General features: G+C 37.7%; 3 pseudogenes; 2 read left to right on the forward strand and 1 right to left on the reverse strand.

Moving 5' to 3' along the window:
• Nucleotides 1-6692: 6692 nt before the first annotated feature.
• On the reverse strand, nucleotides 6693-7527 carry LOC118834051 (annotated as a pseudogene).
• Nucleotides 7528-47725: 40198 nt separating this feature from the next.
• Nucleotides 47726-55855, forward strand: LOC118834058 (annotated as a pseudogene).
• Nucleotides 55856-62170: 6315 nt separating this feature from the next.
• LOC118834066 lies at nucleotides 62171-105924 on the forward strand (annotated as a pseudogene).
• The last annotated feature ends 38255 nt before the right edge of the window (nucleotides 105925-144179 follow it).

Raw genomic sequence — 144179 nt, forward strand, 5'->3', positions numbered from 1 at the left:
GTATACAGGTATTTTGTTGAAAGCATTAACACTTTCTCATCATGCTTTTAATTTTTTTTTCAATTAAAATCAATTTTGTCTCTTTCTGACTACTGGGGAACAATGGAATTCAAAAGATATATAACAAATATGCATTGTCAGTGATACAGAAGGGGGGCCAGAGTCAAGATGGTGGCATAGAGGTAGGAACTCATTTGAACTCTCCAAATTCTCCTCCAAACAACTTTAAAATTATGTCTCAAATTGAATTCTGGAATGAAATAACCAAAAGAAGAAGACAACTAAGACAACTTAGAGGGTTGTCAAGAAACATCTGTCACAATGTTTACATCAATAAAATAGAGAAAGTATTTTAGCAATTAATTGAGCATGAAACTCAAAAAAGTAGTAAAGAGCAAATTAAATATCCACAATTAAATATCCACAACATCAAGTTCGAAATCTTGAAAATCAAAGGAGAGACAAAAAAAAATTGAAAATAATAAAACCTTAGAACTAAGAAACAAAACTAGGAGATGATTTATATTTTTTAAAAAAGCAAGAAAATAAGCCAATGTTTAATATGATTTGAAAATAAAGATGAAAAAGAAATTATCAGTATCAAAAAGTGAAAAGGGTAAATTCTCCACCAATGAAAATAAATTAGTAGGAGCTGTTTTGTTCAATTATATGCCAATGAATCTAAAAGTCTAAATGAAATGGATGAATATTTACAAAAAAATATAGATTACCCATATAAATAGAAGAGGAAATAGAATATTTAAATTAACACTATCTTAGAAATGAAACTGAACTAGGCATAAATGAGCTAAGAATAAATTCCCAGGACCAAATGCACTCACAAATGAATGCTACCAAACATTCAAAAAATTAATTCCAACACTCTGTAAACTATTTGGAAAAATAGGCAAATAAGGTGCCCTGCCAACCTCCTTTTATGACACAAAAATGGTGCTGATGTTTAAACCAGCAAGATTGAAAATAGAGAAAGAAAGCTAAAGATTAATTTCCCTAATGAATATTGATGCAAAAAGTTTAAATAGAATGTTAGTAAGGACATTACAGCTACATATCACAAAGATCAAGTACTATGACCAGGTGGGATTTATAGCAGAAATGCAGGACTGGTTCAATATTAAGAAAACTATGAGCATAATTGACCATATCAATAATAAGAAAACAAAAAATCATATGATTATCTCTCCTTTGGTCTCTGAAGATCATACCACCTTAAAAGAAAACAGTTGCATAAAGAGTATAAAGATTGGAATGGTGCCTCCTTCACCGTGGAAGCAGAGCCCAATTTTAATATAAGAAAAAAGTCAAGAAATAGACTGAAGGAAAAAGAGACAAAACTAACAAAAAGATACTTACCTTAGAAAATTACTATCATGAAAGGGAAAATCAAAACACAAACTCAGAAAGTGACAAGAAAGTCAAAACTCATATATCCAAAGTCTCAAAGGAGCCTGTGAAGTGGTCTCATGCTCAAAAAGAATTCCTCAGAGAGCTCAAAAAGGACTTTTAAAATCAAGTAAGAGAGGTAGAGAAAAAATTAGGAAAAGAAATGACAGTGATTCAAGAAAATCATGGGGAAAAAATCCACGACTTGGTAAAGGATGAACAAAAATAATAAAGAAAATAATACTCTAAAAAGCAGGATAGGCCAAGTGATATAAGAGGCACAAAAATGAAGAGAAAGCAGAGTTGATCAAATGGGAAAAAAGACACACAAAAGTTCACTGAAAACTCCTTAAAAAACAGTATCGGCTAAATGGGGAACAAGCACAAAAATAAACTGAATAAAATAATAACTTAAAAAGTAAAATTGGGCTAGCAATGAGAGTGGACTGAAGATGGAGGCTGGAAAGCAGGGACTTGTGTGACCTTCCCACAAGGTCCCTCCAAAAACCTATAAAAATGGCTCTGAACAAATTCTAGAATTGCAGAACCCACAAAATAGCAGAGGGAAGCAGGGCTCCAGCCTAGGACAGCCTGGATGGTCTCTGGGTAAGGTCTATCACGCACGGAGCTGGGAGCAGAACAGAGCAGAGCCCAGCGTGGGCAAAGGCAGATCGAACCAGATCTCGGACCGGGAGCTGGGCAGAGCCGGCCCTAGCACCCTGAATCAGTGAGCTGCAGCAGTTACCATACTTCTCAACGCAGAAACACCAAAGACAACAGAGAAGGTTAGTGGGAAAAGCTGCTGGGACAGAGTGATAGGAGTTTGCAGTTCAGCCACCTGGGGGCAGTGGAGGTGGGGCAGCTACAGAACTACAGCTGCAGTTGCTTCTGGCCCCAGGCCCACCTGGTGGGAGGAATTAAGTGGCAGAGCAGGGCAGGAGTGCAGAGTCTGCTTAAGATCTGAGTCCAATCTGGGTTGGCAGTTCTTGAGGAAGGAGGAATTCTGTTGTGGCAGAGCTGGCTGTAAGAAATAGCTCCGAAAACCACAGCACATTCCCTCAAGCTTGGAACAAAGTACTCTTTACTCTACAAGGAGTCATACCCCAACAAAAAACTCAAGGGTCAAGTAAGTTGGCTGGGAACATGGCCAGGCAGCAAAAAACGCACCCAGATTCAGTCTCAGACTTTGGAATCTTTCTTTGCTGAGAAAGAAGACCAAAACATACAACCAGAAGAAGTCAACAAAGCCAAAGGGCCTACATCAAAAGACTCGAAGAAAAACATGAACTGGTCTCAGATGGAAGAGCTCAAAAAGGATCTGGAAAAGCAAGTTAGAGAAGTAGAGGAAAAACTGGGAAGAGAAATGAGAAGGATGTGAGAAAACCATGAAAAACAAATCGATGACTTGCTAAAGGAGACCCAAAAAAATACTGAAAAAAATACTGAAGAAAACAACACATTAAAAATAGACTAACTCAAATGGCAAAAGAGCTCCAAAAAGCCAACGAGGAGAAGAATGCCTTGAAAGGTAGAATTACCCAAATGGGAAAGGAGGTCCAAATGACCACTGAAGAAAATACCACCTTAAAAATTAGATTGGAGCAAGTGGAAGCTAGTGACTTGATGAGAAATCAAGATATTATAAAACAGAACCAAAGGAATGAAAAAGTGGAAGACAACGTGAAATATCTCATTGGGAATACCACTGACCTGGAAAATAGATCCAGGAGAGACAATTTAAAAATTATTGGACTACCTGAAAGCCATGATCAAAAAAAGAGCCTAGATATCATCTTTCAAGAAATTATCAAGGAGAACTGCCCTGACATTCTAGAGCCACAGGGTAAAATAGAAATTGAAAGAATCCACAGATCACCTCCTCAAATAGATCCCAAAAAGAAAACTCCTAGGAATATTGTTGCCAAATCCCAGAGCTGCCAGATCAAGGAGAAAATACTGCAAGCAGTCATAAAGAAATATTTCGAGTATTGAGAAAACACAATCAGGATAACGCAAGATCTAGCAGCTTCTACATTAAGGGATCGAGGGGCTTGGAATATAATATTCTGGAGGTCAATGGAGCTAGGATTAAAAGCAAGAATCACCTACCCAGCAAAACTGAGTATTATACTCCAAGGCAAAATATGGATTTTCAATAAAATAGAAGACTTTAAAGCTCTCTCAGTGAAAAGGACAGAGCTGAATAGAAAATTTGACTTTCAAACACAAGAATCAAGAGAAGCATGAAAAGGTAAACAAGAAAGAGAAATCACAAGGGACTTACTAAAGTTGAACTGTTTTGTTCACATTCCTACATGGAAAGATGATGTGCTGTGTTGATAAGCAAAATAGCCTTTGTTTTCTTTGAGTAATTCAGTGAGCCTTACTAGGTGCTAAGCCCCAGGCTCAAACCCCATTGCATGTTAACCTAATCCATGTGGATGTGAACCTCCTAGGGTCCTAAGGGGAGGGGCCAACTCAAGAACCAATCACCAGAGCCTGAGCTCTGGTGATTCAGATGATGGTTGATGATGTCTGAATCCCTATAAGAAGGGAGGACACAGCCATTTGTGTGGGGCTCTGGAGACGGTGTTGATGAGGAGACTTGGGGCAGCTGTTGAACTTTGGTAACTATGTGTTGGGATTTGAATCAGACAAAGTCTGTCGGTTGATGTTTGTAATTTGTTTGCATTTTGTTTTGAAGTTCAGGGTGCTGGCTTTTTCCTCTGAACTAACTGAATGATATTTCTATGTGAGTTAAAAGTAAGCTTGTCAACCACTTCACCTTTCTTTCCTTAATTAAGCAGATCAAAAGAACCTGTGCTGTTGGCAGCTTTCTGGGTGCTGGCTGTGGGTGAATCTTATACCCCCACAGAAGCTGCTAGCCAGATTGTTAAAACATGTGCATAATTTATGAGACCTCAGTATTAGGATAGCTGAAGGGAATATGCATATATATATATATATATGTGTGTCTGTGTGTGTGTGTGTGTATGTATATATATTCACATGTATATGTGTGTATGTATATATGTATGTGTATGTGTATATATATGCACACACACACACACACACACACACACACACACACACATATATATATATATATAGACAGACGGGGCACAGGGTGAGTTGAATATGAAGGGATGATATCTAAAAAAATAAAAACAATGAAGGGATGAGAGAGGAATATATTGATAGAGGGAGAAAGGGAGAGATAGAATGGGGTAAATTATCTTGCATAAAAGTGGCAAGAAAAAGTAGTTCTGTAGGACGAGAAGAGAAGGCAGGTGAGGGGGAATGAGTGAATCTTGCTCTCATCAGATTTGACCTGAGGAGGGAATACCATACACACTCAATTGGGTATCTTACCCCAAAGGAAAGGAGTAAGAAGATAAAAAAGGGGAGACGATAGAAGGGAGAGCAGATACGGGGAGGAGGTAATCAAAAACAAACACTTTTGAAAAGGGATAGGGTCAAGGGAGAAAATTCAGTAAAAGGGGATAGGTTAGGAAGGAGCAAAATATAGTTAGTCTTTCACAATATGAGTATTGTAGAAGGGCTTTGTATAATGATACGCATGTGCCCTATGTTGAATTGCTTGCCTTCTTAGGGAGGGTGGGTGGGGAGGGAAGAGGGGAGAGAATTTGGAACTCAAAGTTTTTAAAAACAGATATTCAAAAACAAAAAAAGAAAACTTTTTGCATGCAACTAGGAAATAAGATACACAGGCAATGGGGTGTAGAAAGTTATCTTGCCCTACTAAAAAGTAAGAGAAAAGGGGATAGGAGGGGAGTAGGGTGACAGAAGGGAGGGCTGACTGGGGAATGGGGCAACCAGAATATATGCCATCTTGAAGTGGGCAGGAGGGTAGAAATGGGGAGAAAATTTGTAATTCAAACTCTTGTGAAAATCAATGCTAAAAACTAAATATATGAAATAAATTAATAAATAAAAATTAAAAAAAAATTAGAATTGGCCAAAGGGAAGAGGAAGTAAAAAAGTTCAATGAAGGAAATAATTATTTAAAAATTGCGATCAGTCAAGTGGAAGTGAATTGACACCATAAGACATCAAAAAGCAATAAAATAAAGTTAAAGCACAAAAACTATAGAAGAAAATGTGAAATAATCTTGTTTGAAAAACAACTCACCTGGAAAACAGATCTGGGAGAGATAATTTAAGGACTGCCCCAACTCTACGATCAAAATGGACTTAGAAAACATCTTTCAAGAAATTATCAAGGAAAACCACCCTAACACAGTAGAAGCAGGGGGTAAAATAGAATTTGAAAACATCCACTGATCATCTCCTGAGAGATACCCCAAAATGAAAATGACCCAAGAATAGTATATATATATCAAATATTGTGGATCCACAATCAGGATAACACAATATTTAGCAGCTTCTATGTTAAAGGACCAGGTGGCTTGGAATATGATTTATTAGAAGGCAAAGGAGTTAGGGTTAAAACTAGGAATTATCTACCCCCCTTCAGGGGGAAAAAGGGATATTCGGTGAAACAGAGGACTTTTAAGCATTCCTGATGAAAAGACCAGAGGTAAATATGAAATTTGACTCTCAAATGCAAGATTCAAGAGAAGCATAAAAAAGATAAATACAAAAAAGGAATCATACGTAATTCAACCGGTTAAACTGTTTACATTATTATATGCAAAGATGATACTTGCAACTTTTTTTTTAATACAAACAACTATTTATTGGCTCATAAAACTTACAGCCTCAAGTACCAAAAGACATTCAGTTACAGAACAAGTTGCAGAAGAAGATATCTAAGATAGACAGCACCAGCAACTGCCCAAAATCAACCCCTCCCCCTCAGCCCAGCCCTGCAGATTCTTCTGTGACCATTGTGGGCCCAATTCTCAGGATTATTTCCAGGTCCATTATCTTAGATAGCCCATTTATCTCATTAAGTTATTTGGTGGTGTTTGAGGGAAAGGCATGCATTGGATTGTGACTGGTTTCAAGTCCTGGGTAAGCATAGAAAGGACCACCTATGATCATACGCACCAAATAGCTAATTAAAATATAAAGTACTAAACAAAACACCATTTCCTTTAGATATATTTCCAGGTTTCCTCTTCCAGAGGGCTGTGTGTGTGTGTATGTGTGTGTGTACTGGAGTGAAGGACGGGAGATAGTGTGTTCTTTTGGATTCCCAAAATCAAGTTCAGATAGAAGTCTGTAAACATTAGTAAATCTAGTTTTCACAGATCTGTAATAGAGAATGGAGCCTCTTTCTGGGCTCGAATGTACAGGTTTTGCTATGCAAATATGCTGTAGGGTAGAGACTGGCCTGAATAGGCAGGTGTGCTCAAATGTTTCACCATGCCCAGGTGTGCCTGGACCAGATGCATCTGTTTCTACATTTGCTCCAGCTGGAGACCCTTGGAAGGGGTAGGGAAGGGCCTCCTTTACCCCTCTTCAAGCTTCCCAGGCCCAGGTGCAGCAACTCAATCAGGTGAGGAGGAGGCAGAGACCACTGTCTTGCATACATGACTAGCAGGAAGATGGCCTTTTCCGTGGGACGAGATACAAAGCAGTCCACGGTGTGGGGGCAGGGGCTGTGCTAGCAGACATAGGAGGGAGGCACTTCCAGGCCACAGAGCAGGTACTGGTCCAGTAGGAAAGCCACTTCTAAGGTAGACCTAACCAACAACTGCCCAACATAAGCTCCCAGGAACCCCTGATGATCCTCCTGGGACCATCGTAGGCTCCATCCTCAGGTGATTTCTTGGGCTTCTCTTTGATCACGGGCTCTCTCTCTTCCTCCTCTTGCTTCTGGGCCGTCTGGCGCTGGGACAGGTGGTGCACGGCATAGCCCAGGTAGAACACATTGGGCGCAGTCAGCAGGATGATCTGGAACACCCAGAAGCCTACCTTGGAGAGGGGTGCGAAGGCGTCGTAGCAGACGTTTTGGCAGCCTCTCTGTGCTGTGTTGCAGAAGAAGCCACTTAGCTCTTCCAGGTAAATGCCCTCCCCGCCCATAGCCAGGAGTACCAGGGGGAACGCGACCAGGACGGACAGCCAGAATGTCCCCACCAGAGTGGAGTGCTGGGTCACAGCCTCCAGCAACCTTGTCAAGAAGACCCAGCTCATCATCGATTTTTCTAATTACTCTTGCGTGACCTAGGATCTGAGATTCCAAAGAAACCGCAGAGAAACGAGGTGGTGGTGACCCGCGGGAGTGTGTCAGGGGAACATACTTGCAACTCTTAATAAGTTTCTCATTATTAGTGCAGTTAAGTTATTAGTGCAGAGGATAAAGGTGGGGGGAGGATAAAAGAGAAGGAGGATTGAGGGAGGTGGAGGTCAGAAATAAAATACATTTGAGGATTGACAGAGCAAAAGGAGAGAGAGAGAGAGAGAGAGAGAGAGAGTAGTATAAACATGGTGGTAAATAGGGCGGAGGGAAATACAGCTAGGAATAATAACTGTGAAAAAAATTTAATAGCAAGAATCTCTGATACAAAGGCCTCATTTCTCAAATATATAGAGAATTGAGTCTTTATAAAAATAAGAGCTATTCCCCAATTGATAAGTGGTCAAAGGATATGAACAGGCAGTTTTCAGACAAAATAATAAAACCTAGCAATAGTCATGTGAATGACTCTAATGCTCTAAATCATTATTGATTAGAGAAACGCAAGTTAAAACAATTAAGATTAAAACAATTAAAACTGAGGAAAGAAAAAAAGAAATTTAAATGAAAATTTTGTATATTTGAAGAGAATATCAAGTTATGTATGGTAGATTTGCAGTATTATGTGCAATCATGTTTTTATTGTACTCTGTTACAAAAATGCTTCTTTTATTCCATAAACTAAAAATAAAATAAAAACAATTAAAATTAAAACCTCACACCTATCACATTGGCTACTATGACAGAAAATGAAAAAGATAAATGTTGGAGGGCATGTGGGGAAATTGAGACACTAATGCGTTGTTGGAGTTGTGAACTGATTTGACCATTCTGTAGAGCAATTCTCGAAGTGTTATGAAAGCATTGATATACTTTGACCCAGCAATATCACTATTAGGACTGTATCCCAAAGAGATAAAAAAATAAAAGGATATATATATATATATATATATATATATATATATATATATATACAAAAAATGTTTATAGCGGCACTTTTAGTGGTGACAAAGAATCGGAAATGAAAGGGAAGTCCATCACTTGGGGAATGGCTGAACAAGTTGTGGTGTACGATTGTGATGGAATACTTTTGTGCTTTAAGAAATGAAGAGCATGATGCTCTCAAAAAATCTGGAAAGACTTACATGAACTGATGCAAAGTGAAATAAGCAGAACCAGGAGAAAAGTGTACACAGTTACAACACTCATGCATGATGGTCAGCTGGATGTGCCTTAGCTATTGTCACCAATACAATGATCTAAGACAATTCCTAGGGACTTATAATGAAAAAATGCTATCCATCTCGAGAGACAGAACTGATGGAATCTGAATGCAGATCAAAGCATTTTTTTTCTACTTTCTTTATTTTCCTTGCTGTTGCTTTTGGTCTGTGTTTTCTTCCACAATGTGAATAATATGGAAACGTTTTGCAAGAGGGCACGTGTATAAATCTGTCAAATTGCTTGCTTCCTCAATGAGGGGGGAAGAAATTGAGGGAGAGAGAAAATTTGGAGCTCAAAGTCTTAAGAAATGCATGTTGGAAGTTCTTTTTCTATGTAATTGGGGAAAAAATAAAATATTTTAAAAATCACCAAAAAATAAAATAAACCCACATCTGTTACCAACATTTCTATACATTACCAACAAAGTCCAGCAGGAAGAGTTAGAGAAATTCCTTTTAAAATAAGTGCAGACAATATAAAACACTTGGGAGCCTACCTATCTAGACAAATCCAATAACTATATGAACATAACAACAAAACACTTTTCACTCAAATAGTCACATCTAAATAGTAGGAGAAATATTAATTACTTATAGGTAGGCTAAGCCAATATATAAAAACGAGAACTCTGCTTAAATTAATTTACTTATTTAGTGTCATACCAGTCAAACTACCAAGAAACTATTTTATAGACCTAGAAAAATAATAACAAAATTCATTTGCAAGACCATAAAGTCAAAAATATTAAAGCAATCAATGGAAAATATGAAGAAAGGTGGTCCAGCAATAGATATGAATCAAGTTTAGAAAAATAAGAGCCATTTCTCAATTGATAAATGATCAAAGGATATGAACAGGCAGTTTTTAGACAAAATAATACAAGTTTTTTATAGTCAAATGAAAAATGCTCTAAATCACTATTCATCATAGAAATACAAAATTTTTTAAAATTTATTTTTAGTTTTCAACATTCATTTCCACACGATTACAATATTTTGAGTTACAAATTTTCTTCACATCTCTACCCTCCCCCCACCCCAAGATGGCATGTATTCTGATTGCCCCTTTCCCCAGTCTACCTTCCCTTCTATCACTCCACTCTCCCTCATCCCTTTTCCCCTTGCTTTCTTGTAGGGCAAGGTAGATTTCTATACCCCATTGCCTGTATATTTTATGAAATACAAATTAAAACAACTTCGATGTACCCCTTCATGCTTATCAGATTGGCTAACATGACAGAAAAGGAATATGACCAAGGTTGGAGGGTACTGAAAAAAATGGTATAGTAATATATTGTTGGTGGTATTTTGAACTTATCTATAAATTCTGGAGAATAGTTTGGAACTCTGCCCAATGAGCTATTAAATTGTACATACCAATAGACCTCTTACTACCACTACAAGGTCTGTATCCCAAAGAGATCAATGAAAAAGGAAAAGGACCTATATGTACAAAAATATTTACAATAGCTCTTTTTGTATTGGCTAAGAATTGGAAATCTAGGTCATGTGCCATCAGTTATAGAATGACTGAACAAGTTGTTGTATATGATGTGATGGAAAACTATTTTTTTACAATAAATGATGAGCAGGGTGTATTCAGAAAAACTAGGAACACTTGCATGAACTGATATACAGTGAAATGAGTAGAACTAAGAGAATATTGTACAATAACCAACAGGATGATTTAGCTAGTCTCAGCAATTCAATAATCCAAGACAATCCTGAAGGATTTATGATAAAAATCACTATCCGCCTCTCGAGAAAGAACTGATGGAGTCTGAATGCAGATTGAAACATACTTTTTTTTTTACTTTGCTTTTTTCTTTTTTTTTTGTCCTTGCTTTCTTTTACAACATGACTAAGATGAAAGTGTGTTTTTCCTGACTGCACATATAAATGTCCATCAATTTGTTTGCTTTGTCAAGTAAGTTAAAGGAAAGGGAGAGAGAGAAAATTTGGAACTTATAATTAAAAAAAATAATGTTACATGTAATAAAATAAAATAGGAGAAAAATGAAAAATAATGAAATAATGAAAAAAATAAAAGAGCGAAAAAAGATGAAATAGAAAAAACCCAAGTATTCACTGTCAAGCAAAAATATGTAATAATGCCACATTGACCATGTTGTGGGGGGTGGAGGGAAGGAGGGAGGGGGTGGGGAGAGAGAGAGAGAGAGAGAGAGAGAGAGAGAGAGAGAGAGAGAGAGATAGAGAGATAGAGAGAGAGATTTTAGTTAACTCTGGTTTCATTGCAGGTTTGGTGAATGAATCAGTCCATAGGGGAAGAGTGGTGTCCAATAGGATTATAGACCTATAGCTAGAATGGACCTAAAATGATCTTGTCCAATCTCCTAATTTCACAGAAAAGAACACTGAAATCCAGGCCATTTTAGTGACTTGTCCAAGACATGTAATAAGTCATAAGAGTCAGGATTTGAATCCAAGTCTTATGACAAAAATGCTGCTGCTGCTGCTGCTGCTATTCTTGTTTTTCACTTCACTATCATGCAATTAAATATTCTCATTCCCTCCAGTAAAAGTGGCAATATTGCTTCTAATTAGTAAGACTAATTCCTTACTCAATTTGTAGTCAAGGAAACCTGTTTAAATAGTGTCTTACAGACTTTATAGTTATGTGACCCTGGGCAATCTACTTAACTGTATCTGGGTTCCCTCAACTCTAAAATGAAGAGGTTGGAATCAGTGGAATTTCAGATCCTTCCAGATGTAAATGTATGGTTCTATCATCCTGTGCTATTCTAAGGCCTTGTATCAGCTCTCTTCTCCTCTGTCTAATGAATCTTCAATCTTGCTCCAGTATATTCTACTCCCCACCTGCCTGTGATCATGTTCAATTTCCAAAATAAAAGAGAGACAGAGACAGAGGAGAGAGACAGAGACACAGAGAGACAGAGACAGAGAGACAGAGACAGAGAGACAGAGAGAGACAAAGACAGATGAAAGGAAGTATTGTCTGTTTTCTTCTTATTATTATTCTCTTCTTCCTTCTTTTCCTCCTCCTCCACCTTCTTCTTTCCTTCCTCTTTCCTTCACTACTTCATTCCTTCATTCATTTGTTCCTTCCTTCATTCTTTCTTTCTCCCATTTTATAGAACAGTAATATTCCACTCTCATCATGCACTATGATTTCCTTAGTCAGTTCTAGGGGTTCTTATTCAAAAATGTCTAAAAGGTTTTGATCAGGTATGCTGTGAGTAACTAGACTGATTTTTAGCCTTTGATACTGTTGATCACTTTGTCCTCTTGCATGATCTCTCCTATCCATATATATCTGGCATTATCTTTTCCTGGTTCTCTTCCTACCTCTTTCTTAGTCTCCTTTGTTGCTTCTTCATCCAAATCATGCCCATTAAACTTAGGTGTCCTCCAAGGCTCTGCCCTGGACTCTCCTCTCTTTTTACTCTATGCTATCTGTGGTGATCTCACCAAATCTCATGAGTTAAGTCATCTCTATGCAGATAATTTCAAAATACACACACACACACACACACATACAGAATATATATACATACATGCATGGATAGATAGCCTTACTATCTTTGCTGAGCTAGTCAGAAGTCTTCAAATGTCTCCTGTACAGCTCCAAATGGATATCCTGCAGACATTTCAAACTAAACTTGTCAAAACAAACTCATTTTTCCTTCTAAACCCTCCACTCTTCTAAATTTCCTATTTCCTAAGATTGTGGCTAGAAAGAAGGGACTTGCTTAAACTGTCCCCTAAATCTTCCCAAATACATGTAAAAATGACTCTGAAAAATTCTAGAGCTGCAGAACCCACAAAATAGCAGAGGGAAGCAGGTCTTCAGCCCAGGACATCCTGGATGGTTGCTGGGCAAGGTCTATAGCAAGGTGATGGGAGTGGAGTGCAGCCCAGCGTGGGCCACACCAGGACCAACCAGACTGGGAATCAGGTGGAGCAGCCCTAAAGGCCATGAATCTTTGAGTTGTGGCAGTTACTGTGGCACAGAGGCAGGTTTTCTTGCTGTGCCCTGCCTGGATCTGGGTCTCGGTCCTAGTTGGTGGTTTTTGGGGGAGGAGGAGTGCTGCTGTGGCAGAGCTTCCAGTGACAGTGGAGTGCAAGTAGCTTTGAAAACAGCAGCGCAGCCCCTAAAGTTGGGACAAAGTACTCTCCATTCTACAAGCAGTCATAACCCGAGAAAAAGCTCAAGGGTCAAGCAGGTGGCTGGAAACATGAACAGGTAGTGAAAATGGACTCAGACTATAGAATACTTTTTGGTGACAAAGAAGATCAAAACATACAGCCAGAAGAAGTCAACAAAGTCAAACAGCCCACATCAAAAGCCTCCAAGAAAAATATGAATTGGTCTCAGGCCATGGAAGAGCTCAAAAATGAGTTGGAAAAGCAAGTGAGAGAAGTAGAGGAAAAAGTGGAAACAGAAATGAGAGTGAAGGAAGAAAACCTTGAAAAACAAGTCAATGACTTGCTAAAGGAGACCCAAAAAATGCTGAAGAAAATAACGCCTTAAAAATAGACTAACACAAATGGCAAAAGAGCTCCAAAAAGCCAATGAGGAGAAGAATGCCTTGAAAGGCAGAATTTAGCCAAATGGAAAAGGAGGTCCAAAAGACCACTGAAGAACCACCTTAAAAATTAGATTGGAGCAAGTGGAAGCTAGTGACTTAATGAGAAATCAAGAAATTACAAAATAGAGCCAAAGGAATGAAAAAAATGGAAGACAATATGAAACATCTCATTGGAAAAACCACTGACCTGGAAAATAGATTGAGGAGAGATAATTTAAAAATTATTAGACAACCTGAAAGCCATGATCAAAAAATACCCTAGACATCATCTTTCAAGAAATTATCAAGGAAAACTGATATTCTAGAACCAGAGGGTAAAATAGAAATTGAAAGATTCCACTGATTGCCTTTTGAAAAATATCCCCAAAAGAAATCTAGGAATATTGTCACCAAATTCCAGAGTTCCAAGGTCAAGAAGGAAATATTACAAGCAGCCAGAAAGAAACTATTTGAGTATTGTGGAAACACAATCAGTGTAACAGATAATCTAGCAGCTTCTACATTAAGGGATCGAAGTTCTTGGAATATGATATTCCAGAGATTAAAGGAGTTAGGATTAAAACCAAGAATCACCACACCAGAAAAGCTGAGTATAATGCTCCAAGGCAAAATATGGATTTTCAATAAAATAGAGGACTTTCAAGCTTTCTCAGTGAAAAGACCAGAGCGGAATAGAAAATTTGGCTTTCAAACACAAGAATTAAGAGAAGCATGGGGGGGGGGGTGGAGCCAAGATGGCAGCTGGAAAGCAGGGACTAGAGTGAGCTCCCCACCAAGTTCCTCTAAAACCCTATAAAAAATGGCTCTGAACCAATTCTATAACTGCAGAACCCACAAAATAGCACAGCATAGCAGGGCTCCAGCCCAGGACAGCCTGGATGGTCTCGGGGAAAGGTCTATCCCGCACAGAGCTGGGAGCAGAGCAGAGCCTAGCATGGGCAGCGTGGACCAACCAGACCAGGAGCCAGGCAGAGTAGGCCCTAGTGCCCTGAATCAGTGAGCTGTGGCAATTACCAGACTTCTCAACCCCATACACCAAAGACAACAGAGAAGAACTGAAGAGCCCACAAAGTGGTGGAGGGAAGCAGAGCTCCAGCCCAGGACAGCCTGCATGGTCTCTGGGTAAGGTCTATCCCACACAGAGCTGGGAGCTGAGCAGAGCAGACCCCAGCGCGGGCGGCGCGGAACAACCAGACTAGGAACTGGGTGGAGCGAGCCCTAGTGCCCGGAATCCATGAGCTGTGGCAGTTACAAGACTTCTCAACCCACAAACACCAATGAAAAGAGAGAAGGTTAGTAGGAAAGGCTGAGGGGAGTGGAAGGAGTTTGCAGTTCGGGCCACCTCCCCATGGGCAGCGGAGGTGGGGCAGCTACAGAACCACAGCTGCAGTTGCTTCTGGCCCCAGGCCCACCTGGTAGGAGGGATTAAGTGGCGGATCAGAGCAGGAGTTCACAGCCTCCTGAAGATCTAAGTCCAGTCTGGGTTTGGGGTTCTTGGGAAAGGAGGAGTGCTGGTGTGGCAGCGCATCTGCCCAAGCTTGGAACATAGAACTCCTTACTATACAAGGAGTCATACCCCAACAAAAAACTCAAGGGTCAAATAAGTTGGCTGGGAACATGGCCAGGCAGCAAAAACACACTCAGATTAAGTCTCAGACTTTGGAATCCTTCTTTGGTGACAACGAAGACCAAAACATACAGGCAGAAGAAGTCAACAAAGTCAAAGAGACTACAACAAAAGCCTCCAAGAAAAACATGAACTGGTCTCAGGCCATGGAAGTGCTCAAAAAGCAATTGGAAAAGCAAGTTAGAGAAGTAGAGGAAAAACTGGGAAGAGAAATGAGAAGGATGTGAGAAAACCATGAAAAACAAGTCGATTACTTGCTAAAGGAGACCCAAAAAATATGAAAATACTGAAGAAAACAACACTTTAAAAATAGACTAACTCAAATGGCAAAAGAGTTCCAAAAAGCCAATGAGGAGAAGAAGGCCTTGAAAGGCCAAATTCCAGAGTTCCCAGATCAAGGAGAAAATACCGCAAGCAGTCAGAAAGAAATAATTTGAGTATTGTGGAAACACAATCAGAATAACGCAAGATCTGGCAGCTTCTACATTAAGAGATTGAAGGGCTGGGAATATGATATTCTGGAGGTCAACGGTGCTAGGATTAAAACCAAGAATGACCTACCCAGCAAAACTGATTATCATGCTCCAAGGCAAAATATGGATTTTCAATGAGATAGAGAACTTTAAAGCTTTCTCAGTGAAAAGACCAGAGCTGAATAGGAAATTTGACTTTCAAACACAAGAATCAAGAGAAGCATGAAAAGGTAATCAAGAAAAAGAATAAGAAAAAGAAATATCAAGGGAGTTACTAAAGTTGAACTGTTTTGTTTACATTCCTACATGGAAAGATGATGTGTATGAGTCATGAGACCTCAGTATTAGGGTAGCTGAAGGGAATATGCACATGTATATGTATATACATATACATATTTATATGCATGTGTATATATATATGTGTGTGTATGCATATATATGTGTGTATATATATTTATACACATATGTGTGTGTGTATATATAATATATATATATATATATATAGAGAGAGAGAGAGAGAGAGACAGAGAGAGAGAGAGAGAGAGAGAGAGCGCACAGGGTGAGTTGAAGATGAAGGGATGATATCTAAAAGAAATAAAATCAAATTAAGGGATGAGAGAGGAATATATTGAGAGAAGGACAAAGGGAATGATAGAATGGGGTAAATTATCTCGCATAAAAGTGGCAAGAAAAAGCAGTTCTGTAGGAAGAGAAGAGAAGGCAGGTGAGGGGGAATGAGTGAATCTTGTTCTCATCAGATTTGACATGAGGAGGGAATACCATACACACTCAATTGGATATCTTACCCCACAGGAAAGAAGGAGGAAGAAGATAAAAAAGGGGGGGATGATAGAAGGGAGGGCAGATGGGGGAGGAGGTAATCTAAAACAAACACTTTTGAAAAGGGACAGGGTCAAGGGAGAAAATTGAATAAAGGGGGATAGGTTAGGAAGGAGCAAAATATAGTCAGTCTTTCACAACATGAGTATTGTAGAAGGGTTATACATAAAGATTCGCATGTGGCCTATATCGAATTGCTTGGCTTCTTAGGGAGGGTGGGTGGGAAGGGAAGAAGGGAGAGAATTTGGAACTCAAAGTTTTAAAAATAGATGTTTAAAAACAAAAAAAAACGTTTTTGCATGCAACTAGAAAATAAGATACACAGGCAATGGGGCATAGAAATTTTTCTTTCCCTACAAGAAAAGAAGGGAAAAGCTGATGGGAGGGGAGTGGGGTGACAGAAGGGAGGGCTGACTGGGGAACAGGGCAACAAGAATATACTCCATCTTGGAGTGGGGGGTAGGGTAGAATTGGGGAGAAAATTTGTAATTCAAACTCTTGTGAAAATCAATGCTGAAAACTAAATATATTAAACAAATTAAATTTTAAAAATAAGGATCACAGAACTTACACACAAAAAATAAAATAAATTAATATTACCTTATATAAAAAAAATAGAAGCATGAAAAGGTATACAAGAAAGAGAAATCACAAGGCACTTACTAGGAAAATTTGTAACTCAAAATCTTGTGGAAATCAATGTTGAAAACCAACATATTAAATAATAAAATATGAAGAGAGAAAAAAAGGTCTAGGACACCGCCATCCTCTCCATCACCCAGTCTGTACATCCTCAGTCATTTACTGTGTATCATTCACTGCATGTATCCAATCCCTTTCTAAATCTTCTTGTTTTTACCTTTACATTATCTCTCATATATTCTCCTTTCTCTTCATTCAGAAAAAAAAAAAAAAACTATATGTCAACTCCTCATCACCTTTTGCCTTAACTATTAAAATACCCTTCTAATTAATTTTTGAAGCAACAGTGGCACATTGGATGGAGCACAGGACCTGGAGTTAGGAAGCTGTTGTTCAATTGTTTTAGTCATACTCGATGCTGTGGCCCCATTTGGGTTTTTTTGTTTTTGTTTTGTTTTGGCAAAGATACTGGAGTGGTTTGCCATTTCCTTCTCCAGCTCATTTTAAAGACAAGGAGATTCAGACAAACAGGGGTAAGTGACTTGCCCAAGGTCACACAGCTAGTGAGTGTTTGAGGCCAGATTTGATCTTAGGTATTCCTGACTCCGGTCTTGGAACACTATCCCCTGTACTACCTAGCTGCTCATGGAGTTAGAAAGATGAGTTCAAATTTGGCCTTACACATTACTAGCTGTGTGACTCTAAACAAATCATTTAACCACTGCTTGCCTCAGTTTTTTCATCTGTAAGACAAACATAATAATTGCACCTATCTCCAGAATTGTTGTGAGGATCAAATGAAAGAGCATTTTTAAAGTACTTAACACAGTGTCGGGCACATACGAAGCACTATAGAAACATTAGTTTTTCTTTCCTCAAGATAATTCGCACTCCAGTCCATCTTCCCCTCATCTGACAAGGTGATTTTTTTTTTTCCAGAACTGTAGTTATGACATGTTACTCCTTGCTCAGTTGGCCCCAGTAGTTCTCTATACCGCTATCACCAAATATAAATTAATTTCCTTGATATTTAAAATTCTTCATAACCTTGTTCCTTCCTACATTCCCAGCCTTTTTATTTCTTGCTTTAGTCAACACACTCTAAGATATAGTAAAATGGCCTGATTACAATTCGTCAAATAGTACATTGCATATCTCTCTCCCTTCTCTGTGCCTTTTCATATGCTATTATTCCCTATAACTGGAATATCTTCTCTCTCTCTCTCTCTCTCTCTCTCTCTCTCTCTCTCTCTCTCTCTCTTTCTCCTCTGTGTGTGTGTGTGTATATATATATATATATACACACATATATATACATAGACATACACATATATACATATACATATGTGTGTTTATGTGCATATATATGCATATATATGCTACTAATTCATACATAATTATGCAACAGGGGCCACTAATCTCTATATAAGGATCCCTATAGCCTGCCTACTGACTTTGTTTTTAAATTTAATATTATCTATGTTTTATTGTATTTTATGCATTTTCTTAAATATGTCCAATTACATTATAATCTTGTTCAGGGAACACTCAAGCATATTGGGATTCACATATTTAATACCTCTGGTCTACCTTAGCCCAATCGGAACTCCTTCAGGACAAAAGCCATATGTTCATGTTTTACCTACCATTGTATCCCTCATGCTTAGCAAAGTCCCAAGCAAACAGTAAATGTTTAATAAATCCTTGTTTACTAACTAAATGACTGATCAACTGGCCTAGATGGAAGTCTGTGGTTCTAGAATCCCTGGCTGCCCTTGGCTTTCCTTGTCATTTTCTGAAGACGGCCTAAAAAAAACTTTTTTGATTCTTAAGTATTGAATTTTTACTCTACATTTCTTTCATTACTTTACTATCAATTTATTAAAGTTAATAATGTAGGAATATTAAGTTCTAATAGATTACAAAGAACTCCCGAGTAGTGGTAATTTTAACAAAGCTTCACTCAATAAGGATTTTATAAGATTTCTTAGATATGCCATGTGGAAAAACAGGAAATTTTAATGTACCTCTATATGTGGCCATTTATTTTAGACAAATCTCAATAGTATCTTTAAGAAGCAAAAAGAGATAGATTTGCCTAGGAAAACCTATAAGTATCTAGATAGATTTAGGAGAACCTGAAATATTGACTTTTATACAATTGTACAGATTTCTAATTGACAACAATTAAATTAATAAATATATATTAAAAACCTATTTTGTTCAAGGTACTATGCTCAACACTTGGGGTCCAAAGGTACTCCCCACTATGCTGCTGCTACTACTACTACTACTACTACTACTACTACTACTACTACTATTACTAATACTACCACCACCACCACCACAAATTCTCCTCCTCCTCCTCCTCTTTATCCTACTGCTGCTGTGGCTGCTGCTGCTGTTAAGTTGCTACTGCTTCTGCTTCTTTTTTAAAATTTAATTTATTTAATATATTTAGTTTTCAGCATTGATTTTCACAAGAGTTTGAATTACAAATTTTCTCCCCATTTCTACCCTACCCCCCACTCCAAGATGGAGTATATTCTGGTTGCCCTGTTCCCCAGTCAGCCCTCCCTTCTGTCATCCCACTCCCCTCCCATTCCCTTTTCCCTTCCTTTCTTGTAAGGAAAGATAAATTTCTACGCCCCATTGCCTGTGTATCTTATTTTCTAGTTGCATGCAAAAATATTTTTTTTTGTTTTTGAATATCTATTTTCAAAAGTTTCAGTTCCAAATTCTCTCCCCTCTTCCCTTCCCACCCACCCTCCCTAAGAAGTCAAGCAATTCAACATGGGCCACATGAGTATCATTATGTATAACCCTTCCACAATACTCATGCTTTGAAAGACTAACTATATTTTGCTCCTTCCTAACCTATCCCCTTTTATTCAATTTTCTCCCTTGACCCTGTCCCCTTTTGAAAGTATTTGTTTTAGATTACCTCTTCCCCCATCTGCCCTCCCTTCTATCATCCCCCAGTTTTTTATCTTCTTCCTCCTTCTTTCCTGTGGGGTAAGATATCCAATTGAGTGTGTATGGTATTCCCTCCTCAGGTCAAATCTGATGAGAACAAGATTCACTCATTCCCCCTCACCTGCCTTCTCTTCTCTTCCTACAGAACTGCTTTTTCTTGCCACTTTTATGTGAGATAATTTACCCCATTCTATCTCTCCCTTTGTCCCTCTCTCAATATATATATCATCCCTTCATCTTCAACTCACCTTGTGTGCTCTCTCTCTCTCTCTCTCTCTCTCTCTCTCTCTCTCTCTCTCTCTGTATATATATATATATATATATATATATATATATACACATATATATACATACACACTCACACACACACACATATATATATGTATATATATGTATATGTGTATATATATATATATATATATGTATGTATACATACACATGTGCATATTCCCTTCAGCTACCCTAATACTGAGGTCTCATAACTCATACACATCATCTTTCCATGTAGAAATGTCAACAAAACAGTTCAATTTTAGTAAGTCCCTTGTGATTTCTTTTTCTTGTTCTTTTTCTTGATTACCTTTTCATGCTTCTCTTGATTCTTGTGTTTGAAAGTCAAATTTTCTATTCAGCTCCGGTCTTTTCACTGAGAAAGCTTGAAATATTTATTTTATTGAAAGTCCATATTTTGCCTTGGGGCATGATACTCAGTTTTGTTGGGCAGATCATTCTTGGTTTTAATCCTAGCACCATTGACCTCCGGAATATCGTATTCCAAGCCCTTCGATCTCTTAATGTAGAAGCTGCTAGATCTTGGATTATTCTGATTATGTTTCCACAATACTGAAATTGTTTCTTTCTGGCTGCTTGCAGTATTTTCTCCTTGATCTGGGAGCTCTGGAATTTGGCGACAATATTCCTAGGAGAATTCTCTTTGGGATCTATTTGAGGAGGCGATCGGTGGATTCTTTCAATTTCTATTTTGCCCTGTGGCTCTAGAATATCAGCACAGTTCTCCTTGATAGTTTCTTGAAAGATGACATTTAGGCTCTTTTTTTGATCATGTCTTTCAGGTAGTCCAATCATTTTTAAATTCTCTCTCCTGGATCTATTTTCCAGGTCAGTGTTTTTTTCCAATGAGATATTTCACATTGTCTTCCATTTTTTTTCATTCCTTTGGCTCTGTTTTATAATATCTTGATTTCTCATAAAGTCACTAGCTTCCACTTGCTCTAATCTAATTTTTAAGGTAGTATTTTCTTCAGTGGTCTTTTGCACCTCCTTTTCCATTTGTCTAATTCTGCCTTTCAAGGCATTCTTCTCCTCATTGGCTTTTTCGAGCTCTTGACATTTGAGTTGGTCTATTTTTTAAGGTGTTGTTTTCTTCAGCATATTTTTCAGTATTTTTTTGCATCTCCTTTAGCAAGTCATTGACTTGTTTTTTATGGTTTTCTCGCATCCTTCTCATTTCTCTTCCCAATTTTTCTTCTACTTCTCTAACTTGTTTTTCCAATTGCTTTTCGAGTTCCTCCATGGCCTCAGATCAGTTCATGTTTTTCTTGGAGGCTTTTGTTTTAGGCTCTTTAACCTTGTTGACTTCTTCTACCTGTATGTTTTGCTCTTCTTTGTCACCAAAGAACGATTCCAAAGTCTGAGACTGAATCTGGGTGCGTTTTCGTTGCTTAGCCATGTTCTCAGCCAACTTATTTGACCCTTTAGTTTTTCAGTGGTGTATGACTGCTTGTAGAGTAAAGAGTGCTATGTTCCAAGCTTGGGGGGAATGCGCTGTTGATTCCAGAGCTATTACAGTCAGCTCCACCACACCAGCACTCCTCCTTCCTCAAGAACCCCCAACCTGGAGTGGACTTAGATCTTCAGCAGGCTCTGCACTCCTGCTCTAATCTACCACTTAATTCCTCCCACCAGGTGAGCCTGGGGCCAGAAGCAACTGCAGCTGTAGTTCTGTAGCTGCCCCACCTCCGCTGCCTATGAGGAGGTGGCTGAACCATTAACTCTATCAGCCTGTCCCCAGCAGCTTTTCCCACTAACCTTCTCTGTTGTCTTTGGTGTTTGTGGGGTGAGAAGTCTGGTAACTGTTGCAGCTCACTGATTCAGGGTGCTAGGGCATTTCTTGCCCAGCTCCTGGTCAGGTTGGTCTGCGCTGCCCTCGCTGGGCTCTGCTCTGCTCAGCTCCCAGCTCCTTGCAGGATAGACCTTACCCAGAGACCATGCAGGCTGTCCTGGGCTGGTGCCCTGCTTCCCTCCACTATTTTGTGGGTTCTGGAGTTCTTCTCTGTTGTCTTTGGTGTTTGTGGGTTGAGAAGTTTGGCAACGGCCACAGCTCATTGATTCAGGGCAATAGGGCCTGCTCTGCCTGGCTCCTGGTCTGTTTGATCCGCACGGCCCACCCTGGGCTCTGCTCCACTCTGCTCCACTCCCAGCTCCAAGCACAAAAGACCTCACCCAGCAACCATCCAGGCTGTCCTGGGCTGGAGCCCTGCTTCCCTCTGCTATTTTGTGGGTTCTTCAGTTCTAGAATTGGTTCAGAGCCATTTGTTATAGGTTTTTGGAGAGACTTGGTGGAGAGCTCACACTAGTCCCTGCTTCCCAGCTGTCATCTTGGCTCTGCCCCTCTACTGCTTCTGCTTCTGCTGCTATTTATACTAGCTCCTCATTTTTCTCTTCTTCTTCTTCTTCTTCTTCTTCTTCTTCTTCTTCTTTCTTTCTTTCTTTCTTTCTTTTACTACTACTCCTACTACTACTACTGCTATTACTGCTACTACTACTACTACTAATCATAATAAGCCCTGCATAAAAGGACCTTACTTTTTGTGATAGAGTAGAAAGAAATAACCTCTACTGCTTATAACAGGTGTAGCCTATCAAAAGCTTCTTAACTGGACTTCAGTTTCCAAATTAGCACAATGAGGGGACCAGCACAATGAGGGTCTGCATGGCCTCTGATGCTCCATCTAGCACTAAATAAATTCTGAGCCTTTAATCCTCCTCTACCTACCCCTATTAAAAAAATTCTTCCATTCTCCCATCTCAGGTGAACATGTGGAGAATCTTCACTGTTGGCTTCAATGTTCTTTGGGCTCTTATTCAATTATAACTAGGAGAACAAGTCTCCATATCACAGAATTATAGAACTTTGGAGTTTTATTTTGCTCAGTAACCAACTTGCATTAGGAAAAATATATATGTATATAATATAGATGTATATTTTTATACAATATATATACTATTTGACAATTGAGGATGTAATAAATTATTATTACATATTTATATTTAACACATTTATATGTAATAAATGTTATTATATTTTATATGTATGTATCTCATATACATATATATATATATTTTTCTTTTTCAGAGAGAGTCAAACATTCATTGGTTAATATAAAAATTGCCTTTACAAATGCATTTGAAAGGTCAAAACTTCTTGAGCTCAGTACTTCACTCACCAGTTTCTATGGGAGATTTTTTCAACAATATATTGAGAGAAGAGATATGGGCTCCATTATGATAAAAACACCTAACTGGTGGAAGCATAATGCTGTCTCTGACCTGGCAGATTCTTCAGCTCATGCTGATTGTATCTACCTTGACTGCAAGCTGTCTTTGAGAAAAAGAAAGACAAGGTAATTTATTGGTGTTCCTCTAAATCAGAACCAAACCAAAATCAGAACCACTACAAGACCCTATCCTTGTTTTCTAATTAATATAGTATCCATATAAGCTAAAACAAACAAATAAAAAACCCTTATTCTGCTACATCCCTTAATTGTTAGGGATCCATCTTTTGGGCCATCCAGACATCTGGATATGGGAAAGTTTTGTGGAGCCTCCTAGCACAAGTTCCCTGTGCCAATGAAATCACAGAAACAATCTTTTCTATAAGTTAGAAGAAAACAGTAGTTCAGAGAAAGATATGAAGACTTATATGAACTGATACACAATAAAATAATCAGAAATAGGAATATGCAAAAAGCCACAATAATGTAAATATAAAGAAAAGTAAAACAAAATTAAATGCAATATCATTATAATGATGAAGTTAGGTCCTAGAGAATAGCTGAATAAATGTAGTTTTCACTTTATTGAAGTGTTGGAGAACTATAGTTATAGCATATTTTCTAGAATATTGTGCAACTGATGATGTAATACATGCATAATACATATACACAAACACACAAATATATGTGTATGTGTGTATGCACAAACATATAGACAATCTTAGTTAAAAAGAGAAGCTCAGTAGGGAGGGGATTAGATAAGACCATATTCAGAGATAAGTGTAATATATATGCAGAGGGTGTCTGTAAAAATAAAGTATTTAAAACTTTATGATAATAGTGCTGATTTTATTCAATCTAAGAAATAATTATCTGAATTAATTGATTAATGATAATTATGATAAGCATACATATGTCAGTGAAGGTACTAGAACTAGGTCCAGGTTTCATATCTAATCTTTTTTATTTTAAAATATTTTATCTTAGGGGCGGAGCCAAGATGGCGGCTGGTAAGCACGGACCAGAGTGAGCTCCGTACCCGAGTCCCTCCAAAAACCTATAAAAATGGCTCTGAACCAATTCTAGAACGGCAGAACCCACAGAACAGCAGAGGGAAGTAGGGCTCCAGCCCAGGACAGCCCGGATGGTCTCTGGGTGAGCTCTATTCCACACGGAGCTGGGAGCTGGGAGCTGGGATCGGAGTGGAGCAGAGCCCAGCCTGAGCGGCGTGGACGATCCAGACCAGAAGCCGGGCGGAGGGGGCCCTAGCGCCCTGAATATGTGAGCTGCGGCAGTTACCAGACCCCTCGACCCACAAACACCAAAGACTGCGGAGAAGGTTAGTGGGAAAAGCTGCGGGAGTGGAAGGAGTTCGCGGTTCGGCTTCCAGCCCCGGGGGCAGCGGAGGTGGGGCAGCTACAGCTGTTGTTACTTCCGGCTCCAGGCCCACCTGGTGGGAGGAATTAAGTGGCGGATCACAGCAGGGGTGCACAGCCTGCCTAAGATCTGAGCCCAGTCTGGACTGGGGGTCCTTGGGGAAGGAGGAGTGCGGCTCTGACAGAGCTGGCACCTCCCCCCCCAAACATAGAACATAGAACTCTGTAATCTACAAGCAGTCATACCCCACTGAAAAACTCAAGGGTCAAGTTAGTTGGTTGGGAATATGGCCAGGCAGCGAAAATGCGCCCAGATTCAGTCTCAGACTTGGATTCTTTCTTTGGTGACAAAGAAGACCAAAACATACAGCCTAAAGAAGACAACAAAGTCATAGAGCCTACAACCAAAGCCTCCAAGAAAAACATGAACTGGCCCCAGACCACAGAAGAACTCAAAAAGGATTTGGAAAAGCAAGTTAGAGAAGTAGAGGAAAAATTGGGAAGAGAAATAAGAAGGATGCGAGAAAACCATGAAAAACAAGTCAATGACTTGCTAAAGGAGACCCAAAAAAATACTGAAAAATACACTGAAGAAAACAACACCTTAAAAAATAGACTAACTCAAATGGCAAAAGAGCTCCAAAAAGCCAATGAGGAGAAGAATGCCTTGAAAGGCAGAATTAGCCAAATGGAAAAGGAGGTCCAAAAGACCACTGAAGAAAATACTACTTTAAAAATTAGATTGGAGCAAGTGGAAGCTAGTGACTTTATGAGAAATCAGGATATTATAAAACAGAACCAAAGGAATGAAAAAATGGAAGACAATGTGAAATATCTCCTTGGAAAAACCACTGACCTGGAAAATAGATCCAGGAGAGATAATTTAAAAATTATTGGACTACCTGAAAGCCATGATCAAAAAAAGAGCCTAGATACCATCTTTCAGGAAATTATCAAGGAGAACTGCCCTGATATTCTAGAGCCACAGGGCAAAATAGAAATTGAAAGAATCCATCGATCGCCTCCGCAAATAGATCCCAAAAAGAAATCTCCTAGGAATATTGTTGCCAAATTCCAGAGCTCCCAGATCAAGGAGAAAATACTGCAAACAGCCAGAAAGAAACAATTTGAGTATTGTGGAAACCCAATCAGAATAACCCAAGATCTGGCAGCTTCTACATTCAGAGATCGAAGGGCTTGGAATGCGATATTCCGGAGGTCAATGGAGCTAGGATTAAAACCTAGAATCACCTACCCAGCAAAACTGAGTATCATGTTCCAAGGCAAAAGATGGACTTTCAATAAAATAGAGGACTTTCAAGCTTTCTCAATGAAAAGACCAGAACTGAATAGAAAATTTGACTTTCAAACACAAGAACCAAGAGAAGCATGAAAAGGTAATCAAGAAACGGAAATTGCAAGGGACTTACTAAAGTTGAACTGTTTTGTTTACATTCCTACATGGAAAGATGATGAGTATGATTCATGAGACCTCAGTATTAGGGTAGTTGAAGGGAATATGCATATATATATATATATATATATATATATATATATATATATATATATATATATATATATATATATATATGCATATATATATGTTTATGTATATATATATAAGTGAATGTGTATGTATGTATGTATCTATGTGAATATGTATGTATGTGTATATATATATATATATATATATATATATATATATATATATATATATGTAAAAGAGAGAGAGCAGACACAGGGTGAGTTGAGGATGAAGGGAAGATAGCTAAAAGAAATAAAATGAAATTAAGGGATGAGAGAGTAACATACTGAGAGAGGGAGATAGGGAGAGATAGAATGGGGTGGATTATCTCGCATAAAGGTGGCAAGAGGAAGCAGTTCTATGGGAGTAGGGGAGAGGGCAGGTGAGGGGGGAATGAGTGAACCTTGCTCTCATCAGATTTGGCCTGAGGGGGAATACCATACATACTCAGTTGGTTATCTTACCCCACAGGAAAGAAGAGGGAGGAAGATAAAAAAAAAATAAAAGGCGGGGGGATGATGGAGTGGAGGGCAGATGGGGGTGGAGGTAATCAAAACAAACACTTTGGAAAGGGGACAGGGTCAAGGGAGAAAATTCAATAAAGCGGGATGGGTTGGGAAGGAGTAAAATGTAGTTAGCCTTTCACAACATGAGTATTGTGGAAGGGTTATACATAATAATACATGTGTGGCCTAGGTTGAATTGCTCAACTTCTTAGGGAGGGTGGGTGGGAAGGGAAGAGGGGAGAGAATTTGGAACTCAAAGTTTTAAAATCAGATGTTCAAAAACAAAAAAAGTTTTTGTATGCAACTAAAAAATAAGATACACAGGCAATGGGGTGTAGAAATTTATCTTGCCCTACAAGAAAGGAAGGGAAAAGGGGATGAGAGGGGAGGGGGGTGATAGAGGGGAGGGCTGACTGGGGAACAGGGCAACCAGAAGAGAGGGGGGGGAGGGCAGAAATGGGGAGAAAATTTGTAATTCAAACTGTTGTGAAAATCAATGCTGAAAACCAAATATGTTAAATAAATAAATTGCATTTAAAAAAAAATATTTTATCTTATTTCCTGATTGTGTTTCCACAATACACAAATTGTTACTTTCTGGCTCCTTGCAGTATTTTCTCCTTGACCTGGGAACTCTGGAATTTGGCTACAATATTCCTAGCAGTTTTCTTTTTGGGATCTTTTTCACGAGGCAATCAGGGGATTCTTTCAATTTCTATTTTACCCTCTGGCTCTAGAATACCAGGGCAGTTTTCCTTGATAGTTTCTTGAAAGATGATGTCTAGGCTCTTTTTTTGGTCATGGCTTTAAGGCAGACCAATAGTTATTAACCCAGAACTACTTGACTACTCTTGTTTCATTCTCTGAGCAGTGGTCTGCACTTCAAAGTACATCTACCTAGATACTAGGTTAGAAAAAGATATGAGTTAGTAGGCAAAACTAAGATAGCAGAGTAACAGGAATTCAGTTTTACTCTCCCAATTTATCCAAAAAACAACTTTAAAATAACAAATCAAAACAAATTGTGAAGTGGCAAGAAAAGAAAGGTCAGAGCAAAACAATTTTCTAGCCCAGGATCTATTCTCCAGGTCAATGGTTTTTCCAATGAAATATTTCACATGGTCTTCCATTTTTTCATTCCTTTGGTACTGTTTTATAATTTCTTGATTTCCCATAAAGTCACTACCCTCCATTTATTCCAATATAATTTTTAAGGTGGTATTTTCTTCAGTGGTCTTTTGCACTTCCTTTTCCATTTCGCTAATTCTGCCTTTCAAGGCATTCTTCTCCTCGTTGGCTTTTTAGAGCTCTTTTGCCACTTGAGTTAGTCTATTTTAAGGTGTTATTTTCTTCAGTGTTTTTGGGGTCTCTTTTAGCAAGTCGTTGACTTATTTTTCATGATTTTCTTGCATTACTCTCATTTCTCTTCTCAATTTTTCCTCTACTTCTCTTACTTGCTTTTCTGAATCCTTTTTGAGGTCTTCCATGTCCTGACACTAATTCATATTTTTCTTGGAGGCTTTTGATGTAGGCTCTATGACTTTGTTGACTTCTTCTGGCTGTATGTTTTGGTTTTTTTAGCACCAAAAAAAGATTCCAAAGTCTGAGTCTGAGTCCTTTTGTGCTGCCTGGTCATGTTCCCAGCCAATTATTTGAACTTTGAGCTTTTCGTAAGTGTATGATTGCTTGTAGAATACAGAGTACTTTGTCCCAAGCTTTAGGGGCTGCCATGCTTTTTCAGAGGTACTTCTACTCGATGGTCATGATAAGCTCTGCCACAGCAGCACTCCTCCTCCCCCAAGAACTGCCAACCAGGACAAAGATCCAGATCCAAGCAGCACAAAGCAAGAGAACCCTGTGCTCCCTGCACTCCCACTCTGAGCCACAGTGCGATTCCTCCTACCGCGTGGCCCAGGGACTCTGGAAGCAGCTGACACTGGGGTTCTGCAAGGAGCCACAGGAGCTTCCTGCTCCTCCTGCCACCACTGCCATGCCACCTCCACCACCCCCAGGGCTGAGGCCAGACCCCTCTCACCGTGATCCAACAGTTTTCCCACTAACCTGCTTCATGGTCTTTGGCATTTGTAGGTTGAGAAGTCTGGTAACTGGTACACCTCAGTGATTCATGGCCTTAAGGTCTCCTTGCGCCAATTCCCAGTCTGATCTGTCCTGGTGTGGCCCACGCTTGGCTGCACTCAGCTCCCAGCACTGTGCAATAGACCCTTCCCAGCAACCATCCAGCCCATCCTGGGCTGAAGACCTGCTTCCCTCTGCTATTTCATGGGTTCTGCAGCTCCAGAATTTGTTCAGAGTCATTTTTACAGGTGTTTGGAGGGATTTGGGGGAGGGCTTAAGCAAGTCCCTGCTTTCCAGCTGCCATCTTGACTCTTCCCACCCTTCCTACCTCTCTTATTTAATTTTTAAAATCTGTTGTGAGCTCTTCTAGTAATTGTTTTGTTTTGTTTGTGTTCAATTCACATTTTTCTTTGAGGTTTTGCCTGTAGCTGCTTTGATTCTGTTATCTCCTTCAAAGTTTGTTTCTTGACCTTCCCTCTCTCAATATTGACCTTCTATAGTCAGGTTCTTGTTGTTGTTGTTGTTGTTTTCACATTTTTCCAGCCTATTTCTTGATTTCTATTTTATGTTAAAGTCTGACTCAGCTCCCACAGTTGAGGGGGCACTGTCCTAAGCTTTGGATTTTTGGTCCTCTATTTTCAGAGCTAATTTTGGGGTTCCTAAAGTTTAAAACTCTTCAGAGGTGGTATGATCCAAAGAGAGGCACTGTTATTGCTTGACCACAAGCCTCCACCAACACTCTTTTACACCCCAGAACTGTGACCAAAGTCCCTGCTCCTCTGTGGTTCTAGGTATTCTCACTCCTTTTGACCTTATAAATACAACTCAGGCCTTGTCTACTGTAGTTGCAAGCTATAGTGCTTATATCCATCTTGGACCTGAGACAATGTCTGCCCCTTCTCCAGTGAGCTACCACAAGTGCTTCTCTCTACCTTGGAACTGTGACCAGGCTTCTGCTCCCTCTATGGCTGTCAGTGCCAGTGTGTTAGTGCTCCTTTTTGTGTTTTTGGAACTACAACATGGAACTTTGTTTGGGCAATGCAACAAGGTCCTCCAAACCAGTGCCAGCAAAGGGTTTGCCATAATCTCCTTCTGACAAATCTACCATCTGTGTGCTGAAAGCATGGAAAGCTGAAGCCCTGCTTATGTAGCTGTCCCCTAGATGTAGTAGGTGCTGCACCCTCAGGGCACACGAACCACCACTCAGGTGAGACAGAACTTTAATGCCAAACTCCCAAATTGCTCTGGGCTAGAAAATTGTTTCACTCTGACCTGTTTTTCTTGCCGCTTCACAATTTGTTTTGACTTGTTATTTTAAAGTTGTTTTTGGAGAATTTGGGCGAGTAAAAGTGAGTTCTTGTTACTCTGCTATCTTGGTTCTACCTACAAACTTGTATCCTTTTCTAACCTAGCATCTAGGTAGATGTGCTTTGAAGTGCAGACCACTTCTCAGAGAACAAAAAAAGAATAGTCAAGTAGTTCTGGGTTAATAATTTGGGCTAAGAGATGGGTGCAGTTGTCAACTATCTAAGGTACTGCAGGCTATCAAAAAGATTTTAATTTTTTGATTGAAGTCAAGTATCTGGGATTTGAGTCTTGGCTTATCTTTATATTATAGGGTAAATTACTTCAGCTCTCAGGGCTTCAGTCTCCTTATATATAAAATGAAGGATTTCGGGCAGGGGGAAAGGCAAGATGGAAGAGAAAAGGCAGCAACTCACCTGAGCTCTCCGCAAAACATCTCTGAACACATTTAAATAATGCTGTAAAGCAATTTCTGGAGCAGCAGAAGCCACAGAAGGACAGGTGAAAGAAGTTTGCAGCCAAAGAAAATTTAGAAGGTTGGAAGGAAAGGTCTGTCACACTTGGGTGAGAATGGAGCACAGTGCAGCTCCAGCCATGCCAGCAAAGACCTATCCCCAGCAAATCAGGAGCAGGCCTTGGAAGTGACTGAATCAGCAGAGGTAGCGGCAGCAGCTATTTCCTGAGCTGTCTGTCCACAGATGGTAAGGGGATAAACAACTGGTCAGAAGGAGATTACAGGGGTCTCTGTGCTACCGCTGAGGCAGGACTCTGTTGCTTTTCCCGTGCTCTGATCTGGGTCTCAGTCCTGGGTGGCAGTAGCACACCAGAATTCATAGCTACAGTGGACCAGGGTCCCTGGTCACAGATACAGGGCAGAAAAGAGTGCTTGTGGTCACTCACAGACCAGAGCACAGGCCAGGAGGGTAGTAAGCACATCTCTCCTTAGATCATACCACCTTGGAAGAACTGACAACTTACAGGTCCCTAGAAGTATCTCTGAAAACAGCTGCACAAAACCACTGAAGCTTGGGACAGTGTGACCTCCACCCCAGGAGCAGAGCCCCACTTTAACAAAAAGTTAAAAGTGAAGAAATAAACTATGAAAATGAGCAAAACATAGAAAAAAAATCTGACTATAGAAAGTTACTTTAGTGACAAGAAAGATTAAAACATACATTTGAAGAAGATAACAAAATCAAAGTTCCTGTATCCAAAGCCTCATTATTAGATCAGTTAGGAGGAGTAAAAATGGACAGAGGGCACAGGTGTAAGTTGAATATGAAGTGAAGATATCTAAAAGTACCAAATTAAGGAGTGAGAGAAGAATGTACTGGGAGAAAGAGAAAGGGAGAGGTAGAATTCAGTAAATTATCTCACATAAAAAATTCGATAAAAAAATTACAGCCATGCATACCCTTTGACCTAGAGAAATACCACTACTAGGTCTGTATCCGAAAAGAGATGATAAACAAAAACGAAAAGGACCTATGTTTACAAAAAAATATTGACAGCAGCTCTTTTCTGAGGGCAAAGAATTGGAAATTGAGGGGATGCCTATAAATTGGGGGATGGCAGAACAAGTCATAGTATGTACAAAGTAACAACAATATTGTAAGATGATCAGCTGTGAATGACTTAGCTGTTCTCAACAATACAATGATCCAAGAGAACTCAGAAGGACTTATGATGAAAAATACTCTCCATCCCCAGAGAAAGAACTGATGCTATCTGAATACAGATCAAAGCATACTGGTTTTTTTTACTTTCTTTATTTTTCTTGAGGATAATGATTTTGTCTATGTTTTCTTTTACAATGTGACTTTTTTCTCTAAATAAAATAAAATAAAATGAGTACCAGATAACCTCTAAGTTTCCTCCTAGCTCTAATTATCAATCAATGAATCACTCGTTTTCCAGTCATGTTGAGACCCTGTGCTAGATGTGTTATGATTATTTGACTTTACCTTCTGACAGTTTCCATGTTCCAAAGTGCCCAAATGCCTACTGGTCTGCATCTCTACATTACCGGGCAATTAAACCAGACTCCACATATCACACTTGGAAGCAATTCATATGGCTGTGGCAGCAGAATGATTTATGGAGCAATGAGCCACTGCTCAAACAGGCTCTCATTTGCATGAGAAAAGGGCAAGCACTTCATTTTCAGAGGATTGTTTTCCTTGAGCCCTGCTCTTGGTTTGTGTTTCCCACGTAAGAATACTTTCTGTAAGGGCATCTCTTGGGGCTTTGGAGATGCACATATTTTCAACTCATGACAAACCTGTATCAGGACCAAAAGGACCCAAGAAGAAAATATTTGGCGTGACTTCCTTTGTTGTTTGGCTTTAACAATTAAGATCCTGCTTGTGAGGGTGAAATCCTCATTTCAGATCAGGGTTTCTAGAGAGGCAGCAACTAGAGTTAGGGGTGGGGGGGGAGTATTAGATTTGGAGATAGAGAAACTAGAATCTAGTCCTGGCTCTGCTCCTTTCTGCCAATGTGACCACAGCAACTCACTTACCCAACTGCAGGCCTCAGTTTCCTCTTCTGTAAAATAAGGAGATGATTCTGTATGACTTCTATGGGTCTATCCAAATCTAAATTCTAGTATATAAATCTATATACCTAGAAAGAAAGAGAGAGGGAGGGAGGGAGGGAGGGAGAGAGAGAGAGAGAGACAGAGAGAGAGAGAGAGAGAGAGAGAGAGAGAGAGAGAGAGAAGAAAGAAAGAAAAAGAAGGAAAGAAGGAAAGAAGGAAAGAAAGAAAGAAAGAAAGAAAGAAAGAAAGAAAGAAAGAAAAGAAAAAAGAAAGAAAGAAGGAAGGAAAGGACGAAGGAAGGAAGGAAGGAATGATGAAAGGAAGGAAGGAAAGGAAGGAAGGAAGGAAGGAAGGAAGGAAGGAAGGAAGGAAGGAAGGAAGAAAGACATAATAAGAACAATAGACAGTCAGATACATGAGAGAAAGACAGAGAGAGAGATACTACACAAGGGTCATTTTGTACTAACAATGTTAAAAAAATAATTCTAGGGCACTGGATCTTTAGTCTCTGCCTCCCAGCCTAGAACTATTGCTGACCAGTTCAATGCCATTTCACATTTTTATCCTTGACTCATTCCCCAAAGCTGCTGTCCTACCATTTTCTACCGTAATCCTTTTCAACTCTTGATCACTCCCACAGTCTGTCTTCGGTACTCATACTTCCACACTGCTGAACATTGCTGGAAAAAGTCATATCCCTTATGATTGTGTCACCTATAAATTCATAGTAAATAATCACAGCAGGGATGTCACTGCTTCCCAGAATGACTTTCTGTCCCTCTCACCTCAGTGGCTGTCACTAACCTCTTCAATGTCAGTTAGGTGGCACAGTGAATAGAATATTTTGCCTGAAGTCAGGAAGAAATAAATTCAAATTCAGCCTGAGACAATTACTAGCTGTGTGACCCTAAACAAGTAATTTAACTTGTGTGCCTCAGTTTCCTCATCTGTAAAATTGGAATAAAATAAGTCCTAGCTGTAGTTTAACAGTAATGACAAGATCCCAGGCAATCCAACTCCAACACTGCAATTGCTATTCTTTTCTCTACACCTAGAAATCCAGGACATCATATTAAGTTGTTCCAAAACAAAATCTGTATTTGACTTTGCCCTCTCTTTTGTCCCCCATGAGCAAACACTTGCCAAATCTCACTAGTTCTATCTTCACTCTATCTTGTGCATCCATCATTCCTTTCCCTCTATTCACACATTCCCCACCCCACTTAGTTCAGGTTGTCGTCATCCCTTATGGGAGTTAATGAATAGCCTTAAAATTAATCTTTCTGTTCTTAACATGCCTCTATCCACCCCATCCCTCCACGAAGATACCAAAATAATTTTCCTAAAATACAATGTCTAACCATATCATCTCTCTATGTAAAAACCTTTAGTTGTTCCCCAATGTCTAGGCGATGAAGTACAACCTCCTTATTTTTGTACCCAAGACGCTTTACACTTTGGCTTTCATATAACTGTCTAGACTGATTTCATACTAGTCCTTTTGAAATCTACCCTCCACACAAACTAGGATAGTGGAAATTCCTTAAATTTGATACTCTTATCTCTTACATCCGTACTTCCACGTACCAGGCTTGAATGCACCCCCTCCTTATTACCTTTTAGAATTATTTTTTTTCTACAAGTCTCGGTTCAGATGTTACCTTCTTCATGAAACCTTCCATCTCTTGCTTTGTTTGTTCCTTGAGAGAAGGCATGAAGGGACCTTGGTATTATCCCATTTGTCCCAGCAAGACTTGCTTCTCTAAGAGATTACAACTTCCTGCTGAAGCACCTGATCTTTCAACTCATGTGAGGAGAGGATCCACACCTTTCTCTGACTGATCTTCTTTCATTTCCTGCTATGCATGTCCGCTGAGGGAAGGCTGCTAGAAGTCTTCAGGGGAACTTCCATCTTTGCCAGTGGTAGACAACTGCCACCTCTGGCTTCCAGCCTCATCTCCCAGTCACAATGTGGAGGACATCTGGTGCAAAGAGGAGTAATTTTATCTCCTACTGTGCCTTCCCTTGAGGGAAGAGGAAGAGGAGTCATTTGGCAGTGGGACTTTCATCTCCTGCTGTGCAGGTTTGACTTCTATTTCCTGCTACATTGTTTTCAGCTGAACCTCCAGGCTTCAGAAGGAGAAGCAGTAGTGCAAAATCTCCCATATGACCATACCATGGACCTTTCATCTCATTCTGTATTTGTCTTCAGATCAATCTCAATCTCCATCAGGAAGAGGAGTGGTACCATCCAGTCAATGATGAATATTCATACACCCAGTTTTACTCTATATATCCCAGTGATTCTGAACCCCTAACTCATCTTCAAAATTCCATTACCCATCTCCCACCCCCCAGGTTTCATTTCCATCTGCCTCATCTGAAATAGCTTTCTGCTACCATCTCTTATTTTATGGCTGTTTTATATGAAGAAATGCCCTTACTCCTTATTAAGGCTAATTTCTTTATCTGCTCAACTGATCCCATTTCACAATATTTCCTCCAACAGATTGCCTCCCACCATGTCCCACAATCTTTCAATTTCTCTCTTTCCACTGGATCCTTTCCTAGAACCTAGAAATGTGCCTATGTCTCCCCCATCGTCAAAAAAATCATTTCATGCTTCTATCCCCATGATAGAGTAAATAATAAATATTTATTGACAGATATATACATATGTATATTTATATGTTTATCTTTATCTCTGTCTCTAATCTATCCCTACGGGTAATCTGTGTCTATATATATATATATATATATATATATATATATATATATATATATATATATATATATATATATATATATGTATATATATTATATGTATTTATGTGAATTTGTGTGTATATATTTGTACACACATATATACACATACATATAGATAGATATATATTTGTGTATTTATGTATTCATAGGCATATATACATGAATACACATGAATACATACACATACAAGCATATGTGTATATATGTATATATGTGTGTATACATACATAATTTATACATCAACACACAGTGGGTAAATGAATATCTATCTCTATTTTTATGTCTACATCTCTCTACTTACTCTATCTATCTATTGAGGGAAAAGGGAAAATTAAGGCTATATAAGCCCTTGGAGGAATTGGGGACAGATTTTTTCACCCAAGGTGAAAGTGGGTCTTTCAGGGAAATGAAAAGAAAGGAAGAAAGTAGAACAGAAAAGTAGCAGTACTTAAATTGCCTGTTGTTTTTTGTTTGGGGAGCTAGGTGACACGGTGGATAGAGCATCGAACTTGGAGTCAGGAGGCTCATTTTCCTAAGTACAAATCTGGCCTCAGATACTTACTAGCTGTGTGACTCAGACAAATCACTTAACCCTGTTTGCCTCAGTTTCTCCGTCTGTGAAATGGGCTGGAGAAGGAAATGGCAAATCTCTCAGTATCTTTGCCAAGAAAACCCCAAATAAGGTCACAAAGAGTTGGACATGACTGAAATGACTGAACAACAGTCCTTTGCAACAGGGGGCTATGGGAGAGTACTGAGAGCCTCTCAAAAGTGAGCACCCTTTCCTGGAGCAGGGCAGAATCTAAACCCCAAGCTCATTCTTAAGAGTGCCTTCTTATGCACCTTCTAATGATGTATATAAGCAGGAGTCATTTCATAAGTGAAGAATCGATACAAATATTGGCTATTTTGAATAATTTTACATGACAGATATAAACCAAGTTTATGCATACAAGTAGCATAACTGACTTGAAACACAAGAAAGTTAAATAAGTACAATTGTCAAGTGAATGCAACATAATGAAATTAATGTTATGTGTTGGTAAGCAAAATGGGCTCTTAGCACTTAGTTCACCCAAGTGCCCTTGAAGATTTGGCTTTTGTTTCCTTTGAGTAATTCAGTGTATTTCATTGAGTCTTACTAGGTGCTAAGCCCCAGGTGTAAAACCAATGTGGGTGTGGATTGGTAACTAAGGTGGGGCCCAAGGTGGGGCTAACTAAGAGGAGGTGCTAACTCAAGAGTCAATCACAGAAGCCTAAGTTCTGGTAATTCAGATGATGCTTGATGACATCTGAAACTCTGTAAGAGGAGAGAACACAGCTTGGAGATTGAGACTTGTTGGAGCCAGCAACAGCGACAGTGACAGCTACAGCCAAAGCTGAAGACGAAGCCAAAGGAGCTGAAAAAGCAGGAGCTGCTAGTAGCAGGGCTTACCCGTGTGTGGACAGGGGAGTGCTGAGCAAGGGCTTGAGGCCAGTGGATAATCATCTTACCGGAGAGAGGAAGCACGAATATGATTTGGTTTAATGACATCATGTTTTTCTGTAACCTCCTGGTTACTCTTGTGAGGAGGACTTATCAGCCATGGAAGCTTTTGACCAGTATATCAAAATGGGGACACTGGTTCGTGGGTCTGCTACTTTGGAGGTTGAATAAATGCCTTAATTCTTCTGCCTTCTACTTAGAGAATGCCTTATATCCTGCAATTCTGAAACATTCAGACATATATATGATTCTCTTTGAAATCATAAATTCTGCCTTCATAATATATCTTACTTGTGTATAAGCTGGTCTTTACAAAATGAAGTTAGGGAGTAAAATACAAATACACAAGGCTCATCAAAGGACAAAAGAAATCTATAACTCTATGTGCAAAGTAATGATGTAAAGATAAATGGCCTCAAAACTCTTTAAAAGGGAAAAATATTTTTAAAAGATTTTTAATGCCTTTGTAGTTGATGTATGGGAAATCAAGGCAAGGTGTGATGGGTAGGAAATGTACTACATTCAGAAGAGAATGTGATATTAAAAAAACAGAAAAATAAAACTTGAATTTTATTTTGGGGCAGTTTGTGGGGGAGACTTGTTCATGATCCCATAGCTGTTATTAGAGGTAGGATTCAGAGCATAACATTTCTTATTACTCTAAGACGAGTATCTTTTCTACTATGCCACACTACCTACAAATTTATCAGTGAGGCCCATAGATGTGGCTTCAACATAATATTCATAATCATAATCTTACTAAAGAAGGAAGCATCTATGATGTGGCAGAGGGGATACCTAATTTGTTCTAGAAAAAAATATCAGAAGAAATAAAGAAATTAGAATTTATTATGTGACCATTATGTGCTGGGTGCTTTACAAATAGTATCTCATTTTATCCTCATACAACCCGTAGGAAGTTTTTATCCCCATTTACTATTATTATTCTATTATTTACAATTTACAGTTGTTAGATGAAAAAAAAAAAACAACTAGAGGTTAATTGATTTGCCAGGATCAGATAGTTCTTAAGCATCTGAGATCAGAATTGAACTCAGGTCTTCCTGACTCCAGGTCCAGCACTCTATACACTAAATCACCTAGATGCTTCTGAGTGGGAAGTGAAAGAGGAGGTAAGAAAGAACTGATTTAATTTATATTTGTGGTTTACCAAAAGAAAAAAAAAAGATATCTTCCTGAAAAGTAAAGTACTGAAGCAGCTAGTGATTATTCAAGGCATGACAAAATGAACCCACAGGTGCTATCAGATGATGGAATCATGCTTTAACCAACAGAAGAAGAACAGAATTTGGGTGGTTATGAATCCCTTTTCAGGGATCATAAGATCCCATGTTTAGAAAAGGAAAGGACCTTGGAGTCTAACCAATTTTCAGGATAATTTTCCAGATTTTTGAGGCTGAAAACAAATAAGTGATTTACCCAGGGATACATGCATTTGAATAAATGTCTGAGGCAGGATTTTAACTTATATCTTTATGAGCCCAATTTTAGTACTCTACTTAGGGAACTACCTATTGCTTCATACTATTCTCACAGATAAAGAGTACTGATGCAACTATTTGTTGACTTAATTAGAAACAATAGACAAGGATGTGTTTCTAAGGTAATCTAAAATGCCCTAAGACTTGTCAAAACAGATAACTTCTACTCAAGTTTGCTGATTTACTTAGGCATGTAATTACAGAAGGAATTTAAAAAGTGTTGCCAAATTCTAGGAAGACTGTCAAAAGAAACTTAAGACCAAGGGTTCACAGGTGGTATTTCCCTAACTGGTGCCTATAGAAATTAAATGATGCAAAAGAAAAAATGAAAAATAAAACTATATGAGAAGTGAACTAAAATATATAAAAATACAATGATTAAGAATGTGACTAATATTTTTGGAAAGTGGCTAAAATATATCAGTTGAAGACTAATATCCAACTCATCAATTAGGTTCCCAACAAAAGATGGTAAGAATACATATGCTTGGTGGCTTTGTCTAAAGCAAAAACAAACAAAACAGCAACAAGAAGAACATGAAAATCTAGATATGTTCATCATCCTATAAACCATGTGGAGAAACTACACAATAAACAGAAGACTAGCTGTAAAAGAACTCAGAAGTTCACAGGATGCAAAGCAGTAGTAAAAATCAAACAAACAAATGAGAAGCACTAACAAAAACTGAAATTTAAACTTCTAGGTATCACTGAGTCTTGTTGGAATGAGATCCTTGACCAGAATATGGCTCTGCATGAATATATATTACTCAAGACAAATAGTTCAAGAGGAGGCAAGGAGAGAGCATTTATTTTGAACTAGGTATTTTCATGAAAGGAAACAGAAACCATAATTCATAAGTGAGGAGCAAAATGGAGGAACAATTAGAATCAATGTTTGTCATTGAAATATCCCAATGACTATCTTGATAAAGTAAAGGAATAAATGAAAGATTAAGGCATCATATGGTACACATGATATAGAGGCATAATATGGTAATGATTGTTCTTGTAGTTGTTCGTCTGTTTTAGTGATACCCAATGATTTATAATCCAATTTGGGGTTTTCTTAGTTCAGATACTAGAGTGGTTTGCCATTTCCTTCTCCAGCTTATTTTACAGATGAAGAAATTGAGGCAAAACAAAGTTAAAACTGAGACTTGTCCAGGGTCTCACAGCTAGTAAGTGTATTAGGCCAGATTCGAAGTCAGGAAAATGAGTGTTTTCTTTTTACACCAGGATGGCCAGCACTCCATTCCCAGCTGACTACCAAGGGGTACCAATTAGCCAAAAGTCCACAGAAACTCTCTTTCTGTAAAAATCAGATAATACTTTTATTTGTCTAAATGATGATTTTATTTTTCAAACCATGAGGGAAATAACAAGAAACAATTCTATTCTGATTGATTTTCATCAATAGGCTTTCACAGGCTTCTGGAGGAGAGTCAGAGGGGACAATAAAGCAAGTAGATTAATACCTTTTATAATTTCTAAGAGATGAAAGGAAAGGAGAGAGTGGTCTGAAATGGAACCTTCTTTGGAGATAATAGAGTTCAAAGGGATAATAGGTAGAATCCTATGAACTTAAATTCTAAAGGGGGAGGCAAATTACAAGATATGAAAAATGTTCAGTAATAACATTCAGAAGATACAAAAGAAGAAAATTCCAATGAGGAAGAAGGAGAAAAGGTGTCTGAAGAGACTGAAGTAGATACACAGGAAATTCACTTGCCAAATGAGATTTAAATTTAGTTTTGAAAAGTTCAAATAAAATGGAAGCAAGGACAGATAACAGAAGATAAATACAAAAGCGTGGGAATCAGAATAGTAACAGAAATGCAAAAGCTCAGAATGAATAACATCATTGAAGAAAGCTAGGAGGGCCAATATGTCTGAGAGAAGAAAGGAAGTTGCCTGTGTTCTCCTCAGTTTTCCTCAAAAACAACATTAAATCAATCCTCTAAATGGATTTGGGAGTGACAGAACCCACAAAAAGACAGAGTGAAACAATTGTCCAGCTTAAGATAACTTAAAAGGACTTCAGGAAAGCTCTGTCTCACTTAAGCAAATGAGAAATGGAAACAGTGTCCAAGCAAGCCAGTGGGAGGCTCTTAGCCAGAGCACAGATAAGCAACCAAGGCCTATTATCCTGTCTCAGAGGCCACTGGCACAGCAGGCCAGCTGTGAGGCCTCCAGTCCCATTGCAGAAAGTAAATTGCCAATCCCAGAACCCTAGCACAACAGGCATGACTAGCCTAGGCAACCCCAGCACAATGGGCAAGCCATCAGTACCTGAGGCCATATGGAAGAAAGCCAATGACCAGGCCCTTTGCCACCAGAGCAGACAGAGTCTCCTGTGCCCCAGGAGCAGAGCTCAACTTTTAAAAATGAGCAAAAAATAAAAAAGGGCCCTGGCCATAGAAAGCTACTATGGTAAAAGGGAAGATCAAAACACAAACTCAGAAGAGGACAACATTGTCAATATACCTACATCTTAAACATCAAAGGGGAGTATTAATTGGTCTCAAGCCCCAAAAGTCCTCTTAGAAGAACTTGAAAGGATTTTAAAAATCCAGTAAGAGAGGTAGAAGAAAAATTGGGGGAAAAATGAGAACTATGCAAGAGAATTATGAAAAAAGAGTCAACAGCTCGGAAAAGGAAGCACAAAACTTACAGAAGAAAACGACTCCTTCAAAAGAGAATTGGCATGTTATTCAATAAGATTAAATTGTTTACATGTCTACATAGGAAGATGATACCTGTAACTCTTCAGAACTTCATATCTATTAGAGAAGTTAGAATGAGTATGCATAGATAGAAGCTGTGGGTTAACTTTGATGTGATGATAAAATAAATGAAGGGGTGAAAAAAAAGACTGTCCTGGAAGAAGAGGAAAGGGGAGGCAGAATAGAGTAAATTATATCACATGGTGAGGTGCAAAAGACCTATTACATAGAGGTAAAAAAGGGAGGGTGTGAGCACTGTTTGAACCTTACTCTCATTGAATTTATCTCAAAAAGGAAATAGCATGCACACTCAGTTGGGTATAGAAGTTTTACTCTATAGGGAAGTAGAATGGAAAGGGGAAAGAATAGGGAGGGGAGTGAATAGAAGAGAGGGAAGATTAAGGGAGGTGGTGATCAGAAGCAAAACACTGGTGAGGAGGGACAGGATGAAAAGACAGAGAGAAGGATAAAGAGAGAGAAAATAGGATGGAGGGAAGTTAGTAATCATAACTTTGAATTGTAACTGTGAATGTGAATGGGATGAACTCTCCCATAAAACAGAAGCAAATAGCAGAGTGGATTGAAAAACAGAATCCTACAATATGTTGTTTAAAAGAACTACATTTGAAGCAGAGAGATACACACAAAGTAAAAGTAAAAGGCTGGAGCAAAATATATTATGCTTCAGCTGAAGTAAAACAACAAGAAGCAAAAACAGGGGTCGTAATCCTGATCTCTGACAAAGCAAAAGTGAAAATAGATCTAATTAAAAAGATAAGGAAGGAAAGAGATCTTGCTAAAAGATACCAAAGAGATTAAAAAAGAGAAAAAGAACAATTTCTCCAAAAATTCTTATAGCAGCTCTTCTTGTGGTGTCAAATAATTGGAAATTGAGGGGATTCCCATCAATTGTTGAATAGCTGATCAAGTTTTGGCACATGATCATGGTGGAATACTTTATGCCATAAGAAAATACAGATAGGATGGTTTCAGAAAACCTGGGAAGATTTATATGAGCTGATACAAAGTGAAGTGAATAGAAACAGGAAAATATTGTATACATTATGTGCAATATTTTATGATGATCAACTGAGAATGACTCAGCTACTCTGAGCAATGCCGTGATTCAAGACAATTCCAAAGGACTTATGATAAAAATACTATTCACTTCAGAGAAAGAACGTACAGAATCTGAATGCAAATGAAATGATTTTTTAAACTTTATTTTTCTGCATTTTTTTTTCCTTTGGTCTATATTTTTTTTCACCACATGACTAATATGGACATAAGTTTTGCATTACTTCACATCTATAATCTGTATCAAATTATTCATCACCGTCTCAAGGAAGGGTTAGGGAAGGGTGGGAGAGAATTTGAAGCTCAATTTTTTTAAAATGAAATGTTAAAAAAATTATGTGCAATTGAGAAAAAAGAAAGTTTAAAAAAGAAAGCTAGGAATAACAAGAAGAAGTTATTTTCAGCTATCATCAAGAGAAAGGAGGAAGTCCAAAGAAGAGCTATGAGTACTGTCTGGTGGAGATGGGATGGTGGTGACTGGTAATAGAGGAGGCAGAAATATGGATTTTTTATTTTGCCTCTGCTTTTCTTCTAAGGAGAAAGGCCTACAGACTGGGAAAAATAGAAGAAAAACAGGTAATAGGGAATTACTGCCCAATAAGTATTAGAAAATAGTAAGAGAACACCTTGGCTATCTTTGTTGAATTCAAGACACATGGACAAAGTAAATAACATCACAGTTATGGAAAAAAAAATGACAAACAGGATTCTTGAGCCATTCATGGTGATCTTCAAAAAGACTGTAGAGAATGGGAAAAATACTACAGGACAAGAGGAAGAAAAATGTCCCAATGAAAAAAAAGAAGGGAATGTATTCTGTTAACCAAAAGTGAATGAATTTGCCTTTCCTTCATGGGAAAAAAGAGTAGAATGCATTTTTAACATTATTGATAAAATTTAAGTTTTTCTACTTTTATATTACCATATCTAAATATGTTCCTCCATCCTCTGTTACTCAATCAGCCATCCTTTGTAGCAAAGAATTTAAAAAAAAGGTCTGCAAAAGTAACCAACACATCAACAGTGTATGACAGTTTATGAAAAATTTCATATATGTCCTCAGTCACCTTTACAATGAAGGGTGGGAGATATATTGATTTTCTTCATTTTCTATGAACAAGTTTGTCTCCAAGTGTACTACACCAAGTGTAAAGATTAGTCATTTTAAGACAGCATTCAGTCCCAGGCCTTTTTATTAAGAAATAGTTCACAAACATCTAGAAAAAGAAAGGAATTATCAGAAAAAACCAGCATGGCTTGAGAACAAATCATTTCAGAAGAACATGATTTCCTTTCATATGGTGTTTCTGCATGGGTAGATCAGACAAAACCCTATTAAAATATATGCTGCCAAGGTCAAAAAGTTGATGTCTCCTTCTGGACCTTGAACTGATCACCCCTCTATTAAGAGGTGGTGCATATGTTTCATTATTAATTCCTTTTGGGCTGTGGTTGATCATTACATTATCAGAGTTCTTAAACTTTTTAAAATTATTTTTGTTTTCAATATTGTCATTTTTAAAAATTAACCTTTTGGCTCTACTTACTTCAGTTCATAGAGATATTCCCAGGTTTCTCTGAAACCGTTCATTTCATTATTTTTTTAAGGTGTAATAATGTTCCATTATATTTAGGTATCATAATTTGCTTAATCATTCTTTAATAGGTGATCTCTCATTTTCCAGGTTGTTGTTGTGTTTTTTTTTCCTGCTACTAAAAGAGCTTGTATATTTTTGGTGAATATGATTCTGGTTCTACCATTTAAAAATGTCTTTCTGATACAGGTCTTTGCATCAGTGACTCAAAGTATACATTCTGTATGCACAGTTCGGTGACTTTTTGGAAATAGTCTTAAATGGCTTCACAAAACAGTTAACTGCTTTATTAAAATGAGTACATCCCTCTAACATTTGTCATTTTCCTTTGCTTACTGTGATAGATGTACAGCAGATGGAACCTTCATAGATGACATAATTTAATTTTTTTCTAATTATTAACATTTTGGAGAATTTACTTATCGATAGCTTAGGAAAATGTCTTTTCATATCCTTTGACCAATTAGCTTTGGGGAATTTCTCTTCATCTTAAAATATGTACCAATTTTTAATAAACTTTGGATATATATTTTATTAGAAATATTTTATTAAATATATTTCCCCAGTTAATCATTTCCCTTCAAATTTTAAATATACCAAAATAATGTGTAATTAAAAATTTGCGTTATATCTTCTTTGATACTCTCTATCTTTTATGTGGTTATGAACTCTTCCCCTATCTATGGTTTCAAAATGTATTTCCTTCCTTGATCCTCTAATGCATTTATTTATGATTCAATTTTATTTCTCCCAATCACTGGCAAAGTAAGAAAAACAAAATTCTTTACAAATATGTACAGTCATGAAAAACAAAGTTCTTCATTAGCTATGAGAAGAAGAAGAAAAAGAAAGAAAGGAAGTAGGGAAGGAAGGAAGAAATAAAGAGAGAGAGAGAGAGGGAGGAAGAAAGAAAGAAAGAAAGAAAGAAAGAAAGAAAGAAAGAAAGAAAGAAAGAAAGAGAATGAAAGAAAGAAAGAAAGAAAGAAAGAAGGAAGGAAGGAAGGAAGGAAGGAAGAAAGAAAGAAAAGAAGGAGGAGGAGGAGTTCCTGAATGTTTTAAAATGCGATTATCTTTATAATATCGTTCTTGTCATTATTGTATAAATCATTTTCTTGTTTCTGCTCACTGCACTTTGTACCAGTCAATACAAATCTTCCCATGTTTTTTTTTTTCTTGAAACCATTTCCTTCATTATTTTTTACAGCACGATAATAGTCCATCACAATTATATACCAAAATTATTTACTTGTTTGGCCCTTCCCCAATTGATGGGACTTCTCAGTTTCCAATCCTTTGTTCCTGCTAAACATAGCTGCTATAAGTATTTTTATTCATCTGGGTCTTTTTCCCCTTTTGCTGATCTCTTTGCTTTGTGTGCCTTGTAATAATATTGCTAGTTCAAAGGGTATTCACAGTTTAGTAGCTTTTGAGTATAGTTCTAAATTGCTTTCCATAATGATTGGATCAGTTCATAGCTCCACCAGCAGCACATTAAAGTATCTCTTTCCCTGCAGTCCCTTCAATGTTTGTCACTTTCTGTTTTGTCTGACTTAATCAATCTGATGGGTATGAGGTGATGCTTAGAGTTGTTTTAATTTATATTTCTCTAATTATTAGCAATTTAGAACCTGCTTAAATATGACTATTGATAGCTTCAATTTCTTCCTCTGAAAACTGCCTATTTATTTCCTTTGACCGTTTATCAGTTGGGAAATGTCCCTTTTTATTAAAATTTGACTCACTTCCCCATGTATCTTAGAAATGAGAGCTTTATCAGAGTAACTTCCTGCAACTATATTTCCCTAATTTCCTGCTTCTCTTCTAATTTTAGTTGTATTCTTTCTGTTTGTGTAAAAACTTCTTAATTTTATGTAATAAAAATTATCGATTTTAACTCTTGTGATCATTTCTCATTTTGTGATGAACTCTTCCCCTATCCATAGGTCTGACAGATAATTTCTTCTATGCTCCTCTAATTTACTTTTGATTTCACTCTTTATGTCTAAACTGTGTACTCATTTATAGCTTATCTCATAATATTATGTAACATGTTTGTATATCTTTAGTTTCTATTATTTTCTAGTTTGCTGAACTAGTTTTTGCTCAATGGTATTTTTTCTAATAGCTACCTTGGCATGTTTAGATTTATTTAAAAAAACACTGAAATGCAATGCTCCTTTATTGCTCTATTTAGTGTACCTTATCTATGTCACTGATCAACATCCCTATTTCTGACCCAGTACCAACTTCTAGTATGGTTTATGCTGCTAGACACTCTCTCTCTCTCTCTCTCTCTCTCTCTCTCTCTCTCTCTCTCTCTCTCTCATCTCTATGTCTCTGTCTCTGTCTCTCTGTCTCTCCCCCCACACACACTTTTTCCATTTTTCTTCATTAATTCCCTTAGTATTCTTCACCTTTTGTTCCTAAGAATGAATTTTGTTATTATTTTTCCTAGTTCTATAAAGTGAAACTATGGTAGTTTGATATAGTACTGAATAAGTCAATCAATTTAGATAATATTATCATTTTTATCATACTGGCTTAGTTTTCATATGACCAACTATATGTCTCCAAATATTTATAGTTGCCTTTATTTGTATAAAGAATATTTAATAACTGTATTCAAATAATTCCTGTGTGTGCCTTGGCAGGTAAACTTCCTAATATTTTATACTATCTTTGATGTTATAAATGGAATTACTCGTCTATCTCTTCCTGCACAAGTTTAATGGTAATGTACAGAAATGCTTATGATCTATTTGGGTTTGTTTTATGTCTCACAAATATGCAAGATATAAAAGCTGTTAATTTTTTATTAGTTTATAATTGACTCTAGTATTTTCTAAGAAAATAATCATTCCATCTATAAAAAGTAATAGATTTTGTTTCCTCTTCACCAATCCTTATTCCTTTAAATTATTTTTGAATTATTGCTATAGCATGTAATACAACATTGCTTTTCCCAGTAAAGATAATGCTGGGTTTTGATTTAAAACAGATATATTACTTATCATTTTAAGGGATGCTCCATTTAGTACTATGGTGTCAAGATTAAAAAAAAAACAAGAATGGAAGTCAAAAGCCTTTTCTATATCTATTGAAATTATCATTTTTATGTTTTATTAATATGATCAATTATGTTTATAGTTTTTTAATATTAAGAAATTAATTCCTCCATTCCCGGGATAAATCCAGTCTCATTGTAATATATTATTTTTGAGATATATTGCTGTAGTCTTTGTGGTAGTATTTTGTTTAAAACTTTTGTATGAATATTCATTTGAGAAAATTGTCTATAGTTTTCTTTCTCTGTTTTTCCTCTCCTTGGTTTAGGGATCAAGACCATATTTGTGTCATGGAAGAATGTGATATGACTATTCACTTTTTTTTCCCCAAAGGGTTTATGTTATATTGGAATTAATTGTTCCTTCAGTGTCTGATAGCTGGTAACATGCACTTGTAATTCCAACTAGTCCTACTACTTCCCCATTAAGAATTCATTAATGGATCAACTTCTGGGAGCCAAGATGGCAGAGTAAGCAGTAAATCACCATAACTCTCCCATATTCACCTCCAAACAACCATAAAATAGCATCCCTAATTAAATCTTGGTATAGCAGAAACAGCAAAGACATGTTGAAACAATCTTTGAGGCCAAGAAACCTGGAAGATCAGCAGGAAAAGTTTGTCTAACAGGTAAAAGGGGAGCACAGTCCAGTAAGGAAGCAACCCAGTAAGCCAGCAGCAAGTCCTACGTCAGGAAATCAACAATAGAGCTGAGGCTCAGTGTAGTGGTGCCGGTAAACATGAACATCAGGAAACCCCCAGCAAACAGGCAGCTGCCAGCATCCAGTCCACCACGTGCTTCAGTTAGCTGCACAGAAACACAGAAACACACCATTGGCTTCAGCACATGCCAGACACCACCACTAGGACCTCAACTCGGCACCAACTAAGCTGCCAGACCCCTATAGCCTCCAGTAGTGCCAGCCACCCAAACGTCCTTATTGCAGCACAGACTTGAGGATTCCCTGTAGGTCTCAGGGTAACATCAATGCAACATCAGGTAAACAGCCAGCACCTGTATCCCCTGGCACAAGAAGGCTGATAAAGTGCCTCTTCCATCCTGGGAGCAAAGCTCAAAGTTAGAAGAAAGTACAAAGGTCGAAAAAGGTGTGCAAAAGAGGTAAAGGTGCAAAAGATGCAAAAGATCTAAAAAGTGTAAAAAAAGAATTTGACCATAGAAAGTTATTATGGTGGCAGGGAAGATCAAGACACAAATTTGGAAGAGGCCAACAATGTTAAAACACCTATGGGCAAAACCCCAAAGAAAAACAGGAAGTAGGCTCAACCTCAGAAAGAACTCAGGGAAGAGTTAAAAAAATGATCAAAAATCATATAAGAGAGGTAGAAGAAAAACCGGAAAAAGAAATGAGTGTGATACAAGAGAATTAAGAAAAAAGAGTGCAAAGCTTCAAAAAATAAAAAGAATTGTTTAAAAAGTAGAATTGGCCGGCCAAGATGGCGGCTGGTAAGCAGGGACTAGTGTGAGCTCCGTACGGAGTCCCTCCAAAAACCTATAAAAATAGCTCTGAACCAATTTTAGAATGGCAGAAGCCACAGAACAGCAGAGGGAAGCAGGGCTCCAGCCCAGGACAGCCTAGATGGTCTCTGGGTGAGGTCTATCCCACACAGAGCTGGGAGCTGGGAGCTGGGAACGGAGTGGAGCAGAGGCCAGCCTGAGCAGCGTGGAACAACCAAACTTGGAGTCGGGCAGATGGGGCCCCTAGCACCCTGAATATGTGAGCTGCGGCAGATACCGGACCCCTCAACCCACAAATACCAAAGACTGTGGAGAAGGTTAGTGGGAAAAGCTGCGGGAGTGGAAGGAGTTCCCAGTTCGGCTTCCAGCCCCGGGGGCAGTGGAGGTGGGGCAGCTACAGTTGCTGCTGCTTCTGGCCCCAGGCCCACCTGGTGGGAGGAATTAAGTGGCAGATCAGAGCAGAAGTGCACAGCCTGCAAAAGATCTATGCCCAGCCCGGGCTGGGCGTTCTTAGGGAAGGAGTAGTGCTGGTGTGACAGAGCTGGCACCTCCCCCCCAAACGTGGAACATAGAACTCGTTAGTCTACAAGCAGTCATACCCCACTGAAAAACTCAAGGGTCAAGTTAGTTGGTTGGAATATGGCCAGACAGAGAAAACGCGCCCAGATTCAGTCTCAGACTTTGGATTCTTTCTTTGGTGACAAAGAAGACCAAAACATACAGCCTAAAGAAGACAACAAAGTCATAGAGCCTACAACAAAAGCCTCCAAGAAAAATATGAACTGGCCCCAGGCCATTGAAGAACTCAAAAAGGATTTGGAAAAGCAAGTTGGAGAAGTAGAGGAAAAATTGGGAAGAGAAATGAGAAGGATGAAAGAAAACCATGAAAAACAAGTCAATGACTTGCTAAAGGAGACCCAAAAAAAAATGAAAAATACACTGAAGAAAACAACACCTTAAAAAATAGACTAACTCAAATGGCAAAAGAGCTCCAAAAAGCCAATGAGGAGAAGAATGCCTTGAAAGGCAGAATTAGCCAAATGGAAAAGGAGGTCCAAAAGACCACTGAAGAAAATACTACTTTAAAAATTAGATTGGTACTTGGGGCAGCTAGGTGGCACAGTGAGTAGAGCACCGGCCCTGGAGTCAGGAGGACCTGAGTTCAAATCCGGCCTCAGACACTTGACACATGTACTAGCTGTGTGACCTTGGGCAAGTCACTTAACCCCAACTGCCCTGCCAAAAAGCAAAAAAAAATTAGATTGGAACAAGTGGAAGCTAGTGACTTTATGAGAAATCAGGATATTATAAAACAGAACCAAAGGAATGAAAAAATGAAAGACAATGTGAAATATCTCATTGGAAAAACCACTGACCTGGAAAATAGATCCAGGAGAGATAATTTAAAAATTATTGGACTACCTGAAAGCCATGATCTAAAAAAGAGCCTAGATACCATCTTTCAAGAAATTATCAAGGAGAACTGCCCTGATATTCTAGAGCCACAGGGCAAAATAGAAATTGAAAGAATCCATCGATCGCCTCCTCAAATAGATCCCCAAAAGAAATCTTCTAGGAATATTGTCGCCAAATTCCAGAGCTCCCAGATCAAGGAGAAAATACTGCAAGCAGCCAGAAAGAAACAATTTGAGTATTGTGGAAATCCAATCAGAATAACCCAAGATCTGTCAGCTTCTACATTAAGAGATCGAAGGGCTTGGAATGCAATATTCCGGAGGTCAATGGAGCTAGGATTAAAACCTAGAATCACCTACGCAGCAAAACTGAGTATCATGTTCCAAGACAAAATATGGAGCTTCAATAAAATAGAGGACTTTCAAGCTTTCTCAGTGAGAAGCCCGGAACTGAATAGAAAATTTGACCTTCAAACACAAGAATCAAGAGAAGCATGAAAAGGTAATCAAGAAAAAGAACAAGAAACAGAAATTGCAAGGGACTTACTAAAGTTGAACTGTTTTGTTTACATTCCTACATGGAAAGATGATGTGTATGATTCATGAGACCTAAGTATTAGGGTAGCTGAAGGGAATATATATATATATGTGAATGTGTATGTATGTATATATCTATGTGTATATGTATGTATGTGTATGTATATGTATATGTGTGTATATATATATATATATATATATATATATATATATATATATATGTAAAAGAGAGAGAGCAGACACAGGGTGAGTTGAAGATGAAAGGAAGATATCTAAAAGAAATAAAATGAAATTAAGGGATGAGAGAGCAACATACTGAGAGAGGGAGATAAGGAGAGATAGAATTGGGTGGATTATCTCGAATAAAGATGGCAAGAGGAAGCAGTTCTGTGGGAGGAGGGGAGAGGGCAGGTGAGGGGGGAATGAGTGAACCTTGCTCTCATCAGATTTGGCCTGAGGAGGGAATACCATACATACTCAGTTGGGTATCTTACCCCACAGGAAATAAGAAGGAGGAAGACAAAAAAAAATAAAAGGCGGGGGGATGATGGAGCAGAGGGCAGATGGGGGTGGAGGTAATCCAAACAAACACTTTGGAAAGCGGACAGGGTCAAGGGAGAAAATTCAATAAAGTGGGATGGGTTGGGTAGGAGCAAAATGTAGCTAGTCTTTCACAACATGAGTATTGTGGAAGGGTTATACATAATGATACACATGTGGCCTAGGTTGAATTGGTTGACTTCTTTAGGGAGGGTGGGTGGGAAGGGAGGAGGGGAGAGGATTTGGAACTCAAAGTTTTAAAAAAAGATGTTCAAAAACAAAAAAAAAATTTGCATGCAACTAAAAAATAAGATACACAGGCAATGGGGCATAGAAATTTATCTTGCCCTACAAGAAAAGAAGGGAAAAAGGGATGAGAGGGCAGGGGAGTGATAGAGGGGAGGGCTGACTGGGGAACAGGGCAACCAGAATATATGCCATCTTGGAGTGGGGGGGAGGGTAGAAATGGGGAGAAAATTTGTATTTCAAACTGTTGTGAAAAGCAATGCTGAAAACTAAATATGTTAAATAAATAAATTTAAATTAAAAAAAAGAGAAATCAACACACAGAACAGGTACCTGAAAGTGGAGACAAAAGCCCCAATCCATGGAAATTCTGAACCTAGAAACATGTATTCTCTCACCTCCCAGACAGGAAGGGTCATCTGTTCATTAGCATCCAAATTAAATCTTTTCAGAAGGGTCAAAAGGGCTTTTGTTGGGACATTTAATTCACTGGCAAAGTGTTTTGTTTTTTTTTTTTGGTTAGCATGCAGGCCCCAGCACCTATTGCCTTTTCATTAATTGCCTTCATTTTTCAGATTCACAATTTGATTTATAGTCAATTAAAAATACCCTCAAAAAAAAAGTAGAATTGGCCAAAAGGAAAAGGAGATACAAAAACCCACTGAAGAAAACATCTCTTTAAAAAGTCCAATTGGCCAAAAGGAAAATAAAGTACAAAAACTAATTGAGGAAAACCATTCTGTAAAAGTTAGAATTGGGCAAGAGGAAACTAATGACTCTACGAGACATCAAGAACCAATCAACCAAATTCCAAAGAATTTTAAAAAATGGAAGAAAGTGTAACATGCCTCATGGGAAAAACAGCTGACCTGAAAAATAGATCCAGGAGAGACAATATCAGAAGCATTTGACTACCTGGAAGCCACCTTGAAAAGGAGGACCTGGATGGCATCTTTCAAGAAATTATCAAGGAAAATCGTCCTGATGTCCTAGAACCAGAGGTCAAAATAGGCACTGAAAGAATACACAGATCACCTCAGCAAAGAGATTCAATAGAGCTAAACTGTTTACATCCCTACATGGGAAGATGGTATTTGTATTCTTGAAAATTAGATCACTGATCGTCCAGCTAGAAGGAATACACAGAAAGCGAGCTGGAAGTAACCCGGTGTAAAATGTGACCCTGTTGACCTTAATCATCCCCTCTGCATCTCCCTCCCCACCTGCACAAGAAATAGGGCAGAAAAAACTCAAGCACAGTGCATCTCTAGGCCTCTATCACTCACCAGAGAGTGGCCCTGCAGACTCTGAAGCTCTTGAAGCAGCAGAGGGACAGAGATGAGAGTCAGCCTTCCCTCACACCAGCGTTTGCAGCTCCGGGGAATGCTGGTCCAGGAGAGGAAGGAGAGAAGGGCAGGGGCCTGGTGAACGGAACCGGGAGGTGACAGGGCTGGCATCTCTGAGCCCCAGACCCAAGTCAGTGCGCAATGGCGCACATGGCAGTGCACACCGTGCTGGCCCTTGTGGAGACTACCTTGCAGTTTGTCCAGGTGGGGCAGATAATTCTTTGTTTTTGTTGTTGTTGTTGTTGTTGTTTGTTTTGTTTTTCTTCTTTTAAAAAAATATTTAATATTTTTAGTTTTCAGCATTGATTTTCACAAGAGTTTGAATTACAAATTTTCTCACCATTTCTACCCTCCCCCCACTCCAAGATGGCATATATTCTTGTTTCCCCATTTCCCAGTGAGCTCTCCCTTCTGTCACCCCACTCCCCCCCACCATGCCCTTTTTCTTTACTTTCTTGTAGGGCAAGATAAATTTCTATGCCTCATTGCCTGTATATCTCACTTCCTAGTTGCATGCAAAAAGTTTTTTTTGAACATCTGTTTTTAAAACTTTGAGTTCTAAATTCTCTCCCCTCTTCACTCCCAACCCACCCTCCCTAAGAAGGCAAATAATTCAACATAGGCCACATGCATATAATTATGTAAAACCCTTCTACAATACTCATGTTGTGAAAGACTAACTGTATTTTCCTCCTTCCTATCCTATGCCCCTTTATTCAATTTTCTCCCTTGACCCTGTCCCTTTTCGAAAGTGTTTGTTTTTGATTATCTCCTCCCCCTATCTGCCCTACCTTCTATGATCCCCCCTTTTTTATCTCCTTCTCCCTTCTTTTGCATGGGGTAAGATACCCAATAGGGTGTAGGTTATTTCCTCCTCAAGTCAAATCGAATGAGTGCAAGGTTCACTCATTCCCCCTCACCTGCCCCTCTTCCATTCCTACAGTAGAACTGCTTTTTCTTGCCACTTTTATGCGAAATAATTTACCTCTTTCTATCTCTCCCTTTCTCCCTCTTTAAATATATTCCTCTCTCATCCCTTAATTTGATTTTTTTTATATCATCCCTTCATATTTACCTCACCCTGTGCCCTCTGGCTACACACATACACACACACACACACACACACACACACACACACACACATATATACATACTCCCTTCACCTACCGTAATACTGAGGTCATGAATTATACACATCATCTTTCCAACTTTGGTAAGTGCCTTATGATTTCACTTGTTTACCTTTTCATGCTTCTTTTGATTCTTGTGTTTGAAAGTCAAATTTTCTATTCAGCTCTGGTCTTTTCATTGAGAAAGATTGAAAGTCCTCTGTTTTATGGAAAATCCATATTTTGCCTTGGAGCATGATACTCAGTTTTGCTGGGTAGGTGATTCTTGGTTTTTATCCCAGCTCCACTGACATCCTGAATATCATATTCCAAGCCCTTTGATCCCTTAATGTAGAACCTGCTAGACCTTGTGTTATCCTGATTGTGTTTCCACGATACTCAAATTGTTTCTTTCTGGCTGCTTGCAGTATTTTCTCCTTGATCTGGGAGTTCTGGAATTCGGCAACAATATTCCTTGGAGTTTTCTTTTTGGGATCTTTTTCAGGAGGCGATCTGTGGATTCTTTCAATTTCTATTTTACTCTCTAGCTCTAGAATATCAGCACAGTTCTCCTTGATAATTTCTTGAAAGATGATATCTAGGCTCTTTTTTTGATCATGGCTTTCAGGTAGTCCAATCATTTTTAAATTCTCTCCCCTGTATCTGTTTTCCACGTCAGTGGTTTTTCCAATGAGATATTTCACATTGCCTTCCATTTTTTCATTCCTTTGTTTCTGTTTTATAATATCTTGATTTCTCATCAAGTCACTAGCTTCCACTTGCTCCAATCTAATTTTAAAGTAGTATTTTTTTCAGTGGTCTTTTGGACCTCCTTTTCCATTTGGCTAATTCTGCCTTTCAAGGCATTCTTCTCCTCATTGGCTTTTTGGAGTTCTTTTGCCATTTGAGTTAGCCTATTTTTATGGTGTTGTTTTCTTCAGTATTTTTTGGGTCTCCTTTGGCCAGTCATTGACTTGTTTTTCATGGTTTTCTTGCATCACTCTCATTTCTCTTCCCAATTTTTCCTCTACTTCTCTAACTTGCTTTTCGAAATCCTTTTTGAACTCTTCCATGGCCTGAGACCAGTTCATGTTTTTCTTGGAGGCTTTTGTTGTAGGCTCTTTGACTTTGTTGACTTCTTCGGGCTGTATGTTTTGATCTTCTTTGTCACCAAAGAAAGATTCCAAAGTCTGAGTCTGAATCTGAGTCTGTTTTCACTGCCTGGCCATGTTCCCAGCCAACTTACTTGACCATTGAGTTTATCGTCTGGATATGACCGCTTATAGAGTATAGAGTACTTTGTCCCAAGCTTGAGGGGCTGCACTGCTGTTTTCAGAGGTATTTCTACACAGCAAGCTCTGCCACACCAGCGCTACTCCTCCCCTCCCAGAACCGCCAACCTGGACCAGACTCAGATCTAAGCTGGCTCTGCAGTCCTGCTCATATCAGCCATTTAATTCCTCCTACCAAGTGGGCCTGGGGCTGGAGGCAACTGCAGCTGTAGCTCTGGAAGAAGCCTCAGATCCACATCAATTCTGCTGCCCCCAGGGCACTGGCCAAACCTCAAACTCGTTTCACTCTTTCCCTGCAGCTTTTCCTACTCACCTTCTCTGTTGTCTTTGGTATTTGTGGGTTGAGAGGTCTGGTAACTCCCACAGCTCACTGATTCAGGGCACTAGGGCCTGTTCCACCTGGCTCCTGGTCTGGTTGGTCTGGGCACTGCTCATGCTGGCCTCTGCTCAGATCTGCTCCCACTTCCATGAGACAGACCTTATCCTGGGACTATTCAGGCTATCCTGGGCTGGAGTCCTGCTTCCCTCTGTTATTTCGTGGGTTTTGCAGCTCCATAATTTGTTAAGAGCCATTTTTACAGGTGTTTGGAGGGACCCTGGGGGGAGCTCAGGCAAGCCCGTGCTTTCTAGCCGCCATCTTGGCTCCACCCCAGAGCAGACAATTCTGCATCAAGAACTGAAACTTCCCCATCTATTTAAAAGATAGTGTTGAGTTTAGAAACTTCTGCACTCATATGGCCCAGCAACTGGATGGACAGGCTTTTGACAAAGACCCGAATGCAGCATACCAGTGCCTGAACACCATCATCAAGAAGCTGATCCATTCACTATTGAGCCTCCCAGCTGATGTCTGTGCTTTGGCCTGTATTGCTCTGAGGCAGGTTCTCCAGAATCTTCTGGATCTGTGAATGTTATTGATGTGTGAATTGAAGCTAGTCTGACCATAAAATTTAGCCAAGGAGGTATTGTATATAGGTCTTGATAGCGAAATGAGCCTTTGAGCATCATTACATCCAGCAGAATTGAGGATTCTGAATTCTTTTCACATTTTTAACAATTAGTACCAAGTACCTAGAATTCTCAGAGATTTTGCCATTTTTTCTGACTTGTTATGGATGAGTATATGGTTTTCTTTGGTTATATAATTGGATTAAGTGCATTAATTTCCACATCAGATATTCCCTTTAACTTGTTTTGTGTATGTATGGGTATGTATATATATGGGTATGTATATATATGGGTGTATATATATATGGGTGTATATATATATGGGTATATATAGGTATATATACACATATATATGTATATGTGTGTGTGTATATATATATATATATATGGCTATATATACATATATATGTATATTTGTGTGTGTGTATATATGTACATATGTACATATATGTGTGTGTGTATTTCCCCATAGAGGCCTAGTTCTTTACTTATAGAGCTATTTTGTAGCTGAAGGTCTATTGTTAATGAAAGTCTGAGCCATAAGTAGGATATTTGATAATCAATATGTTCTCTTTTGCTGTGTATAAAAGAGAGAGAAAGTGTCCATTTATATTATGTCCTAGTGAAGGGATAATCTCTAGAAATTTGAAAACTCTACATTTATACTTAAGACTCTTGTTGCTGGTTTAGTGAATTTGCTCTTTCACACCTGCTAAATGGCTTACTTGTTTTCTGCCTTCAGTACCTTGGTTTGGAAATTGGAAGTTATGATAATCCCATTTAAGGTGGAATAAAAGATGCTAAACAAAACATAAAAAGGAATATACATAGAGAGTATAGGTATAAAGTGGATTTGAGGGAATGACATAAGAATAATTAAGGGATGAGAAAGAAGAGTCTAGTGGGCACAGAAGGAAGGGAGGAGTAGAATGGGGTAAATTATTTCACATGAAGAGGCATGAAGGACCTATTATAGTGATGGGAAAGATGGGAGTGCAGGCAATGGGCACAGCTTTAACCTTACTCTCATAAATATTGGCTCAAAGAGGGAGTAATATACACAATCAGTTGAATGTGTAAATCTATCTTACCCAACAGGGAAGTAGGAGGGGATGAGATTATGTGAAGGAGGGAGAGGGATGGCGACTGATAGAAGGGAGGGTAGATCGAGAGAGGTGGTAGACAGAAGCAAAACACTGGTGAGGAGGGAAAGGGTGAAAGGAGAGGGCAAACAGGAGGAAAATTAAGGTGGAGGAAAATACACAATAATCATAACTGTAAATGTGAATTAGATGAGCTCTCCCATAGAATGAAGGTGAGTAGTAGAGTAGATCAAAAACCAGAATCCTACAATAATTTGCTTACAAGAAACACACTTGATGGAAAGAGATACACAGAGAATAAAGGTAAGGGCCTGGAGCAGAATCTATTATGCTTCAGGTGAAGTTAAAAAATCCTGATCTTGGACAAAGGAAAAGCAAAATCACTGAATTAAAAGAGATAAGGAAGGAAACTACATCTTGCTGAAAGGTATAGACAGTGAATCAATATCAAAACTAAACATACATGCAGCAAGCAGTATAACCTCCAAATTCTTAGAGAAGTTAAGTGAGTTACAGGAAGAAATAGACGGCAAAACTATACTAGTAGGGGACCTCAACTGTCTCCTCTCAGAACTTGATAAATCCAACCAAAAATAAACAAGAAAGAAGCTAAGAAAGTAAATAGAATATTAGACAGACCTTTGGAGAAAACTGAATGAGAAAGAAGCAGCACATGGCACCTACACAAAAAATTGACCATATATTAGGGCATAAAAACTGCAAAATCAAATGTAGAAAGGCAGAAATATTAAATATATTCTTTGTGGATCATAATGCAATAAAAAATAACATTCAACAAAGAGCAGTGGAAAATTAGATTGAACTTAATTGGAAACTAAGTAACCTAATCCTAAAGAATAAGTGGGTCAAAGAACAAATCATACCAATTTATGGGATTCAGCTGAAGCAGTACTTAGGGAAATTATTTCTTTAAACTCTTACATCAAGAAAATGGATAAAGAATAGCTCAATGAATTGGGCATTCAACTAAAAAAATAGAAAAAAAAAAGAATTAAAATCTCCAACTATGCACCATACTGGAAATACTGAAAATCAAAATGAATTGAAGGAATTAGAATAGGCAATGAGGAAACAAAATTATCATTCTTTGCAGATGACATGATGTTATACTCAGAGAACCCTAGAGAATCAACTAAAAAACTACTTGAAATAATTAACACCTCTAGCAAATTTGCAGGATATAAGATAAACTCACATAAATCATCAGCATTTCTTTATACGACCAAACAAAGCAAGAGACAGAGAAATTCCATTTAAAATAAATGTAAACAATATAAAATACTTGGGGGTCTACCTGCCAAGATTAACTCAAGAACTATGTGAACAAAATGACAAAACCCTTTACACACAAATAAAGTCAGATCTAAACAATTGGAAAAATATTAATTGCTCATGGGTAGTCTGAGCCAACATAATAAAAATGACATGTCAAAATTAATTTACTTATTCAATGCCATACCAATCAAACTACCAAAAATTATTTGATAGAACTAGAAAAAATACAAAAAAAAATTCATCTGGAAGAATAAAATGTCAAGAAAATCAAGGAAATTAATGAAAAAAATATAAAGCGTGATATAGCCTAGGAATGCCAGATCTTAAATTATATTAGAAAGCAGTAATCATCAAAACTATCTAGTACTAGCTAAGAAATAGACTAATGGGTCAGTAGAATTGATTAGGTACACAAGACCTGTGTTACCAAGTTACTGTGGTCAAGGACCACAGTAACTTACTGTTTGATATATCCAAAGACCACAGCTTTTGGGATAACAACTCACTATTTGACAAAAAATGCTGGGAAAACCAGAATGCGATGGGACACAAACTAGATATAGACTGACATCTCACACAGAATATCAAGATAAGGTCAAAATGGGTTTATGATTTAGACAAAAATGATGACATCATAAGCAGATCAAAAAAGCAAGAAATAGTCTACCTGTCAAATCTATAGGGAAAGGTATAATTCATGACCAAACAAGAGAGAGCATTACAAAATGTAAAATAGATCATTTTGATTATATTAAATTTAAAAACTTCTGCATAAACAAAACCAATGCAACCAAGAATAGAAGGAAAGCAGAAACCTGGGAAACAACCTTTATAGCAAGTGTCTCTGATAAAGACTTCATTTCTCAAATATATAGAGAACTGAGTCAAATTTATGAGAATACAAGACATTCTCCATTTGATAAATGGTCAAAGGATATAAGCAGTCAGTTTTCAGATGAAGAAATCAAGGCTATCTATAGGCATATAAAGAATTGCTCTAAATAATTTTTGATTAGAGAAGTGTGAATTAAAACAACTCTGAGATGTCACTTCATACCTAATATATTGACTAATATGACAGAAAAGGAAAAATAAATGTTGGAAAGGATGCAGAAATAATGGGACACTAACACACTGCTGGTGGAGTTGTGAACTGATCCAACCATTCTAGAGAACAGTTTGGAAATATTTCCAAAGGGCTATAAAACTGCATACCCTTTGATTCAGCAATAGTGCTAATAAGTCTATATCCCAAAGAGATCATAAAAAAGCAAAAAGGTTATATATGTGCAAAAATATTTATAGTAGCCCTTTTGTGGTGGCAAATATTGGAAATTGAGGGGATCCCTATACGTTGGGGATTGGCTGAACAATCTGTGGCATATGAATAGAATACTATTGTTCAATGAGGAATGATGAACAGGCAGATTTCAGAAAAAAACCTGCGAAGACCTACACAAACTATTGCAAATTGGAATGAGCAAATTCAGGAAAACATTGTACACAGTATCAGCAACACTGTGTAATGATCAGCAATAATTGACTCAGCTCTTCTCAGCAACGTGAGGATCTGAGAAAATTACTACAGACTCACAAAAGAAAATGCTATCCATATCCAGATAAAAAACTAATGGACTCTGAATGAAGATTGAAGCATTTTTTTCATTTACCTTATTCTTTTTTTTTTTTTGCTTTTTTTCTTTCTGACCTGTTTCTTCTTTCACAACCGTGACTTATAGGGAAATATGTTTTGCATGACAGCACATGTATAACTGTGTTGGTAAACAAAATGGGCTCTTAGCACTCAGTTCAACCAAGTACCCTTGAAGAGTTTGGCCTTTGTTTCCTTGATTAGATTTGGGAGTCCTTGGGGACCTCCTTGCCTCAGGGGAAGGCCTAGTTTACACATGATTTTGAGTGACATGTTTGTGACATCAGAGGCTTTTAGACCATGTGGGTTTAAGTCGCCTCTTTGTGATGATTCTAGGTCATGTGGGCGAGTCACATGTGTGACTCACCCTTGACCCTGAAAAAAGATATAAAACCAGGGGCTGGCTTTCTCTTCTTAGGAGCTCTTACCCACAGCCATCGTGGCATGCTTGACTCTGGGCCAACCCTTGTTATGAGCTCCCAGGCTGAACTCAGATGTTGGTAAGTGTGAATTGCATTGTCTGTCTGTCGATGTTTGTAATTTGTTTGTATTTGCTCCGAAGTTCAGGGTGCTGGCTTTTTCCCCTGAACTAAGTGAGTGATATTTGTATGCTGAATTAAAGTAAGATTGTCAACCCCTTAACATTGCTTTCCTTAGTGAAGCAGATCAGAAGAACCTGGACTTTTGCAGCATGCTGGTAGCATTCTTGTTGTTGGGCTTGTGTTGGTCTTTCACCCCCACAACAGCTGCTAGCCAGATTGTTGAAACAATAACCTACATCAGATTTCCTACCATCTTAAAAAGAGGGGAGGGAGGAGGAAGAGAGGAAGATTTAAAACTCAAAATATTGTAAAAATGAATGCTAAAAATTGTCTTGACATGTAATTTGGAAAAAATAAAATACTATTTTAAAAAATAGAAAAAATCAGTAATAACTTATTTAATTTCTTTGTCTGTGATAGGATTATTAAATTATTCTACTTTCATTCTGTTAATCTGCATAATTTTTATTTCTTATAAATATTCATCCATTTGGGGCAGCTAGGTGGCACAACGTATAGAGCACCAGCCCAGGAGTCAGGAGGACCTGAGTTCAAATCTGCTTCAGACACTTGATATACTTACTAGCTGTGTGACCTTGGATAAGTCACTTAATCCCAATTGCCCTGCCTTCTCTCCTCCAAATAAATAAATAAATATTCATCCATTTAAATTGGGTTTTCAGTTTTATTGGCATATAGTTAAGCCAAAGTATTCCTAATACTTTCTTTAATTTCTTCGTCATTGGTTTTGAATTCACCTTTTTTTCATTTATAGGTATGAGTATTTTGGTTTTCCCCATTCTTTTTAAAAATCAAATTAACTAATGGTTTGTCTATTTCACTGTTAAAAATATAGCTGTTAGTTTTATTTATGCCTTCATTTTCACTTTCAATTTTGTTAATTTATTTCTTGACTTTCAAAATTTCTATTGAAGGATTTAATTTATTAGTTTGAATTATTTTAGTTGAATATCAAATTTATTGATTTGCAATTTCTCTCTTTTATTGCTGAAACTATTTAGAGGCATAAAATATCCCTTAGATACTGGCTTGGTTGCATCTCACAAGTTTTAGTATGTCTCACTGTTGTTATTATCTTTAATGAAATTATTGATTGTTTCTATGATTTGTTCCATGGTCCACTTGTTGTTCAAGATTCATTTATTTAATTCCCAATTATTACTGTTAGTCTTTTATTGGATGTCATTTGATTTCAGTAATGTCAATAAGAGTTGATTTTTATATTTCTGTTTTTTCTGTGTTTTGTGACCTGATTTTTATTTTTTGAGCTGTATTGTTATTATAACCAATCAGATATGTGGAGTGAGTTTCAACCGATCATATGCCAACTAGAGCTGGATATAAAGAGAGTTGGTATTGAGAGAAAGCAGACACTGAGAGAGCCAGCTTCAAGAGGGTGAGCCAGCACTGAGAAGAAGAGAATGAAGAGAAGAGACAAAGAGGAATGAGCTTTGAGCATTGAGCTAAGAGGAAACCTCTGAGACCTGGGAAGAGAACTTCTGAGAACTCACAAACTCTGAGTTTCTGAGTTGTAAAAGCAAATAGAGCTTCAGGACGGAAACCTGCCCATGGGAAGGAGGCTTAGCTTAAGCCACTTTTGAGAGCTGTTAAAGCGAACTGAGCTCTTATCACAGAGCCTCTGGACTTTGGAGGTGAACTGAGATGGTGGCTCTGGTAGTGAGCGCTGTTGCCCTGTTAAGCAGGAGGCAGGAGCCCCTGGAACCTGCTGTTGGGCAGGAGCAGGAAGAGCTTGGAGTAGTACAGTCCCCATGACCTGGGACCTGGAACAGGAACGGAGAGCTGCCTGCATGTGAATCCAGGTGAGAGTCAAGAGCTGTGAGCCCACAGAGGAAGAGCCATGGGATTTGGAAGTCAACACTGAGTCAAGATGAAAGAGGATTTTACTTAGACTCTTGGTATTGAATAAGAAGATTGTTCTCATTGTGACCTAGCGGTGGATGATGTGGTATTTTCTGCTACCCTTTAAGGATGTGTTGTGCTAGGGAAGACCCTAGCCTGGGACCCCCTAATTGTGCAAACAAGTATTTTGGGGAATGATCCTAAATAATGACATACTGAGTGTTATGATACATATATATCTATGTATGTATGTATCTATATATGTGTGTATATGTATTAAATGATGTGTTTTGTTTAAGGATGTTGTTATGAATGTTATACCTTACTATATTGAACAGTGCTTTAGTTTATTGCTGAATACATAGAGTTCATTATACTGTGGGATTAGACCCTTAAAATTATTCACAGCACTGGTCCTCAAGTGTGCTGATGTGATTGGCGTTACAACCTTCTACCTTCTAGCTTATCAGTGCCTAAGCTTTCTGCTCCTTTAAGGTCATGGCTGCTAACTCTTGTGCGATCCTCACTGTAGTTTCATGATACTTGACTTCTTTTATTCTGGCTGCTTGAGTCATTCCTTTTCTTGACCTGAATGTTCTAAAATTCTTAAGACTTTTCATTGTAGACATTTTTTTCAGGATTTTCTGACACATTGTTTCAATTTCTACTATATCCTCTAGTTTTAAGAAATCTGGGCAGTTTTCACATGATTTCTTAAAATATGATTTCTAAGCTCCTTCTTTGTTCATGGATTTCAATGATTCTTGACATATCTTTCCTTGATCTTTTTTTATCATGTATTTTTATAAGTTATTCTACATTTTCTTCTATTTTCATGCTTTTATGTTTGCTTTATTATTTCTTGGTGCTCAAGGAGTTATTAGCTTTCATTTACCAATTCTAATTTCAACATTTTTTAAAGTTTTTTTAACCTGTTCTTGCAAGCTGTTAATTCTCTTTTTGTCTCTCCCCCTAGCTCTCACTCATTTTTACATTTTTTATCATTATTGAATCTCATTCTTTTGAAGATGACAGCTGGAAAGCAGGGACTTGCATGAGCTCCCCCCACCCAGGTCCCTCCAAACACCTATAAAAATGGCTCTGAGCAATTCTAGAATGGCAAAACCCACAAAATACCAGAGAGAAACAGGGCTCCAGCCCAGGACAGCTTGGATGGTCACTGGGTAAGGTCTATCACACCGAACCGGGAGTGGAGTGGAGCAGAGCCCAGCATGGGTGGCAGCAGGACCAACCAGACCAGTAGCTGGGCAGAACAGGCCCTAGTTCCCTGAATCAGTGAGCTGTGGGAGTTACCAGACTTCTCAACTTGCAAACACCAAAGACAACAGAGAAGGTTAGGGGGAAAAGCTGCTGGGAGTGAAAGGAGGTCGAGGTTTGGCCACCACCCGGGGGGAACAGGGGTGGCACAGCTACCGAACTTCAGCTGCAGTTGCTTCTGGCCCCAGGCCCACCTGGTGGGAGGAATTAAGTGCCAGATCAGACCAGGAGTGCAGAGCCTGCTTAACATCTGGGTTGGTGGTTCTTGGGGGATGAGGAGCACTGGTGTGGCAGAGCTTGCTGTTTAGAAATAGCTCTGAAAACAAAAATACATCCTCTCAAGCTTGGAACAAAGTACTCTCTACCCTACAAGCTGTCATACCCCGATGAAAAACTCAAGGGTCAAGTAGTTGGCTGGGAACATGGTTAGGCAGCGAAAACAGACTCAGATTCAGACTCAGACTTTGGAATCTTTCTTTGGTGACAAAGAAAACCAAAACATACAGCCAGAAGAAGTCAGAACAATGAAAGAGCCTACATTAAAAGCCTCAAAGAAAAACATGAACTGGTCTCAGGCCATGGAAGAGCTCAAAAAGGATTTTGAAAAGCAAGTTAGAGACATAGAGGAAAAATTAGAAAGAGAAATGAGAATGGTGCGAGAAAACCATGAAAAACAAGTCAATGACTTGTTAAAGGAGACCCAAAAAATGCTGAAGAAAATAACACCTTAAAAATAAACTAACTCAAATGGGAAAAGAGCTCCAAAAAGCCAGTGAGGAGAAGAATGCCTTAAAAGGCAGAATTAGCCAAATGGGAAAGGAGGTCCAAAAGACCACTGAAGAAAATCCTACCTTAAAAATTAGATTGGAGCAAGTGGAAGCTAGTGATTTTATGAGAAATCAAGATATTATAAAATAGAACCAAAGAATGAAAAAATGGAAGGCAATGTGAAATATCTCATTGGAAAACCACTGACATGGAAAACAGATCCAGGAGAGAGAATTTAAAAATGATTGGACTACTTGATTTAAAAATAATTGGACTATCTTTTAAGAAATTATCAAGGAAAACTGCACTGATATTCTAGAGCTAGAGAGTAAAATAGAAATTGAAAGAATCCACAGATCACCTCCTGAAAAAGACCCCAAAAAGAAAACTCCAAGGAATATTGTTGCCAAATTCCAGAACTCCCAGATCAAGGAGAAAATACTGCAAGCAGCCAGAAAGAAACAATTTGAGTATTGTGGAAACACAATCCGAATAATACAAGATCTAGCAGCTTCCACATTAAGGGATTGAAGGGCTTGGAATATGATATTCAGGAGGTCAGTGGAGATAGGATTAAAACCAAGAATCACCTACCCAGCAAAACTGAGTATCATGCTCCAAGGGAAAATATGGATTTTCAATAAAATAGAGGATTTTCAAGCTTTCTCAGTGAAAAGACCAGAGCTGAATAGAAAATTTGACTTTCAAACACAAGAATCAAGAGAAGCATGAAAAGGTAAACAAGAAAGAGAAATCATAAGGAACTTACTAAAGTTGAACTGTTTTGTTTACATTCCTACATGGAAAGATGATGTATATGATTCATGAGACATTAGGTAGCTGAAGGGAATATACATATACATATAGGTAGATAGATAAATAGATAGATAGATAGAGGGCACAGGGTGAGTTGAATATGAAGGGATGATATCTAAAAACATAGAATCAAATTAAGGGATGAGAGAGCAATATATCGAGGGAGGGAGAAAGGGAGAGATAGAATGGGGTAAATTATGTCACATAAAAGTGGGAAGAAAAAGCAGTTCTGTAGGAAGGGAAGAGGGGGCAGGTGAAGGGGAATTAGTGAATCTTGCTCTCATTAGATTTGACCTGAGTAAGGGATAACATATACACTCAGTTGGGAATCTTACCCCACAGGAAAGAAGGAGGAAGAAAAAAAAAGCGGGGATGATAGAAGAGAGAGTAGAGAGGGGGAGGAGGCAATCAAAAACAAACACTTTTGAAAAGGGACAGGGTCAAGGGAGAAAATTGAATAAAAGGGGATAGGTTAGGAAGGAGCAAAATATAGTTAGCCTTTCACAACATGAGTATTGTGGAAGGGTTTTACATAGTGATACGTATGTGGCCTATGTTGGATTGCTTGCCTTCCTAGGGAGAGTGAGTGCGGAGCGAAGAGGGGAGAGAATTTGGAACTCAGAGTTTTAAAAACAGATGTTCACAAAAAGTTTTGGCATGCAACTAGGAAATAAGATACACAGGCAATGAGGCATAGAGATTTATCTTGCCCTACAAGAAAGGAAGGGAAAAGGGGATGAAAGGGGGGAGGGGTGACAGAAAGGAGGGCTGACTGGGGAACATGGCAACCAGAATATACACCATCTTGGAGTGGGCAAGAGGGTAGAAAGGGGTAGAAAATTCATAACTCAAACTCTCATCAAAATCAATGCTGAAAACTAAATACATTAAATAAATTAAATAAATAAATTTTTAAAAAAATCTCATTATTTTTTGTTGCTTCCCATCATTGTGTCCTTTCACAGGCCCCTCTTAGTAATTGTGTGCTGGACTTCTTCATATGCTCTTGCCCAAAACCAATCTTCAGTCTCCACAGTTCTTTCTATGTCCCCTAGTTGCCATTGGCTGAAAAAATCTCATTATGTCTTTTTCTTAGCTTTCCTGATTAGAGTTCAGTTTGGCAGTTAGATCATTGGAGGATTAAGAGTATTTAGGTTTTGCTGCTTCTTCTCCCTCAGAGATCTAGACTCTGCCTCCTACTCTAATTTATGATGTGACCTGAATATTTAAGTCATGAATCCACTTGGAGAACTTGGTATGTCTTGGTATATGTTTGAAATGCTGATCTACATCTTAATTAGAACTATATAAAAGTGGAGTAAACCTACTTGGGGATATTAGAATTTCTTCTAGTAAAGATTCACAAACATAGGATAGATGACAATTTTCCAAGTAAGTCAGAATTTATGTTTTTGTTTATTTGTTTAATGGGTTGGTTTAAATGGCTCTTGATATCCCTTAAAAAATCTGATATTATCTGATTTTGGGATTGGATTCTGTGATTATATATCTATCTAACTTTTCTAGCTATGTTACTTCCTTTTGTAAGTGAAATAGTCGTATGTGTGTGTGTGTGTGTGTGTAGTCTTTTGAAGTTTACAGGTTTTTGCTGATAATGACCCTTAGGATGTGAATTCATTTTTCTTCATGAAAAAGAAAATGGAGCTAAGAGAAGCAGAGTCATTGACTCAGTAATATTGGTTCCTGACACATTTCCCTGACTCCAAGTGTAGTATTCTTTTCCCTAAAGTACAAGCTCACTACTGAAATAAAGTGTTTTACTTAAACACACAAGTTATTGGCCCCTAAGAACAGAAGTATCAAGAAAAGCAAATTTTATGAAGGTACTCATTACTTATGAAGATATACCCTGTTATAGGCAGGAAATAAATTTCCAGCTAGATGACACAATAGATGGAGTATTAGAATTAGTCATAAAGTCCTAAATTTGAACTCAGATTCAGATATTGAAAGCTGTGTGACAAGAAGTCAGCTAACCTTTCTAAGCCACAATTTCTTCATCTATAAATTGGAGATAATAATAGCACCTACCTCCCAGGATGACTGTGAGGATAAAATGGTATAATGTTTGTAAAGAACATTATATTTCTTAAAGCACTATCTAAATGCTCACTATTATTATTATCTACTATATTTAACCATAATGCCTTCATATTTTAGAAATGAGAAGTGTAAGTGTGGTTATCCATTTGTTTGATATATCTTTGTAGTTGAATTTGACCATTGTCCTCAAAGAAGATTGATGAAAATAAGTTAGACAGAATGCAGTTTTACCTCATATCTCTCCGAGTCTCTCAGCAGATTTGTTGTTTAGTTGATCAATTCTTTCTTATTGGGAAAAAAAGAATCCTGTGGTCCTGAAGAATATACTTGGAATTAATTTCTAGATCTGGAGGTCTTAACCTGAGGTTACCAATTGGGGCATTGGATAGAATTCAGGGAGTCTATGAATTGAAATAATATTTTACTATGATTCATTTTTTAACTCTCTAAATTTTATTTTACTTATTTAAAATATTATTCTCAAACAGATCTATAGATTTTTGCAGAAATGGCCAGGGGGATGCATGATGCTGCAAAACAGATAATAACCCCTATGCTGTTCCTGTTGTTGATATTCCTCCTCCTTCTGTTAATAATTGTAATAAACTAATCATAATTCCATAAAGTAATTAATAAAATTAACAACTGATACTATTCCTATTGGTAATATAATCATCATGACAGCTCAGTAGCAGAGTGCATACAGTACTGGGCCTGGAGACAGGAGGACATGAATTTAAATCTTGGTCACAGACATATTAATAGCATGACCCTGGATAAATCACTTAAACTTCTTTCTGCCTCTATTTAACTGTAAAATGGGGACAATAGCAGCACCTACCCCACAAAGTTGCTGTGATGGTCAAATGAAATAATAATTATAAATATTGATGTACAGTGTGGTAATGGCAAGCAAAGTAGGATTTTTGCTGGGATGAATGTACATTGAGTTTTAGCCAATCAACTTATATGTGTGTTGAATTCTAGCCAATCTGATATGCATGAATTCAGACAATCAGAGACCTGAGTTCTAGGCAATCAGATGCCAGCTAGAACCATATTTAAGGAGAACCCAGAGTAGGAGAACAGCAGACATAGAGTGGGAGTTGAAGAGAAGACATCAAGAGAGAGCTACCAGTGTTAAGAAGAGAAGAGATGCAGAAGAGTGAGCTGAGTGCTGAGCTGACAGGAAACCTAAAAGAGCTGGGAGGAGATCTCTAGAGCAGAGAGGAGATCTCCCCGAGAGTTAGGAGACCTTTGATGGCAGAAACTTGTTGAAAGAGTCTCTGAAATTTGAAGGCAAGTGGAAGTGAATAGAGTTGTAGGTCAAAGACCTGAGCGTGAGAAGGAGGCTTAACACAAGCCCCTTTTGAGAGCTGTTAAAGTGAACTGAGCTGTTAACACAGAGCCTCTGGACTTTGGAGGTGAATTGAGATGGTGGTGTTTGTGGTGTGTGTTGCTGCCCTGTTAAGTTTCCTTTTGCCCAGAAACAGAACCTGTGGGCAGGAACCCCTGGAACCTGCTGTTGGTCAAGAGTTTGGAGTGGAGCAATCTGAGTGAGCTGGGACCTGGTGTAGGAGCAGATTGCTGCCTAATCCAGGTGAGAGTCTTTAGCAGTCAGCCTACAGAGGAAGAGCCATGGGACTTGGAAGTCAACCTCTAATCAAGATGAAAGAGGACTTTACTTGGACACTTTTTCTAGTACTTCTCAGCACTAAGGTAGTCAAGTACCTTTGATTGAGTCTTGCTTTTGATTGAATCAAGAGTCTTTGATGACCTGCTTAAATCACAAGAAAGCCTAAGTCATGTGAGTTTGAGTCACATGATTATAATGACCTCTGACCCTGAAGAAGTATACATATTTACTCTGAGGTTAGCATTTTGTTTTGGGGGCTCACTCATTGGAAGAGTGCTCATATGGAGACTCTGGGTAGCTGTTAAGGCTCCCCTTCAACTTCGAAAAACCCAGATTTTGGTGTCCCTCTCTCTGGTAACTATGTATGTAATGTCTTGGACAGACAGCTAGAAGCCTGTCTGCTGATTTTTGTTATTTTGCTCTGTTTATATAATTTCAGTTTGTATTTTCTCCGAAGTTCAGGGTGCTGACTTTTTCCCCTGAACTAAGTGAATGACATATGTATGTTTGATTAAAGTGAGATTGTAAACCCCTTAAAGTTGCTTTCCTTAGAAAAGCAGATCAAAGACCTGTGCCAGCAGCCCTCCTGTGTGCTGGTGTTATTGGCCTTACACCTCCACAGCAGCTGCAAGCAGCATTGTTCTTATAAGTGCCTGGCTTATAGTAGGTGCTTAATTAATACTTGTTCCCATCTTTCTTCCCATAATGATGATGATGATGATGATGATGATGATGACAGTAGCAGCCTGTATATGTATATATTACATACATACATATATGCATACATATACATTTCAATAGCATTTTCAAAGTGTTTTCCATCTCATCCGAGATTCTGATTGTTCAGCTAAACACAGAAACTTTTGGTCATGAAGTGCAGAATAATATTTCCATGGTAGGCCATTTCCCTGGGTCCTTTCAATGAATGTGATCTGGTACAACACACACAGAAGTACTATAAAAGCCATAACCATCTTTCAAGAAAGTCCAATGGTATCTGAAGCTTTATTTTTGTTGTTGGTTGTTTTAGTATGTCATAAAAAGAATGATAAATCATAAGAAAAAAGAAACCCAAAAACTAGACATTGGGAGCACAGTGCCATCCAAAAATCATGGTTACTGAGGGCAGCTCTCTGAATCTGGCTTATACACATTATCTGACATATGCTGGAATTTCAGGTGAGAAAGGACAAGGGAACTCAGGGAGGAAATCATGAATTACAGTATCACAGATTTAGAGCGGAGAGGAGTATGAGAGGTCATCAGTTGAACCACCCTCAATTCACATATAGGGGAACAGAGACCATAATAAGCTAAATGCCCAAAGTTAGTTGTGTCTGAGGTAGGATTCGAATCTTGGTTATCCTGATTCTAAATGCAGTGGTCTATCAATGATGCCGCTTCAAAAGAGATTATAGAATCTTTGTTTTGACACTATTTTCTAGGAGCTATGAGAATTATGGCAAATATGTAAAACTGTATCATACTTATTTCTTCATCAACCAGTATCACAGGTACTCTACCCAATATCCTGGAAGACTTCTTTGTTTTCTTCCAACATTGCAAAGGTGCCAGTGGAGAACACTGGCTTTCCACCTGTAATCACTCTCTTTCATCACTGGATCAGTCCATCTATCTCTCTGTCATACAATTCTTTGATGATATTCCTTATTCCTGTTCTTCCTTGAAGTTCCTCTGAAGTGCTGAAAACGATTATTGCACAAAGGACATGTGAAAGGCACATGGTAGGTATGAGTAAGCTGCAAAATGTAAATATTTAACCAAATCTAAACATGTAAACTAAATACTGTATTTTCTAGCCTACTCACTCCTGACATATCCAGCCTCAATTTGTAAATTATCTGCTGGAATCCTTGGATATTATATGTGAATCTCAAACTCAATATATGCAAAACATTAGGTTAAGATGCCCATCACTGCCTGACTCAGAAAGATTTCATAATCCAATGAGGAATCATATGTGAAATTCTTTGTAGTGGCAAAATACTGTAGAAATAGAAGATAGCATAAGAGAGGAAAAAGTATATTATATTGGTAAAAAGTATAGCTTTTTATGTTCTCCTAAATGTATAGAAACCAGAAGTAAATGTAATTACACATATGAGCTGGGTTGGGAATAGTACCACAGAACTATCGTCTCTCTATATACGTCTCTATTTATGTAGAGTAAAATCATATTAGGCTTGAAGAAATTTCTCTTTTAATCCTGTGAAATTGTGTGGTACTTGCATAAAAAAGAAAAGAAAACAAAAAAATATATAATTAATCATTTTTCATATATGGTCTTGTAGACCTGCAAGTCATGATGATAGTAAGAGGACTGGAGATCAAGTCAGATGTGGATCAGTTGAAGGACCTTGGGATATTTAACCTCCTTAGGAGAGATTAAGAAGGAACAAAATATTTATCTTTAAGTACTTGAAGATGTACTGTGTGGAAGAAAGACTATATGTTTTTTGCTGGGCCTCAGAGGACAGACTAAAGAACAATGCATGGTGTTGTAGAAAGGTCAATGTCACCTCAAGGTGAGTTGAAAACTTCCTACCAATTAGAGCTGTTTGAAAATAGAATGACCTACCTTAGAAATTAGCAAGATGCATTTTGTTGAAGGTCTTTGAACATAGGCTGAACAAGCACTTGTCAAGGCATTTATAGAGGAAACCATTGCTGAGTCATATGTTTTATTAGCTGATCTCTAAGACCTCTTTATGTTCTCAGAGGATAGCATTTCTATCATTGCTATCTATTATTATAAACATATTACTTTACATTACAAAAGCTTTATGCTTCTAATTTTTCTGAATGGCTGGCATACATTCAATTATGTTTTAGCTTCTCATTTGAAGTGACCAGTGCATTGTGTCACTTCCCAGGAGTCTCCAAAATATACTATCTACAAGGTAATTATCCTCTTCATCCTCTTCCCTCTGGAACCTGGATTTTGATCTCTTCCCTGGGATTCTGGGTTCTGAGCTTTAACATTTTCTTGCCTAGATCCCAGTTCTCCATTCCACTTGTAGGCCATTGAAAAAAAAATCCACAATGCCCGTGCTCTTCCTTGACTTTGAAGGTCAGTACAGTCTTTGTTGCTTACATTTATATCTCTAGCACTTAGCACAGTGCTTGGTACATATTAACAGAGACCTTTTTTATTGAGGGTTTTTTTTGTCTTTGTTGTATATGTGTTTTTCTTGTAGGGGAAAAATTGCTGTGATTTGTTTTCTTATCCATTCTCCAAATCAGGTTGAGTTCATAATTTCCTGAACTCCTTGACCTCTATCTCAGCTCCATGCCAGCAACGCTGGCAATGCCTCCGTATCCAACAGCCTCCTCTCATTGATGAGTTTGTCCTTGAACCTCCATTGGAGGAAGCACCCGTGATAGCTCACTCCAAGTCTGATTCAGTCCATGACTCCTCAGACTTCTTCTGGATGTTGACCCTATTCCTGGGACAGCCACTCCTTCCCAACATTTTCAGCTGTGTTTTCCTTCCTTCTTTAGAATGTAAGGTTCTTGAGGGAAAGGAATATATTTCTTTATTGCTTGTATTTATATTCCCAGCACTTAGTACAATGCCTGGCACATAGTAAGTATCAATAATAAATGCTCAATAAAAATTTATTAAATGCCCGTTATGTGCCAGGAATTGTGATAAACACTGGAGATTAAAAAGTTCTAAAATAGTCCATGTTCTTAAGGAATTCATGATATAATGGGGGGAATACAACACATAAAAAGAAAATTAAGACTGGGAAGAAGAAAGGAGAGGGAAAACATGATGAAGTCTTGAAACCAAAGTGGGAAATGAGCTGAAGAGGTATAATTTAGAGAGTTAACTTAATCTTGTAGAATGATGAGTTTCTGGAGATCATAAAGTATAGGAGAGCAGCCAGGTAGGAAATGAGGTTCCTAATAAAAGATATATCTATCTATATATCCATCTATCTATCTATCTATCTATCTATCTATATATCCATCTATCTATCTATCTATCTATCTATCTATCTATCAACCCTCTGTTCAATCTTCATTTTATAAGATTTTTTAATTCACTCACATTTCAGAATAGTTATTAGATTTTTGCTTGCTTTTCTTACATTGAGTTTTGTCCCAGTTTTAAGAAATCAATTCATAGTGCCTTTGATTAGATTTGTTACATTATTTTGATGCTACTAATATATATGTATATATATATAATATATATAGATATTATACATAATATATAATAATAATTATATTTTCTATTACTTCAAATCCTTGTTTTCTCTTTCCATTTACCTGCACTTTTTGAAGTTCTCTGATATTCCCTAAAAGGATTATTTATCTTTCTATTTATGCATTCTTTGTTAACATTCATGTATCCATGTATGTACATGTCTCTCCTCATCAAATGAAAATTCCTTTAAGGGAGGGAGTGGTTTTGCTTTTTCTTTGGTTCTCAGTACTTATCACACTATCTATCATGCAGTAAGTATAAATAAACATTTATTGATTATTGATGTATTTATTTAATTGTTCTTTCCACTTTAAACTTTTCCTTTCTCTATCCAAGTTATACTGTGATCAAAAATCTTTCCTCTTCCCATCCATGAACAATTCAACTTAAACAGAATTTTAACAAAAGAAAATAACCTTTCTAATAATTTAAAAAATATTTTATTTTTTACCCAATTGTATATGGAAATGATGTTTAATACTCATTTTTAAAATTTTGAGTTTCAATTTCTCTTCCTTCCTTCCTTTCCTCCTTCCTCCTTGAAAAGATAAGCAATTTGATATAGGTTATGCATGTTCAGTCATGCGAAACATATTTCCATATTAGCATATGTTAAGTTGTAAAAGAAAACACAAACAAAGCAAAAGAAAGAAAAAGTTAAAAAGCATGCTTCAATCTGCAGTCTCTGGAAGTAGATAGAATTTTGCATTATATGTCATCCAGAAATGTCTTGGATTTTTTATTGGTGAGAATAGCTAGGTTATTCACAGTTAATCATCTTGAAATTTTGCTGTTACTTCATAAATTTTTCTCACTCTGCTCTGCTCACTTTCCTTTCCATCAGTTCATATAAGTATTTCCTGTTTTTTTTTTTTTTTTCTGAGAGCATCCTCCTTTAAATTTCTTATGGTACAATAGTATTTCATCACAGTACTATACTACAGTTTTTTCTGCCGCACCCCAGTTGATAAGCTTTTCGTCAATTTCCAATTCTTTGACACAGAAAAAAGAGCTCTTAAATTATTTTTGTACATATAGGTCCTTTTCCTTTTTATTTTTTTAAGTCTATTTATGGTAATGGTATTGTTAGATCAATGGATATGTATGGTTTTATAGGCCTTTGAGAATAATTCCAAATTGCTCTATAGTATGGTGAATTAGTTCACAACTCCATTAACAATTCATTAGTGTCTCAATTTTTCAACATCCCCTCCAACAGTTATCATTTTCATTTCCTGTCATATTAATCAATTTGATAGGTGTGGGGTGGTACCCAAGAGTTCTTCTAATTTGCATTTATCTAATAAGAGTAATTTAGAGCATTTTTCATATAACTATAGATAGCTTTTATTAGTTTTCTGAAAACTGCCTATTCTTATACTTTGACCAATTTTCAATTGGGGAATAGATCTTATTCTTATAAATTTGACTCAGTTCTTTATATATTTGTGAAATGAGCCCTTAGAGAAATTTGCTGTAAATTTTTTTGATAGTTATGATTACCAACTGTGTATTTCCCTTCCTTGTATTTCCCTCTATTTATTCTATTCAGGGAAGCAGTTGATGACCACAAGCACTTTTCTGCCCTGAAACTGTGACCAGGGTCCCTGCTTCCCTGTGGCTTCAAGGTCTAATGTGTTAGTGTGCTTCCTTGACCTGAGACCACAACCTAGGACTGCAACCCAAATTGATGTATGGGCAATGCAACAGAGTCCTGCACCGAGTTTTAGCAAAGGAACCTCTCTAATCTCCTCCTGAACTGTTGTCTGACGCCCCAGGGGCAAGAGCTCCAAAAGCTACTGTTACTGTTTCAGTTGTCCCCAAGGCCTGCTGCTATCTTCCCCAGGCACCCTCTATACTGGACTGTGCTTCACTCTCACCCTGGTGTGGCAGATCTTTCCTGCTCACCTGAGATGTGGAAAATTGGCTGAAAAATGAGAATAAAGTATGCAGGATGTCAGACTCCAGTACTTTATTCTGGAGGATAACACAAATTGAAAATTCTTAAGAATGAGACCAGTTGGAGCCAAGATGGTGGAGAAAAGGCAGAGAGTAGCCTGAGCTCTCACAAATTCCCTTCCACTCACTTTAAATGATACTTCAAAACAAAATCTGGAGTATCAGAACCCAAAAAAATGGGGTGAAACAATTTTTCAGCCAATTAAAATAATAAAATAAAAATTAAAACAAAACATTTCCTCATGTATGTGCATATATACTTGCAGACACACTTACAGACATACACACATATATGTATATTCTTTTATTTCAGGCTTCATCTTGGATTGAAATGAAGCATTCAAAGTCATTGAATAGTTAATAAAATCAGGTTTACATACATGTTAGATATATAGATGGCTCTTCCTTTAATTATTTATAGATATAGATGTAGATGTAGATGTAGACATAGACATAGATAGAGAGGTAGATAGATATTACCCTTCCATTGTCTTTGAGGTATTAAGAATGTTATTATCCCTTCTTTGTTCACCTCTGTGCTTGGTAGCATGTAACTCCCAGGTCATCTCATCATTATCATCATCGTCATCATCATGATGACGATGATGATAATAGCAACTAATATTTATCTAGCACTTGCTATGTACCAGATACTTTACAATTATTATATAATTGGTCCTCACAACAACCATGTGAAGTAGGTATTATTAGTCTTCTTATTTTACAAATGAGGAAACTAAGACACAGAAAGGTTAAGTGACTTGTTCAGGGTCACACAGGTAGTAAGTGTCTGAGGTCGGATTTAGAGTCAGGTTTTCATGACTCCAGGGCTGGTGCACCATCCAGTGCTCATTCCTCCCCTCCTTCCACTCAAATGACTTCTCATTCTTCTATTCCTTACTCAATCAATGCAAAAGTAATTATTAGGTTTTTACCTTGCTAGACACTGCACTCAGTCAAAAGATATTCATAAATTTATAGGAGAGTGTAGAATTTTATCCACATTATAATAATTAATATTTTTCTTCTCTTTTCATAATTTCTTATAATGCCCTTAAATGTTTAGTCCTATTTTTCTTAATATCCTCCTTCTCCTGTTGGGTTTTACCAATAAATGCAATTTTGGGGGAGGAAGAATTCTGAATAAGAAATAATTATATTTGTGTACCTTATTTTATTACTCTTGTTGATAGTTTTGCAAGTTAAATGTTCCACCCATCTCTCTCTCTCTCTGTCTCTCTCTGTATCTCTCTGTCTCTTTCTGTCTGTCTCTGTCTTTCTCTACGTGTGTGTTTCTCTCTTTTCTTTTGCAGAAATTCTTCAAAGTTGAATCTGAAGTTGAAAGCCTCTCTCTTGTCATTGCTAATCAGAGTCAGCTTTACTTGATGTATTTTATTCGAAGTCATGACTTTTGCTTTTTTGGAATTCCATTATCTGCTGTGATTTCTCTTGGTTGTAAAATAATTCCTACTTACTCAAAATGACCTTCATTCATAGAGGAATTCCCTTCTCTTCACTCAATGCAAAACTGGTTTGTTTTTCATTGAAATTGTGAAATTTAATGAATACAGGCTTTTTAGTTTAAAGTTTAATTTTTATTTCCCTCTGACAATGATTTGCAGATATGATGAAAGAACTTTTTTTAAAGAAATTTATTTATTTTTAGTTTACAACATTCAGTTCCACAAGCTTTTGAGTTCTAATTTATCTCCCTTTCCTTTTCCTTTCCCCTCCTCAAGATGTCATATAATCTGATGTGGGCTCTACGTATACATTCACATTAAACTTATTTTCAACATTAGTAATATTGCAAAAAAGAATTACAACCAATGGAATGAACCATGTGAAAGAAGAAATAAAACAAAACAAAACCAAAAAAAGAGAGCAAAAAGTGTGCTTCAATCTGCTTTCAAACTCCATAATTCTTTCTCTGGATGTGGATAGCATTTTCCATCATGAGTCTTTTGGAGATGTCTTAGAACCTTGCATTGCTGAAAAGAGCCACATCTATCAAAGCTAGTCATTGTACAATGTGCCTGTAACTGTGTAAAATGTTCTCCTAGTTTTGCTCTCCTCACTCAGCATCAGTTCATATAAGTCTGAAAGAATATTTTTGTTGTTTTTTGGTTTTCATTTTTTATTTAAAATGTCTTGGCACTTTTTAACCTATTATTTCCTGAAGGTTGTCTTATTCTTCTTTTGGGAAAGGTATAATCCATCATTTACCTCTACACATTCTGTCTCTCAAGTCAATAAATTTGTTTTACATACTCTTTAAATATATTTTTCTTTTGCTTCAATTCTGCTCAATTTTCATCTATATTTATTTCTATTTTTTCCACTTTTTTGCTTTTCAACTTCCAAAATTGTCTTTCTTTTTTCAGACACTTTCCTTTAGAGAGATTCTCCATTGTGTATTCTAAGCACTATACTATGTGGTTTGTCTTCTTTACTACTCTATTGAGAGTTTTGGTTTCTGACCTAATTTCCATCATAATATCTGCTTTTAGCAGTTTTATTTCTCCATGATCTACTTGGGGAAGAATTCTGTATTTGAAAAGAACTCCTGGGAAAACTGTAAGGCAGTTTGTTTGTAATTAGATTTATATTGCCTTCACATGCCATATCCAAAAGAAGTAAAAGATGTAAGCTAAATAGTAATCATAATCATTATAATGATGATGATGATACTCAACTACTACTTATATTAACAACAATAATAATATTAATATTAATAATTATAGTAATAGATTATGCCAGGAGGTACCTTTCATAACTGTGGTATGACAGCACCAATGGGTTCTCTGTTTCCCTGAAATAGATTTCCCCAAAAGGCCACAAAATTGTTGCTGGGTCTTGATTGGTCCTTGCCCGCTTTGACATATATTTCTGGACAAGTATAGGCACAAAATACCTATGTATGAGTATTTCCATTCTCTCAGATTTGGTAGGCTTATAAAGACCATGTGAGTTACCATGGCACAACCTGCTGACCACACCTGTTTCCAGATAGGAACTGAGAGGGAGAATATCCAGAGAAGTCAAGGGTCACTCTATCCTTCTTGCATATCATTGGTTTTAGGGCAAAGTAAACACGACTTTATTAACTATTTAATGACTTGTTAATGTCTCATTTCTTCCCAGTATCAAACCTGAAGTAAGAGAATGCTATATATGGCTGGGGAAAAATTACTAAGCTAATATGGCATGGAGGTAATCTTGCACACGAAATGATATTGATATGTTGCTATATAAAATTTAAGAGAAATTGTACAACAATAAAACTAAAACAATAAGGAAAACTGTGGATTTATTAAAATCATTAATATTTTCATAAAAGTCACATTCAATTTCTCCAAGAATTAAGACCTATATATGACTAAGATTTATTCCCCAATAGAATTAAAGTCAAATAACAAAATAAAAAAAAAAAGCTTTCAAAAGGATTGTAACATTTAAACAGTTCTGTCAAAGATTTTTTCAATGTGGATTCTGGGAAGATAGCAGAGTAGGTCAGAAAATTCTAAGCTCTCCAGATTTCCTCCACAAATAAGACAAAATAGTGCCTCAGGGCACACATAGAGTGGTAAAGATAAACAGAAGTTGGAGCAGACCAGTAGTCTTCCTAGGATAACCATAGAAGATCTAAGATTTGGTCCCTGTGAAGTGTAAACATCTCCAAGCTAGTTCTACTGAAACAGCAAGCAGCAAGCCCTGGCAATAGCTGGGTTGGGAGGTAGCCTTGCCCCTGCCATAGGAATTTTCACCTCCTGGACAGTGTGGGGAGTCCAGAATCTGATCAGGGAAAGATTGAGGGAAACTCTGTTGATCAGGGATGCTGTGAATAGCTGAGCAAGAAGGAACCAGTATAAGCCTGGTGTGTGCAGAAGCAATGGGGTGGGGACCTCACTAGATTTGGGCACTTACAGGAGAGCACAATTCTTGGTTTTGGTTCTAGGCCAGAGGGGAGAACTGAAGGAGGATCTGAGGCCAGAGGCACCACCCCCCATACCCCACAACTAGACGTAATTACAATAAGCTTCTATGAGTAAATTTTTTTTAAAAAGAGCAGGCTAAGGAGAAAGAACCCCAAAATAGAAAGTAACTATGGGAATAGAGAAGATATGGGTTCATTTTCAGAGGAGGGTATTGAAGCAAAACACTTTTTCACATTTCTATGAAGAGTGTATAAGTATTCCCATAATCCTACAGGCCTACAGGCCATGTGTTATCATCTTTGTCAAAATATGTGTGTGATATTTAGTAAACTTCAGTTTTTATATACATTATTCCCCCTCATAATTAGTGATTTCAGGAAATGTTTTGTTTTAATTTTTATTTTATTATTTTAAACTTAAATACTAAAACTTAAATACACAATACAAAAAGAAAAAAGAAATATATTATAAATTTCAATACAAGAGAAAAAGAAAAAATTAGCATTGCCATGGGCATAGCAGAGTGTAAGAGAGGATTAAAAATAAACAATAAATTTCCATTTCAAGAAAGCTTATATAATAGACACATTGTGTTCTGAACCATCCATCTTTGCTTCCTTATAAGTTTTCTTTTATTCTCTGCTGTGTACTTTTTACTTTGTTCTTCCGCCCTTTTCCCTTCCTCCCCCCAAGCAGGATATAATTAAGTGTGGACATATAAATACACATACACACACACATTAGTAATTCTGTAGTATATATGTGTGTGTATGCATATACATGCATATATACACACACATACATACACACATACAACATATATATGTACCATTTATACCATACCATATATACCACACATGCAACATGTATACATACCATATATATATATATACATATATACACACATACATACGTACATATACTTATATATACATACATACGCATACTTAGATATCTACAATCATACTCATATATAGACAAATACATTCATATGCCTCTATGTAAGGTCGCAATATACTTGTTTGTCCTCTGTTTCTCTGAGGATGAATAACATCTTTCTTCATAAGTTCAAATCTTTTCCATATTTTTCTAAGTTCACCAAGCCATCATTTCATATGTCACAACAATATTCCAGCCTTATACTGTCTGCTTATTCTAGTGTAAATCAATATTGATTAATATGGCTGACATATGGTTTTGTTTCCCTTTTTCTCTTTTGATTAAATGTATTTTAGCTTTAACTTTGTCTGAGATCTTGATTACTACTGCTGCTTTTTTCCCCTAATAATTTCTACTCCTGATCTTTATTTTATATTTGTGTGTATCTCTTGCTTCCTATCTCTCCTGTCTCCTCTACTTTAATTCTTTTAAAATTTTAGACAAACACTAAAACTGAAATACACGATAAGAAAAACAAAAGAAACATTGTAGACTTAAATATTAAACTTAAATAAAATTAAGAAAAGAACATGTCATTTGCACAGCAGAACATAGGAGAACATATAAAATATATAGTAGTTACTTATTTCATATATATTAAACATGGCGCATTATTTTGAAAGCTGTCCATATCTGTGGAGGCAATTAACACATCTCAGCAATATTTTAGATTAATGTCACCATAATCCTCTCTGTTGAACATCATCCCTACTAGGAATTTTACCTCAGCTCTTTTCTACTGAGTATCTCTATCTACTGTTCCATTCCAAATTTTATATCTCTGCTTAAGCTAGTCTTTGGGTACCCTGCTACCTTCAAGTTCACCTAATATGCTAGTCCTGTCTTTTGCTTTGTTACTGGACTTCAACTATTCTGGAAGAGAGAGTAAGAATGAGAACTTTGTGCAACTCTGACTCACTTAAATCCAAGTCAAGTCAAGTCAAGATATCACCTGTGCTGTTACTGGCCTTCTTGGAAAATGGAGGATGAACAACAAGAAAAATTGCTGGTCAAACTTCCAGTACTACCTGAAGCAGAATAAAATCTAATTTGGAAATATTTAACAAATAAATAAAAACATGATATGACATAGATAATGTTAATTTGTGGTTTTCTAAGTCAATAAACAGAGATCCTTTTCATGTTGTGCACAAGCAAAGGGTAGGGAGATGGGGTTAGCCAGGAATTTGTCTGTAAAAGATCTGAGTGTTTTTAGTGAATTGTAAGCACAACATGAATATGTAGTGTAATGTGACAACCCCAAAAGTTAAGAGGATTTTAGGCTACATTTCAGGAATCTCAAGATAGAACACCTTCCTATTCTAGTAAGACCCATTCAGATAACATCTGGACTGTTGTGTTCAATTCTGGGTTGTAAAATAAGTGTAAATGAGCTATGAAAAGTACAAAGAGGGAGACAACGAGGATGAAGAAAGGTCATAACATTTGAGGATCTGGGGATCATTAACTTGAAGAAACAAAAACTTAATGAAAACGTAATTATGTCCATGTATTTGAAAGTCTGTCATGTGGAAGGGGATCAGTTTCTAGTTCTTTCCTTCCTTCCTTCTGACCTTCCTTCCTTCATTCTGTCCTTCTTTTCCTTCCTTTCTTCCTTCCTTCTTTCCTTCCTTCTCTCTCTCTCTCTCCCTCTCTCTCTCTCTCTCTTCCTTCCTTTCCTTGTTTGTTTATTTTCTGTTCATTTCCAGAACCAAGAGCAATCTGAAGTTTCAAAGAGAAACCTTTTGCCTCCATGTGGTAAACACAAAACAAACTAACAAAAATTCCTTCCTAATAATTTGAATTGGAATGGTCTGTCTTAGGAGTTGCTGAGTTTCCACTCATTGAAGATCTTCAAGCAAAGGACAGATACCCAATAATGCACTGTATTATAATCAATCTTCTTTTAGGGCAATGGGTCTGACTAGATGATTTCTGTGGTCAACTCCAGCTTTAACATTATGTGAATTTATAGTAATAAGTCTATTTTTCCACTTAGAGAAGGCTACAGTTATCCTCAAAAAGCCTTATCAGAGAGTAGCTATGAAATTCTCTTCATTCCATGCAGTTTAGACAAGAAAGTAAAAGAGTGTAGGTTAAGATAAAGTACATGATATGACTCATTAGAAGTCTCATTTTATATTCACTCTTCCTTTAAAAGTCTTTTCTGTTTCTTTTCCTTGAATCTCTCAGTAGGAGTCTCATCTAATCTATGGTCAAAAATTCATTTAATATTTGGGTTTAATCAAACCCACTTATAGAAGCAAATATCTGAAGGGCTTTAATTTCTCAAATTGAAACATGTTATTTAAACCTTATCCCATAGTTCTCGTGTCTTCTATGCAAGTGAAGAAAGTTATCTTGTCTACTACAGAAGACTGAAAAGATGAGTAAACTTTGCCTTCTTCTTCTCCAGCTTCCCATCATAATCTAGCATCTTCAAGGTCTTTTTGTACTCCAATTTGTGGTAAATTAAGACTTCCAAATCCCGGTTCCCACTGAAACAACATGAAGTGTAGTAGAGAAGGTACCCATCAGATTCAGGAGACAGGGAGGATCCTTACCTGGCTAGAATAGAATGAGTAAGTTCATTTTGGGTGGAAGTAAAGTTGGAAAGATAAGATGTAGCAAAATTATTGTGGGCTTTGAATGCTAGTCTAGGGAGTTTCAATTTTATTCTTTTTTAAAACATCTCAAGAATCTCTGATTTATAATGTAGGTCCTCTTTCCTTGAACCCATTACAACCTTTTTGGCTTAGGGAATATTCGTTGTTAGCTACTCTGGTCCCAAACATTCATCCCCTGGTGGCTAAACTTCTGTTAATTCGTACTTCTGCATTACCAAGGCAGGGCCCCATGTGACAATGCAATTCAATTATACAAGGATTTTTTTAAGGACATCCTATAGGCCCAACGTACGCTAGGATGAGGATAAAAAGACAAAAAAACACAACAACCTCTGACCTCAAAGAGCTTATATTCTACTAGAAGTGGAACAACATGGAGATAGATAAGTAGATAAAAACTCTACATGAGAATAGGTCATGCTCTCAGAGCTCAGAGTGAATGTAATCAAGGGCACAAGGAAAGATGTAGGCCTTGATGAGGAGAAGGACGGGCCTCAAACCTGAAATTTTTTTACACCTTTGTAGAAAGTGCAAGAGTTACTCCTTTAGAATAATCTTTGGGGGGAAAAATCAGGGTTACCATTATGTCACAAGGAGTCATCAGAGGATAACCTCAATAGTCTATTTATTGATGTTGTTTGAGTGAATGGAAAGTTTTTTTTTTTGGGATCAAAATTTTGTAGGAGAGAGAATATATTCAGATAGCATTTGAAAAATAAGGTAGTGGGATGATAAACTGGAGTCAGGGGAAATAGTAAGGAGGATAATGCAATAATCCTATCTTGAAAATAAAAACAATATTAGCAAGAATATTAATTAATAATAGTATATCATGTTTATATAGCCTTCTTTGTTTACAAAATGCTTTACATTTGTTATCTTATTTGATCCTTACAGCAAGTTTGTAAATTAGATGCTATTATTTCCTCCATTTTACAGAAGAAGAAACTGAGATTAAGATATTAAATAATTTGCCAAGGGTCACATAGCTGTTAAGTGACTGAAGCAGGATTTGAATTTATGCCTTCCTAACTCCAAGTATATTTAGACCATCTAAATAAAGATAAACTATCTAAATAGACTATAATAAACTGAAAAGGCTATAATAATAGACTATCCAAATACCAATCAGGCTGCTTGATGGAAGAGTGGATAGATTGCTGAGCCTGAAGTCAGGAAGACTTATCTTTGTGAGTTCAAATCTGGCTTCAGACACTCACTAGCTATGTGACCCTGAGCAAGTCACTTAACCCTATTTACTTTAGTTTCTTCATCTCTAAAATGAGCTGGAGAAAGAAAGGGGCAAACCACTGCAATATCTTTTCCAAGAAAACACCAATTGGGGTGGTGAAGACCAAATGTGACTGAAATGACCAAACAACAACAAAACAACAAATAAACAGCTGGATTAGAGTAGTGGCAGTAGTAATAGAAAAGAAAGATTGTAATAATTATTCTGAAGGAATCATTAACAAGTTCTGCTGACTTATAGAGAAGAGGTATCAAACACAAGGCCCACAACACTGCCAAGTACAGCCTGAACCAGACAAAAATGTAATTGAGAAATATTTAGCCAAAAGAATAAAAATAGAACAGAACACAGATAATGTTAATATCTGCTTTTCTAAATCAGTACGTGAGGTATAGGGATCCTTATATTATAGTTTAAATGCCTCTATTTTTATTTTGAATTTAACCCTACTGATGTAGAGGAAGACAAGGAGAGAAGAGGAAAAAGAGGTGGACAAAGGCCTGAATGACAATTGTGAGAAGGGGTAATGAGAAGATAGAGGCCCCCACTAGCAAAAGATTTCTTTTTCAGAAGATCATTGGTTGACCTCATAGAACTACAGGCAAATGTCTTCTGGGCTGTTTCAACTAAGGTGGGAGGATTGACTCCATTACAACATATTCCAAATTGGCATGGTGTAGGTGAAGCCTCAGGGCTCTGTGAATGACCTGGAAAAAATGCAATGAGAACTCTCCTTATTAGAGACTCATTCCCTGTAATCTGCAGCTAATGATGTTATCTGCCTATCTAGGACAATGCATCATATTTCTGCAATATAATACAGCTTATTATTCAACTTGTAAACAAAAAACAAGTCTATGGGGAAAATTAGGGGGACAACCCAAAGAAAAATAAATACATAATTAAACCAGGGGTTTTCTAGTTATTTGGGTTGCTTGGAAAATGGAGGGCTATACTTAAAGCTCTTTGTATTTCAAGTGGCTGTAGAAAATATTTTTAAAATGTACCAGTCCTTGGTATGAAAATATGATTCTATTTTGATGACTTATTAAGTACTTTATAGGTAACATGATTTTCATCTTAATTTGGTTTTGGATAACCATTCTTAAATTCTTTATTCCTTTGACTTTCACAGTATTTTTTTCACCTCATACCTTTATAAAGTCTAGTATACATCATAGTTTTTGTGATCCTATTGTGTCTCACCTTCACCATCATAAACAATATGAAAAGAAAGATCATGTTTTCTTTATCTTTTTATCTTCATTGGTGACTTGCCAGTGTTGCTTAAAGACCTAGTAGAAGCATCAGGTAAAGAAAAGCATAAGGTAAAGGAAATGGAAATGGGACACTTGTGTCCCTTCTGTTGTGTACTAAATATATGACTTTTTATAAGTCAGGGGATGATAAATCCAGAGCTAGAAGGTGGAATGGCAAGCAAAGTAGGACTTTTTGCTTTGCTCTTTTTTCTTTGGTAGTTCTAGTTCTTCTCAGCACTAAGGTATTCAAGTACCTTTGAATGAGAATTGCCTTTGTTTGAATCAATAGTCTTTGATTAATCAAGTCTTTGTTGGCCTGTTTAAGTCACAGGAAAGCCTAAGTCACATGAGTTTGAGTCACATGGTTGTGACACCCTCTGTGGGCTGACCCTGAAGAAGTATATATATACGCTGAGGTTAGCATTTTGCTTTGGAGGCTCAGTCATTGGAAGAGTGTTGGTGTGAAGACTCTGTGTAGTCATTAAGGAGCCACCCAGCTTTGAAAATCCAGATGTTGGTGCTTCTCTCTCTGGTAACTTTGTATGTTTTGCTATGTACAGATGGTTAGAAACTCTGCCGATTTGTGTTATTTTGCTCTATTTATATATTTTCTGCTTGTGATTTCGGTTTATGTTTTCTCTGAAGTTCAGGGTGCTGACTTTTCCCCTGAACCAAGTGAATGAAATATGTATGTTTAATTAAAGTGAGATTGTAAACCCCTTAAAATTGCTTTCCTTAGAAAAGCAGATCAAAGAACCTGTGCTAGCAGCCCTCCTGTGTGCTGGTGTTGTTGGTCTTACACATCCGCAGTAGCGACGAGTAGCATTGTTATTACAGAAGGGACTTGGGGAGTCATTTAATCCAAACCCTTAATTTGGCAGAGGAGGAAATGGAGTCTTAGGCCCATATCACATGACCCATATAGAAATAGGATTTAAATCCAGATCCTCTGTTTCCAGAGCCCAAGCTATGCTCACTGTGGCACATTTCCTTCCAAGTCAACGTGTCTCTCTGAATCTCTGTTAATCTATTTATTGTTGTGAGAATCAAATAAGATAATGCATGTAAACTGTAGAGTGCTATATAAATTAAACATATTCTTTTTATTAGATATTGAAGAAATGATTGATGAATAAGTATTGAGCATACAAATATGAAAAGAAGTCTAGATTGCAAATCAGGAAACTTGAATTTTAATCTTATTTACTAGGTCTGTTTCTTTGGGAAAATAAATTACTCTACCTAGACATTGATTTTGTTCTCTCTATGATGATAAAAGACAACTGGGGCTCCAGAAGCATATCTACCACAGTCCATGTTGGGGTTGAAATAAATGTACTCTAATGTTCCTCCCTATACCAAGTTCCCAATGGTGATATCATCAGCTCCCACGGATTCAATTATCAATTCTGTATGAATAATCCTCAGATCTTTTGGTTCATCCCTGACCTATCTCCTGACCTTCAGTCTTGCATATTTGACTACTCTTTCTTGGACTGGATACCCCATAGATATATTAAACTCAACATATCCAAAACCAAACTCTTCCTTTAAATCCTTCCCTCTTCTTCCCTAACATGCAGGTCTGCCCATATCTAATATTCAATAAACTCCATTGGGTCCTTATCACCTCTAGGATCAAATACACAATTCTATATTGGACTTTTAAAGCCCTCGATGATTTGTTGTGTTCTATCTTTGTAGTCTTCTTATATTTTACCCTCTTCCACTCTGTGAATAATGATCCTGACCTCCTTGCTGTTCCTTTCACATGATTCTTCATCTCCAAACTCTGAGCACTTTCACTGACTACCTGCCATGTCTGGAATCTCTTTCCTTCTTGTCTTTGTCTCCTGGCTTCCCTGGCTTCCTTCAAGTCTTGTCTAAAATTCCATGTCCCACAAGATCTCTTTTCCTAGTCCTCAACAATCTTAGTACGTTTCCCATGATATCAGCTCCAATTTATTCTCTCTCTATATATATTGTTTGTGCATAGTTATGTGTGTGTTGTTTCCCATGGTAGATTGAGAGTAAGGACTATGTTTTGCCTGTATTTGTCTCCCCAGTACTTAGCACAGTGCCTTGGTTACATAAAAAATGTTAGTTGACTGACCCATTACCATAGCTTTTTTGAGAGTATGTAAGGATGTTAAGAAACTGAACATTAACTGAGCACAGGATATAAAAGAAAGAGTACATAATTTCTAACCAAACTCTATCTCTTCCAACAAAATTCATTCCAAATTAAGTGGTGGTGCACCCCTGCAATTTTTTCTACCAGGAAGACTGAGGCCAGTAAATTGCTTGAGCTTAGGAGTTCTGATTTACAGAGGAAGACCAAAGCCATCTGAGTGACCATTGTAAGTCTTCTCATGAGAAATCATCCATCATGCCCATGACTCTATTCCAGGTCTTGAAGGAATACAGAGATGACTTTATATAGGTCCTGCCCTCAAAGAATTTAGAGTCTAATAAGGGAATAAATTATTTTGTTTATTTATTTTATTTCGTTCATTCATTTGTTCATTTGTTTATTATTTGCTTTTATAAGATTTTAAGTTCCAAATTTTTCTCCCTCTTTATCCTCCCCACTTTAAGGCCAGTTTGTAAGTGAAAGTTCTTTCCTGCCCATTGAATAGGCCTCAGGTGGGGCCAACAAAGGGAGGCCTGATTAGAGGCAGGCCCATACCCTTTCTCTAATTAGATGTGAGGCCCAAGCAAGCCCCCACATCTTTTTGCTAAGTAGGCTCTGAGCCGTCAGGGCCCTGAACAGGGTATAAAAGCTCTGAGGTTGGCATTTTGCTTTTGGGGGCACACTCATTGAAAGAGTGTTGGCGAAGAGACTCTGGGTAAGCCGTTGAAGCTGCCCCACCCCTGCTTTGAAAACCCACCTCTTGGTGCTTCTCTCTGGTAACTATGGATAGACTGACTTGTGTGTATTTGCTCTATTTATATAATGTATGCTTGTAATTTCTGTTCGTATTCTCTGTGAAGTTCAGGGTGCTGGCTTTTCCACCTGAACTAAAGTGAATGGTATATGTATGTTTAATTAAAGTAAGATTGCTAACCCCTTAAAGTTGCTTTCCTTAAAAAAACAGATCAAAGAACCTGTGTGAGCAGATCTCCCATGTGCTGGTGTTATTGATCTTATGTCCCCACAGCAGCAGCTAGCAACATTGTTGTTACACCCACTCCCAAAGATGGCATGCAATCTGATATAGGTCATATAGATAATCATATTAAACATATTTCCATATTACCCCTACTGTGAAAGAGAAATCAGAACAAAAGAGAAAAATTAGGAGGAAAAAAAGAGAGAAAATAGTATGCTTCAATCGGCATTCAGACTCCATAGTTCCTTCTCTGGATATGAATAGTATTTTTCATCATGTGTCTTTTGGAATTGTCTTAGATAACTGCATCGCTAAGAGCTGATCATCTCCCAGTGTTGCTGTTACTGCGTACAATGTTCTCCTGGTTCTGCTCACTTCACTCAGCAACAGTTCATATAAGTGTTTCCAGGTTTTTCTTAAATACACCTGCTCATCATTTCTTATGGAACAGTAGTATTCTATTACATTTACATACCACAACTTGTTCAGCCATTCCCCAACTGATGGGCATCCCCTCAATTTCCAAACCTTGATACCACAAAATATCTGCTAGAAATACTTTTGTACATGTGAGTTCTTTTCCCTTTTTGATGATCTCTTTGGGATACAGACATAGTAATGGTATTGCTGGGTCATAGGGTATGCACAGTTTTGTTGTCCTTTTGGCATAGTTTCAAATTGCTTTCCAGAATGGTTGGATCCGCTCACAACTCCACCAATAATGCATCAGTGTTCCAATTTTCCTACTTCTCAAACATTTATCATTTTCTTATTTTGTCATGTTAGCCTGCCTGATAGGTGTGATGTGGTACCTCAGAGTTGTTTTGATTTGCATTTCTCTAATCAGTTTAGAAAGATTTAGAGCATTTTTTTTTCATATAACTATAGATAGCTTTGATTTCGTTGTCTGAAATCTGCCTGGATGTGTCCTTTGACCATTTATCAATTGGGAAATGGCATGTATTCTTACACATTTGACTCAGTTCTATGTATATTTTAGAAATGAGGCCTTTATCAGAGACACTGGCTGTAAAAAACTCCCAACTTTCTGCTTTCGTTCTAATCTTGGTTGCATTGGCTTTGTTTGTGTAAAAACTTTTTAATTTAATGTAATCAAAATTATCCATTTTGCATTTCATAATGTTCTCTATCTCTTGTTGGGTCATAAATTCTTCCCCTCTCCATATATCTGACAGGTAAACTATTCCTTGCTTTCCTAATTTGCTTATATTATCACCCTTTATGTCTAAATTGTGTACCCATTTTGACCTTGTCTTGGTATATGGTACAAGATGTTGATCTGGGCCTAGTTTCTGCCGCACTGTTTTCCAGTTTTCCTAGCAGTTTTTGTAAAATATTGAGTACTTAACCCAGAAACTGGAGTCTTTGGATTTATCAAACAGTAGGTTACTATAGCCATTGACTACTGTGATTTGTGTATCTAACCTATTCCACTGATCTACCACTCTATTTCTTAGCCATTACCAAGTAGTTTTGATGACTGCTGCTTTATAATACAGTTTTAGAATGTGGTACAGCTAGGTCAACTTCCCTTGCATTTCTTTTCATTAATCCCCTTGATAATATTGATGAATTTTGTTATTATTTTTTCTCCTCCTATAAAATAATTTTTGTAGTTTGATTGGTATGGCACTCAGTAAGTAAATTAGATAGAATTGTAATTTTTATTATATTAGCTCAGCTTACCCATGAGCAACTGATATTTTTCCAATTATTTACATCTGACTTTATTTGTGTATAAAGCATTTTGTAATTGTGTTCATAGAGTTCCTGGGTTTGTCCTGGCAGGCAGACTCCCTAATATTTTATTTTGTCTACAGTTGCTTTAAATGGAATTACTGTAGCTCTCATTGCTGGGCTTTTTTAGGAATATATAGGAATGCCAAGGATTTATGTGGGTTTTTTTATATTCTTCAACTTTGCTAAAGTTATTAATTACGTCAAGTAATTTTTACTTGATTCTCTAAGATTCTCTAAGTATACCATCACATCCTCTGCAAAGAGTGATATCTTTGTGTCTTCATTGCCTGTTCTAATTACTTCAATTTCTTTTTCTTCTTTTATTAATAAAGCTACTATTTCTTTTTTTCTTTTTTAAAATTTAATTTTATTTTAGACTCAAGGGCCAGAACACAAATACAGAATAGAGAATAAGAACAAAACTTGAATACAAAGTAAGAAAGAAAAAAAGCATGTCGTGTGCATAGCAGAACGGAAGAGAAGATTCAAAATATATAATAATAGATTTTCATTTCAAGAAAGCCTATATGATAAATAATACATGTTGAGTTGAGAATTGTCCATCTTTTCTTTGCTTCCTTGTGAGTTTTCTTTTGTTCTCTGCTATGCACTTTTTTAACTTTTGTTCTTTTTCCCTCCCCCAGTCCCTCCAAAAGCTACAATAAAGTTTAGATATGTTTCTACACCCATATACATATATACATACATATATAGACATATACTTTCCCAAACATACTCTGTTCCTGATCTTGGTTCTTATACTTGTGCATATCTCTTGTTTCCTAAAGCTAATATTTCTAGTACGATATTGAATAACAGTGGTGATAATGGACATCCTTGTTTCACCCCAGAATAAATTCTTCATATAAATAATTAGTGTTTCTTCTCCAGTAGAACATGTATGGAAGAGTGTTCAGGATTTGAATTTTGGTGAGTTGTTTTTGAATCTCTGCTCTGTTCTTTACTTTGTGATTTCAAGGAAATCATATGCCCCTTTTGGCCTTAGTTTGTTTTTTTTTTTCATCTGTAGAATGAGGGATTAGACCTGTCCTTTAAGATTACTGTTGGCTTTAAAGCTATGATCTGATGAACTATACAAGGAGAGTTTCAGAAAACATACTATCGAAACTAAAGAAAAAACAACCACAGCTTTGATGCAACAGAGAGCTTTATGGTGGTGGTGACATTTGAGAAGGGAGGAACTTCAAAAGTTAGAGATGTCAGAGGAAGGATTTCTAGGAGTAGCAATCATAATAGACAAAGAAGGGAGAATACCAGATATAAAGGCAGTCTGAGCGAAGGCAGGCATAAGATGAGAGTGGGGGAAAATTAGTAACCTTCTTTAGCAAGAATATGAAGTCTGTAAGTTGAAAAGTGTTAAGAAAAATAGCAAGCTGAGTTAAGCAAGATGGTTTTGGGCACCTGAATGCCAAAAGAAGCAGTTTATACTTTACTTGGCCGCAGACAGTCTTTGACAATTTTAAGTGACAGAATGAGTCTACTACAAAGATTACTCAAACACTATTGTGAAAGATTGATTGGAATGGGGAAAGATTGGAGAGCTATTAGGAAGTTATTGCATTAATCCAGGGAAGATGTGATAAGGGCCTGAAATATGTTATCAACAACAGAAGTGGAAGTAGGAGTTAAACACAAAAAGAATTGTTGATGTAGAATTCATAGGATTTGATGATGGTAAATTTTAAAGGAAAGGGGAGGAATAATGACTGAATCAGAGCCCTTTGGGGGGCACTAGAAAGAATACTGGATTTGGAGCCAGAATACCTGGGTACAAATCTTATCTCAATTTTTATCTGTATGATCTTTGGCAACTTCAATGGGTATCATTTTCTTTATCTGTAAATGAGGAGGTTAGACTAGTTGGGCTCAAAGGCCTCTTCTTGTTTTATATCAATGATCTAAGTTTGGGAGCCTGTGTGCCTGGGCCTATGGCAATGCCATTAACAGAAGCAGAGAAGTTATGTGTGTATAGGGACTCTTCGTATTTGGTGATACAATTATCTATTCCTGGAACATACTCTAATAATCACTATACATTAAAATCCTATCTCTCCTTCAAAATCCAGCTAAAGTTATAATTCTGCCATGAAGACTTCTATTCTTCCCACTTGTACATAATGTTTTCATCGCGTGATCTCGTAACTCTTTGTGCTTCTCTTATACAAGTAGCATATTCAGATTTGTGTTGTCTCTAGTTTTATGAATTCCCTATATTCTTAATTAGATTCTAAGCTCTTTGGGGGTGGGTTCCATATTTATTATAATTATTTTTAAAATTTTATAAACATTGTTATTTAAAGTTTTGAGCTTCAAATTCTCTCCTTCCCTCCCCTCACTCCTCCCTGACATGGTAAGCAATTAGATATAGTTTATATATGTGCAATTAAGTAAATCATTTCCATATTAGTAATTTTGTACAAGAAGACTAGAATAAAAAAATGAAAGTGAAAAATGCCATGCTGTATTCAATTAAAAATACCAGTCTGTATTCACTCAATAGCAGTTCTTTCACTCGAGATAGATAGTATGCTTCATCATTAGTTCTTTGGGACTGTCTTGGATCATCATATTACTGAGAATAGCTAAGTTATTCATTGTTCTTCATCAAACATTATTGCTGCTACTTCATACAATGTTCTCCTGGTTTCATGCATCAGTTCATGTAAGTATTTCCAGGTTTTTTCTGAAATCATTCTGCTTGTCATTTCTTATAGCACGATATTACATTACAATCTTATATAACAACCTCTTTAGCCATTCTCCAATTGATGAACATCTCTTTGATCTCCAATTCTTAGCCACACAAAAAGAGCTGCTATAAATATTTTTTTGTACACATAGATCTTTTTCCTTTTTGTTTTTTTTTAATCTCTTTGGGATATACATCTAGTAGTGGCATTGTTTGATCAAAGGGTATGCATGGTTTTGTAACCCTTTGAGCACAGTTCCAAATTTCTCTCCAGAATGGTTGGATCAGTTCACAACTCCACCAACAATTCCCACATCTCCAACATTTATCATTTTCCTTTACCATCATATTAACCAATCTGATAGGTGTGAAGTGGCACCTCAGAGTTGATTTAATTTTCATTTCTCCAATCAATAGTGATTTAGAGCATTTTTTTCATATGACTAAAGAAAGCTTGAATTTCTTCATCTGAAAACTGCCTGTTCATATCCTTTGATCATTTATCAATTGGGGAATGACTTATATTCTTACACATTTGACTCAATTCTATGTATATTTTAGAAATGAGGCCTTTATCAGAGATACTTGTTGCAAATAATTTTTTCCTAGTTTCCTGTTTTCCTTCTGATTTTGATTGCATTGGTTTTATTTGTGGAAAAATTTTTCAATTTTCTGTTATCAGAATTAGCTGTTTTACATTATGTAATTCTCTCTCTCTCTCTCTCTCTCTCTCTGTATATATATATATATATATATATATCTTCTTTTAGTCTTAAGTTCTTCCCTTATCCATAAAATCTGACAGATAAACTATTCCATGCTCTCTTAATTTGCTTATGGTATCACCCTTCATGTGTCAATCATGTATTCTTTTTTCCTGTATATTGGTATATGGTATGAGATATTGGTCTATGCCATATTTATTATTCTTGAGACAATTAGTCACTGTGGTGGATAGAATGCTGAACTTGTATTCAAGAAGACCTAAGCTCAAACCTTGTCTCAGCAACTTACTACTTATGACCATGGTTAAATCATATAATCTTTCACAGGCTCAGGTTTTCGTTTTTATTTTTAATCTGAAATTGAGGTGAATAATAGCACCTAGCTCACAGGGTTTTTTTCCAAGGATCTAATGAGATAATGAGATCTAATTAGACTCCTCAAGTCAACAAACAAGTATTTTTTAGTAAGAGAGCCAATAAGCATTTATTAAGCATCTATTGTGTGCCAGCCGTTGTGATAAACTATGAGGGTACAAAAATAGACAAAAGTTAATCTCTGCTCTCAATGATTTCACAGTCTAGTGGAGGAAAGAACATGGAAACAACTATGTACAAACATGTATATAGGGCAAATTACAGGTAATGCCCATGGGAAGGCAATGGTAGTAAAGTGATTGGCAAAGAATTCTTATGGGAGGTAGTATTTTAGTTGGGATAGGCAAACCTTAAAGTGCTATTACTACTACTACTGCTACTACTACTACTACTACTACTACTACTACTACTACTACTACTACCACTTCTATTACTATTTTATTATTATTTATCTTTTATCCTAACAGTTTAACACAAGTTTTGAAGAATGCAACTGCTTAAAACAGGTTTTATGAAGAAATTAAAGTTAAGTGACCAGTTGAGCCCCAAGAATTGGTTCTGAGCTTGGCTAACCTGTGTACCAGTTAGGTTAAGCTAGTGTACGAGATTTCTACAAAAATACATATGAAATCAATCATTCCTTGCTTTCTTAGATGAAATCAAGTTTGGAATTATTCTATGAGCTCTTCCAACATTTGTCTTTATTTGATTTAATAATCAGAACCTTGAAATACTTGCATATTCCATCTTATCTTCTGTATTCAAAACATGCTGAAAAGCTGTTTTAGTACCTGTTTTACTTCTTTTCAGTTTGTCATTAAAGCTGTCTTCAACCTGCCTACTAATTTTTTAATCTCGTAAAGATTATATGAGACACACTTTTCCCCCCTTCCCTTGAAATATGTCCTCAGATTGGTACAATCTTCATCTAATGAAATTTCATAAACCTGTCACTTAACAACATAATTATGTGTCTCTGTAGCTTGGAGAGACTTCATTAAGCACTGAAAGGCTTATGACCTTTCATGTCCAAAGGGTATCAGATTTGGGGAACACACTCTGTCTCATAAATTAAACACACAAGTCAACTGGGCTCTTCATTTTCTATTTACGTGGAATCCAAGTATGTGTAAGCACACTCTAGACAATGAAGAGAACACATGAGTGACAAGAAGCAAGCATGTTTTCCCCCATTTACTGACTTGATGCATGTTTAAGAAAAAACATAATCCCCTAAGTTTGCACCTGTGATTCTGAGAATGAAAGACACGAAGTAAATAGGTAAAGCTCAGTGGCAGAGATATCATTTTAATAAAAAGAACAGCCAAACAACTCTCTCCACTAGCTAGCATTTATTTATTTTTATTTTGTCTTTGGAACTAAGGTTTTCATTTTTAATTTCATTTGTGTCCCAGGATAATCTTGTTTTTGCAGCCAAGACAGCTGTGTATTGCTGAGCTGCTGTCTTTGGTCCTGCTCTAGGGTGAGTGAAATGGCTTTTGTATATTTTTGTTATTATTGTCGTGACTTTTATAATTTCGCCTTACTATCTGTCTTACAGGATATGCATACGCCAGTCAGCACTACGCGATAGATTTTTCACCATTGGTAAAATATTTCCTGGAGAGGCTGCATTAGTAGAAACTAAACCTCAAGGAAAATATTAAGGGGGGATGGGCTAGTCCCAAATGCTAATATTTAAAGAGTGATATAAATTAAAAGTATACACTTACAAAACCACAGGATAGCAGGGTTAGAAGGAACCATAGAAAACAACTAATGCAATCTTTAAAGGAACAGACATCACCTCTATAGCCTAACTATGTACCTATAATCTACCTTTGTATATAAGTGGTCATCCAGTCTTTATAAAAGAGTAGGAGGATGTTACAGAAGGGATATTCTTCAGTAAGTATTGTTTTTAATGACCTTTAAGACTTTTTCAAACTCTGAAATTTTGGAATTTCTCTGATCTCTGAAAAGTGCTCCCACAACTTCTGGTGAAGATATCTAGGTATGGGAAATCCATTTTATGCCAGGGAAGAGAAATCTATTTATGTATTATTTCTATTTGATTACTTTTCATTCAATTTAATTAAAAATCATATTTTAAACATTTCTTATGAATCAGTCTCTGTGTTAAGTGATGAAGATACAAGGACAAAAATGACATTACTTCCTGCCTTCAAAGAATTCACGTTGTACTGGTTGAATATAGCTACTGGAAAAGTTTTCTCTTTGGTTGCATGAGTCAAAGTGTCTCTTTCCGTAACAGTCTTTCTCTCTCATACACGCACAACCATACATTCCTCACACTCTCTCTCTTTCTCTGTTTCTGTCTCTCCTCTTTCTCCTTGCCTCCCTGCTACACACTCACACACACACACACACACACACACACACACACACACACACTAAACCTATGGGACTGTACAAAACAAGGTTGCTTTTGTTTTCACATGACAACCCTTCATAACATTTGGATCTTGGTTCCCTGGACGGTTGTGAAAGCAATAAGCTTAGGACAGAGGACAACAGATGGTGCGGTGAACCAGATATGATTAATGAGTACAGAAATGGAAAAATTCAGGTGAAGCTATGCATCATAGATGGCCTTTAGAGATTCAAGCCAGATCAGAAAGTGTTTAAATATCTGCCTTTAGTACTGTGTGGCCCTGGCCAGACTGGTCTAATCTTTGTTAGAGCTTCTGTGCCATATATGAAGCAATTGGGGAAGTAGGTGAGACTTATGGCAGTTCTATGGATTACATGTGACATTATGTATATACTGTGACTCTTTTGGCACTATACATAGTTTCAAAGTATAAGCAGTTGAAATGAGCACAGATACTACCTTCTTACCCTAAGTTTAAGGAAGTGCAATGTGTCTCTATGCTAATTATTGAGAAAGGATGTATAATATCAGAATTATTCATTGTGTAGTATTTGACTCAAGCCACTAAGTGATTTCATTAAAAATCTCTAAACATCATTGGCTTAGATGCATCAGAATCTCCTATTTGTCATTTTACACTACTCCAAACAGGGCAGAGCAGTTTAAAACACAAATTACCGTCTGGATGTGGAATTTAAGCTGGGGATGATATAAATTATTGCTCAAAAAATGTAACAAATAAGGAAGGTATGGATCCATATACTACCACCTCCAATTCGAATGTTGTCTTTCTTCCTTTTTTGTGGCACAAGTCACAGAACTCTACTATGAACTATATATGCTGTTTCTGCATTGTTTATTGGACATAGAAAAAAATAGAAGCAAAAGGTGTTCATTTTTTAGTCCTTTTCCTCCTCCATCCAGTTCCTAAAATTCGTCCCTCTTACCCTGACACATCCCCTAAGGTAGTGGGGGGACAGGCCCAAACTACTTAAGCACACACATATCATGGACAGGAATAAGGAAGTTGTTACAATTTCAATACACCTCTTAGGATTAGGGATAAAACCAAAATGAATTCAAGAGAAGCATGGTTGGAGAAGGTTGTTTTATACTCCATTTTAATAACCAGGAAGATTTTCGATAAATGACAGTTCTTGCCTCTCCAGACTCAACTCCACTGTGCTGCTATCTAATTAAAAATTTGACCACCATGAATTTAAGGAGCATTCAATTCCCCCTCATCTAATATTTCTCTGCCCACCTTCAGACCAAGTCTCAGGCTATGGAAGCCATGGAAATCAGGGGCTGATGTAGCATAACTGCCTCAATCAAAAATCTTAGTCCATGCCCTTTGGTGCCTTGCTGCCCCATCCTATGTGAAAATCTAGAAATCTCTCAAGGACTGAAGAATATAAGAAAAAAAACTCTGAGAACCGTATGAATGCACAAAGGTTTTATCTTTTCCCCATGTTTCGCAATTCTGTTTCCACTGGGGCCCTTAAGCTCCCAAGAAATGGAATATGATGCTGCATAAACTCCCTTACACAGGTAAGGCTCTGAAGAGCTTGTAGCTGCTCAGCTATGCTGATCTAGGATTTGTCTTAATCCTCTGTCTGGGGGTGTTGTCTGTGGTACTATATATCGTATCTACGGGAGGTTGTTAGTTAGCAGCTTTGGGGGATTCTTGGTTTCTCTCACAGTCATTTGTGGTCCACAGGTGAGTAATCTCCTTCACTCCAGGGCATGGAGTGAATCTGAAAGAAAATCTGAGCAGGGAAAACGTAACTAGCAGACTGAGTCTCAGATCTACGTACTAGACTTTTCTCATCTAAATCTGGTATGTCATCACTGGAAAAGATTGATTAATGACAGATACCTTTGTAAAAACAAACAAGTAAACAGTAAATGAACATAAAAAACATTCATAATAGAGGGACAGATAGATAGATAGATAGATAGATAGATAGATAGACAGATAGATATGTACCCTTCTCTAACACTGGCACCACTCTAGTACAGGCTCTTATCACATCATGCCTGGACTATATTAATAATCTGTTAGTGGGTTGATCTGAATCATGTCTTTCTCCATTTCAATCCATCTTCTATCCAATCATTGGAATGATTTTTCTTTTTTGTGAGAACTAGGAAGTGGCCCCAGCAAGAAAAAGCTGGACCTTACACCATAAGTATTTTATTTTTTATATAAGTTAATTTACTTATTTTTACTTTTCAACATTCATTTGCACAAGTTTTAAATTTTCTCCCCCTCTTTTCCCTCCCCCTTCCCAAGAGGGCATGCAATCCAATATAGGCTCTACATATACATTTCTATTAAACCTATTTTCACATAAGTCGTGTTGTATAGAAGAACTGGAATAAATGGGAATAACCATGAGAAAGAAAAACATAAAACAAAAGAAAACAAAAAAAGAAAATAGTCTGCTTCAATATGCATTCAGACTCCATATTTCTTTTTCTGGATGTGGATGGCGTTTTCCATCATGAGTCTTTTGGAATTGTTTTAGGTCCTTGCATTGCTGAGAAGAGCTAAGTCTATCAAAGTCAGTCATAGCACACTGGCTGGTACTGTGTATAATGTTTCCCTGGTTCTGCTCACTTCACTCAGCATCAGTTCATATAAATCTTTCCAGGTTTTTCTGAATTCTGCCTGTTCATCATTTCTTATAGCACAATAACATGGAATGATTTTTATTAAAGCACAGATGCTAACATGTACCCCACCCCTTGTCCCTACTCCATAAACTCTAAGGGGTTCCCATTGCCTCCAGGACCAAATACAAAGTGATTTGTTAGGCATTCAAAGCTCTTCATAACCTAGCCCCCTCCTATCTTTCCAGTCTTCTTACACCTTACTTCCCAAAATGTACTCTTCAATCTAGTAACACTGGCCTCCTGGCTGTTCCACAAGCAAAACATTCTATTTCTCTGCTCTAAGCATTTTCTTTATCTCCCACACCTCCCATGCCTCTCTCCTCCTCTGCACTTCCTGACCTGTCTGACTTCCTTTAAGTCCCAACTACAATGCCATCTTTTATTAGAAGCCTTGCCCAACCCTTCTTAATTCTAGCATATTCTCTCTGTGAATTATGTCCTATTTATATGGTATACAGCCTGCTTTGTATATATTTGTTTGCATGTTGTCTTGCCCATCAGAATGTAAACCCTTTCATGGTGAAAAGTCTTTTTCCCTCTTTTTGTATCCTGGGGCTCAGCACATGGCTTGTGGATGGTAGGCACTTAATAAATTTCTGTTGATTGTATTTGATAGGCAGTTAGATGTCACAGCAGATAGAGTACCGGGTCTGGAAACAGAAAGACCTGAGTTCAAAACTGGCTTCAGAAACTTAGCTGTATGACCCAGGGCAAGTCACTTAAAGTCTGTTTGCCTCGTTTTCCTCCACTGTAAAAGGAGAATTAAAAATAGCACCTTGCTCCCAGGATTGTTGTAAGGATCAATTGGATGATATTTGTTAAAGCACTTAGCACTGTGCCTGGCCCGATAGGAACCATATACATGCTAGCTACAATAATGACCATTATTAGTATTGGTATTCTAGATAGATAATTATTGATATTATAGATAATTATCATTATAGGGAGACAATAATTACTTTTATTATAAACAGATAATAATTATTATTATTGTAACTTTAGCTAACATGTATATAACATTTACTGTGCCTGGCACAGTGCTACATGCTTTACAAATATTATCTAATTGGTCCTCACAACGACTTGGGGAGGTAGGTGCTTTTATTATCCCCATTTTACAGTTGAGGAAAATGAGGCAAATACAGTTTAAGTGACTTGCCCTGGGTCAAACAACTAAAAAGTTTCTGAGACTGGTTTGAACTCATGTTTTCTTTTTCCAGATCCAGTACTCTATTATAATTTTTATTGTAGATAGATGGGGCTAGGTGGTATAGTGGATAGAGCTTCTGGACTGGATTCAGAAGGACTCATCTTTATGAGTTCAAATCCCACCTTAGACCCTTACTAAGCTGTTACTTACTGTTTGCCAGAGTTTCTCCTCTGTAAAATGAGCTGGAGAAGGAAATGGCAAACCACTCCAATACCTTTGTCAAGAAAACCCCAGATGTCATGAAGAGTCGGACATGACTGAAAACTGACTGAACAACAACAAAGTATATAAATAATGGTTGCAACATGCTTAATCTAGGACCATAACTGTCTGTTCTTCCCCTTTGGAGACATGCTGCTGTGGAAAGGACGCTGTCTTGGACATCAGGAAACAGATCTAGACCTTGGCTTTCACATACTTAAACCTGTGAAACACTTGTCTAATCACTGGACATCTCTCTTCTTCAGATTTTTCATCTATAAAATAGTGATAATAATACTTCACCATCTACCTCACAAGTTTGTTGAGAGGAAAAATCTTTGTAATGAATGAATAATATAAATTTCACTCTGGCAGGACTCATAGAAGATTAGTCTCAGACAAGAAGACCCAAGTTAAAGTCTTACCTTTTGAACATGCCCTAAGCAATTCATTCAACCTTTCAGAGTTCCTTTATGACTCTTAAAGACTTTAATAGTTGCAAAATGGTTCTGATCTGCCCTGGTACAAGGAGTTTCTTCAATAGGAACTTCCCCTACATTGATGAAATGAGATGTCCAAGCACATATTTATATGTATATGATATATTTTTTTTAAATGCAATTTATTTATTTAACATATTTGGTTTTCAGCATTGATTTTCACAACATTTTGAATTACAAATTTTCTCCCCATTTCTACCCTCCCCCCCACCTCCAAGATGGCTTATATTCTGGTTGCCCTGTTCCCCAGTCAGCCCTCCCCTCTATCACCCCCCTCCCCTCTCATCCCCTTTTCCCTTCCTTTCTTGTAGGGCAAGATAAATTTCTACGCCCCATTGCCTGTGTATCTTATTTTTTAGTTGCATACAAAAACTTTTTTTGTTTTTGAACATCTGATTTTAAAACTTTGAGTTCCAAATTCTCTTCCCTCTTCCCTTCCCACCCACCCTCCCTAAGAAGTTGAGCAATTCAACCTAGGCCACACATGTATTATTATGTATAATCCTTCCACAATACTCATGTTGTGAAAGGCTAACTACATTTTGCTCCTTCCCAACCCATCCTGCTTTATTGAATTTTCTCCCTTGACCCTGTCCCCTTTCCAAAGTGTTTGTTTTGATTACCTCCACCCCCATCTGCCCTCCCCTCCTTCATCCCCCTGCCTTTTATTTTTTTTTTATCTTCCTCCCTCTTCTTTCCTGTGGGGTAAGATACCCAACTGAGTATGTATGGTATTCCCCCTCGGGCCAAATCTGATGAGAGCAAGGTTCACTCATTCCCCCCTCACCTGCCCTCTCCCCTCCTCCCATAGAACTGCTTCCTCTTGCCACCTTTATGCGAGATAATCCACCCCATTCTATCTCTCCCTATCTCCCTCTCTCAGTATGTTACTCTCTCATCCCTTAATTTCATTTTATTTCTTTTAGCTATCTTCCCTTCATCTTCAACTCACCCTGTGTCTGCTCTCTCTCTTTTACATATATATATATATATATATATATAAACACATATATATATATATATACACATACATACACATACATACATATACACATAGATACATACATACATACACATTCACTTATATATATACATAAACATATATATATACATATACATATATATATATATATATATATATATATATATATATATATATATATATGCATATTCCCTTCAACTACCCTAATACTGAGGTCTCATGAATCATACTCATCATCTTTCCATGTAGGAATGTAAACAAAACAGTTCAACTTTAGTAAGTCCCTTGCAATTTCCGTTTCTTGATTACCTTTTCATGCTTCTCTTGATTCTTGTGTTTGAAAGTCAAATTTTCTATTCAGTTCTGGTCTTTTCAGTGAGAAAGCTTGAAAGTCCTCTATTTTATTGAAACTCCATATTTTGCCTTGGAACATGATACTCAGTTTTGCTGGGTAGGTGATTCTAGGTTTTAATCCTAGCTCCATTGACCTCCGGAATATCGCATTCCAAGCCCTTCAATCTCTTAATGTAGAAGCTGCCAAATCTTGGGTTATTCTGATGGGGTTTCCACAATACTCAAATTGTTTCTTTCTGGCTGCCTGCAGTATTTTCTCCTTGATCTGGGAGCTCTGGAATTTGGCAACAATATTCCTAGGAGATTTCTTTTTGGGATCTATTTGAGGAGGCGATCGATGGATTCTTTCAATTTCTATTTTGCCCTGTGGCTCTAGAATATCAGGGCAGTTCTCCTTGATAATTTCCTGAAAGATGGCATCTAGGCTCTTTTTTTGATCATGGCTTTCAGGTAGTCCAATAATTTTTAAATTATCTCTCCTGGATCTATTTTTCAGGTCAGTGGTTTTTCCAAGGAGATATTTCACATTGTCTTCCATTTTTTCATTCCTCTGGTTCTGTTTTATAATATCCTGATTTCTCATAAAGTCACTAGCTTCCACTTGCTCCAATCTAATTTTTAAAGTAGTATTTTCTTCAGTGGTCTTTTGGACCTCCTTTTCCATTTGGCTAATTCTGCCTTTCAAGGCATTCTTCTCCTCATTGGCTTTTTGGAGCTCTTTTGCCATTTGAGTTATTCTGTTTTTTAAGGTGTTGTTTTCTTCAGTGTATTTTTCAGTATTTTTTTGGGTCTCCTTTAGCAAGTCATTGACTTGTTTTTCATGGTTTTCTCGCATCCTTCTCATTTCTCTTCCCAATTTTTCCTCTACTTCTCTAACTTGCTTTTCCAAATCCTTTTTGAGTTCTTCTATGGCCTGGGGCCAGTTCATGTTTTTCTTGGAGGCTTTGGTTGTAGGCTCTATGACTTTGTTGTCTTCTTTAGGCTGTATGTTTTGTTCTTCTTTGTCACCAAAGAAAGAATCCAAAGTCTGAGACAGAATCTGGGCGCGTTTTCGCTGCCTAGCCATATTCCCAACCAACTAACTTGACCCTTGAGTTTTTCAGTGGGGTATGACTGCTGGTAGACTAACGAGTTCTATGTTCTACGTTTGGGGGGGAGGTGCCAGCTCTGTCAGAGCCGCACTCCTCATTCCCCAAGGACCCCCAGTCCAGACTGGACTTAGATCTTCAGCGGGCTGTTGCACTCCTGCTCTGATACTCCACTTAATTCCTCCCACCAGGTGGGCCTGGAGCCGGAAGTAACAACAGCTGTAGCTGCCCCACCTCTGCTGCCCCCGGGGCTGGAAGCCGAACCGCGAACTCCTTCCACTCCTGCAGCTTTTCCCACTAACCTTCTCTGCAGTCTTTGGTGTTTGTGGGTCGAGGGGTCTGGTAACTGCCGCAGCTCACATATTCAGGGCGCTAGGGCCCCCTCCGCCCGGCTTCTGGTCTGGATCGTCCACGCCACTCAGGCTGGGCTCTGCTCCACTCTGTTCCCATCTCCTAGCTCCCAGCTCCCAGCTCCGTGTGGAATAGACCTCACCCAGAGTCCATCCAGGCTGTCCTGGGCTGGAGCCCTGCTTCCCTCTGCTGTTCTGTGGGTTCTGCCATTCTAGAATTGGTTCAGAGCCATTTTTATAGGTTTTTGGAGGGACTCGGGTACGGAGCTCACTCTGGTCAGTGCTTACCAGCTGCCATCTTCGCCTAGCATCGTGTATGATATATTTATTTTTACTTGAATCTAAGTGAGTCCAAATTAAAACAGAGAGAGACAGGGAAATTCAGAGTCCAATCTATAACTGAGCAAGTATCCCTTCACACTATATTTGACAAGTCACCCTGGGGCCATTGCCAGTCATCTCAACTTTTGCCCTACCACAAGACTCCAATTACTGTAGAGGAGAGAGTGAGGCAGATGAGTTTGCACAGCCCTGCCTTATTTACATCGAATTCGACTGAAAGTCATCACCCTCATGATGTCATTAGCCTTCTTTGAGAATGAAGGATGAACAACAAGTGACCATCTAGGCTTTTCTTGAATACCTTCAGTGATATGGAGCTCAGTGTTTTATAAGATATCCCATACCACTTTGTGAGCTCTAAATCTTAGGAAATTTAAATATTTTTTCTTTGATTTCTCTTCTTTTTCCTCTTCAAAGAAGCCTACAATTGCCTATTAGGAGCTTTGATCTACAGTTCCCAGTTATGCCTCTAGGTACAGGCAGTACAGCTAATTCCTTCTTCCATCTGAGAGTCCTTCAAATACCTCAAGATAGTGATCCTATCTTTTCTTCCCCAGTTTAAACATCTCCAGTTCCTTTAGTCAGATGATTTTTATGCCCTTTGACATCCTTGCTGCCCTCCTCTAGAGTCTCTCCAATTAATGAATATCCTTCCTAAAATGTGGCTCCCAGAACTGTACATGCTATTCTAGGCAAGTTCTGACCAAATCAGAAAAGACATGGTATCACTTCCCTATGACCGTATACTATATTACTATATTACTATATTCATGTAGTCTAATAGCACCTTAGCTTTCTTAGATGCTATATGAAGCTGTTTAATATAATTGAATTTGCAATCCCCTAAAATCTCCAGATTTTTTAAAATGGATAACAATCTATTCACAACCCATGCCCCCAATATTTTATTTGTAATGCTGACTAAAAAAACCCTTAAATTTCATGTTTATCCCTGTTAAATCCTATACTACAAGATTCTGATCCATATTGTATCTTGTCAAAGGTTTTGTGGACCCTGACTGTATAATACAATGTGTTACTATCTCCTCAGCCTTTTGGAGAATGAAATTATTAAAGCAAATTAAGACCATATTAATTTGGATTTCGACAGGAGCTCTGGAGATGCTGATTATGAGCAGAGAGGCTTTTGGCAATCTAATGTCCTGTCTGTGAAGAGTGATATTCCTCAAGAATTTAAGTCAATAATCATTTACTAAGCAGCACTCTGTGCCATGCACTGTGCTAACAATTAGAGATAGGAAGAAAGGCAAAAAACATGAACTTGCATTCTAATAGGGAAGACATCTATGCCCCCATTTGATATGGGAAATTACTAGCATCTGGTGGGGGACGGCCAGCATCCTACTTAAGCTCTTGAGAGACTAGAACTAATTCTTAAAAGAATCCAGGAAAACTATCCACTAGATTCTCAAAGCCACTTCCTGCTAGCTCCTAGCCTTTGATGAGGATGGCATCAGGTAAATTCTGGAGGCAAGGAGAATTAGAAATGAAAAGAACCAGTACCATATAAATGATACTAAGTGGGACAGACAAAGTAACTTGATTCTGACAATTGAATGTTGGCTCTGTTCTTTGCTGAGAAATCAAAGCTGTATTGTTGAAGTATTTATGTGACCGATTGCTCTGGATTCCAGTTTTCAGGTGGGAATACAGCAGTGTCTTGCCAAACTCTCTGTAATTCTGCACATCAGCTGAAGAAAGGGAATAGTTCAATCGTTATAAAAAGTCTCTTGCCACATACATGAGATGTTTGGGTAGAGATGAAGGATTAGACAGTGTACAGGCCATGAAATCCTGTAAAAGCCTATATATTGAAGTGTGGTGTCTAAAAGACTGTGGAGAATTTGAAATTGATGATGCCACTTCAGTTTTATTGGAGGAAAAAGTCATCATTTTTTACCTAGATGGAAGTGTGAACAGTTAATCAGGCAAGGCATCATGTTCTGTCATAACAGCATCCTGAAAACATTGGCATAATTTCTTCTTTAGTATAGTGCTGGATCTGCCCTAGTTTAAACATTCACTCTTCACTTTAGTTCATTGTGCTCCTAAAAATTAGAAACAAACCTTTTCAACATAATTTTGAGAAGTTTCACTTTTGTGTAATGTAGTTTGCTAACTCTGAGAGTTCACACACATGTGTGTATATATAATAATTGTATGTATATGTAATGTATATAATGTGTGTGTATTTATGTACACACACACACACACACACTTCTCAATAAACTGGCTGCTCTTCTCTCCTATGAGCAAAGGGGGTTGTGGTAAATAGTCCTGATAGGATCCCTGTTGGCTCTATTTGGTAAACTGACAAGTTGCCCAGTCTCTCAATACCTTTGTATGGGTTAGCTTTTCATCAGCCAGCTAACGTTTTAGTCCCTGGACAGATGAAAGCAATCTTTTCCTTCCATTTTTCAGACATAAGAATCTGGTAGTATCCACTACACAAGTCCAAGACTAAAAGCACCTGGCTGCCTAATGGACAATCCAGAGCATCTTGTATCTGGGCATAATACATTGGTCTACTTTAGGTATCTTGTAGAAAGTTCAGGAATCTACAAACAATTGCATCTTTCCTTTTTTAGGGACCATAAATATGGGTGATGCAAAAGGGCTGCTGGATTCTGTGATAATGCAATAAACCAGCATTTCTTTGAGATGGCTTCTGAGATCTTCGAAGAGATATAGAGGAATTCCCCCTAGATTTTTATCTGAATAGTGGGGAATTAGTGAGCTGGATTCTATTGGTTTTACCTCAAACACATCCCACATCCACTCACACAATAAACAGCACACCTGTTTTCTTGGTGAGTTCCAGCCTTAATGTGTCCTACCACTTTTTTGGTACCAGGGAATCCAGCTTCTGGGGTATGGCCACTCTAGCCTGTGCATGCTACAGCTTTCTGGAGTGACTGATTAGAAATGGATGAATCTGGTGGACACCAAAGGTGGAAAGCAGCTCTGCAAAGGGCTCTGCAGCCCTAACAGCAGACATACTGGTTTTCCTTGAACACTCCTACGCCGATGTTTTTCAGCATGACGTTTTCAGTGATGGTGCCAGACACTTTCAATAATGACAAAAATGGTATCAAGGTCACTTACTGCACTAAAGGCATATTATTTAACTTGAAAAGGCTACAAACCAAGATTAAAGAGGAAGGAGAGTTAGGGTGACTTTTTGTTGACAGATGATTATGCATTGAATGCAGCCTCTGAGGCTGAGATGTACCAAACCATGGATTGATTCTCTGTTACTTGTGCTAATCTTGGCATAATTAACACCAAGAAAATGGAGGTTATCCATTAGCCAGAACCATACTTTCAATCCATGGAATCATCAGTTACAGCAAATGGAGAAATTTTGAGTGCTGTGGATAAGTTCACTTATCTTGTTATTATATTTTCCAGGAACGTGCACATAGATGATGAGCCTGACACATGCATTACCAGACCTAGTTTAGTGTTTGAGAGGCTGTGAAGGAAAGTGTAGGAAGGAAGAGGTATTAGACTGCCTACCAAACTAAAATTCTCCAGAGTCATTGTGCTGACCTTATTGTTGTATGCCTGAGAAACCTACATGGTATATCAGCACCATGCCAGGAAACTCAATTGCTTCCATTTGAATTGACTTAGAAATGTTCTAAAGATCACCTGGCAAGATAAAGTACCAAATACTGAGGCCCTTTCTCAAGCTGAACTGCCAAGCATTCAAACTGTACTGCAGAGACTGCAACTTCAATGGGCTGGCCATGTAGCCTGAAAGCCAAACATATATTTGTGTAAAAGACTATTTTACAGAGAACTCACAGAAGGCAAGCACTCACACAGAAGTTAGAAGAAGTGGTTACAAAGATACTTTCAAGGTCTCTCTTAAGAACTTTGGAATCCATTGTGACACATGAGAGACACTGGCATGGTACTACCAGCATGGTGTGCCCACATCAAAGAAGGCACTGTGCTCTATGAACAAACCAGAATTGCAGTAGCACAAAAGAAATGTGAGATGTGCAAATTGAAAGAAACCTATACTCCAATGTTCATATGAACTATTTATGCCCAACCTGTGGTAAAGCCTCCTGAGCTCTTTTTGCTCTGATCGGCCATGGTCAGACACACTGTACCTTGACCCCAGCATAGTGATGTCATTTTGGTCCTCTTTGAGAATGGAAGACAACAACCAGGGAGTCCCCAAAGTCAAATACCAAAGGAACCAGCCCAGAGGCTGAACAGTTATTGGTCCAGTGATGTTCATTAGAATCTCTTGTCTCTATCTGAGATAGATAGATAGATAGATAGATAGATAGATAGATAGACAGATAGATAGATGTAGACAGATCTGCACAGTTTCTGGATGATAGAAGTGTGCAGGTAGTGGATCCAAGCTTATAATTTGTAGTATCCTGCTAGGATTTTGAAAAGTCTAGAATTCATTTCACTCAGTGCTGACACTCCAGTGAGTGTTGGGGGTGAGGGTCTGAACATACCAGAGTCACCATACCTGATTTCCTGTTGACACCAACAACTCTGTTAAGAAATTTCAAGCCAATTTGGATGTATGGCATGTATGAATATTCTTTATAACTCAAAACTCCAAGTTCAAATCTTGTCATAGACCTTAAAGGTATTTTACCCAAATATCCATCATTAAAAGATAAGAAAATTGGGGCAGCTAGGTGGCACAGTGAGTAGAGCGCCGGCCCTGGAGTCAGGAGGACCTGAATTCAAATACGACCTCAGACACTTGACACATTTATTAGCTGTGTGACCTTAGGCAAGTCGCTTGACCCCAATTGCCCTGCCCCCCCCAAAAAAAAACAAATAAAAGACAAGAAAATGAAGGTAAATTGGTAAAAAGATCCATTGTTCAAGATAATATTGCAGTCCACATTGTCAATTTTTACCATCTCTTCCACATGAAGGCCTATGAGTCCAGGTAGAATAGACTTGTAAGAAACTGATGATAAACTCAGTGTCACTGTGCTCTTGTCCCAGGGTGGCTTTGTTCCCTGGACTCATTCTGGTTTCCTAAAGCTGGATCAGAATATTTTTAACTTCTTCATGACTAATGCTGTATTTTCTTTGCTAGTACAGCTGTAGAAGTATTGCCTTCTAATCATTATTTTTTTAAAAAATATGAATTTGTTACTCTATTTAGCACCTGATGGAAGTGTTCTTATGCCAGACTTTTTTGCCATACACTCCCTTGGTTCTCTACACATCCAAGGAGAATTGGATTGTGTACCAGTCTATCTCTCACTTTGTTGTCTTCGATCTGTATCTGCAGCTCAGCACTGGTGATCTTGTTGTCCTGCTTTTCTTCTGTGGTCCTCACATGAGAAGGCCTGGAGCCTTCTGAGATAGCTCTGTGAAATATATTGATCCTTGAGGCTTAGGAGTCCTTGTCTGAACTCAGACATTATTGGCAATGGTTTCTTGACTGCATAGATGTGATGACATCAAATACATAAGGGTCACGTATCAAGAGTTGGCTCAATCTCGGCAGTGAAAGTTTTTTCCTCTACTTTTTCAGGACTCATGGCACCTATAATTTAAAAATAATTCTATCCCTATCAGTCTCTGCAATCACTGCTCCATCCTGAGGAGAAACTCCATAGGCAAAATTAACATAGGGGTCTTCTAATCTGCCAGCCTCAAACATCTCAGCTAATGTTTATGTACTTCCATGTTAGGTATCATCTAGCCTTCCTCTGTGAGGTTATTCATGGCCACTGCAACTACATTCTTTGGGCTATCTGTCAGTCTTGTTGCTTTGTCGGTCTCAGGGGGCCTTCCCATGAACTCTTGCTTCTCCAATCCAAGTCTCTCACAATTGTGCTCCTAGGGCATATGGCTCACTTTCAGAGAACGTGACAGTTTGGGGGCCTGGTGTCTATCTACGGCAGAGAGTATGACCTGAACCTGACTTATAGATGAAATGGAGTTCCTGAATTTAATTGTGACATACAGTATCTCTATAGAAATATCTCTTTTAATTAGAAGGACTTCTGTCTCTTAAAGAAATTCCTCATCCTCAGCAGTTGGACAAGTAAGACATTCTCAGAAATGACTCCCCACTGTCATTTCCTCAGGCATATCTCCAAGGTCAAAATTCTCAGGCAAGACAAGAAAAACTTTCCAAGTTGCCTCAACTGTCTTAACCTAAGTGGCCTAATTGTACAATTTCCTGATCCTTTCACTTTGCTGCCAAATATCCTTATTCTTAATGTCTCCTTCTAATTTGGGGAAACCTCTATGTTTTTCAACTACAAAAGAAATAGAGTAGTACTCAGTTATCTTTGCTCCCATCATTTTTAGAGATTGATTCACATGTGTCCCCATTAATACATAAATATTAATATAATTAGAAAATGTACAGAATTATAGCAACAATGGCCTATTTTCATTGTATTGTGTGTATATATACATATATAGCATATATATGTATATATATATATTATGCACATATACAATATTGTACATGTGTATAGATATACATATATTACATATATATATATACACACACATGCTTTTGTTTATAATACAACAGTACTGCAGAAATATTTTGTCATGAAAACAATGCCAAAGTCTTTGTCATATATCACCATGTAGCAATTAATAATACATATAGTAGCATTCAGACTCTTAAGAAATATAGCAACAAATTCAGTACTTGTATAATAATATTTTCATGAAACCAAACCAGTTTAGATAAGCTTGTTTCAACTCCACTTACAAAAAGGAAAGAAAACAAAAATAAAAATAAAATTTATAAAATTACAATATATGATCCGGAAGAAATAAAATTGTGTGAATCTAAAGAAAATCTGCTTCTTATAAAAAAAGAAAAATGTAAAGTACTTTCCAGAATGAAGAGAAAAAAAATCCCTTTTCTGAGACAGAATTAATCACAACAACCCACATGAAACTTTCTAGGTTAAACAAGTTTCCCAGCCTCTCAAACTCCTTGCCTGAGATTGCATCCATTCAGGTGCAATGGTTTAGGAAAGAAATGAGGCAAAGGAGATGGCCTTAGGACTCATCAACCCAATTCCAGGAATACAAAAATATAAACAAACCAAAAACAGTGGGCATTATCAAAGTAAGGCTACCCATTTCAGTGGTCACTCAATCAAAGCCTGAGTGGTTTGGGATAGAAAGGTATACTGAAAAAAAAACCACAAAAAAAAAAAACAAAAAGAAAGAAACAAAAACAATGGGCTGCTCTTGTGGAAAAATACTGAAGAAGCAGAGGATGGGAAAAGAAGGACCCAAGGCTTTTTGAAAAACTAGCTGTACAAATTCACAAATTCTTGCAAAATTATGTGACTGGAAATTATAACCCCAGTGTGGATTTGGGGCTTTAGTTTCACAAGTAATCTTTATTCAGTGATTTCAGGACAAGGAATAGACATGTTATTTATGATTGTTGTTACTGTTTATTCTTGGTTTTTTAAGAGATTTCCAGAAGGGAAATAATTTGTTTTACCTTGCCTGGCATAAAGTAGGTTCTTAACAAATGCTCGTTCAATGACTGAGTGACATTACCTTAAGCCTCAAATTTAAGACTTGAATTCTTATTATGTGTTAAGTAGTGGCAACTACTGGTGAAATGTCTTATCAGTTTTCAGGTTTATCAGAGACAAATATCCAGATAAAATGAAGTCAGAGGGACATATTTCAGGGTCAGAAAAATATTTTTGTTTTCCACAGTTTTTCTGACAAAATACTTTGACAATGTTTATCTCATTTTATCATATTTTTGGATGATGAGGGGATCGTATTATTTTAATATTTATTAGCATTAGTATTTGTTTATTTACTCTGAATTTACTTACCTGTGGGAATATTTGGCTGCAAGCTTTTCAGCGTGAGACTTTATTCTTTTTCTCTTTGCAATTCCAGTACACTGCTCATTCTAAGTATGTAATAAATGCCCTTGACTTGAAATAAAGGGTAGTTTTTTGTTGGAATTTTGCATATTTGTAGTATTATTGTTTTTAATTGCATATTGTAAAGAATTCCATTTTGGCCATAACAAATGCTCAAGTAGAATTAAGTAATGGGGAAAATTTGTGCCTTTTAGACATAAAATATGCCAGATATATACATACACATCTATAAATTCACTATAAACATCATTGTATCCATATGTGTGTGCTTATATATCAATACCATGCTTTTAGTCATTCTTGTTCTGATTAATTCCTTTTATGACATAGCTTATTAGCAAATCATAGTAAATGCATTTTTCTTAGTATCTAATTGAATTCTTGAATATTTCATTTATCCTTGAAAGATTGGCAAAAAAGTCCCTGGACAACAAATAATTCCACATTTTGATTAACATCTCTCCCATGCTTGGGATAGACATCCCCCTAATTCAGCGAAGGGTTTGAGGCTCTTTGGTTACCCTCAGCCTGGTTTAGCCTGTCTGCCACGATGGTTTAACAAGGTGTGGTTGCTGCAGGTGCTATAGCTTCTTGGAGCCATGGGGGAAAGTTGGATGAAGGTGGACAGCAAAGGTAGATGAGCAGCCCTGAAAAGTGCTCAGCAAGTCCTCACACCAGAGGTGCTGTTAGTCCTCCTTGAATAGCCACCTGTTATTATACTGATATAGGGAATTCCTTGGTGAGGAAATTCCTGTGTCTAGGCAGAGAAAGCCTAGGACTTTGTCCAACACTTAGAAAGTTGGCTAAAGCATCTGCTCTAGAATCTTAGACACAAGGGAGTCCCCCAAACTCCATATCTTTCAGGTTCATAATGTGCTACTTTGTCATTACACTGTCCTGTTTCCTACTCTTTCAAACTTTAGTTTTACCTCAAAAGGGTCAAAGGGTCTATCATTCACAATCATTACGAGAGCCATAGGAAGTTCCTGAAATTTCCCAGTTTCAAAAACTCCCAAGCTGTTTCATATTGTTATGAGAGAAATATCTCCTTTTCGTGTTAATTGATGCTGAAATATATCTACCACAATACAGAAATTATAGAGGTTTTATGGTGGGGCACACGATCATGTCTCAGATAAAAAATGAAACCTGCATAAAGATTGGGATCCTATCAAGGCCTCTAATAGTAAAAAAAATATGTCAGAGTAACAGAGAAATAATGATTTTACATATTACAATCTTGTACATTCCTCTTTGGCCATAAAAATTAAAGAAAAGAAAGAGTCATAATCCTATGCTTCTAACATATAAGTTGAAAAAAAAACTTACACAGAGTCATGATTTCATTTATCCCATAAGGAAACAAGTCTAGTTCAACAGACTCTATAGATAAACTAAATCAGGTTCCTGGTTAAACTCCATTTAGAGGATTCACAAGGAAGAAATTGAAAGGGGAGATGTACATGTTATCAAGATTACCAAGAAACTTGGAGCAGGGAAATCCTTCCTTACACAGTTAGGGAGGGGAACTAACAAATAACTAAATCACTTTTTGGGCCTCAAATTCCCCTTAGGTTTCTATGTGAGGAATGTCAGTCTTTCTTTAACACTATTATTTTGTGGATCAGGGTTTTGTAAAATGAGGTTAATATCAACTGAAGATAAGCCCTCAGTTAACCAAAAGTTGCAGGAAGAAATGCTTTGAGCCCTGAATAATAAAAACAAATAAAAGGAAATCAAAAATTCCCACAACAATGTACTCCATGTTGGCTTCTGTGAATCTTGTAACTGAGCAGGCCCACATACGAAACAAAAATTATAATCAAATACCCTTCTATCCCATGTCTATTTGCCCTTCAATTGGTACTTAGGATAGACATGCTTTCTAGCAATGTCATTGGCTTAAAGTATTGAAATATTCTTACATGGCTTAAGCCATATAAGCCAATAATTAAATTAATTCCATAGAGGCTAAGAGCAAATAAGAAATTTGGTACTGGAAGGCCTGTTGTTTAGATAGAGAGATAAAACAAGTCCCCCCGAAGAGAAGACACACAATTTTTTACATTTAGATGAAAAGTCTTCTCTGAATAATGTCTTCTTCTGCTCCTATTTGAAAAGGAGGAAACCTACGGAAGAGAACCTTAAAGAGGCTATAAATTCACAGCTTCTTCCTGTTTTAATAACAAAAGGCAGGGATTTCATGATTTGTCATTGAAAAATTGAAGATAGTATTATGTAGTAGAAAATGATAAATTTGATGTTAGAGGCCCTCAGGATCTCATGATGTAGTGAAGCTGGAGAGCATTCAGGATGGTTAAAACCCATGTCATATAATAATAGTAGCTAGCATTTATATAGTACATTTTTAGTCAGGAAGACCAGAGATTGAAATCTGTCTCCAATATTTACCAGCTATGTAACACTGGATAAGTCTCTGTGCTCCAGTTAAAGCAGGGATAATAACAATACCTACCACATGGTTTTCTTGTGAGGATCAAAACAGTCAAATGTATAAAGTATTTTGCAAACCTTCAAGAACTATATAAATAATAGCAATTATTATTAATTGTCACAATGACCCTGTGTAGATACTGTTATCTGTATTTTTACAGATAGGAAAACTGACAAGAAGAGAAGCTAAGTGACTTGGTACACATGCTTAATAAGTGGACAAGACAAGATTCAAACTCAGGTCTTCCTGACTCAAAATCTAGCACCCTCTCATCCATTACTCCACCTATGTGTTTCATAGGAGGACTGCAAACAAATAAAGGAAACAAGCATGAGTCCGTTCAGATGTGCCAGACACTGTGCTTTACAAATATTATTTCATCTGATCCTCCCAACAACCCTGTGAGGTTGAAGGAACTGGGGATATTGAGCCTTTTCTGTTGGCCCCAAAGAGCAGAACCAAGAACAATTGTTGGGAATTACAAAGAGGCCAATTAATACTTGACGTCAGTAAAAAACAAAAACCAAAAAAAAACCAAAAAAAAACTATTTAAAAATTAGAGATGTCCATTTGAAATATTCTGCCTTGGGAGATAGTAGGTCCACAGATCACTTTCATTAGAGGTCTTCAAGCAAAGGCTAGACAAGCTAGTCAAATTTTAGCAGAATTATTTTTCTGTCATTAGTTACACTAGGTGGTCACAGAGATCTCTTTCAACTCTAAAGTCTTCCTGATGGAGCTCACAGTTTAGGAAGGGGAAAGGCCATGGGCGTAAAGAACTACAATACACAATGTTGCATGAGAATTGCATTAGGAAGGTGCAAACAAAGGGTTGGTGGGATATTTGAAGTTTAAACACTATATAACATTTACAAAAAAGTTCTTTTCCTCACAGGATTCCAATGAGAAAAGGACTGGATTATTTTTCCCCTTACTTCACAGATGAGAAACCTGAAGCATGAAGAAGTCAGATGGTCTGCCTTTAGTGACAGAGCCAATAAGTGCTGGAGTGGGGATGCAAACTTTGATCCATGGTAACCATGCTTTCTTGTTGATCAGCCCACTGGAACTCTGTCCTCCTCTACTCCCTGTTTTTTTTTTCTCTCTTCAATAACCCAAATGTGTGAGCGTGGTCCTACTCATAGTTTGGGGGCATAGTCATAATTGTTGAGAACAGAAACCATTTACTTTTTTTTTCCTCCAACTGCCTCTTGAGAAAACTGAGAGGATAGCCAAGTAGTAGAGTGAATAAAATGCTCTGCTTGTCATCAAAAAGAACCAAGTTCAAATCCTGCATCACAGAATAACTATCGATTTTTACCTATTTTACCCTGGACAAGTTACATAATGTCTCTCAACCTCACTGTCCCCATCTACAAAATGGGGATAAAAATAGCACTTACTTAACATAGTTTCTTTGAGAATCCAACAAAAATAATGTGAAGCATGCTATTATTTGTAGTTGTAATAATAGCTCACATTGATAGATCACTTTATAGCTTATTTTCTTTCCCCTTCACACTATTTGGTAGCTAATAAAAAAAATACTATCTGACATTTTCATTTTTTTTAAGGTTTGCAAAGTAATATATACACATAAATACATACACTCATACCTACATACACACATATGATATTCAAATATACATTTGAAGTTTATTTTAAATTATATGTGTATATGCATGCACATGTATGTAGGGCATATAGACACACACACACACACACACACACACACACATATACACCATGCATTCATAATATATACTCATCTATTTAGCAAAAGCATGGAACTTCACTGCTTCAAGGCAAGCCTACTACACCCACAGTGGCTCTTCCAAACCTTTAATCCCTCCTCAAAGTCGTCATGACAACCCATACCACTCTCTCAGTTGAGAAGCTTGCCTCATATTTTATAGAAAAAAATGAGACTATTTACCCTAAGCTCCCTTTTTTCTCCTCTTCTTCTTCTATCACTCAGATGTTTTCTCCCACTATATATTCTTTCACCCCTGTTTCACATGATGAAGTGGCCTTACTCTTTACTAAGCTAACCTCTCTACTTGTTCAAGTGATCCCATTCCATCTCACCTCTTTCAACAGATCGCCCTTATGATCCCCATGCTATCACTTATTTTCAATCTCTCCCTAACGGTTAAGTCCCTTCTGCCTACAAACAAGTCTATGCCTCCCTCATCCTCAAAAAACATTCAGTTGATCCTTCCATCCCCATTATCATCCTATATCTTTCTCCCCTTTTGTAGATAAACATTTTTAAAAGACCATCTACAATAAGTACTTCCATTCTTTCTCCTCCTACTCTTTTCTTTTTTTTTTTTTTACTTTTTATTTATTTATTTTTTTAATGCAGTTTATTTATTTAACATATTTGGTTTTCAGCATTGATTTTCACAACATTTTGAATTACAAATTTTCTCCCCATTTCTACCCTCCCCCCCACTCCAAGATGGCTTATATTCTGGTTGCCCTGTTCCCCAGTCAGCCCTCCCCTCTATCACCCCCCTCCCCTCTCATCCCCTTTTCCCTTCCTTTCTTGTAGGGCAAGATAAATTTCTACGCCCCATTGCCTGTGTATCTTATTTTTTAGTTGCATACAAAAACTTTTTTTGTTTTTGAACATCTGATTTTAAACCTTTGAGTTCCAAATTCTCTTCCCTCTTCCCTTCCCACCCACCCTCCCTAAGAAGTTGAGCAATTCAACCTAGGCCACACATGTATTATTATGTATAACCCTTCCACAATACTCATGTTGTGAAAGGCTAACTACATTTTGCTCCTTCCCAACCCATCCCGCTTTATTGAATTTTCTCCCTTGACCCTGTCCCCTTTCCAAAGTGTTTGTTTTGATTACCTACACCCCCATCTGCCCTCCCCTGCATCATCCCCCTGCCTTTTATTATTTTTTTTTTATCTTCCTCCCTCTTCTTTCCTGTGGGGTAAGATACCCAACTGAGTATGTATGGTATTCCCCCTCAGGCCAAATCTGATGAGGGCAAGGTTCACTCATTCCCCCCCTCACCTGCCCTCTCCCCTCCTCCCATAGAACTGCTTCCTCTTGCCACCTTTATGCGAGATAATCCACCCCATTCTATCTCGCCCTATCTCCCTCTCTCAGTATGTTACTCTCTCATCCCTTAATTTCATTTTATTTCTTTTAGATATCTTCCCTTCATCTTCAACTCACCCTGTGTCTGCTCTCTCTCTTTTACATATATGTGTATATATATATATATATACATAAAAACCCATATATACATATATATACATATACATACACATACATACATATACACATAGATATATACATAACAACACATTCACTTATATATATAAACATATATATATATATATACACACACATACATGCATATTCCCTTCAACTACCCTAATACTGAGGTCTCATGAATCATACTCATCATCTTTCCATGTAGGAATGTAAACAAAACAGTTCAACTTTAGTAAGTCCCTTGCAATTTCCGTTTCTTGATTACCTTTTCATGCTTCTCTTGATTCCTGTGTTTGAAAGTCAAATTTTCTATTCAGTTCTGGTCTTTTCACTGAGAAAGCTTGAAAGTCCTCTATTTTATTGAAAGTCCATATTTTGCCTTGGAACATGATACTCAGTTTTGCTGGGTAGGTGATTCTAGGTTTTAATCCTAGCTCCATTGACCTCCGGAATATCGCATTCCAAGCCCTTCGATCTCTTAATGTAGACGCTGCTAGATCTTGGGTGATTCTGATTGGGTTTCCACAATACTCAAATTGTTTCTTTCTGGCTGCTTGCAGTATTTTCTCCTTCATCTGGGAGCTCTGGAATTTGGCAACAATATTCCTAGGAGATTTCTTTTTGGGATCTATTTGAGGAGGCGATCGATGGATTCTTTCAATTTCTATTTTGCCCTGTGGCTCTAGAATATCAGGGCAGTTCTCCTTGATAATTTCCTGAAAGATGGTATCTAGGCTCTTTTTTTGATCATGGCTTTCAGGTAGTCCAATAATTTTTAAATTATCTCTCCTGGATCTATTTTTCAGGTCAGTGGTTTTTCCAAGGAGATATTTCACATTGTCTTCCATTTTTTCATTCCTCTGGTTCTGTTTTATAATATCCTGATTTCTCATAAAGTCACTAGCTTCCACTTGCTCCAATCTAATTTTTAAAGTAGTATTTTCTTCAGTGGTCTTTTGGACCTCCTTTTCCATTTGGCTAATTCTGCCTTTCAAGGCATTCTTCTCCTCACTGGCTTTTTGGAGCTCTTTTGCCATTCGAGTTAGTCTGTTTTTTAAGGTGTTGTTTTCTTCAGTGTATTTTTCAGTATTTTTTTGGGTCTCCTTTAGCAAGTCATTGACTTGTTTTTCATGGTTTTCTCGCATCCTTCTCATTTCTCTTCCCAATTTTTCCTCTACTTCTCTAACTTGCTTTTCCAAATCCTTTTTGAGTTCTTCTATGGCCTGGCGCCAGTTCATGTTTTTCTTGGAGGCTTTTGTTGTAGGCTCTATGACTTTGTTGTCTTCTTTAGGCTGTATGTTTTGTTCTTCTTTGTCACCAAAGAAAGAATCCAAAGTCTGAGACTGAATCTGGGCGCGTTTTCGCTGCCTGGCCATATTCCCAACCAACTAACTTGACCCTTGAGTTTTTCAGTGGTGTATGACTGCTGGTAGACTAACGAGTTCTATGTTCTACATTTGGGGGGGAGGTGCCAGCTCTGTCAGAGCCGCACTCCCCCTTCCCCAAGGACCCCCAGTCTAGGCTGGGCTTAGATCTTCAGCAGGCTGTTGTGCTCCTGCTGTGATCAGCCACTTAATTCCTCCCACCAGGTGGGCCTGGAGCCGGAAGTAACAACAGCTGTAGCTGCCCCACCTCCGCTGCCCCCGGGGCTGGAAGCCGAACCGCGAACTCCTTCCACTCCTGCAGCTTTTCCCACTAACCTTCTCCGCAGTCTTTGGTGTTTGTGGGTTGAGGGGTCTGGTAACTGCCGCAGCTCACATATTCAGGGTGCTAGGGCCCCCTCTGCCCGGCTTCTGGTCTGGATCGTCCACGCCGCTCAGGCTGGGCTCTGCTCCACTCCGTTCCCAGCTCCCAGCTCCGTGTGGAATAGACCTCACCCAGAGAACATCCAGGCTGTCCTGGGCTGGAGCCCTGCTTCCCTCTGCTGTTCTGTGGGTTCTGCCGTTCTAGAATTGGTTCAGAGCCATTTTTATAGGTTTTTGGAGGGACTCGGGTACGGAGCTCACTCTAGTCCGTGCTTACCAGCCGCCATCTTCCTCCTACTCTTTTCTTAACCCTTTTCAATCTGGCTTCTGATTTTATCATCCCACAAAATAGCCCTCTCCAGAGACACTAATCATCTCTTAGCTGCTAAATACAATGGCCTTTTCCCTATTCTCATTCTCCTTTATTTCATTTCAGCCTTTGACATTGTTGGTCACTATCTCCTTAATAATCTTTTCCCTCTTATTTTGCCCCTCTCTTCCAGTTTTCTTCCTACCTATCTGACTACTCCATCCCAGTCTCTTTTGCTGGATCCTCATCTAGATCACACCCTCTAACCATATGTGTCCCTCAAGGTTCTATCCTGTATTCTCTTCTCCTCTCCTTTATGCTACTTAACTTGATGATCCCATCAGCAGCCATTGATTTAATTACCATCTCTATGCTGATGAATCCCAAATATACCTTTCCTGTCCCAGTCTTTTTCTGATCTCTAGTCTTACATCTCCAACTACTTTTCAGATATCTTGAACTGGATGTCTAGTAGATATCTTAACCTCAACCTTTTTAAAACTGATTATTTTTCACCTTAAACTCTAACATTTTCCAAATTTCATTACTGTCAAGGGCACACAGAATTGTAATCTAGATATCATCAACTACTATCTCTCTTATCCCCTATATCCAAGCTGTTGTTAAAACCTGTCGATTTTAGCTCTGCAACATTTTCTTGAACATGCTACCTTCTCTCATCTGACATTGCCACCACTCTGGTGCAGGATCTCATCGCCTCACTCCTGGGTACTGTAATAGCCTAATGAAGGGTCTACCTAACTGAAGACTCTCCTTCTATCCTATATTCAACCACTAATATGATTTTCCTAAAGTTTGAGTTTGACCATATTAACCCTACTGCACATTCAACAAACTCCTGTGGCTCCATATTGCCTCCAGGGTCAAATAAAAATGCTCTATTTAGCATTTGAAGTCCTTCATAACGTAGCTCCCTCCTACCTTTCCAGTCTTCTCACACCTTACTCCTTGGCATATACAGTGACACTGGCCTCTTCGCTGATCCACCCCATCTCCTGACTCAGGGAATTTTCTCTGACTGTCACCTCTGCCTGGAGTGTTCTCATGCCTTCTCTCTACCTGGTAACTTCTCTGGTTTCCCCTAAGTCCCAAATAAAATCTCTTCTTTTACTGGAATCCTTTCCCAACCCTTCTTAATTCTAATGCCTTTTCTCTATTGATTACTTTTTTATTTATCTGACATAGTTTTTTTATACGGTCACAAAAAATGCATACATATATTTTCTTCTTTTTGTCGTTCAGTCTTTCAGTCATATTTGAATCTTGGCCACTCCATGGACCATAGCTTCCCAGGCCCTTCTATCCTCCCCTAAATTTCGAGGTCTGTCCAAGTTCATGTTTCTTGTTTCCATGATACTATCTATCCATTTCCTGCTCTGTCATCCCCTTTTCCTTTTGCATTCAATCTTTACCAATATCAGAGTCTCTTCCAATCAGTCTCATTTTCTCCATATGTGGCCACAGCATTTAAACTTTAGCTTCAATATTAGACCTTCAGGTGCTCTAACAGTTAAGAGATTCCATGCTCCCCTAAATTAAAAAGTTTTTGCCAAACAAAGGGCAAAGCAAGTCCTAACACCAGAGAGGTACTAGTCTTCCCTGAACTCTCCAATTGTTTCAGCAGACAGGGTAAACTAGTTTGAGACTAACTGACAGGTCTCAAACTTGTCAATGAGTTAGGAGTATTTCTACCTCAAACATGTGAAGACTTTCCCCCGTGGAATGGGCAGATGAGAACAATTTATTCTGATGGTCATGAAAGCAGCTGAAACCGGCACTGTGGAATATTTGGTGTCTGGTCAGACTTTGAAGATGCCAAGGTCAGCCAAAGCATCCCAGGCCATCACTGGTCATCTCGACTATTTTCCTTCCACTGGACTTCAATGACTCAGGAAGACAGTGAGTCTGATGACTTTATCAAACTCTGCCTCACTTAAACACAATTCATGAGCTAGTCAAGACATCACCTGTAATATCATTAGTTCTCTTCAGAAATGGATAAACCACAACAATTATTTAAATTACTTTATTTTATTTTTATTTTGGAGGGGGGAAGGCAGAGCAGTTGGGATTAAGTGACTTGCCCAAGGTCACACAGCTAGTGTGTCAAGTGTCTGAGGCTGGATTTGAACACAGGTCTTCCCAACTGCAGGGCCAGTGCTCTACTCACTGTGCCACCTAGCTGTCCCAACAATTATTTTAAATGGAATTTCTCTTCTTCTGTCTTCCTGTGGGACTTTGTTGGTAATATGTGGAAATGCTGATGATTTATGTGGGTTTATTTTGTTTCCAGAAACTTTGCTGAAGTTGTCAAATATTTCAACTAGTTTTTAGTTGATTCTCTAGAACTATCTAAACTAGCAAAAAGTGCTAGATTTATTTCATCATTGCCAATTCAAATTCCTTTAATTTGTTTTTTTCTGCCATTATTATTATAATTAGAACTTCTAGTAAATTAATGAATAATAGTGGTGATAATAGACATCCTTGTTTCATCTCAGATCTTATTGTGAAGGCTTCTAGCATATCCCCATTATAAATAATTTTTGATGATAGTTTTAGGTAGATACTGCTTATCATGTTAAGGAAAGCTCCACTTATTCCTATGCTCTCTAATGTTTGTTTTTTTGTTTGTTTTAATGAAAATGAGTGTTGTATTTTGTCAAAAGATTTTTGCATTTATTAAGATACTAATGTGACTGGGGGCTGTTATTTATATGGCCAATTAAATTGATGCTTTTCCTTATCTTAAAAAAGCCTTACATTCCTTGCATAAATTCTACCTGGTCATACTGCACGATCTTTATGACATATTGATGTATTCTCCTTGCTAGTATTTTATTTAAATTTTTATATCATTAGGGGACCCTAGTCTTTAGTTTTTTTTTTTTCTCTGTCTTAACTCTTTCTGGTTTGGGCATTAGCATTATATTGTGTCCTAAAATAAATGTGGTAGGACTGCTTCTTTGCCTATTTTTCCAATAAAGTTTATATAGTATTTGAATTAATTGTTCTTTAAATGTTTTGTAGAATTCACTTATGAATGCATCTGGCTCCAGGGATTTTTTTCTTAGGGAACTCATTTATGATTAGTTCAATTTGTTTTTCTAAGACAGTGTTATTTAAGTATTCTATTTCCTATTATGTTAATTTGGCAATTTATTTTTATAAATATTCATCTATTTCACTTTGAATATCACATTTATTTATATATAACTGGGCAAAATAGATTGTAATAGTTGCTTCAATTTTCTCTTCATTGATGGTGAATTCACTCTTTCCATTTTTTTGATTCTGGCAATATGATTTTCCTCTTTTTTTAAAAAAAATCAAATTAACCAATGGTTTATCTATTTTATTGTTGTTGGCTTTTTCCCCATGAAACATGCTCCTATTTTTATTTATTAGTTCAATGGTTTTCTTACTTTCATTTTAGTCATTTTTCCTTTGATTTTTAGGATTTCAAATTTGGTGTTTAATTAGGGATTACAATTTGTTCTCTTTCTAGCTTTATTTTTTCAGTTACATATCCAATTCAATGATTTGATCTTTATTTTATTGATAGAAAATACAAAGATATTAATTTTCCCCCAAGTACTGTTGGCCTGCATCTCATGAATTTTGTTATACTGCCTCATTGTTGTTATTCAATTTAAAGAAATTATTGATTGTTTCTATGGCCTGTTACTTGACCCACTCATTTTTTGGATTAGATTATTTAGTTTCTAATTAATTTTAATCTGTGTTTACATGGTACCTTATTGAATGGAATTTTTATTTCATTATTATCTTTTTTCAGTTTTTTTTTTCTTTTTCGAGTTCAGATCATTATTTATTTATTTAATATTTTTCATTTTCAGCATTAATTTTCACAAGAGTCTAAATTACAAATTTTCTCCCCATTTCTACCCTCTCCCACTCCAAGATGACCCATTCTACAGTCAGCCCTCCCTTCTGTCACCCCACTCTCCCCCTGTCCCCTTTGCCCTTACTTTTTTGTGGGACAAGATAGATGTTTATGCCCCATTGCCTGCATATCTTATTTCCTAGTGGTGTGCAAAAACTTTTCTTGAAAATCTTCTTCTAAAACTTTGAGTTCCAAATTCTCTCCCCTTTTCCCTCCCCACCCATGTGTCCTAAGAAGGCAAGCAATTCAACATAGGATGCATGTGTGTCATTATGCAAAACACTTCCACAATACTCATGTTATGAAAGACTAACTATATTTTGCTACTTCCTATCCTCTCCCCCTTTATCCAACTTTCTCCCTTGACCCAGTCCCTTTTCAAAAGTGTTTGCTTTTGATTACCTCCTCCCCCATCTGCCCTCCCTTCTATTGCCCCCTTTTTTATCTCCTTCCTCCTTCTTTCCTGTGGGGTAAGATACCCAATTCAGTGTGTATGTTATTCCATCCTCAAATCAAATCCGATGAGAGCAAGATTTACGCATTCCCCCTCACCTGCCCCCTCTTCCCTCCCAACAGAACAGCTATTTCTTGCCACTTTTATGCGAGATAATTTACCCCATTCTATCTCTCCCTTTCTCCCTTTCTCGATATATTTTTCTCTCATCCCTTAATTTGATTTTATTTTTTAGATATCATACCTTCATATTCTACTCACCCTGTACCCTCTGTCGATATATATATATATATATATATATATATATATATATATATATATATATATATATATATATATGTATGTATATATATGTATTCCCTTCAGCTGCCATAATACTGAGGTCTCATGAATTATACACATCATCTTTCCATGTAAGAATGTAAACAAAAAGTTTCAACTTTAGTAAGTCCCTTGTGATTTCTCTTTCTTGTTTACCTTTTCATGCTTCTCTTGATTCTTGTATTTGAAAGTGAAATTTTCTATTCAGCTTTGGTCTTTTCACTGAGGAAGCTTGAAAGTCCTCTATTTTATGGAAAATCCATATTTCACCTTGGAGCATTATACTCGGTTTTGCTAGGTAGGTGATTCTTGGTTTTAATCCTAGCTCCGTCGACCTCCGAAATATTCCAATCCCTTTGATCCCTTAATGTAGAAGCTACTAGATCTTCTATTATTCTGATTGAGTTTCCACAATACTCAAATTGTTTTTTTCTGGCTGCTTGCAGTATTTTCTCCTTGATCTGGGAGGTCTGGAATTTGGTGACAATATTCCTAGGAGTTTTCTTTTGGGATCTTTCTCAGGAGGCGATCTGTGGATTCTTTCAATTTCTATTTTATCCTCTGATTCTAGAATATCAGGGCAGCTTTCCTTGATAATTTCTTGAAAGATGATATCTAGGCTCTTTTTCTTGATCATGGCTTTGAAGTAGTCCTATAATTTTTAAATTATCTCTCCTGGATCTATTTTCCAGGTCAGTGTTTTTTCCAATGAGATATTTCACATTGTCTTCCAATTTTTCATTCTTTTGGTTCTGTTTTATAATATCTTGATTTCTCATAAAGTCACTAGCTTCCACTTGCTCCAATCTAATGTTTAAGGTAGTATATTCTTCAGTGGCCTTTTGGACCTCCTTTTCCATTTGGGTAATTCTGCCTTTCAAAGCATTCTTCTCATTGGCTTTTTGGAGCTCTTTTGCCATTTGAGTTAGTGTATTTTTTAAGGCATTATTTTCTGCAGTATTTTTTGGGTCTCCTTTAGCAAGTCATTGACTAGTTTTTCATGGTTTTCTCATATCATTCTCATTTCTCTTCCAATTTTTCCTCTACTTCTCTAACTTGCTTTTCCAAATCCTTTTTGAGCTCTTCCATGGCCTGAGACCAGTTCATATTTTTCTTGGAGGTTTTTTATGTAGGCTCTTTGACTTTGTTGACTTCTTCTGGCTGTATGTTTTGGTCTTCTTTGTCACCAAAGAAAGATTCCAAAGTCTGAATCTGAATCTAAGTCAGCATTTGCTGCCTGGCCATGTTCCCAGCCTCCTACTTGACCCTTGAGTTTTCTGTTGGGGTATGACTGCTTGTAGAGTAGACAGTACTTTGTTCCAAGATTGAGGGGATGCGCTGTTGTTTTCAGAGCTATTTCTCCCATCAAGCTCTGCCACACCAGCACTCCTCCTCCCCCAAGAACCTCCCACCCTGACCTGATTCAGATCTTAAGCAGGATCTGCACTCTTGCTCTGATCTGCCACTTAATTCCTCTCACCAGGTGGGCCTGGGGCCAGAAGCAACTGCAGCTGTAGTTTTGTAGCTGCACCTGCTCTGCTGCCCCCCCAGGGTAGTTGCCAAACCGAGAAATCCTTTCACTCTGTCACTGAAGTTTTTCCTACTAACCTTCTCTGTTGTCTTTGGTGTTTGTGGGTTGAGAAGCCTGGTAATTGCCATAGCTCACTGATTCAGGGCTCTAGGGCCTGTTCTGCCTGGCTCCTGGTCTCGTTGGTCTGGGCACAGCCCACGCTGGACTCTGCTCCACTCCGCTCCCAGTTTGTTGCGCGAGAACCCTGCTTCCCTCTGCTATTTCATGGGTTCTGCTGTTCTAGAATTTGTTCAAAGCCATTTTTATAGGTGCTTGGAGGGTCCTGGGGGAGAGCCCTAGGTCAGTCCCTGCTTTCCAGCCACCATCTTGGCTCCGCCCCTATTGCATTATGATCTTAAAAGGATGTATTCAATATTTCCTTTTTCTGCATTTTGTTATGATGTTTTTATGCCTTAATGCATGATCAATTTTTTTGTGGACGTGCCATAGACCACTGAGAAAAAGGTATATTCCTTTCTATCCCCATTCAATTTTCTCCAGACTTCTATCATATCCAGCTTTCTAAAAGTCTATTCATCTCTTTACCTTTTTTTTTTTACTTTTTAGTTAGATTTCAGTACTTCTGAAAGGGGAAAGTTAAGGCTCTCCACTAGCATGATTTTACCATTTCCTCCTGTAACTCATTAAACTTTTCCTTTAAGTATTTGGATGTTATCACATTTGGTGCATATGTGTTGTTTCTGATTTCACTTCATTGTGTATGGTATCTTTTAGCAAAATCTCTTTAAATTAGATCTAATTTTGCTTTTGCTTTGTCTCAGATCATAATTGACACTGCTTTTTTTTCTTTTCCATCAACTGAAGAATAATAGATTCTGCTCTAGCCCTTTAACTTCATTATGTATAAATCTCTCTGCTTCAAGTGTCTTCCTCATAACCAATATATTATTGTTGAATTCTAGTTTTAATCCACTCTACTCTCTGCTTATGTTTATTGCTGAGTTCTACCCATTCACAGTTGTGATAACTACTTGTGCATTTTCTTCTCTCTTATTTTCCTGGTTTATTCTCTCTTTCTCTGTCTCTCTCTCTGTCTCTCTCTCTCTCTCTGTCTCTGTGTGTGTGTGTCTGTCTGTCTCTGTCTGTCTCTCCTTTCACCTGTCACTCTTCAAAAGAGTTTTCTTTTTCCTTCTAGCCACTACCTGTCCCTGTCTACCCAATTGGACAGAGCTTAGGTGATTCCCTTCCTTTACTCTGCCATCCGGCTTCCACCTTGCCTCTTGGTACTATTATTATTATCATTTTAAAGATGAAGACACTAAGGTTTCAAGATTTGAAGATACTCATTTGCTTGTAAGTATCAGAAGGAAGAATTGGAGGTGGTATCTCCTGACTCGAAGGTCAGTTCATTCTCTTTTCACTGAAGCACAGTATCCTTCAGGAGATATAGCATGAGGATTCAAGTATTATATGTCACATTTTATACATGACAAAACTGAGATTTAGAAATTTGAATTAATTAATACAGAGCTACATAATTAAAAACAATCCAAATTAGGAGCAGTCAGGATCAGCAAGGATTACTTACACAGCCTAGGTATTAGTTAATAAAAATATTCAGGTGCTAATTGACCCAGGAGAAATTACAGTTGAATATGACAGGCTCCAAAAATGGAGTCAAAAATACAAATGTAAAACAACAGAATAATGAAGCTAGAATGATCTAATTGATGTCTGTTTGTTGTTTTGAACCTAAACCCTACATTTGACAGGTAAACAATGTGAGACCCTGAAAGGGAAAGAACATTGTCTGATGCCACAATTACAGTGACAGAGACGCATGCTGACTCTAAAATGTTTAAAAAAGAAAAAAAAAAAAACAAGATCTCTTGAAATTCAATCTACTCCTCTTTCTTTCTTTCTTCTTGGGAACCATTGTAATTCATGAGCAAAAGGCTACCACTGGCTTCCTTGAATGACATTGTGGTCCATTAGAAAAAAAGCTCTGGTTTTGGATTCAAAAGAGTTAGGATTGAATGTCGATTACTATGACTTAGTTTCTGTGTGTCCTCAGTCAAGTCACATGACTTCTCTCAGCCTCAATTCGATCATCTGTAAAATGAATGAAAAAGTACTAGATGATCTTTAAAGTCTCGTTCAGCTTTCAATCTATGATCCCGGACATAGGCATATGTTTTTTTGAAAATTGGTGCTCAATTATAATGGTCATCCATTACATGAAAAAAAGGTTGTTTTAAAAAGTCTTATTTTTTTCTTCACAAATCTAATTCAAATTCAGAAAGAAGCTGATATTCCACCCCACCCCACCCCCCACACAGAGAAAGAAATCTCCTCCCATGAGAGTACTGTTAGATGGTTGGCCATGATCTCCACAGATTTATCTAGTGCTACTGCTTCACTACACTAAAGATATTATTGAATCATCAGGAAACTGGGAAAAAGCATCATTACAACAATTTTTACCACAAAGGGAACAAACAAAACAGATACGATGGTTATTAGAAGAAGTAAAGGAGAGAGCGAGAGAGGAAGGGGAAAAGGAAAGAAGTGATGGGAAGGTAGGAAAGGAAGGGGAAGAAAGGAAGGATATAAAGGAAGGAAGGTGGAACAAAGGGAGCAAGGGAGGGAGGGAAGGTTGGAAGAAAGAAGAGAGGAGGAAGGGAGGAAGAAATGGAAAAGGAACGAAGGAAGGTTAAAACTTTCTAAATAAATTGCTGTGGGACCGCTGACTTAGTCCCCGCTCTTGGTAAAATTGTGCAGTGGTGGATTCTTTCCTTCAGTAGCAGCCAAATAAATTTTCACTCTATCCTTTTCTGCCACAAGCTTTCCTTACATCTCTGAATTATATTGCAGTCCTCTTATCCTACCCCCCTTCTCTAGAAAAGCTGTTAATATGCTGTTTATGATTTTTCATATTTCTTTCTCACTGATGTGTACATTATTGCTAAGTATATGAAGATAAGCTGTACTAAAATGATGAGACAATTGGAATGAGACTCAGGAGATCTGTATTTTTTATGAGATCTGGAGCAGGAAGAGGAATGGGAGGAAGAGGAGAATGAGGAAAAGGAGAGGGGGAAGTAAAAGGAGGAGGAGGAAAAGAATAAAGAGAAGGAGGAGGAAGAAAAGAAGAAAAGAAGAAGAAGAAGAAGAAGAAGAAGAAGAAGAAGAAGAAGAAGAAGAAGAAGAAAAAGATGATGATGATGATGATGATGATGATGAAGGAGAAGGAGAAGAAAAAGGAAGAGAAGTAGGAAGAAGAAGGAGGAGGAAGAGAAGAAGAAGAAGAAGAAGAAGAAGAAGAAGAAGAAGAAGAAGAAGAAGAAGAAGAAGAAGAAGAAGAAGAAGAAGAAGAAGAAGAAGAAGAAGAAATTTGCCCAAACCATTTCATCTTTCTCTGCCACAATTTTCCCAACTGTAAAATTTGTACATTAGGTGGTGGAACTAAGAATCTCTATGGTCTATCTCAGTTTTAAAGTTCTGTGGTCTTAGGACAAGGGTGTCATGAACCCCTTGGGAAGTCTACCTAAGGTATCTATGACATAAGTTCTAAAAGGCTGGCACCTTCTCCCCACCTCCACCTAGACACACATACATACCTCTAATCTAGAATTGGAGACAGGAAGATATATTTTCAGTTCCAGCTTTGCCAGGTGGTAACTGTATGGTAATGGAAAAGTTACTTAACTTTTAATCATGGCCCCATTTGGGGCTTTCTTGGCAAAGATACTGGAGTGGTTTGCCTTTTTTTTTTTCTCCAGTTCATTTTACACAAGAGGTAACTGAGGCAAAAAAGGGCTAAGCGACTTGTGTAGGGTCACACAGCTAATATGTTTCTGAAGCTGTATTTGAACTCAGGTTTTCCTAATTACAGGACCGGCACAATATTCACTGCACCACTTCACTGCCGCATTTTTCTTGGTAATAGATGTCAAATTGTCCAGAAAATAGACAAAAATTCAGTCTGTAGTAAGTAAATGGCCATAAACAGAGAATACACATTTTTTGAAAATGATTGTGATTTTATCATTTTCTTAATCCCTCAGCAAAATCAGGAATGAGATCAGAATCACACAAAACACAGAGTTTACCATGTGGAAGGGACTTCAGTCCCTCTCTCCAAAGAATAGCCACTGTGACACAGATAACAAATGGTTACCTATCCTATCCAGCTTGACAGTGGCTAGTCATGGTCACCAATACCTTTAAAGAAAGAAGGCTATTCCACTTTTCTACAGTTGTATTTGTGAGGATTTTTTTGCCTGAAATGGAACTTAATTTTTCCTCTTTGTATCTTTCAGTAGTTGTACTAGGTTCTGTCCTTTTGGCCAAACAGAAGGAAAATTCCTCTTCCGTGTGTGTGTGTGTGTGTGTGTGTGTGTGTGCTGTTAGTCCTTAGTTTTCGAAGAGGACCAATGACATCAGAAGGTTATGTCTTGACTTGCATGCAAATTGGATTTAAATGAGGCTGAGTTGCATAACATTGTCATCCCAACTCTCTCTTCTAGAGTCATTAAAGTCCAGTGGCAAGACAAAAGTCAGGATGACTGGCAATGGCCCAGGATGCAGTGGATGGCCTTGGTTTCTCCAATGCCTGACCAAGCTGTAAGCACTCCACAGCACCTGCTTCAATTGCCTTCGTGGCCTATGGAACAATTTGCTTTCACCCTCCTAATCCACAGAAGGAAATTTTTCCATGCTTAGGATAGATACCCCCCCCCCCAACTCACTGACAAGTTTGAGGCCTGTCTGTTACTCTCAACCTGGTTTTGCCTGTCTGCTTAAACTCTTTACTACAGTATGGCTGCTGCCCATATGACAGAGAGGAAGATATGATTTCAGTTCAAGCTTTGCCAGGTAGTAGCTGTGTGGTCATGGAAAAGTAAGTTGAATGAATCAGGTGGATGCCAAAGATGGATGAGAAGACTTAAAAGGGCTCAGCAAGCCCTCATCCCAGTAATGTTAGTCTTTCTTGAATACCCCACACACCCTTTCCCATATGATGATTCTAGAATATAGCTATGATAGTCACTACCACCACTAATTCCTCTCCCCACAGAATTTTCTCCATAGTTAATATCCCCAGTACCTTCAAGCCATCATCAAAAGGAATAGATTCAAAGTACTTCACTTCTCTTTTACATTATCAACTTCTGATAGTTCTCTGAGTTATTAGTGCCGTCCCTAAAATGTGATGCCTCAAACTGAGCGCTATTGTTCAGGTGTGCATATTGGTTTTCTTTAATAGATTACAAGCTCCTCGAAGGCAAGAACTATTTAACAATTTTCTCTGTATCCTCACCCTTGATACAACATCTCCCACATAGTAGGCATTTGATAAAATTTGTTGTGGAATGCTTTGATCAGAGCACAACAGAGTATTACTACATTATTACTGGAAGCAATGTGTCTTTATGCAACCCAACATGTGCTCTTTTCCCCATCCTCTATCGCTTTTGAATTATATTGGGTTGGAAATCTGCTAAAATCCCCAGACATTTTGCAGATGTACTTTCATTTAACCAGGCCATAATCTACTTCATTTTGTAAAGTAAATTTCTCAAACACAATTACAACACATTTTATTTATCCTTATTGCATCTTATCAGAAATTTGGCCCAATTTTCTAGTATATCATGATGTTTTGGGATCCTGACTATGCTGTCTAATGTGTTAGCTAGCATCAGACTTAGTCTTCAGTTGCTGGTCGCTGCATTTTGAATACTTCCTCTTGAGGGTCGCTTCAGAGTCCCCATCAGCTCCTTACTTTCTCTATCAAATGGACAAAGTTTTTTTCCCAGACAAATGTATCCATAGGGTGGTTTTGGAATTAAAATTATTGATGGAGCCCTTAAATTATAGTTCAAGAAGCTTGGGTCATATGGACTAACTCCAAAATAAGTCAGTGTTCTCTCATGCAAAATTGTTTTAAAAGCAATGACAAATAATCTTATTTATGTCCCAGTGTTGTTAATGTGATTAAAGATCTTCCCATCCCATTTATCCCATTAATAGGTCTCAGGTGGAGCTAGTAAAGGGAAGCTTGATTAGGGAAGATGTGCTTGTAGGAAGGCCCACAGCCTTTTACTAATTAGGTCATGAGGGTTATGAAGCCCTCAGGATCTGAAAAGTATGTATATACTCTGAGGGTAGTAGTTAAGCTCACTCCCCGAACTGTGGGAGGAGATGATCCAGGCAAGCAGACGGCTAGGATTTGTCAGCGAGTGTTTACAGGAAGGCCCCAGCGGAAGGTAAGGTTATGGGATGGCTTAGCTTCCTGCTGTGATATTGAGTTTTAAGTTCTTTGCTGTTATAATGAAATGGACTTACTGGTTTGGGGATGTAAATGTTGCTAAGTTGAATTAGAGTTATTGGTTTCGGGATTTGATCCTCCAGTGCCTGAATAAGTGTTTTACTTCTTCTGCCTTCTCTATGGAGAGTCTCTTATATTCTGCAATACAGAAATATACAGGCATATTCATGGTCACCATCAATATTGTGACACTTGTCTTACTGATACAGTTCCCTCTCCAAATACCACTTGTTTACACACATACACACAGACATGCATATGTACATGTATAATGTGTATATATGTGTTATATATGTGTGCATATGTATGTACATGTATGTGTGTGTGTGTGTGCATTGAAAGAGCTTCATTGTCAAACTAGGTAATGAATTTATCTTGTCACAGAAACGCATGAACCCATCTAATAATCCATCTATTATGTCTGGCTGGAGGTGTTAAGTGTCAGGGGAGGAAGGGGCACTGAAGATAAAATCAAGGAGATGAAGTATTGAAGCAAGTGTTTATATTATTAAATTTCCAGCTAAAATTAAACTCAGAAAAACGAGAAATTGGAAGTAGAATTTAACAGATGTGTTTATTATTTCTCAATCTATATCTTAGAGCCATAGGAATTCAGATGGCTACGAAATGTGGGTTCAGTGAGAAAAACCCCTCATCAAACATGAAATATTAATCAACAAATATTAATTAATCACTTATTATATGGGCAGTATTTTAGAAACTGGGGTTTAAAAGACAAAAGTCAGAGTCCCTGACTTCAATGAACTTTCAGCTTATAGCTGTAACATAGTACCTGGATTAGGGTTTGGATTTGTGCCCACAATTGATGCTGCTGAGAGGCAGGTAGGTGACCCAGTATGTAAAAACACTGAACTTGTCAGAAAAAAAGAGTTCAAATCTGCTCTCAGACACAGAGGGCACAATACGAGGGAGAAATGTTTTATAATTAGAGTCAGAAGACCTAGATTCTAATCACTTCACCTATCTGATCATCAAATGCCTAATTTGAGTGTACTATAAAGAATATCTGTCATAGAGTCTGGAAGATGTCAGTTTAAATCTTGGACAAATCATGTGGCTTTCTGAGGCTCCATTTTACTGATCTTTCAAATGAAGGTCTTATGCAAGGGAGTTTCTGATATCCCTTCCAGCTCCAGACTATTTCAGGTTTTTATGATGCCTACTAATGGCTATATGATAACAGATAAGGAAGGAAGGCAAAACACTTCGAAGTGCTTACTATTCACCAGGGGCTCTGCTAAATGTTTTTCAAATATTATCTTATTTAATCTTCACAAAAACCCTTATTTTACTATTTCAGAAACTGTAACAGGCAGAGATAACTGAGTTACCTAAAGTCATACATCTAAAAAGTGTCTGAGGCTGGATTTGAACTCAGTTTTCCATGACTCTAGGCCCAGTACTTTATAGACTGTGCCACCTTGCTCCCTCACTTAACCTATCTATAGGTCAGTTACCTATAGATGGTGAGATCTGCTAAAACAACATTGTTTGTGAAAATCACTGTGTGGATTATATCAAGATACGGAATACTGCATACTTTCCTGGATGAGATATAAGACTGTTCAAAAGAGACTGGTTTAATAATTAGTGCAATAAAAAGCAAATGAAGATGTCTACCGTCTATTGAGTTTGTCTATCAATATATTGTGGATAGACTCTCTAACAAGATTATAATGAGTTGGACCCAGTACTGAATAGCAGAGAGTAAAACTAGATTGCACTGGGGAAATTTTGTAGCATTAAGAAACCAAATCCTCTAAATCGATTATATTAAATTTAATCATAACACTAATTAATAACTATTGTTGTACTAATATTCTTCTGGTCCTACTTTATGGATGCAAAACCTGCAAGACCATAAACTCAGAAGGGTCTCAATGATAGATGAACCAATGACAGGGGGTTTGTGTATGATGAACATAAATAGGTTGCAAAATATGGCCAACTACTGCTTCTAAACAAGAAGTAGCATAAAATAAAACATAAAGGAAAGGTGGGATCGGAAAAGGATAATGAAGAGTAATATATTGACTAATGGATAATTTAGGCACAATCTAAGTGCTTCCTTAATATTTAAAGAATGTTAAAAAAAATAGGAAGGACTTCAGTGTGCTGGATGGATTTATTGGGAAATGGTGATTAGAACAGCCCTGAATGAGAAGGGGTGGATGATTTGCTAGTGGTGCTTTAAGAATGCCCATATCAATGATATTATGGGTCTTTTGAAGTACTAATACATTCTTTAATGGACATCAAAGGGCTGCAACTTGTAAAATCTCATGATTCCTGATGAATTACAATTTAAAATAATTCAAAGAACACTGGAAAGATATATAATGCAAGGTATTAGCAGGCTGTAGATTTGTATTGATAGGAAGGTACATCACCAATGTGATACCCACAGCAGCTATTATGAATATGTGGACGTGCTTCCAGGGTTGAATCAGAAAGTGTAACACACTCTCTTCTTCAAAGAGGAAACCAAGATATTTATCAAGATACCAGAAAGTCAAATCCACCATAGTAACAAAGAAGTTTATACACATCACCAATCCAGGGAGCACCAAGCCTTCCCTGCATTAAGCCTCCCCATAAACAAGCTCCCCCAGGCAACATTCCTCCCTCTCTCACTCCAGCTAGCTGCTTTGCCTCAGCTCTGCCTCACTCTCTCACTTCCTGCTCCACCCATTCAGGAAGCTCCTCCCACCATGGGCTCCATGCGACTCAGGCTCCATGTGATTCAGATTCCTGTCACAGCAGTCAGCTGGGCCCTGGGCTCAAAGCAGCTCACATAGACCTATTGATGGGGAGGGGGGGGATATCTTCCTACTCCATTAACATAGAAAGAAAGAGAAAGAAGGAAAGAAAGAAAGAAAGAAAGAAAGAAAGAAAGAAAGAAAGAAAGAAAGAAAGGAAGGAAGGAAGGAAGGAAGGAAGGAAGGAAGGAAGGAAGGAAGGGAAAAAGGAAGGGAAGAAGGAAGGAAGGGAAGGGAGGGAGGAAGGAAGAAAAAGAGAGGAAGGAAGGAAGGAAGAAAGAAGGAAGGAAGGAAAGAAGGAAGGAAGGAAGGAAGGAAGGAAGGAAGGAAGGAAGGAGGCAACTTAGGAAAAGAAAGAGGGAGAGAAGAGAAGAAGGAAGAAAAGTGTGAGGGAGGGCAGAAAAAAAGAAGACAGAAAAAAGAAATCGAGGAAGAAAACCAAATAGAAATCCAACATTTTTCTCCCTATGCTATGTGAAAGAAAAACAATGGGTAAATAATTAATAGCCACATTGATAGATATTCTAATAAAATAAAGGGCTCTGGACGAGAATTGACAACATTTGCAAATGAACTATCTGATTGTTATGAAGCACTTACTGCACTTCCATCTAACTAATTTGCAGTGCTTTGTAAGAAATCAGAGCTGACAGCTGCAGCAACAGGGCCAGCTTTCAGGAAGAGGGGAAAGTGGATAACATTTGACTTTACTGTAATATTGGTCCTATTGATTCCACTTCCATAATATCATTCACATTGGCAAGAGATCCCACATGCAGGAATACGTGATTTCAGACTACTTTGTCATAACTACCATCATAGCTTCCTAACCAATCTCCCCTGGCACTTCTGTTTTCTCCAATCCATCCTGCTAACTCTTTCAGAATAAGCTTCCCCAACGTCTAGCCTCCTTAATACCTAAAACAGTTCCCTGTTCAGAGACCCTGAGAGTCTCCCAGTTATTTACAGAGTAAAGTATACCATACTTAGCCTGACATTCAAGGCTTTACATAGTGTGTCTCCACCCTCTATTGTCAAGTGATCATCTCTTATCCTATCCCAATATTCTCTTTAGGTATTCTACATTTTAGCCAAATTGGAGTTTATCATCTCTGCTCTCCTGTCCCCTTTTTATAACCTTTATACCTTTGAGCATGCCCCCGATGGTCTCTGCTCAGTTCACTATTTGTCAAAATTCTTCAAGGTCTCATTCAGGTGTCACCTCCTTAATGAGGTTTCCCCATGAGCCTCTTCTGCTAGAAGAATTCTGTCTTAATTCCCTAATATGCCTCTATTAGGATGTCACCTGCTAACATTGACCATATCCTTGTTTGTGTATAGCTGTCAGTATATCTATATTTCCTCATTAGAGTATGCTTTTTTATCATCTTTTTTTGTATCCTCAGCACAAAGTATTCAAATAACTGTTAAATACATACCTCATTAATCAGTTCAAATCTATGATTTCATTCAGGTAGGAAATCATAGGCAGAGAAAGTATGTACCAGTATAGCTAGGTAACTTCTAGTCTTACAGTGTTGGGGAAGGGAAGGGGTACTGAGAGTTTGAGTGAGTTGCCCTATACACAAAGCCATTATGCATCTGAAGTGGGATTTGAACTCAAACCTTGCTGAAAGATGCTGGTCTTTTATCTACTATGTCACACTGTTGAATTGGCTAGAATTTTATAATCTGGTGAATCTTTACTTCTCATTTTGTTTCAACAATCTGGCTAGCAGCTTCTGTGGGAGTATAAGATCCACCCACAGCCAGCACCCAAAAAGCCGCCAACAGCACAGGTTCTTTTGATCTGCTTAACTAAGGAAAGCAAAGTGAAGGGGTTTGACAAGCTTACTTTAATTCAGCACACAAATATCATTCACTTGGTTCAGAGAAAAAAGCCATCACCCTGAACTTCAGAGCAAATTACAAACAAAGTACAAACATCAACAGACAGACCCAATACAGATTCATAGTTACCAACATCTAGGTTCAGCCCGGGAGCTCAGAACAAGGGCTGGCCCAGAGTCATGTGCGCCACAACTGCTGTGGGAATGAGCTCCAAGGAAGAGGAGGCCAAGCCTTGGTTTTATATCTTTTTCAGCATCAGGTGTGAGTCACACATGCGACTCACCCACATGACCTAAAATCGTCACAAAGAGGCGACTTAAACCCACATGGTCTAAGAGCCTCTGCTGTCCCAGACATGTAAACTAGGCCCTCCCTGGAGTTAGCTCCACCTTGGGCCCTACCTTAGTTGCCAATCCATACCTACATAGGTTTTACACCTAATAGGGGTTTGGGCCTGGGGCTTAGCACTTAGTAAGACTCAACGAAATACACTGAATTACTCAAAGCAAACAAAAGCCAAACTCTTCAAGGGCACTTGTTGAACTGAGTGCTAAGGAGCCCATTTTGCTTACCAACACAAATTTCCAAACATTTCTCATTTGATATCCTCTCTTTCAGACCAGAACTTGGATTTTAGTCCAGCCTCCATGCTATATCATAAAATAATGTTAATATAAATAATAACAATAAATAATAACTAACATGTATATAGCACTTTAAAATTTATAAATAAATGTGTTATCTGTCAATCCTCATAACAAACCCTGTGAGGCATATATTAAAAATCTATAGATGGGGAAACTGAGCCTTAGAGAAATTATACAATTGACCTTTGGCCATATTAGCCTAGTAATTGTAGCAGGCAGATTGTATTTTGAACTTAAGAAGCAAAACAAGTATTTCAATAATACATAGAATAGAACAAAAGATGATTGCACGTGAAACCACAGATCTATTATGTATACCTTGCTATTCCTTTTAAATATATAATAAAGTTATCATTTAACTTTTTTTTCTTCCCATACTCCTGCCCTAGGGATGGCTACCATTAGACAAAAATATGTGTGGATCTAAAATCATTCTATAAATACTTCTATTTATCAGTTATTTCTCTGGGTGTCGGTAGCACCTTCCTTTATATGTCCTTTGTAATTAATTTGGGTATTTGTAATAGTCAAAATGACTTAGTCACTCAAATCTGTTTTTAAAACAATATTGCTGTTACTATACACAACATTCTATTGGTTCTGCTTATTTTGCTCTTTGTTATTTCCCCCAAGTCTTTCCATGTTTTTCTAAGATCATCGAGCTCATCATTTCTTATAGCACATTAGTATTCCATCACAATAATTTACCACAACATGTTCAGTCATTCCCCCAATTGACAGGGATCCCTGAAATTTCCAGAACATCACCATAAAATGAATGTAGAGCAGCAAAAATAAAGGAGTGAAAAAATTATTCTCCTGAGACAACTTGAGAGTTCCTCAGGAAGGACAAGACTTCCAGGTGCTGAGCTTTGGCCTGAGTGAAGTGTAGACACTTACAAGCTGACTCTGGACTCTAGGGAATCAAGAAACAGCAGGACCTGGGGCAGCTGTACTGAGTGGATTAGGCCTCAAAAACTTTCACCACAGGCATTTTAACCTCACAACCTCAGGAACGATCACCTCACAAGCTTTTGTCTAAGGAACAGCTTGGGGATCAGAAGGCCAAGTGGGAGAGTGTTGAATGCTGTCTCCCCTCCCCCCAGCTGTTTCTGGAAGTCAGGCCTAGCAATGCTCACCAGATGGGATCCAGGGCTGCAGCTGTGGGCAAAGAGGATCAAGCACATGCACAGTGAACGTTATACACCAGGGAACAAGAGCATTTTGGGGATTGTGTGGCTGGAGGAAAACTGTTGTTTAGGGAAGGAGAGGAGGGCCTGAGGATGGGCCCTGGGACACAATTCAGAAAATAATCTGTAAGAAGGACTTGAGGCCTGAGGCACCATTACACACAATTCAGGATTAAAACTTTAATACAATAATAAACTGCTAAAAATAAAATTAAAATAAAAATGAGCAACTGAAGAAAGAACTCAACTATAGAGAGCAACTGTGGTTTAAAAGAAGATCTGGGTTCATATTCAGAAGAAGATAGTGAGTTAAAAAAAAAGCCATTCCTATCCCAAAGAGTAATGTCAAATAGTCATAAGCCCAAAAAGAGTTCTTGGAAGAACTTTAAAAAGACTTCAAAAACAAATAAGAGAGATCAAGAAAAAAATCAGGGGAAAAAATAAAAGCAACCCAAGAAAATTATGAAAAGAAAGTTAAAGAATTGGAAAAATAGATCCACAATCTCAAAGAAGAAAATAACTCCTTGAAAATTAGAATTGGGCAAGAGGAATCGAAAAATGTTATAAGTAAGACACCAAGAACTTATAAAACTGGAAAAAATAGAAGAGAATCTGAAACATCTCATTAGAAAAACTGATCTCAAGAACAGATCAAGGAGGGACAATATAAGAATTGCTGGACAACCTGAAAGTTATGATAAAAAACCACTTGATGCAATATTATAAGAAATTATTAAGAAAAATTCCCCCCGGAGTTCTACAACAAGAGTATAAAGTAGAAATAGAAAAAAAATCTACTCTTAGTCACCTGAAGGAGGCAGATTTTAAGCCTAGCTCAGGCTAATAAGTCCAGAGTCAGTTTCCATTATACTACACTGCCTCACAAAACTTTTGAATTGTTAAGTGACTAGCTTAAGATAACAAAATAAGATAATGACAGGGATAGAAATACCAGATTTCCTTGTATCCAACAAAATACTTTTACTGGTTTCCATTTCTTAATGTTAAAATGATGATAAAGTATTAAAATACAATGTATTGAGGTTTTTTAAATTCCATTTAAATATGTTGTAATATTTTTGATGAATCAGTATCAGAAGGTCTTGCTTGGTTTGTAGATTTTAATTACATACATGGAAGAAAGTGAGTATCATAATACTTTGGCTTCATAAGGTCTCATTTGGAATGTTGACTGCTGCTCCGGGACTCTATGACTTTGGGTAGCTACTTTCTTTATCGGGTTTCATTTTCTTCCTTTGTGAGATAAAATTGTTGGACTATATAATGTCTGAAGTCCTTTGTAGTTATAAAACTTTTGATGCTATAATGTGCCCTCCATATATTCGTGTTGAGAATTGCGGAAATGATTAAATGACAGCTTATTGCTATTATTGGTGTATCAGGTACTGTTGGGGGTAGGGCAGTATATTTAGCCTAGAGAAAAGATTTAAAGAGGATATGATAACTGCCTTAAAGTAAGAGAAAAGCAAACAGTGGACTTGTTCTGCTTGACCCGAGAGCATAGAACTAAGGGTGATGTGTAGAAGAAGAAAAGAGGAAAAATAGACTTGAAATAAGGCAAAATATTTTAAGATTTATACTTATTCTATAGAATAGGATGCCTTGCCCCAACCACTAAAGACCTTTCAGTAAAAGTATGTTGAGTACCTCATCAGGTATCCTTATTTAGGTATGGGTTGGATTGGATAATACATGACACCTGTCCAGACTCTTAAATACTTTGTTTTTATTAGTCCTGCTCATACATAAAAACACAAATTGACATAATTTATTCAAAGAGGGTCTACTTGAGTGTTTTTCTTAAGAAAATATTCTCTACTTAATAGAATCTTATTCTCCTCTGGGTTGAATTAGATAATTCAAAGGATCATCATAATAATGTCTGTATTTTTCCCCGCTTTGGAAAGTAAAGACAGAAAGGTACCATAACCTGCCTTTGTGTGCAACGAAGGCAGGGCAATTGGGGTTAAGTGACTTGCCCAAGGTCACACAGTTAGTAAGTGTGTAAAATGTCTGAGGTCACATTTGAACTCAGGTCCTCCTGACTCCATGGCCAGTGCTCTACTCACTGCACCACCTAGCTGCCCCCTAAGTATTCCTCATTTAGACAAGGATTCTTAGCTCTTTATAAATCCTGGGGAGTGACTGTCACAATCTTGAGCTATTTTCCTCCAGTCCTAGGAAATCTCCAATATCCTGATCTGCTGGGAAAACCTAATAGGTGGTCTGCTTTTCAACCAGGGAACTATACCTTGGGGTTTGATGTGTGACAATTAATACTGCTTTCTGAAGGTGAATACTGCATTGGGAAAGCGATTAAAAATTATAGAAGTCTTACAACTGTGTGGAGCCTGAGACATAATTGAAAACAGCAGACTAATTTTTCAGGTGCAGAAATGGAAACTCAGATAGATGAATAGGAGGCACAGTGGATAGTGAGTATTGGGCCTGTAATCGGGAAGACTTGAGTTCAAATCCAGCTGCTGCTAGTCCTAGAGATACGAATAGAAGCAATGAGATAGAGACTTCTCTGAGGGAACTTGCATTCTAATGGAGGAAGACAACACATGTAGGCTCCTGGCAAGCAAGCAGAGCCTGAGAAGAGTATTTGAGAATGGGCAATGAGGCAGCAAGTAGAAGAAAATGGAGTCTAGAGAGAGTTGAATTGAGGGTGATATGAAACATGGCTGGGGTCTGGCCTAAATTGGTGGTCCCAGGGAGGTGGTTGTCAATGAGGAGAGGAAGGTCCCAGGGTAGAGTTTTCCCAGGTCATCAATGTAACAAAAAAGAGGTAAAGTCTGGGAGAGTCCAGGTTAGCATTATATTAGGATGACTTTTCCAAGGTCATAAAGGCAGTGAGTGCCAGGGCCAAAGATAAAATTCATCTATTGACTTTGAAGTCATTGTTTTGTTGTGGTGGTGGTTTTCTAAGATGCCTCTTGGACCATAAAACAGGAAAAATTTGGGAGAGTGGTAGACAAACTATATCCACTTCAAAATATTTCATAGAGCCAATCCTTAATTGCAAACTCATTTTTCCCCATGTCCTACAGATGGGTGTCTGGCTTGTACTTTAAAATCTATTCTGTGAAAGAAATACTGAATACGGGGCCAAAGGTCTTGGGTTTGAATCCTACCTATGTCATTCACTACCTGTGTAACCTTATGCAAATAATCTATCTTTTATGGGCCATACTTTGCTTGTCTGTAAAAGGAGTAAGGTATCCTGATGACCACCAAGACCTAAACTTGTGATTCTATACTTTTATTCATAAACATTTTCAGCCGAGATTTCCCATCTTTCTTAGAGTTGTCCTAGGCACCAACAAAACCCACTGTTTGCTTTGGGTTTGGGTGCAGTAGTTGTCTGTGCAAAATAATAAAAGAATTTGATATATGCTTATTTTGGAGTAAAAAGCTATGAATATGAACTAATTTTTTCCCCTGCTTAAGTTAACTTGTCGATTTATTCCTCTTTTAATCTCCATCATAGAAAGATGTTTTGTTTCCTTTCATAGCTGCTCCAATCTTTACCCCTCCCAAGCAGGAGTGTACTGGGACCAATTCAACCTGGCTCATGAGAGTCAATCATTAAATTTTCAGTGTGAACATTTACACCTCTGAAATCAGCAAATGCTCCAAATCAAGGATAGGTTTATTGTTTTATTGATTGTCTAGACTTAAGAATGTGATGGAGAAAAATGTTACTAATTGGAGATATAACTAAAAAAATTGTCAAGCATACATTTTTCTAGAAAACCAGTTGTTAAACATTTACCAGCACATCACCACTCCCTAACCCCTCCTTACCAACATCCACATAATTTCTCTCAGGTCTTTGATGACCTGGAGTGTCAGTATCATGGTATAATGGAGGAAGCTGAAACATAAAACCAGCAGGCCTGGGTTCAATGGGTGGTAGAAAGGTGAGTATCCTGGCTTTACACATTATCGCCACTACCAAGAAGAAAAACAACGATCCTTTCTATAATTCGACTTTGGAACCATATTATTACAGAATTGAATGACATCCAATTCACCTAACTACTGTCTAAAGTGTGCTTAGTCCTCTAAATCCCAGACAAGATGTTATCAAACCTTTGCTTGAAGAACAAACTCCTTCAGTGACAGTGAACTCACTACTCCCTGAAGCAGTCAATTCCATTATTAGACAATACTCATTTTTGGAAAATTCTTGTCTGTAATAAAGGCAAAATCTGCCTTCTCTTGTTTTCTGGTTCTATCATTACCTTTTCCCCCAGGTGTGTGCACGTACACACACACACACACACACGCACACACACGCACACACACACACACATGGTCGCATCCTCCTCGGGGAGGGATTTCATGGGAATACTGAAGAGAAAGATGATAGTTTTCTTCAAGATTTTGAATGAGAGTTATCCAGGACAGAGATTAGTCCTCTTCTGCTTCACCCCAGAAGACAAAACAAAGGGAAATAGCTCAACATCACAGAGATAATATTAGGTTTGACTAAAGGTAACATTTCCTAAAAATTACCTATTGATGTGGAATAGATTACACTTGGAGGTAATGAGTTCCACTTTCATGAAGGTCTTCAAAGTAACTTCTTAGGCATATTATAGATGATTTATCTTTTAAGATTTTCTGGACTAGATGTCCATGAAAGTTCCTGCCAAACATGAATTTCTGTGATCCTGTGGTACTATATTCAAAATATGATTTATCAGTTTAAGAAATTCCTTTGGAAATTCCTACCACCAAATGCACAACAAAACTCATTTATACCTTAATAGACGAGTCTGACAGCACTTTTCTGAGACAGCTAAGTTAAATGGTGTGCCCACAACCACATGAGCAATCAGATTCCCATGTGCTATTTGAACCGAGATATTTCTGATTCCATTCCTGATACACTAGCCACTAAATTATGTTGCCTCTGGTGGTAGAAGTAGCAGGAGGAATATTTTGGGAATAGATACAACTTTGAGAGTAAAAGAAACTCCCAAATGGGCAGCAAGGTTCTCTAAGTGGATATTGGACTGAACCTGTAGTCAGGAGGACCATAAGCAAGATCTAGACTCAGACATTTACTAGCTATATGACTCTAGATAAGTCATTTAACCACTATCTCCCTCAGTTTCCCTGTAAAATGAGAATATTAATAGTGCCTACCTCCTAGCATTGTTGTAAAGATCAAATGAGACAATATTTGTAAAGCACTTAACACATTTTACTTGCTTTATAAATGTTTCCTTCTCTCCTTCCTTCCTTCCCTTCCTTTCTTCTTTATTTCCCTTCTTTCCTTCCTTCCTTCCTTTCCTTCCCTTTCTTCCTTCCTTCCTTTCTTCCTTTTTTTCCCCTTCTTTCCTTCCTTCCTCCCTTCCTCCCTTCCTTCCTTCCTTCTTTCCTTCCTTCCTATTAATAATTCCCTATACCAATGTAGATCAGTCACTAGTCGTCTTAAAGTACTATCTAGGGACACTGGTAGATTAAGAGACTTGCTCTGGGGCACATAGCTACTGTGTGGAAAAACTGATCTTT

Source organism: Trichosurus vulpecula, chromosome 1 (assembly GCF_011100635.1).
Source record: "Trichosurus vulpecula isolate mTriVul1 chromosome 1, mTriVul1.pri, whole genome shotgun sequence".
Classification (NCBI taxonomy): Eukaryota; Metazoa; Chordata; class Mammalia; order Diprotodontia; family Phalangeridae; genus Trichosurus; species Trichosurus vulpecula.